Source organism: Olea europaea, chromosome 11 (genome assembly GCF_002742605.1).
Source record: "Olea europaea var. sylvestris chromosome 11, O_europaea_v1, whole genome shotgun sequence".
Lineage (NCBI taxonomy): Eukaryota > Viridiplantae > Streptophyta > Magnoliopsida > Lamiales > Oleaceae > Olea > Olea europaea.
In genome coordinates, this window is record NC_036247.1 from 22,752,562 (window position 1) to 22,864,661 (window position 112,100).

At 34.8% G+C, this 112,100-nt stretch overlaps 6 protein-coding genes and 1 long non-coding RNA gene across 8 annotated transcripts in view; 5 read left to right on the top strand and 2 right to left on the bottom strand.

The window, feature by feature from the left end:
• Positions 1 to 2,870, top strand: part of LOC111404589 (spermidine hydroxycinnamoyl transferase-like) — a 55,427-nt gene extending 52,557 nt beyond the window's left edge. Inside the window, exons 5-6 of the mRNA XM_023033377.1 lie at positions 1 to 611; positions 2,110 to 2,870. The exon at positions 1 to 611 is cut by the window's left edge and continues 1 nt beyond it. Coding sequence (XP_022889145.1) covers positions 1 to 611; positions 2,110 to 2,731 — 1,233 coding nt within the window. The 3' untranslated portion in view covers positions 2,732 to 2,870. The remainder of the gene's footprint in view (positions 612 to 2,109) is intronic.
• Positions 2,871 to 6,314: 3,444 nt separating this feature from the next.
• LOC111404591 (spermidine hydroxycinnamoyl transferase-like) lies at positions 6,315 to 8,401 on the top strand. The gene is made up of 2 exons (XM_023033378.1): positions 6,315 to 7,164; positions 7,942 to 8,401. The coding sequence occupies exons 1-2, from the start codon at positions 6,386 to 6,388 to the stop codon at positions 8,399 to 8,401; spliced, it is 1,239 nt and encodes a 412-aa protein (XP_022889146.1). The 5' UTR covers positions 6,315 to 6,385.
• A 27,595-nt stretch (positions 8,402 to 35,996) lies between these two features.
• On the top strand, positions 35,997 to 38,189 carry LOC111404592 (spermidine hydroxycinnamoyl transferase-like). The gene is made up of 2 exons (XM_023033379.1): positions 35,997 to 36,043; positions 37,817 to 38,189. The coding sequence occupies exons 1-2, from the start codon at positions 35,997 to 35,999 to the stop codon at positions 38,187 to 38,189; spliced, it is 420 nt and encodes a 139-aa protein (XP_022889147.1).
• A 740-nt stretch (positions 38,190 to 38,929) lies between these two features.
• Positions 38,930 to 41,043, bottom strand: LOC111403794. Its single transcript, XR_002704540.1, has 2 exons — positions 40,887 to 41,043; positions 38,930 to 39,891 (listed from the first exon to the last, which is right to left on the bottom strand). It is a non-coding gene; the product is annotated as an uncharacterized LOC111403794 (long non-coding RNA).
• Positions 41,044 to 43,400: 2,357 nt separating this feature from the next.
• Positions 43,401 to 50,455, bottom strand: LOC111403795. Of its 2 annotated transcripts, none has more exons than XM_023032414.1 (4): positions 50,306 to 50,455; positions 48,446 to 48,631; positions 48,183 to 48,222; positions 43,401 to 43,698 (listed from the first exon to the last, which is right to left on the bottom strand). In XM_023032414.1, exons 1-4 carry the CDS (start codon positions 50,345 to 50,347, stop codon positions 43,619 to 43,621), a joined length of 348 nt encoding a protein of 115 aa, XP_022888182.1. In that variant the 5' UTR covers positions 50,348 to 50,455; the 3' UTR covers positions 43,401 to 43,618. The 2 variants fall into 2 exon arrangements, with proteins under 2 accessions (XP_022888182.1, XP_022888183.1); XM_023032415.1 differs by having other exon boundaries at positions 48,446 to 48,681; positions 50,306 to 50,394.
• A 3,846-nt stretch (positions 50,456 to 54,301) lies between these two features.
• On the top strand, positions 54,302 to 70,925 carry LOC111403796 (calcineurin subunit B-like). The gene is made up of 6 exons (XM_023032416.1): positions 54,302 to 54,521; positions 54,703 to 54,827; positions 65,208 to 65,304; positions 65,426 to 65,535; positions 68,099 to 68,173; positions 70,334 to 70,925. Exons 1-6 carry the CDS (start codon positions 54,452 to 54,454, stop codon positions 70,382 to 70,384), a joined length of 528 nt encoding a protein of 175 aa, XP_022888184.1. The 5' UTR covers positions 54,302 to 54,451; the 3' UTR covers positions 70,385 to 70,925.
• A 26,202-nt stretch (positions 70,926 to 97,127) lies between these two features.
• LOC111403797 (myosin-binding protein 7-like) lies at positions 97,128 to 99,916 on the top strand. The gene is made up of 3 exons (XM_023032417.1): positions 97,128 to 97,435; positions 97,913 to 99,323; positions 99,479 to 99,916. Exons 2-3 carry the CDS (start codon positions 97,917 to 97,919, stop codon positions 99,500 to 99,502), a joined length of 1,431 nt encoding a protein of 476 aa, XP_022888185.1. The 5' UTR covers positions 97,128 to 97,435; positions 97,913 to 97,916; the 3' UTR covers positions 99,503 to 99,916.
• Positions 99,917 to 112,100: the final 12,184 nt, after the last annotated feature.

Here is a 112,100-nt window from a genome sequence, read left to right on the forward strand (position 1 = left end):
AAAGACTCGTTGAGCAAAGCGCTTGTAATCTTCTACCCATTAGCCGGGCGTCTCCATGAGATTGAATTTGGGGGAGGCCGCCTTGAACTTCATTGCGATGCCAAGGGAGCTATTCTCGTCGAAGCTGAGACAGAATTCACGGTAGAAGATTTTGCAAAACAGGATTTTCTTCCGAATGAAAAAATGAGAGAGCTTATTCCGAAAATGGATTATAGTAATACTCCAATATCCGAGCAACCGTTGGTTTTGGCGCAGCTTACTAAATTCAGTTGTGGTGGACTTTCTCTTGGCTTGGGCATTTCTCACGTTTTAGTAGATGGCCCGTCTGCTTTCCATTTTATCAATGAATGGGCCAAAATTTCACGCGGGGAGAAGACCGGTATCCTCCCAGTACTCGATCGGAAAATTTTGCAAATTGAAGAACCTCCGAAGTTTGAGCATACGGTTTTGACACCACCGCCACTCCTAATAGGCCAGTCGGACAATACGGAGGAGCGGAAGAAGCCAACAGCAATTGCCATGCTAAAGCTAAGCAAAGAACAAATTGATAAATTGAAGGACAAAGCAAACGAGGGTAAACTATACAACAATTCCTCTCGTCCATATAGCAGGTATCAAAATTGAACTCATCACTTTTGTCCAGTATATATTTTTGCATCAAATGAGAACGGAAGGGGGCAGTTACTTCTAATTTAACCCTACCTGTTTGAGCCTGTTCACTTTTCTTTAAACTCATTTTTGATCACACATTCTTCTAATAAGCTCAAACATGAGTTGAGATATACTGTCTAAAATTGACTATCCTACTCGCTGACTATCAAATAATTAATTGATACATGACTTTAAATTAATATGTTCAACTTTTCTCTCAGACTGTGTGCAATGATGTATGGAGATTCTCCTCCTGCAATTGTGCTTGTTGGCCACAGTTTGTGCCTTTGTATGCCGTTTAGCTTCTATCCTAATAGTATTCGTTCGAGCTTATATTGTCCAATCACCAGCTAAGATTGATCTAGGGAAAAAGTCTTTACAATTAAAAAAAAAAAAGGATGATTCCTACGAGTTAGATGTGAGGTTTTTTCAGTAGATTTGGTTACACTTAGTTCAGATATTGAAGAGAAATGATGCTTTGTACTCTTAACTACTTCGGCTAAATATAAATAAAATAAAATAAAATAATTTCAATGTTCGTGTATCTGATCCCTTTTTTTTTTTTTTTTTGGTAATATTTTTAGTGCACAGAAACTACTGGGATCTTTGATGACACCCATGAAATATTTTATCCTGTTGAATAGTCTGCATCATTATCAATTCGTGTAATTATCAAGTGACAATTAATTTTCATTCTTATCAAAATATATCAATGGGAAATTCCAAACAAGAAAAGCAACTTCAACATACTTTAATTTCTTATTCTATTCTTTACCATAAATTTCTTAGAGGTTCATTTCCATAATTGTCATGACGTATGGGTGCCTCAGTTGCTGCGAAGAAGGCACTTCCTATCTTGGCTGGGCTAACGATTTTAGATGTATATGTTTATATAGATCGAATGGAGTGTCAAATTTATGCACGTAAATCCAAATATTTTTTCAATTTTTTTAATCACATATTCTTAAAAAATCACTATTTAAAACTTAACTTTACCCAAATAATGGTTGTCAAACATGGGCTTATAGCTTCTGGCTGTTTAGGGGATATAGTAAAGTTTGTTTTGAATGTGAATAACAAAAAGTTAAGTTTAACAATGTAGAAACGAAGTTAAACAAAGTAACCAATTGAAAAAACCCTAGAACTTTTCATTCTTTAAAAAATTATTATTACGAAATCTATTTTTCCCTGAAAATAAGCTCAAACATAGCTTAAATCTCTTGGCTTTTATTATATACTTAGCTAGTGTTTGACAGTCATTATCTCAAAATCTTTATTTCTACATACTCATTTTCAACCACATATTCACACAATAAAATATTTTGTATGTAAACCCAAATTTTTTTCCCAATTTTTTAACCATATATTCTTGAAAAAAATCACTATTCAAAACTCCACTTTACTTACTAATGGTTGTCAAATAGGGGCTTATAGTTTCTGGCTACGTCCTACATACAGGTATGAGGCTGTCGCTGGACATGTGTGGAGATGTGCCTCCAAGGCACGAAGGCTCGTAGACGAGCAACTAACTCGATTGCACGTAGCAGTCAGCTTCAGAAATCGAATTCAGCCACCAATACCACAAGGCTTCTTCGGGAATGCCAATTTACGTGAAGCAGCAATAACCACAGTTGGGGAATTACTCTCTAACCCTTTAAGTTATGCTTCAAGTAAAATACGCGAAACTGTTGATCAAGTAACAGATGAATACGTAAGATCATATCTTGGACTTATTAAGGCTCTACCAGATGTTTCCGTGCACCGTAATTTTCACACAGCAGGGTGTGCAATGGGAGCTTTCTATGGAAATCCAAATATGGAAGTCACAAGTTGGACATCTATGCCTGTATATGAAGCTAATTTTGGTTGGGGAGAGGTGATCCACTTGGGCCCTGGATCAATGGGTTTTGATGGGAAATCCTTCATTATTCTAGATCGAGATGGAGGTGGATCATTTACTCTTGCATTGTGCTTGCAACAGGAGTATATTGACACATTCAAGAAGTTGTTTTATGAAGAAATATCCGCAATTTCTTTATGTTCTCCACAAGCTCAAAATAAACCTAGTCTGCCAGCTTGATTTTAATTTGCAAGTAGTTATTTATCTTCATTTTTCCATTTACATTTGTAGGTTTCCATAATAATCTTCCTTGTTGGAGCAGAAGGATTGAATATTATCCATTACTAGTTCATTAAATTCTAAATATAGCTATGTGGAATCAGAGGCCCAGCTTGGGAGGCAAATTTCACAAAATTTTAATTGTGGGGGCAAAATTAAAAACTACAAGGGTTATTATTATTATTATTTTAAATCATCTGTAAAATTTTGAAAAATCCATTGCAAAATCTTGTATTTCAAATTTAGAGTGGGGAAGTAGACCCACTGCTCTCACACTGTTTGATTAAAAGCAAGGCACCTCCAGTCGACTTCCCATTATACAAGACGTATAAAATCGCAGAGTATTTCCCACTGTGCCAATCTGTTGGGCAGGGAACGAGACTCTCATATTTAATTCAGACGTGATAGCGGTGGTTAGTGGTTACGGGGTCTCTAATGAATCATGGTGACAAAGGACGTTACATCTAACAAGATGAATTAAAAGATGGGGACAAAGCTAACGATGAAGAAAAAGAAAAGCTTGAAGCAAAAGATGCAGCACACTTAGTAGAATTCAAATGATTGTTTCACGAACAATGTCCTCTAGAAAATCTCAAGCAAACTCACAAGAGAAGTATGGGATATTTTAGAAAAAAATCCATGGAGAAGACAAGGTACGAACCATTAATTTGATATAATCTCCAAGTCGGGGGGCTGATTCAGAAAATTATATTGACGGGGTTGAATTTAAGATGGTCAATACTGAAAAGTTCATAGATAAAATAAAAGTCATTAAATAACATTTATGTATGTTTTCAGAAAGATTATTTTTCATTACACGGACCATTAATTTATGTAATCTCCAAGTTGCCGGCGAATTTAGGAATTTAAGTTGACGGGCTAAATTTTTTTTAAAAAAAATCGATATTAAAAAGATATAATATTTTTTTGGAAAAATTGCAATCAAGGTACCAATTTTTTCGTTTATTAAACCAAACCTTTCATTTGTACTACTATAAGTACCAAACCTTTACAAAATTCGCAGTTCAAGTTCAGAATGATGGTCTCCGTTAGTTTAACTCCAAAAACTATTAATTGACCTTGAAAATTAAAAAATCTAATAAGTTTAACCAAGTAAGGTAAGGGTAAAATTGTAACTTAATAATTTAAAATTAAAAAAAAATCGATATTAAAAAATATGTATGTTTTAAGAGATAATTTTTTTCATTGATCCTAAATAAATAAGTTACTGTAAAAGATGCTTTTTAAAATAAGAAATGTTTTTCGCTGTCAAAAATTTTTTTTAAAAAAAAAAAATGCTCAACCATATATATATAAGTGCTCAACCATGGAAAAAAAATATCATGCTGAACCATGACTTTTAACATAATGAATTTTGCAAAAACTTATATAAATATATAAATTATCCTTTGGTGGATGCAACACAAATCTCGATCTCATTAGCCTAACAATGTATGAAATTTGAAATGTGGTTATAGCCAACTCATATGGCATGACTATCAATATTGCCCTTGAAGGATTCAATATTTTCGAAGCGTATAATTCAAGTAATAGTATTGTGATGGGAATAAATACATGTTACAATCTTTTTTCATTAACCAAAGTTTTATATCATTGAGTTTTTCTAGCAAGATTTTTAATGAGGCAACTTTTGTAACTTACTGAAAAAATAATGTACTTTTTTCATTCATTAGGATTTTTCTCACAAGTTTTTTCTTATAAGATTTTAACAATGTATATTCTTTGTGTAATAAATACCCACAACCTACAAGATATTTACCCTCAAAATAATACTCTTATATGTTTCAGATTTTTGAAGAGAATAATAAGTGATGTTATTCAAATCATCATATTACTATAATTATCAAATGTTAATAATAACTCGCGTGAAAATGATATTGCTTGAACACTACCAAGATAATACGAAACATACTTCACAAGAATTATGATGTTGGAGGTATTAACGTACAAGACATGAATGATTTGATACAAGAATTTTTATTTATTGAAACAATGGAGAGCAATTGTACTGTTTTTTTTCTTTTTATTTTTTTTTAAATCTAGTTTTCTCACATTGAGTTTTATTGACAAGATTTTAACAAGATAAAATTTTATTAATCAAATTTTATTATAATTATTTATACTCTCTTTCCTTCATTTGATATTTTTGTGCATTGAATTTTTATCAAATAAGATTTAACGAGACCGACATTTTATAATAGATAATTCAAGGGCATTATAAAGGTTGAACCCCAACCTTGACGGCCATCACCACCTCGTCCCTAGAACATCGTGAGGGAAGTAAATTGAGGAATGTGCTCCAGCAGGTCAGGCAATACGAGCTTGCTCGTACACTGGTGCCCACAAAGAATCAAATTTTATATCTCAGGAATTGAAACTCTTACAATGCAGCTGCCAGCAAAACTGAGATTACTTCACTTCTATCTTTTACACCATTGGGTTATGCCTCGAGGGGCAATTCAAGGACATTATAAATTATATGTTTATTAGTGAATGACTAATATATCTCTACCACTCTAGTTATTATGATATTAATACATTACTTACAACATTAATTCTTTCTTATAAAGATGAAGTTTCAAGTCTATAAACTTTTTCTGCTTTCGTCTTTTTCCTTTTTCTCCTTTTTAAAGCATTATTGACTTAACTTTTATAAACTTTTTTAGTTAAACAAGACATGGACTTTTTACTTCGCAAGTAGTAATAAGGCTATTTGCAAATAATAAAGCATGGAAGGGAAGGAGACAATTCTAGGATAACAAACCCCGACAAGTCAATAAATTGAATCTGTGGTAGACGCAAACATTTTAAGTCAAGGGGGCAAGACCAAACTTGCCAAAAATTATGAGAAATTTTACATTAAAAAATTTACATCCAAAAAAATCATTTCCATGTAAATTTACACCGAATTTTACATTTGAAAATTTACTTGGAGTATGACTTTTTCAGATGTAAAGTTTTGAAAATTTATAATGTCATGCCCTTTGTAATATTTTCTAATAGATTGATGTAAATTATATTGAGAAATTTGTTGTGCAAAAATAATAAATGTTAATAAATATTTTAAAGAAAAGACGAGGAAGACGCACATTTGACGTACTTTTAACTATTTTTTGTATTTATTTGGATCGTTCAACATGTCTATGATCCAGTTCTCGAAAAGAGTTTCGAGATGACATAGGCGATTTGTGAATTTTGAAAGAGATGATCGTTGGAGAATTTTTAAAGTTAGTATTTTATTGAAATTCTCAAAATACTAATTTGGAATAACCTATTTTGATAAGTCATAACATTAGCTACAGTTGATCGTTTCACGCGCCATTGAAGACGTAGAAAACTAGGCTAGGAGCACGTCGAAATAATATTAAGAATGTAATATGTCGACATCGTTTGGTATTCCGTAATGACAACGAAAATTGAGACAAAAGCAAAAGTTGGGGATCAAGTGACTACCCATGCCACCCCCTGTGTTCCCCACTGAATTGAATCCACAACTTCAATCTCAGTTTAAATAGTCCATTCACGCAGACGGTGAGAAAAGCAAAAAGTATTTTCCTATTCTCTCCCCCTTTCTTCCTCCGTTTCCAGACGAAAATGGTGACAGTGAAGACAATTCATACAGTACAACCTGCTGAGCCAACTCCAAATGAGATCATGTATCTATCAGAACTTGACCAAATTAACGCCGTTACTCATGCACCCACTGTCCACTTTTATGGTCCAAATACAGATTTTCACTATTCAGATGCAATCCAAATTCTAAAAGACTCGTTGAGCAGAGCGCTTGTAATCTTCTACCCACTAGCCGGGCGCCTCCATGAGAGTGGACTTGGGGGAGGCCGCCTGGAACTTCATTGCGATGCCAAGGGAGCTACTCTCGTCGAAGCTGAGACAGAATCCACGGTAGAAGATTTTGCAAAACAGAATTTTCTTCCAAATGCAAAAATGCGAGAGCTTATTCCGAAAATGGATTATAGTAATACTCCAATATGCGAGCAACCATTGGTTTTGGCGCAGCTTACTAAATTCAGATGTGGTGGACTTTCTCTTGGCTTGGGCATTTCTCACGTTTTAGCAGATGGAACGTCTGCTTTCCATTTTATCAATGAATGGGCCAAAATTGCACGCGGGGTGAAGACTGGTATCCTCCCAGTACTCGATCGGAAAATTTTGCAAATTGAAGAACCTCCGAAGTTTGAGCATACAGCGTTGACACCACTGCCACTAATAATAGGCCAGCCTGACAATACAGAGGAGAGGAAGAAGCCAACAACAATTGCCATGCTAAAGCTAAGCAAAGAACAAATTGATAAATTGAAGGACAAAGCAAACAAGGATAAACTATACAAAAATACCTTTCGTCCATATAGCAGGTATCAAAATCGAACTCATCACTTTCGTACAGTATATATTATTGCATCCAATGAGAAGGGAAGGGAGCAGTTACTTCTTATCTAACCCTACACATCAAGATTTTAAGCTGAGCCCCATTTTCAAAAAATAATTTTTCTTCAAACTCATTTTTAATCAACATTCTCCCAATAAAATACTTTTGTATGTAAATCTAGAACATTTCATTCTGAAAAAAAATTATAATTATTAAATCTAATTCCATAAAATAAGCTCAAACATAGCCTAAGGGCTGATTTGGCAAAGTTTTTGCTTTTATTTCTTGTAAAATAGCTTTTGGAGGAAGCTACCATAATTTTTGTTTTAAAACTAATATTTAAAAGTACTTTTCATCTTAGAAGTGCATTTAGAGGAAGTCACATTGAATCAACTTCTTCTAAAAACTTGTTTACCTACGAAATTTTTTTTAACAAAATTAGTTAACGAGGTCCAAAAGCAACTTTTGTGTTTCAAAAGCTCTTTTTGACTTTTTAAAAGTCATGCGAAACAGGCGTTAAGTCTCTTGGCTTTTACTACATACTTAGCCAGTGTTTAACAACCATTATTTCAAAATCCTTTTTTTTACATACTTATTTTCAACTATACATTCAAACAATAAAATATTCTACACGTAAATCCAAAAATTTTTCCGAAATTTTAACCACATATGCTTCAAGAAATCACTATTCAAAACTCCATTTGAACCATATAGTGGTTTTCAAACTAGGGGCTTATAGTTTGTGGCCATGTCCTACGTACAGGTATGAAGCTGTCGCTGGACATGTGTGGAGATGTGCATCCAAGGCACGGAGGCATGTAGACGAGCAACTAACTCAATTACACATAGCAGTCAACTTCAGAAATCGAATTCAGCCACCAATACCACAAGGTTTTTTTGGGAACTCCATTTTACGAGAAGCAGCAATAACCACAGCTGGTGAATTACTCTCTAACCCTTTAAGTTATGCTTCAAGTAAAATACGCGAAGCAATTGATCAAGTAACGGATGAATACATAAGATCATATCTTGGACTTATTAAGGCTCTACCAGATGTTTCGGTACACCGTAATTTTCACACGGCAGGGTGTGCATTGGGAGCTTTCTATGGAAACCCTAGTATGGAAGTCACAAGTTGGACATCTCTGCCTGTATATGAAGCAAATTTTGGATGGGGAGAGGTGATTCACCTAGGCCCTGGATCAATGGGGCATTTTTGCTAGCCTACCGTTAGCTGGCCACTCGAGCGACATCTACATATTTTCTATAGACTTGTTGTCCGCCTGGCGCTCGAGCGACAGGGTTATCGACCCAAGTACGTATATATACATATATATATATGTATATATGTACATATGTATACATATGTATATATGTACATATGTATACATACATATATGTACATATGTATACAATACATATATGTACATATGTATACATACATATATGTATACATACATACATATATATATATATACATACATATATACACACACACATATATATATATATATATACACACACACATATATATATATATACACACACACACACATATATATATATATACGTATGTACGTACATATGTATACACACATATATATACATATGTATACGTATGTACGTAGATATGTATACGTATACGTATGTATGTATACGTATATATATATATATATGTATATATATATATATATATGTATATATACGTATATATATATATATATATATGTATATCAATACTATTTGATTAAAAGCAAGCCACCTCTAGTCGACTTCGCATTGTACAAGATGTACGAAATTAATGTGTTGAGTATTTCCCATTGCGCCAATCTGTTGGGCAAGGAGCGCTACTTTTATACTTAATTTAGATGTGATATCGATGGTTAGTGGTTACGGGGGTCTCTAATTGATCACATTAACAAAGGACATTACAGATGACAAGATAAATTAAAAGATGTGGACAAAGCCATTGTAGCACTGGTCAATGAAGCTTGGAAAGGAAAATACCTTTGTTCAAAATTTACCTGAATAATCAACTTGTAGCAATCCAAAAATTTATCTATTTTGTATATTATATAAATTCCTATTTTATTTGGGTCTAATAATTAAATTTTCACAAATCAAGATTTAATATATCAATATTGGGCTTGTTGGATAAATCATATTAAATCATGAATTTTAGGCTTGAGAAAAAGTTAATTTGGATAAGTTAGGCCAAAGATATCATAGTTCTAAGAATAGATGTTATTTTAAATTGGTTTAGGATTTGGTGTAGTTGGAGCCACTAGTTTCACATGTAGATATATAGGAATTCTACCGTGTAGTTGTAATTGTAATGGTTGACTATGATTCTACTTTTGATTTGATAAGTATTAATTATATATATTTTAATCACGATCAAGTACACGAATCACATCATGATTTGCCTTATCAAAAAATTTAGCTTTATCCAATTTGGTGGTACACGTCTTTTTTATCCCAATTTCACTCAAATTCTATTGTCTTTTTCAACTATAAATACAATGCCAAAAGCCTCATCATTGACTACCAAAAATAAATACAATACATACGGGAGGGAGAGAGAGAGAGAGAGAGAGAGAGAGAGAAGAAAGAAAGAGAGAGAGAAAGGAAGGAAGAGAGAGAGAGTAGCATTGGAAATAAAGGTTTGCATGCATCGAATATTTTAATCACGTATTTTTCAAAGCGGAAAAAAGATTTTGAACGTGTTTCAAATTTTTCTAACGAGGTAAGATACTTTAAGTGTAAGTGTTTTTGTTTCCTTTTGCGTTTATATTCAATAAAAAAATACATGGATTGTCAGTAGACATTCATTTTTTATTTTATTTTTAGAGATATGTAATCCTACGAGATTATAAGAGGACCTAAGATGGGTGTATCGCTTGGTCACCAATATACTCCATAAGATCAGATGGTGTGAATTGTAATTTTTATTGCTATATATATGTATATGAAAACTGCACGTATCTTACTGGGTATTTTCGAATACTCACTCTTACAAATTTTTGCAGGTTAGTTCGGATCGATTGGAATTGTGGAAGGGCAGTGATGCGGGTGCCAAGTGGATCAAATGAAAAGAAAAAAAAATAAGTTTGTCGTTTTTAAATTTACCAATTAGTTTAATTTTATTCCAAACGTGTTATTTGAATTAATTAGGAGTTTATATTATGTTTAGATAAAATTTTCATATTTTAAATTTAGATTTATAAATGTTGCAGTTATTTGTTTAATAAAAAATCTTATTTTTTTAGTTCCACACTTAAAATAAAGAAAAATGAGTTTTTCGTAACGTTTCAAAGTTTATAGAAAATTGGGGCGTTACACTACCTGTTTCCCCAACAAAGTCTCACGAAATCTTCCCTCTTTGCCTAACAAGAGAGGTATAACCGTCCCATTTTTGAACTAAAAACTTGCATTTTGAGTCAAGTAGTACCCAAGAAAGACACATGGGTTTGACTTAGGTTGAAGTTTGTGTTTGGTAAGGATCTAGCCACGTTAACATCGACATCCAAATGTATGTAACTTTTGGTAGTCGGGCATTCAAACAATAAGGCCTCAAAAGGACTCTTACGTGTGAGTAGGAGGGTAGAAAGGCAATTTATGAGGTAAACAATCGTGGCTAAGGCACATGTCCCGAAAGGAGAGGGAATGGATGCATGATGTAGAAGCGTCATACCAATTTCGACTGTATGTCGATGACAACTCTCAATAGTACCATTTTGCTGGGGAGTATGAAGAGATGTTGTAAAGTGATTAATACCATGTTGTGCTAGAGAAAGAGAGGTAATTTGATAAATCCAGCACCATTATCAGTATACAAAATTTTTATTTCGCAAGCAAATTGATTTTCAAGCATGATAGTTAATTGAATAAAAATAGGGCTACATTAGATTTGTTCTTCATGGAATAAGAGGTGACAATATTTAGTGAAATGATCATAAAATAAGACATAGTAGCGAAAAGTCATCAATAAAGGAAACGGGAGAAGGACCCCAAACATCGGCATGCACAAACTCTAACGAAGCATGGCTTGTAAGAAAGGTGCAAGTAAATGGCAATTTATAAGATTTATTACATTGACACAAAATACAAGAAAAATAGGACTTTCACAAGAAAACTAGCAAAGAATAACTGCAAAGTAACAATGACAAAATTTAGGGATAGGATGCCCCATGGTGCCATTGTGAAAAAAGACTCAGGTTCCAGTAAGTCTTATTGCATGAGCTTAGCTAGAGGGAGGTCATAGTGCCACCGAATAGACTCCATATTCACACTACTGCGCATGAGCACTGCTCCCATCATCCGATTCTTCACAAAGAAAATGAAAGGGTGATACTTAACGGTAATATTATTATCATGAGTAGGGAGACGAAGTGGAGCCAATGTAAGTGACTTGTAAATAGGTACCTTCCCCTAGAACAACTTAATCTTGACAATCATACTCCTAGTGAATAGAAAAATTTGTCAAATCAGAGATGATATTGTGAGAGGCAGTGGAATCTAGAAGCCATTTTCTATTTTTGGACGTGGAAGTAGCACAATTTGCTTCAAGGCGTAACGTAAGTTTGTCACAATTCTTGGTAGTATGACTAGGCTGATCACAAAATTGAAGGCAACTGAAAATGTTTTGGAAGGATTCTTCGTGTGAGAGGTAGATTTTGCCTTGTTCTTGCCTGTATTGTAGCAACCATCGAATGACTTTCTTGTGAGGGATGGATTTAGCCTTGTTCTTTTCCTTTTTTGTAGCGACCATCAGAGATAGTGTACGTAACCAACCAAGTGATCATGTAATTCAAAAAAAATAAGGCAGATTCGATAGTGAGTCATCATTCCCAAAATTTTGAGCTAAGAACATTGAAAACACACCAAGTTAAATCATCATCAGAAACTGGCAGGTGTTTACAAAAACATATTTCGAATTACGCAATTGTACTGTTTGTAACAAGTAATGGAGTGGATGTAAGTTTAAGAGTCGTCCCACGAAAATTGATTTAGTTCAATTCTTATTACCTTGACCTTAACCGAAACAAAAGTAATACTACGTATTTTTGTGACAAAATTATAAGTAAAATAAATTACGTATGCAACTAAGAATGAGTTAACTAAACTAAATGCAAATTATAATTGATGCAAATTGATGTGTTCCGATGAATAACAAATTTACTAGGACCACGAATTCACATATAATAATCTTTTTTAATCTTAGTTTTACACTTTGACAACACTATTGAATATTGAAGAATCAATGTTCCTATTATATTTAACAATCTTTCTCGAGTACGTTAAACCTATTCTCATATATGATCCAACTATATCTCTATGATGGATGCAAACATACAAGAATGGATGAATTTTTATGAACACTTAAAGATTCACATGGAACATAGCGGTATATTTCTATTTCCTTCGAACCCTACGACGTTTTATACCATGTCGAGCCTGTTTTTCTTCTTTTGAACGCATAAAATAAGCCACATATTCACATAATTACCGTTCATAATATTCATGGAGAAAATAAATTTATATAAACCATTCAAATTCCAAAAATGTGTTTTAATATGAAGAATGTAAAACTAAAGATTCAAAAGTCATATCACATGATTCATCTTCTCTTAGCACAAGCAAATCTAGCCTAGCATGGTGGAAAGAAGAAAACAAACTGAATAATAAAGAAAAAACATCACCAATTTAAATCTTGAATTGAATCCTTGCGTCTTGATGTTAATCTTCACGTTTTTGTCACGTTCTCCCCTCTGAAAACCTTTCTTAATGTGTTATAATGCGCTTTCCTCCTCGAGGATGTCTCTCGGGCTTAAAAGATATCCCAAAATTTGTTTTCATAAGAATTTCAATCACATAAGGAAATCAGAATATTTTCCCCGCGATTAGCCTGGGCAGTCATTTTAAGTCTCGATATTTGTTCTTTGTGATTGGGCGGTCGCCCAGTTATATTTACTTTCAATTGTTGCATTTTAGTTCCCAAATTTAATTCTTGATTCTTTTAAATCATTTCTCTTGTAATTTCAACCCTTCAACTTCTAATTACTTCCAATTGAACCCGTAACATCTTGAATCTTCAATTAGTGGTCCAAATCAACTATTGAAATGTTGCAATTTAACCCTCATACTTTGGATTTCACCATTTTTCTTTTCCAATTGCTTAGAAACATGTCCATCACTCTTTTCTCATTTCTTCTTCTTCTTCCAATACTCCATGTCTTCACTAAATTCGATTATTTACATTTTGGCCTCTAAATTTTTGTTTCCTTTTATTTTGGTCCTTTTTCGCTTATTTTTACTCAATTCGGCCATATTCATAGATGTTATCCTACAAAACATAAATTATAGCAAATTAAGCCATATTCCACATATTTATAAACAATTATTCATATATTGTGGCATAAATAAGTGTGTAAAACGCACTTATCAACTCTCCCAAACTTGAACTATTATTTGTCCTCAAACAAAATTGCAGCTTAACTCAACACAAGTATGGTTTGACAACCCGCCGCGTCTCAGGATTGAAACTAAGTAATTAACATAATGTACAGTTTCAACAATACCAAATCAAATCAGCCTCCATATGTTATATGTATAACCCAATGTCTCTGTGTGTAAACTCATGTAAACATATTAAACTCATGATTGGTTCAACTCCCAACCTGTAGTGGTTAAGCATTTCCTTTCTTCGCTCGAGAGATACACACCCCCAAACTTATTCTTTTCTCCCAATTTTTTAAAGATGTGTTCTAAGGTTGAAATTCAATTAATTCTAATCCTTACCCTCTCTTAGTTTGAAATGATCTTACTATTACAAGTTCACCATTTAAATAATAGAGGATCTCCTATTGTTTTACTGGTACAATCTTTAAGACTAAACTAAGCTACTTGCTTCTCATTGAAGGTATAGTTTTATCAACCAAATACCTTGAGGCTTAATTAATGCAATGTGTCTTTCTTCACTTATACTTATTTTCTCTTTTTTCAGTAACCTGTCATTTGCTTTCTATATAATCCATGTAACGAGTTTTAGCCTGGTGAATCTCAAGTCAGTTAACCTTAGAGCACCAGGTTTTAAACTCTTGCAGACTTATTCACTCGAGTTATAAATAACTCGAGAAGATGATTTTTATTAGCTTCTCCACATCTTGCTTTCATTATGACCCATTTTAACGAGCTTTATGTCGGTGACTCCCAAGTCATTTGATCTTAGGGCACCAAGTTTTTCAAATACCCTTATAGGCATACTTGCTCGAGTTATAAAGGCTTTGAGAGAAGTATTATTTGCACACAAATTGATGCTATGCCCCTTTTCTTTTAGACAATTAGTTTCCAAAATTAACCCCAACTTAAGATTTTCACTTCATCTTTATCTCGTTGGTTTTAGACATCCATCTTCAAACTACTGAAATAATGGATTATGGATAAGTACAATAGAGGTTTTTCAGGGTTAACCTATTCTATTCCACTCTTCTCTAAATAGTGAGTCAAATCACCAACTTAACATGTAAAACATGAGTGTTGTACACAGAGAATGTCAAGTTTCACATAAACAAGTATTGGCTACTCTAATCATGCACTATTTCTAGTACTCCTAGCTCATACTTATTCTAATGTTTAACATCATTGTTGGCAAGGCCATCAAACCCACACAAGCACATAAAATAATAAATAAAAATGAGTAAAGACTTTAATTTTTTTTTGTTCACATAAACAATTACACGAAAAGCAGTAAATTATACACAAATATCAATAAATGTTAACGATGTTGTGAAGATTATGCTTTCCCAGCTTTTATAAAAAAGGTCCTCAATGTAAAAGCAAAAGTAATCAAAATAAAGTAGTAAGGATCAGAAACTCCCCGGGGTAGATACGGGTAGGTAAGAATATCAAGCTTGTCCGATTAGTAGATATCATGACAACCACCATTTTTCTTTGTTGCCAAGCTTCAATTTTCTGTTCCAAGAATTTAAAACAAATATTAGTGATAAAAAATAAGGTTTAAATATTTGCAATTAATTCACACCAAGAAAAATTCTAATCTACTAACTTTTAGAAAAACTATCCAGCAAAGCATATGTCTCTGCAAAAATCTTATAACTAAGAAAAGGTAAGTTTTTCAAATTCGTTTGGAGATAGAAATCTAAGTACAACCTTAAGAATGCATATCACATCAATGTAAGCTCAACATAATTCTATGGTGTTAATGATGAGCCTAAGTAAATTGAACTCAATAGATCAAAATGACAAAGTTACTAATGCAAGTCTTAAAATACTACATGAAATCCGCTAAAAACCATTTACAATGCACAAGTTCCTAAATATGGCCCTAAAATGCTAATGCAATCCTTAAAATTCTACTCGTAATGTAATACGCAATCAACATAAGAGATAAGTGATAGAAAAATGGATTGCCTCCCATTAAGCACTTAATTTAAAGTCTAGAGCTCGACTTTTTCATTAATGTTTCATGGCATTTTGAATATGGCTTTAGAGGTCCTGCTTAGCTTGCGTAATTTGACTTTGCTCCATATTGCGATTTTCCTCCAAATTTTGATCTTGTCATTTTTCAAGAAGTATGACTTTCCCTCACATCCATTTTGAGGTCAACGGTGTGTACCTCAATTTCCTCATAAGGTTTAATCATAGACTCAAATTTTGAGTAAATGTTAAAATCAAGGGATTGCATGCTAATTTCCTCTTCTTTGAATGCTACTAATTATCTTTGGCCTGTTATGATTAAGTTCTTGATCTTTCCATGCCCATCTTCTTTAATTGAGGTTTCATCAAGTTCAACGTCCATATCAAAAACTTTTGGCAAAGAAATAACGTCATTTTTCATGGAAAGTCTTCTCGTCTTGTAGTATTTGTTGGACGTCCGATGGACATAATTCTCTTAATTGATGTTCATTAATAATCAGTGGATGAAATAATTTCACTGGCAAATCACTCACTTCAATTTTTCGTGAGAGAAATAATGCAGTAGGCAAGTGATTCGGAACAGTTTCATCTAGTTCAAATTTTACTTCTATATCTCGTAGTCACTGACCTATAATGAAATCTCCAACAAGCATATCACCTTCATCAATTTCTTGAGCTGCCAATTGTTGTTGCCTTATGATGAAGTCGCATATGAGCATCTTGTTGAAATCAACTACAGCCATCTTTTATCCTCAATTTTTATTTTTTATATATCTTAAAAATGAGGCAAAAATGAAAAACACAAACATAAATAGAACCAAAAAAAATACAAGAATACAGACAGAAGTCCAAATTAGTGCCAAGATAAATAAAATCAAACTAAAATTCAATCCCCAGAATGGCGCAAAAAACTTGTTCACAAAAATATATTTCAAATTAAAATTACTGCAAGTGTATGATTCGTTAACAAGTAATAAAGTGGATGTGAGTTTAAGTATCGTCTCATAGAAATTGATTTTGTTTAATTTTTATTACCCGACCTTAGCAGAAACAAAAGTAATACTATGTGTTTTTATAATGAAATTATAAGAAAAATAACTTACGTACACAACTAAGAATGAGTTAAATAAACTAAATGCAAATTAAGATTGATGCAAATTGATGTGTTTTAATGAATAACAAATTTTACTAGGGTCGCGAATCCCTATACAATAATCTTTTTTAACCTTAGTTTTATACTTTGACAACACGATTGAATACTGAAGAATCAATTTTCCTATTATATTTAACAATCTTGCTTTAGTAATGTTAAACATATTCTCATTTATGACCCGACTATATCCTTATAACGGATGAGAAGATACAAGAATACATAATTTTTATGAATACTTAAAGATTCACATAGAGCATAGCAGTATATTTGTATTTCTTTCGAATCTTACAGCGATTTATACCATGTCGAGACTATTTTTCTTCTTTTAAATACATAAAATAAGCCAATATATTCATGCAATTACTGTGCACAATAATCATGGAGAAATAAAATTTGATTTAAATCATTCAAATTCGAAAAATATTTTTTAGTGTAAAAAATGTAAAATTAAAAATTAAAAAATCATATCACATGGTTCATTGTTTGCCTAACACAAGTAAATCTAGCCTAGCATGGTGAAAAGAAGAAAACAAACTGAAAAATAAAGAAAAGACACTGTCAATTTAAATTTTGAATTGAATCCTTGCATCTTGATGTGAATCTTCACATTTTGTCTTGATCTCCCCTCTAAAAACTCTTCTCAATGTGTTATAATGCGTCCTCCATGCTTAAGGATGTCCTTAGGGCTTCATAAGACATCCCAAGATGTGTTTCCATAAAAATTTCAGTCAGATAAGAAAATAGAATTTTTTCGCTATGATTACCCAAGTAAAACTCGGACAATTGTCCAGACTAACTTTAAGCCCCGGTATTTGTTCTTCATGATTGGGTGGTCGCCCAGCCTATATAACTGGGCAGTCTTCCAATTATATTAATTTTCAATTGTTGCGTTTTAGTCTCCAAATTCAATTCTTGATTCTTTTAAATTTTTTCTCTTGCAATTTCAATCCTTCAACTTCTAATTGCTTCCAATTGAACCCTAACATCTCGAATCTTTATTTTGTGGTTTGAATCAACTATAAAAGTGTTGCAATTTAGCTTTCATACTTTCGATTTTACCATTTTTCTTTTCCATTTGCTTAAAAATAAGGTCCATCACTCTTTTCTCGTTTCTTCTTCTTCCAATACTTCATGTCTTCTCTACATTGATCCTTAACTCGTTCAAATCTTCGTTCCTACTTTCAAGTCATCTTCCGATTATTTTCATTTTTGTATCTGAACTTTTTTTTTATTTTGGTCATTTTTCGCTTATTTATTCTCAATTTTTCCATATTCATCGATGTTGTTCTGCAAAAACATAATTTATATAGAATTAGCCCATATTCTACATATTTTTCAACAATTATTCAGGTTTTGTAGCATAATTAAGTGTGTAAAATGCACTTATCAATGTGTCAATCAAGTTGAGTTCATCATCGATCACCTTGATTGCTTGAAGTTACTTAGATGTCGTACGAGAGCCTCGCTGAACAAGGGTCAAATCTTCCTTAAGTTACATAATGTGAGCCCAAGATTTGCTTACAAACGAGAGGGCCAAGTGCAACCATACATCACCGTTTGTAGTTTTCAGGGAAATCAAAGACATAAAAGTTTCTGAAACTAACGAAAAAATTGCATTGAGAAAAAATTGATCCTGTCGAAGCCAGTGAGCATAACAGGCAATTGCAATAGCAAAAGAAGTAGCAACCGATTTACTAGGGCACTTGACAATATCATCTAAATATCCCACCAGATCACATCCAATGAGAATGGTAAGGCATGTAACATGCCAGGAAGGACAATTTGACGGTGTAAGTTTGTAAGGTAATAGAATAGAGATGCTAATGGTAAACGGTGAAAGATTAGAATATTCTGATGAACATTGTTGCACTGGAGGTGGTGAAGAGTTAACACTAAGACAAGACATGGATAATGAAAATACGATTCTGTTCTCATAGGGGAGGAACACTCTGATGCCATATACACATTCAGATTAGCAATTGCAAGATTAGTTTATTCCATAACAATGTCTCTAGATACAGTACACAATTATAGCTATAAATGAAATATACAAATCATTGACAAATTTGTTCCTAGACATAGCACAATTGACAGATTTCCTAATTTATAGATGACAATAAGCATGATTCAAGCTTATTACAAGAGTCATGCTGATCACGTAGTAAAAATCGAATCTTGAATAGAAAATAAAGATACACTTTTTTACTAATTTTATGGTCCTTAATTGATTTCTTTGTGATTGAATGCGTAATTCAAATTCATATAAAGATATAGTAGTTGACATAATCAAGTAAGATTGATTTGAATTCGAAATAGGTAAATTAATTAATTTAGAGAATTTGATATGATACGCAAAATTTATCATTGCTAGAATTTGATAATTGGGATTAAGAATAATAACATGGTAAATTCATGAACCTTAACACTTGTAACCACACAAGTTAAAATCTAAACAATCTATTTGCACCAATTTAATTGTTTTTCATATTTTAATCTTTGGATCAATAATCACAAGCTATTAATTTTATTTTTACTCGATTAGAAGTTGGACTTAGTCGAACCAATAGTTGAACAAAATAATCTTCATGACATGATAATTCAGACTCTCTAGGTCTAATTCACTAATCTATTTGACATAGTATACTTACAATTTTTACTTGGAAATAGAGCAGCCAATGGATTTGGCATAGTTAACTAAATTTTGTTAGGTCTGTATGATTGTTCGTTTCATGTCTTGATGGCCCAAGTGGACTCCATTTTTGTTAAGTATAATGTTATGTAGGAATATTGATGTTGATTACTAATCTAGGTGTCAGTATGTCGTAAATCTTATTAAATGGGCCATAATTCACTGTATTTAGTTGAACTGTAATTTAATGACACTAATGTTGCCAACTAAACTGGTGTCGAACGTCAGTGACATGAAATAGTATTTTTCGTTTGTTAATGAATGGGAAAAATTGTGTGCTGGGAGAAGACTAGTAACCTAGCATTATTAGCTGAAAAATTTACAAATTGAAGAATGGTCGTCCTCCCCAAAACTTGAGAAAACTGTCCTATTGATACTACCACAATTCCTTGTTGGTCACTACGATAATATGGGAGAGCGGAAGAAGCAATGTCCATTACCTTGCTAAAGCTAAGTAAAGAACAAAACCAATAACTTGAAGAATAAAGCTAATGAGAATACAGTCTGTCTACCTACCATGTAATAGAATTGAAGTCAATTTTATTTTTTTTTTCCTTTTTGGGGTCCAAAGTAGTGCATATAATTGCATCAGGCATAATAAAAAAAATTAAGTAAGACTAGATGAGTAATGCTATGTAGGAGTAGCTCCACAGCAGTAGCTGGGCATATGAGGAGAGCATCCAAGGCACGGTGTTATAAACAACAAAGAAGATATCGGATTGCTCTGATACTAATTTGTTGTAATAATAGTTGAGAAAATAACATATAGCACAATATAAAGTAATTGATCACAAATTTAAGAGTAAAAATAATTTGCGAAGGAAATGAGATTTCACTAAAATAGGGAGAAGGAATACAATGATTTTATGTTTATAATTTGTCTAACTTATTCTAAAATATAATGAAGAGCTATATATATATATATATATATATATATATATATATATATATATATATATATATATAGGCGTTAAAATGCAAAATAGGTATGGGCCAAAAGTACACACTGCTCAAGCTCCAGGCGAGCAATAGCTCTGTCATTCAAGTGCCTGTGGGCGCCAAGGTTCTTGTGATTATTTAACGACACCATTTGAGCGCCATAGCTAGCAACCTTTCCCACTCCTAATTGATCGACAAATAGAGCTTCAACTAAAATTTGCCAAATAAACATCGAATAGAAATCCAAAATAACATTCCAAATATAATTTTTCTAAAGTAGACTTTAATTAGAATTCTCAATTATCTTCCAAATAGATGTCAAGTAACACCCTAATTCTAATAAACTCCATCTTGACACAAATTCCACTACAATGGGTAGACTTTAAAAATTCTACAACTAGAAATAAATTCCATTGCAAAGAATAAACTTCAACTCTTAAACAAAAAACACAAACCGAATTCTCCATTAAAATTTCCAATTGAAAATATTCTTCAAAACTTTGCCACTCATCTAAGACAAAACTCAATAATTGAGTATTAACAGAATCCCAAGCACTGGGCTTGGATATCACCAAACAGGGTACAAACAAGCCCTGAAACGGAATCAACACTACTGAGTGCATCGAAAAAAGGATCTTGATTAGAATCAATAATATTAATCACATTCAAACCATAATCAACTAATTCATCAATTTTGTACCTTTGTGGAACTTAAAATAAAAAATTGGTATGTTATTGGCAACTGAATAAAATGGCACCGCCGATACTGGTGACAAAGCAGAATTACCTATAACTTCTGAATTCAATTGAGATGTATTCTTCAAAAAAGACCCAAACTAGACTCCAACGGTACAAAATCCAATTCAAGTCTACGCGAGTTCTTAAAATATGCTAATTGATCAAATATTCTATATAGCATTGCAAGACATATAACTTAGATTTTCTATATCCCTTCAACAAATGGCCCTTTACTATTAACCTTCAGGACACCATTTTCAATAGCGTACTTGTACTTTTTTGAATTAAGAGTGCTCTTGGAAATAATTTTTTTTTCAAAATCTGAAACATATCTTACTGTATCAAGTATTCTTACCATCCCATCAAATATCTTTATTCTAACCCAACCAATACCAGTTATCCTACAAGATGTAGCACCTTTCGACATTGTTTCATAAATTGAAAATAAATTCCAATCAGGACACATAAAAAAGTGCAAGATATATCAAGAATTCGATCCTCGTCATTATAGTAAGAAATAAGTAAAAGTTCTTCAACACTATGAAAATTTTCTGCAATATTGGCTTCCCTTAAAGTTTTTTATTGCTGATTTGTAGCCTTCTTCTTGCAATAATTACAGAATTTAAAATTACTAGTCGCTGTCACGTGCGTTGCACGAATTTTATATTTATCGTATTTTTATTAGTGTATGAATTTTAATTTTTTGGAAAGTTTTTAAAGCAATATCTAGAAATATTTTTATGATTTACAATTGCATAACAGTATTGTGTCATCTAGAAAAAATAAGCTTTTATATTTCATGCTTGAATAAGAAATATACAAGGTTATACAAACTATTTTGCATTTATTCTTTGATAGTGTTAATATGATTGAGTTGAATGTGAAAATTATATTTCTAAATTTTGTGTAATTCAATATTGGAAAATTGAAGATTGAGCACCATATTCATATGTGTTTATATTTTGTGCTTCATAAATTTTAATATTTATTTTATGCTTATGTTTAAAAAAAAATCTAGAATTTTTTGTTGACATTCGGTTTGGCAAGTTAATGTACGGTGCTCTGCATTTTCGGTACTTGTAAGTACAAAAATTGGTATATAAAAATACGATAAGCTGTAAATACGGTAGGCAACATATACGTTAAGTTGTTTGAAAATACGACAGGCTGTAAATACAATAAACTGCAAATACGGTATGTAGCATATACGGTGAGCTACCTATAAATAAGGTAAATTGCATATATGTATTTATAATTTGTTATAAATGTATGAAATTTACTTAAGTATTCTTTCACACATGCATCATGCCATCGATATTAAAAAAATAATAATAATTTTAGTATATATAAACTCCATGACCAAAAAAAAAAAAAAGACTACTCACAGTGCGGAGGGATGGCAAACTACCTCTTCGCATTGTGCGGAGAGATGGCTCTCTCCGTATTGTGCGGAGAGATTTTCTCTCTTTTTTTCTATTCCCGGAAGTAGAATTAGATAAAAAGAAAATAATATTGAATTACAACTTTTAGTACTTAAGAAATTCGATATTAAATAAATTTCATACATTTAAAACAAATTATAAATCGACTTATATACTGGAATTTGTCATTGTCATCGTACCTACTCCCCCCATGGCACATATCACAATTATACTGACTTTTTTGTCCTTTAGAGCATTCATGATTTCCTTTTTACTTGATATCCTTGTTTCGAAAGCTCCAAAGTCATGGGAGTTTCGAAAGGGTATTTGCACCAATTGTTTAGGTTTGGCCACATTTCGAAATAATTTACCTTCCTTTCGGAGCTTAGCAACCTCAGCCGTCTTCTCTATGGCTTTCCAGCCAAGCGAGTAATGGGTCTACAAATTTGGACAAATAAAGAATAGGCACTGCATTTCAAAATTTGTTTCACTTTCCAAAACTTCATATGCCTGTTTCTTCAAGTCATCAATCTTTTTCAACCAATCTATAACGCCAGGTTCAATAGTTTATGCATTTCTTCCTGCTTCAACAACCAATTTTTGCATTTCATTTTCCATAATTCCAAGACGTTTTACCTCATACCTCAAAGTTTCAATTTTTCTATCGTAGCATAACATATTCTTGAATTAGCACCAAATTGGGTTCATTGCAAACCCCGCGAGGTTCTTAACAAGGGAAAAGAGAATGCTTTCTGCCATTATTAATTTTTCAATTCAAACAGCAGTATCAAAGGAGCCTATCAGCATAAAAAAATAAAAAATAAAACACATTGAAGGATCTTAGGATTACATTCGACCACAATTTTTAGTAAACCTTAACAAATCAATAGCAAAAGAAAAAAAGAATTATTCCCCAGTAAATAATCAATTCTATGTGCAAAATTATAAGAACTATATGGGATTGAAAAGAAACATGGTTGATAGGATTGAAAGTTTCCCTTTATGATAGATGCAGTGATTTGTCATTAAGCTTACTGATTTTAACTAGATGGGTGTTTTGTGTATCATTTTGGCACGTAATTAAACAATAAAGCTAGCTTCTGTCTATGTACCTATTTTGTTACCTCAGTACGCAACCTATCGTAAATCTTTGAATATTAGACTATATTTCATCAATTCTACTTTCTTTTCTTTTACTATTTTTCTTGCAAGCAAGTGGATGCAGGGCTCGAATCCATAGTTTCATAACAAATATATAGTCTATATAGGTTCATTTAAAAAATGAAAAAAATAAATAAAATTGTAGAGCTCTCTCTAGTCTCTTCAAACAAGAATATGGTTTGAGTAATCAATCAAAATATCTGTATTTAAAAGTTGAATACGAATGTGGTTTAAGTAATCAACTCTCTCTGCACAGTGCGGAGACATGGCAAACCATCTAGTGCGGAGAGTTTTTTTCTTCTCCGCACTGTATGAAGAGTTTTTTTTTTCAATTTTTTTGTTCCGCACATGGTTTGTCATCTCTCTACATTGTGAGGAAAATTTTTCTTTTTCAATGCTTATGTGCGGAGAGTTGTTTTTATTTTATTTTTTTGCTTCTTTTTTTTTTTTACTCCGCACATGGTTTGTCATCTCTCTGCGCTGTGCAGAGATCCTTTTTTTTTTTTTAACGCTCATGTGCGGAGAGTTTTTTTTTTTTTTTTTTTTTTGCTCATGGCAATTTATATATACTAAATTTTTTTTTAATGCTAATGGCATGATGTATGGAAGAACATTTGTCTGACCATAAACAAAATGGAAAATAAAAAATCACATCATGCACAGTAAAATAGGATTAACTTACTGTTGCATCAATGTAGACCCTCATTCCCCTTATTATAAGAAGTTAGAAACTATAATTTGCCCCTTGCACAACTACTGTCAACAACAAGGTCATCTTCATGAATCTGATATTCAACAATATGCTTCATCTTTATCTTCTCCTTTGAATATAGAGTATCATAGACTTCTTCAATGGTGAGAATATCACGACTATATAAGATCGTCTTTCTAAAAGACATATATGAAGCAGTAACAGACAGAACAAAATCAAATCCAAATTTTCTTCATCATATTTAACCTCTAAGATTTCTGAATCAATGATGAATTTTTTCTTAAAAATGGCTAGGTGATTCTCAAGAAATGTAACTTGTGTCAGACGATGAGAATATAGACATTGCTTCAAATGCAATTTGCTAGTTAGACTCTTTGTTATGCATAATTACTCCAATTTCAACAATAATGCAATGACTGACTTCTCTTTCAAAACGTTCTGAAAAATATAATTCGAAAGATGAAGATGAATTTGTGATAGGATCTTCTGATCCTTCTCCTCCTGATTCCAAGTTGTAGACATCTTGTTGAATCCTAACAACACATTATTCAAATCCATTTGAGCGAGCATTACTCGTATCTTTACTTGCTACAACAAAATTTTTGTGCTGTGACCCTAAAAGGGAATATCATATTTAATAATTGTCATACCAGAAACAACGAAAAAGATACCAGATTGCTCGGATACCAATTTTTTGTATAATAGGTGAGAAAAGAAAATATGATATAATATGAAGTAATTGATCACAAATTCAAGATCAATATAATTTTGCAGAGGAAATGAGATTTCACTAAAATATGGAGAAAAAATATAATGATTTTGTGTTCATGTTTTGTTAATGGTATTTCTGTAAAAACTTTTCCCAAAGCTACATTATTACAAGGTTTACTTAGAGTGAATAATAATTGTGAATTGTGCTCCCATGAAGCTTTTACTTATCAAATGCCAAATTCATTACGTCGCTTGTTTGCAATTATTTTAGTTCTCTACTATCTTGATGATCTAAAAAATTTATGGAATCAATTTTAAGAATTTATGTTTGAAGATTATTTGTGGAAGAATATGATTTTACATGAAGCGGACATGAAAATGTTACAACGTATAGACTCATTTTTAGAACCATTCGACATATTTTTAATGATTATGGATTAGCTATTTATGATATTAATGCCCAACAAGATGAGATATTAGAAATAATGGTTAATGAAGAATTGGGAGTATTAATATCTGAAGCTGATCTTTCGTGTGCCAAAAAGCTTATCCAAGAGCAAAGAGCCACTTATGATGCAATATTAAGTAAAGTTTTTCATAATGTTGGTGACATGTTTTTTATTAATGGTCCAAGTGGAATAGGGAAAACGTTTTTGTATCGTGCATTGCTTGTAGTTGTTAGATCAAGAAACTTGATTGCTTTAGCAATGCATCTTTAGGAGTGACTGCTAGTTTATTGTCAGGAGGTCAAAAGCACATTCAAGGTTTAAAATTCCACTTCATATTCAAAAAGACAGTATATATTCAGCAAGTAAAAAGTCTGCAATAGCTGATTTGTTTAGGATGACATGTTTAATCATCTAGGATGAAGCTCCAATGATAATTTCTCAAGCTGTTGATACTTTAGACAAAAGTGACATTGAATTACCGTTTGGTGGAAAGGTAATTGTTCTGGGTGGGGATTTTTGAAAAATTTTACCTCTTGTCCAACGAGGGAGTAAAAAGGATATAATNGATCTAAAAAATTTATGGAATCAATTTTAAGAATTTATGTTTGAAGATTATTTGTGGAAGAATATGATTTTACATGAAGCGGAAATGAAAATGTTACAACGTATAGACTCATTTTTAGAACCATTCGACATATTTTTTAATGATTATGGATTAGCTATTTATGATATTAATGCCCAACAAGATGAGCTATTAGAAATAATGGTTAATGAAGAATTGGGAGTATTAATATCTGAAGCTGATCTTTCGTGTGCCAAAAAGCTTATCCAAGAGCAAAGAGCCACTTATGATGCAATATTAAGTAAAGTTTTTCATAATGTTGGTGACATGTTTTTTATTAATGGTCCAAGTGGAATAGGGAAAACGTTTTTGTATCGTGCATTGCTTGTAGTTGTTAGATCAAGAAACTTGATTGCTTTAGCAATGCATCTTTAGGAGTGACTGCTAGTTTATTGTCAAGAGGTCAAAAGCACATTCAAGGTTTAAAATTCCACTTCATATTCAAAAAGACAGTATATATTCAGCAAGTAAAAAGTCTGCAATAGCTAATTTGTTTAGGATGACATGTTTAATCATCTAGGATGAAGGTCCAATGATAATTTCTCAAGCTGTTGATACTTTAGACAAAAGTGACATTGAATTACCATTTGGTGGAAAGGTAATTGTTCTGGGTGGGGATTTTTGAAAAATTTTACCTCTTGTCCAACGAGGGAGTAAAAAGGATATAATTACGTCAAGCTTTGTTAATTCTTATCTGTGGCCCCCTTTTTACAAAAATTAAATTACTTCAAAATATCGAGCCCTCTTAGATCCTCATTTTTCAGAATATTTACTTCGGATTGGCAATGGAATAGAAAAACAACATTCCTGTGGTACGATTAAGCCTTGGTCTGATATGACTTTAGATTGTAAAGAAGACAACATTTTCGTTACATAAATTAATTGATATTGTATTACCTAAAATAAACGACTATTCAAAAATCCTCCGATGTATGATTAATAGTGTTATTTTAGCCCCAAAAAATGAGGAAGTCGATGACATCGATAATATTCTCATAAAACATTTCCCAAGTGATGCTTTTATTTATTTTAACTTTGATGAAACATTAGATAAAATAGGACAATCAATGTAAGAAGATTTTTTCAATTCTCTAACCTCAAATGGTATACTATCGCATAAATTAGTGTTGAAGATTGACTGTCCTGTAATATTACTCTTAAATATTAATCCTACAAAAGGATTGTGTAACGAAACAAGGTTGATATGTAGAAACTTACAACTGAATGTAATTCATGCAAAAATTGTTACTGAAGAGTTTAATGGTAACAAAGTGTTTTTACCCCTTATCTCTTTAATTCTACTAGAGTATGATAAAACTGAAATTCCATTTAAAAGAATATAGTTTTCAGTACGTCCATGTTTTGCAATGCCTATAAACAAATCCCAAGGACAAACTTTAGAATATGTTGGAATATATCTTCTACAACCAGTATTTTCACATCGACAATTATATGTTGCATTATCAAGAGGAAAATGAGTAGATGTATTGAAGTTCTAGCCAAAGCATAACTTGACAATAAAATCCATGCTAAATGTACCAAAAATGTTGTTTAGCATGAAGTTTTATATTTAGTTATGCAATTCTTTCCTTACTGTTCGTCTATGGTTCACTTAAATATGATATAACACCTTCAGAATAAACATTGACACACTTTAAGTTCCATCCATAAAACGAGTGGTCTTTTAAGTAGCAATGTGATTCTATTTAAACTAATTCAATTTAAACTTCTTATAGAGTGTAAAACTGTAACTCTTATTGCATTACTCCAGCTTTTTTTCTTCTTACATACAACTCAATGCAACTTATTCTTTATTTTCATACAATTTAACTGTTTAACTCATATGATGACAAGTCTAAAATTACAAGTTGTTGAACAATTTCTCTTCGTAACTCTGTTGTTGGCCCACAAAAGAGATCTTTTATAATAAAAACCTTATTTTGAGGGAAAATAACGATGAGCTAATGAGGTTAGCTATTCTCGTATATTATTGTTCATTTCAATTATATTTTTTCTTGGCAATTTACTCTTTGTTCTTTTTTCACGTCCTCTCTAACTATCATCTTTCTCAATTTTCATTATTGAAAAATATAAATCTTACTAGAACTTACTTATACTTTCTGGATTCCACCTCTAAATTGATTAATACATAAACCATGCAAAATGGTTATATCATCATCTTTAAACATGTCCGTTGCAATAGCTCACGTTAGATGTATCTCTATTTGGTTTCGTCAACTTGTGCTAGTTTATTTGCTCTTTCACACTAATTAGTGGCCTTGCTTGATTTTATTTTCTGTAAACACCAACAATGTACTAAGAGAAAAGAAAAAATGCATGTTACACTTAAATGAATATGAAACGTAATTTTATTGAAACTTCACTTGTGTTGTTATATAACATTCTTCTAACAATGCTCAGCACAAGAAATTAGTGTACTCTGATTATCTATTACAATTAGGACGAATGGGGATGTAGAAAATATTCATTATAACAAATATCTACGGCAATCTTCTGTTTGTATATAGTCACCATGTTCAATGAAATTTATTCTATTGGATATCCTAAAATGAAGTATTCTATATATTTGAGTAAAAAAATTGCACAATTTGGCCTATGGAAGAAATAGTTATATATTAGACTAAATTATTACTGTAAATGCAAAATCAAATTAAATATTATAGCAAATATCAAACTGTTTAAATTCTCACCCATTATTTGAACAAGATAGGTAAGGTATGATCTCCAACTCTATTTATTTGTTTCTATGTTTCCTTAAATTTGGTCCCTTCGAAAACATCAATAATGTTTGGACTAAATTGAATATTGTATTTGCATGTGTCCTGACTTTTTCTAGTGTGTGAACATTGTGTTTGCAATCATATATTAGGAATTTCTATTCACGGAAATTAACAAGAAAAAGATATTAATTGTTGCCTTGATATGAACATGGAATTAATAAAAAAATTGCACCTTATCTATGGACGACCAGCCATTAGCAATTTGCCATTTATGTACTCTTCTAAGATGATTAGATCCAGTGGATCTCTACTGGCATTTCCTCGTCGTATGTTTATTTTCCATATCATCAGACGAGTACATTTATTTTCAAATCTGAAGTCTAGAATTGCAAGTTCTTTAGGAACAAAGGTGCAACAATCATTAATCAGTCACCTCAATAGCCTTAATTCCAGGTCAATATTCTAATAGAATAAATAGATGTAAGTTAGATATATTTAAGTATGGAATGAAATTGATTATGATTGCTAAACTTTACTCATCGCAACATTCATATCTTTAATTGTATCCATTCTAGTTTTTAACATTCTCTTCCATAGAGATTGTCAGCTCCATTATCCCAATATGCATTGTACAACATAATTTAAGATTAGTGTTAAATAAATCAAATGAAAATTATAATATTGAAGCTAATAAAGTAGAATTAGATTTGTTACCCTGATGGATTCCGCAATAGCCAATTTCCAATTGTTGTGTACATGTCCATAAGATATTATTCTAAAAGATAACATGTGGATAACAATGAAGACTGCATCTTTTTTCCCTTATTTTTCTTTTCTTTTGTCAACATTTCAACACGTTCAATTTGTTGAGATGTTGAGGGGTGCTTCGATTCATTAATAAAAATTGAACTCCTACAGACAAGAACATATTATTGTATAGAAACTATAATGACTTCTATGTTTAATTCACAGTCACACAATTTGTTCAGCACATTCTTATTTTGTTCATTAATATAAAATTTCATTGAACATAAGATTGCATGCCCCGGTAGTGATCTTATTGCCATTTTTGTTGCTGTTTAAAGAATTATTTCTGCTTCTCAAGAATTACGTGGTAGTGGGCTTCTTCTTCTTCTTTCTTTTTTTTTTTATTCCTCAACAGTGTGTGCATTAAAAAAATTCTCCCACAAACCTAAACTATCCACATAAGATTGCATGTCATGATAGTGATCTTCTTGCCATTTTTTATGTTGCTCAAACAATTGTTTTTAGTTCTCAAGAATTGCCTGTTGTGAGCTTCTTGTTTTTTTGATACCTGAACAATGTGTGCCTTTAAGTTGTCACACAAACTAGATATATCTGACACTATATGTTGCTTATACATGCTCAACATTTCTTCAATTTGTTATTAAGTTACATAGTTGGAACCAACAGAAGCAGAACTGTGCTCAATTCCAACTGAACTATATGTCCTCTAAGTACCAGCAACAGTCGTTTGTTGCACATGCATGCTATTAGTGTTATTTAGGATTTGTTGTGGTACATTGTCGAATTTCCTGTTCACAATGCCATCAAATATACTTTGTTGATTGTTCAGTGGAGGTGAAAGAATGATGTACCATAGTGTTTGTAATTCTTTTTTTGTAGGCTGTAACACTGCAAGTACTTGGATACGTAATTGTAATTAAATATTGGCATGATTTCTTTTGAATTTATTTTTAATAAGAATAAAGAAACATAATTAAATTCACAAATTAATAAACAAATATAATTTAATAATTAAATGCACATGTAATTGTAGATTCATAAAAAACATCATACTTCTTGGGTAGCCAAAATTTGCTTAAGTGTTTTCTCAGTCAATATTTTATTTGGCTTTCATTTGTGCATTCGTGGACTCTGTAATGTTTTATATCTATAGCGTCCAAATTTTTGTCCAATCTCTGAAAATGCTTCGTATATCCAATATTGCAACATAATTGAAAATAAATATTGGATATATACAAATCATTTCTTAACAAATAAACTATAAATAAAAGAATAGAAGAAAAATACCTGAAATTCTAGTAGATATCTATGTAATGAATACTTAAAATCCTTTTGCTCATTTTGTAGCAACATTTGTACTCGTTCGAGTTGTGATTCTTACAGTGAGTTTAACAAAACAAAATATGTCTTAATGCCCCATGGATACACAAGAGAGTTGTCAAGGTACTTAACTATTCCGAGGGTTCTATAATCAATGAATCTTCTAGTTGGTTTCAAAACACACTGTACTAACATAACCAATTCCAGTTTAAATTTATCATCTTAATCTTCACATATGTGGAATACTTCAAAAAGCATTTTCATACAAATTTTTTTGTACCATTAAAGTACTGATTTCTAAGCGATCATTATTAAAGTTAGGATTGATAGGTACTTCATGGCAAGGTAATCCAGTGATGAGACAAAATCCTTGTATACCGAAGCGAGCAAAATGGTTATCTAACTGCGCTCAGACTTTATTTTTTTTGTCACGGTTGACAAGCCTCATTATAAATTCATATACCAATTTGCTACTGAATTGTTCTTCTTCATCTGTATAAATAGCTCCATAAATAAATCCATAAAAAATATTACACATAAGCTTATTCATCTGCATCTATAAGTTTTACAAAATTTTTAACATATTGATGACTTGAAAATTGAGTGATAGAAGTATACAACCATTGGTTTGGAGACAGTATGTATTCTAAAGACATCTACACAAATTATTCAAACAACACAATCTATATTACTAATAAAGTTTATTAATAATAAAATTTATTTACAAATCCCTATTTGACAACCATTCTTTTAAAATTCTTTTTTCCTCATACTCATTTTTAATCACACATTCTCATAATAAAATATTCTTCACGTGAATCCAAAAAAATTTCTTACTTTTTAGTTACACCTTCTATAAAAATTTACTATTCAAAAACTTATTCTTTTGAAAGAATAATTATCAAACAGGAGTTAAATGTCAATGTACTATTTTGAAACATTACTTGATATCGAAATGATTCAGTACATAAATCATTAGGAACAAATAGGAAAAAAAAAAATACTATAGTAGCCCTTTATTCACTAGCACATGTGGAATCTTCCAACCCCAATGAATAGAATAAAAAATTTTCGTTATTGACATGGTAAGAGAATTTCAGTTATGATTCTTTAAAACTCATATAACTATATTTAAGGTTCTCATCATATTAGCAGTGCGAAGTTTTTATTTTATCCACTGAAAGCAGGAGATCAATATCGTTCTCTAACCTTATCTTTTGACTCGGTATAATAATTTTATGTAATCATTAGAATAGCAGGGCACATGCCTCAAAGTAAGTGAAATAATGGAAGTCGTATACACAAAAAAGGACAAAAGGAAAAAGAAGTATCAATACTTGTTATGATAAAAGAAAAATAACTTTACACAATTTCCCCACACAAGGGGACTCCGAGGAAAAATAAAAAATAAGCAGCATAGTTTAAAAAATTATCATGACATAAGCTACTAGAATGTTACTAAACTACCAATATAAGAAAATCTTATAAAAATTTGATTGCAAAAATTTTTCGTAGATAAATGGAAGAAACCATGGAAATTAAAGAAGAGAGAAAAAGGAGAATGTTAAAGAAAAATAACAGGTTGAAAGAGTGAAAATATTGATCTTCCTTTACATAAAAAATTGGTAATTGGTCAGGCTATATAATACATAAAATAAAAGACATGAGGGAATTATTGAAGAACGATAATATATACAAACTGAAAGAGCCTTTTTTTTTTTTTTTTTTGAAGGAATTCTTCAAAGTCTTTGGGGGAGAATGCGAGAAAATTTGTGAAATTTTGTGTATGTATTTTCGCTTAAAAGTTAGTACATAGAGGATATTTCAAAAAGTCATTGACATTTTAAATACCACTTGACTTTTAAAATTTTTTTAAAAAGTCTTGATTTATTATCCCACGGCTTAAATGATTTTTAAAATTTATAATAATCTACATTAAATTCATCCCTAAGTTTTTAAATTCAAAAAATTCTTTAAAAGTGAAAATTCAATTCCCTGCATTATTTTGTCCTTGACATTGAAAAAAGCTATTGTCTTTTCTCTAACACAGTGGACACCTTCATAAAGTATTAAAGTTGCTCTGCGAAGAAATTTGAACCATTTTCATGATTCCCCACAAGATCAGTCGTGAAGCTGATTTTCACCCTTACAATATAAATGTGTGGGACCCTGTAATTAGCTCAAAAAGTATCAATATAAAAATTATCATAACTCATCGAAAGTTTGGCTAAGCTTTAACAATATAATTAGCTCATGTTGTATTCACCTAAGAAATTGAATTAAAATTTAAGTCAAAATCAAAAATTAATTTTAATCAAATATTTCAGGGGTTCACAACTTTTTAATAATATATTTCATTAATTTTTATCAAAATCTATTAAAAATTTGATTTTTACAATTTTAAATAATTTTTTTGTACCTAAACATTGTTGCATCAACAAGTTATTATTTTTGTCAATGTACTTTCAAAATAAGTAATGTACTTTTTTTTTTCCAACTTTAACCAACAATAAGAAAATTTTATTTTATAACTCTTTATAGTTATTTATTTATAAAAACTAATAATTTTACGAGTTAAACAATTTTAAAAGAAAGATAAATTGGTCTATACTTGGTGGCGACAATAAAAATCAATAATAAATAAATATCTAAACTAGTTAAGTACCATTTATAACTTTTAAAATGAATTAATTGGTAATTAGACAATAAATAAACTCGTGAGTTGTTGGTTCAAGCACTTGCACAAGTGATTTTCCTTGTGCTTTTATGTGGAATTTTTATTTTTTTTCTTAATTGTTTTTTAAATTTTTTTTAAATTGTTCCCACAAGTTCTGATGTTTTCCTTCCAAGAAGTTTAGATAATAACTCAAATAAAGTTTTTCCGAGCTTGTAACTTCCTTGATGAACAATTTGCATTTTTTTTTATGACAGGAGAACCCGTAGCCGCTGCCCTTCGGGTGCGCATTGAGTAATCTTTCGAGTTGACACAATAGCCTGCAAATTACGCCAACCAGATAAATCGCACTAGACAAGTCCTGTGCGACAGGCTCGACCAAGAAAGTGTTTGTAAGGAAAATTGAATTCGTGATCAAAGGCTTTCGCGCTCACCTATTTCACCAACTCGACCACCCCACGAGGGGCAACAATTTGCATTTTTAATGTTAAGAGTGTATGCAACTAATCATACTACACTTAAATTTTATTTTATTTTTTCTTACAGGCATGAGAAAATTATTTTTTTTGGCTGTACTTTTCAACTTCATTGAAATGGGACCTAAGATGTGAAGCACCACGAATATTTGCGTCATTCTCGTCGAGGACAGTACTTTCAGTCCCACCCGAAGAAATGATCCTTTTGAAATTGGTGGATTTATTGAACTGGACATTTATAACTGGAAAATAAGGAGACATGATTGATTCTCAATCGCGAGGTCCACGTTTAATAATACAATAAAGCTATATGTACTCATGCCCGTATTCTATAGGGGCTTACAGACAACTCCTGATGTGGGTCCCACTTATTAAAACATTGGGAAAATATGGACGTAATGGAACGCCTTTTCATAGAGGTTGTACAATGTGAAACATGATGTGGGTCCCACCTCATTACAAAGGTCCACCAAAAGCCCCCATCCGTATTTGTAAGTGTCGGTAAATCCCCTATAATATTTCGATCTATATGTGTAGAAGGGTTTTTAACAGGGGTGGATTCAGACCGTTCGAACTGTGGGGTCAAAATTTTTTTTTTCGAACAACGTATCATGAATAAAAAGGAAAAATCGGTTGTTTGCTGTTCATGTTCGATATTTAGACTTTAGGAAGAAATAGGTGGATTATATGATATATCTATGGACTAAATAATTGATATGGACCATGTGATATGGATATAGATTTAGGATTTGGACTTTTTGGGAGTAGAAAATTAAGTTTTCAAGTTTTCAACAAAAAAAAAAAAAAAAAAAAATTCCAGAAAACTGTGAGGTCATTTGACCCCACATGACCTCATGTGGGTCCGCCCCTAGTTGTTAATAATAAATTTCAATAAATGAATTTCATCAAAACCAAATTTTATTTTTTCTGGTCATAAATTTTCGACTTAGTAAATTTATAAATGAATCATATATTTATATATGTGACGAATCAACGAGTCGTCAAAATCTTCTTTTTGTTTTTAATCTAAATTTCATGTATTTAAAACCCACTAGTTTGAGGGGTACAAGGACTACAGGTAGTTGGCTTAAGCGGAAGTAGGTGTGACGAAGAAGAATACAGAACAAAGATAATCGATCAAAAGCCAAGGAAGACATTGCCCATTTCAACTGCTTCCATAAACTAAATCAATCACAAGAATGTAGTATAGGTACCTTACTTATTCCAATCCTGTTATTTGTACAATATGTTTTTATTTTTGTTATAATCTTGATTGACAACACATGATAACATCACATTTATCTATTTTTGAAACATCTTTTAAATCAATGGTCTAAATTTTGACAACACTAATTTGTCAGCCACAATTGTCAACAACAATTGTACAAATAGCTTTATTCTACTTATTTTTATCCTTAACTTATTTATTTAATCAACAACGCTATATATACAGACCGATTTGTCAGATGGAGGTATAGAATGTCAGATGACAACATTTCATTGGAATTTGAAAAAAAAAGTTAAAATGATCAATAAGGTGCTGCTATCTCAATACCTATAAACCACCCTGTGCACTACAAACAATTTTATTCTTATTTAATAGCGTCATATTTAACCTTTAAACAATATCAATTTCTATCCTGCATTAAACCATTATATTTGGAGTCAAGAAATACTTTATCTAAAAGAAAACCCAACTTTAAAAAATGGCATTCTTATACAAACTTCTAAGAGATATTTCAATCATTGTTAAAATTATACTAAATCAATGATATAGATTTTCGAAGTGGCTGATAGCCTCTCACATGGAGAGATACAATGGAAATGAAAATTGTATTCTCTGGCAGAAAAGGTAAAAATTTAAATTTATATATGTTTTTACATTCACAAGAGGCAAAAAGTGAATTTAGTTCTTTTCATTGGAATAAAATTTAAATTTAGATTCAACGAGATGTAAATAAGCATGCAAAAGTGAATTTGAAGATTTTACACCCAATTTTACACCATCATTTAAGATGTTCTAAGAGTTAAAAAAAAAAAAAAAATGTTACCATGGAAATAAAGTTGAGACTTTAGAGGGAAATTGTTTGGAAGAAGGTTGTTGAAGTTAACATATAGGTTTTGTTTGTTTAGAATTGATCTCCTGATATCAGTGGATAGGATAAAAACTTATTATTCTTGATGTGATAAGAGAACCTTAATTATAGTTCTCTGAATTTATGATTAACGTTTCAAAGTACCATAATTAAAGTTCTCTTGTCACGTCACTATTGAGAAATTTTTATATTGTCCACTGGAGCAGGATATGAGGTATGTTTGTTTGTTAGAATTTTTTTTTTTTTGTACATGTCAATATTATATAGTTATTGCATAAGAATTTATTTATACATGTCAGTGTTTTAGAATAATATTATGTTTAATCTAGTAAAAAGAAGTTTTTGAATAATTATAAAAATTAAAGTTGGCAAAATATGAGATTACAAATCTTATTCAAGGCTCCAGAAATGTCAATATTGTGTGATACGAAGAGATAAACTTACTATTACTAGTAATTTGTTCACCACTAAAAAAAAGAGAAACCTACAAATTTTCTAAAAGGTTTTCTCAATTGGTACACTATAGTAATATTAGTGCAATTGATATAAATATTATATTGAACCAGAAGTTTAAAAACTCTAATATTTTATTGTTTAGCATATCCACTTAAATTATTAGTGGATCAATAATGATATAAAATGAGAATTAAAATTAACATTTAATGAAGAACCATAACATTTTTCAATCCAACGAATTCATATATATGCCTGTTCTTAGTATCACAAATTGGTGATTGACCATCACTAACTAATATTGGAATTAAATTCTTATAATCTTAAAAATTATAGTTATTGCATAAGAATTAACACGTTATAAATATACTTAGCCAGTGTTTGACAACCGTTATTTCAAAATTCTTCTTTCTATATATTGATTTTCAACCATAAATTTAAACGATAAAATATTATGCACGTAAACCCAAAATTTTCCCAAATTTTTAACCACATATTTTTCAAAAAATCACTTACCAAATAATGGTTGTCAAACATGGGATTATAGCTTCTGGTTATTTGAGGGATATAGTAAAGTTCGTTTTGAATGTGGATGACAAAAAGCTAAGTTTAACAATGTAGAAACGAAGTAAAAGAAAGTAACAAATTTATAAAAACCTAAAACTTTTTCATTCTTAGAAAAATATTATTACAAAATCTATGTTCCCCTGAAAATAAGCTCAAACATAGCTCAAGTCTCTTGGATTTTACTCTATATACTTCGCCAGTGTTTGACAACCGTTATTTCAAAATCCTTTTTCTTACATACTCATTTTCAATCACACATTCACACAATAAAATATTCTGCACGAAAACCCAATTTTTTTTCCAATTTTTTAACTACATATTTTTCAAAAAATCACTATTTAAAACTCTACTTTATCCATTAATGGTTGTTAAATAGGGGCTTATAGTTTCTAGTTGTGTCCTATGCACATGTGTAATGCTGTTGCTGGACACGTGTGGAGATGTGCATCCAAGGCATGAAGGCTTGCAGACGAGCAACTAACTCGATTACACATAGCAGTCATCTTCAGAAATCGAATTCAGCCACCAAAACCACAAGGCTACTTCGAGAACGCCAATTTACGCGAAGCAACAATAACTACAGATGGGGAATTACTCTCTAACCCTTTAAGTTATGCTTCAAGTAAAATACCCGAAGCAATTGATCAAGTAACACATGAATGCATAAGATCATATGTTGGACTTATGAAGGCTCTACCAGATGCTTCTGTACACCGTAATTTTCACACAGCAGGGTGTGCACTAGGAGCTTTCTATGGAAATCCTAGTATAGAAGTCACAAGTTGGACATCTATGCCTGTATATGAAGCTAATTTTGGTTGGAGAAAGGTGATTCACCTAGGCCCTGGATGGGTTTTGATGGAAAATCCTTCATTATTCTAGATCGAGATGGAGGTGGATCATTTAGCCTTGCATTGTGCTGGCAGCAGGAGTGTATTGACACCTTCAAGAAGTTGTTTTACGAAGAAATATAAGCAATTTCTCTTTGTTCTTCACAAGCTCAAAATAAAGCTAGTCTGCTAGCTAGAGTTTAATTTGCAAGCAGTTATTTTTCTTCATTTTTGCATTTACATTTTCATGTTTTCATAATAATGTTCCTTGTTGGAGAAGAAGGTTTGAATATTATCCATAACTAATCCGTTGAATTCTAAATATAGCTATGTGGAATTAGGGGCAAAGCTAGCAGAGTAGAATTGTGGGGGCAAAACTAAAAATTATAAGGATTTTTTTTCGAAAATCTTTTGTATAATCTTGAAAAATCTATGGCAAAATCTTGAATTTTAAATTTAGAGTGGGGCTATGAACCCATTGGCTTCACTGTAGATCTGCTCATATATATATATATATATATATATATATATATATATATAGACACACACACACACACAAGACAATTCTGTTTGATTAAAAGCAATTCTGTTCGATTAATACCATGTTGAGCCAAAAAAAGAACATAATTTGATGAATCCACCACCATTATCATTATACAGATTTTTTATTTCGCAAGCAAACAAATTTTCAAGCATGGTAGTTAATTGAACAAAAATAAGACTAACGTCAGATTTTTTCTTCATGGGATAAAACCAGCAATATTTAGTGAAATGATTAACAAAAAAGACATATTAGCGAAAAGCCATTAATAAAGGTAACAGGATAAGGACCCCAAACATCGGCATACACAAACTCTAACGAAGCATGGCTTGTAAGAAAAGTACAAGTAAATGGCAATTTACGAGATTTATTGCATTGACATGAAATACAAGACAAAGAGGACTTTCACAAGAAAATTGGTAAATAACAATTGCAGAGTAACAATGATAAAAGTTTGGGGGTAGGATGCCCCAAACGATGGTGCCATTGTGAAAAAAAGACTCAGGTTCCAATAAGGCTTATTGCATGGGCTTCACTAGAGAGAGGTCATAGTGCTACCGAACCAAATAGACTCCAGCATCACGTTTACCGTGCATGAGCACCACTCCCATCATTCGATACTTCACAAAGAAAAGGAAAGGGTAAAATTTAATAGTAACATTACACTATTATCATGAGTAGGGAGAAATTGAGCCAATGTGAGTGACTTTTAAATAGGTAATCTCCAAGAACAACATCTTGACAATCATACTCCGAGTGAATAGACAAATTTGTCAAATCAAAGGTAATATTGTGAGAGGCAGTGGAATCTAGAAGCCATTTTCTATTTTTGGAGGTAGCAGTAGCACAATTGGCATCAAGGCGCAACAGAAGTTTGTTACAATTCTTGGTAGTATGACTAGGCAGATCACAAATATCATCTCATATTCATGATGTAGTCATCAGCTGATATCTATACCATCATCTCGCCACATCACATGTGATCCACAAAAAATGTACCCTCTGACTAAAATATGAAATCCTCCTCTCGGGTCAAGCATTTTCACCACAGGCCTTTGGCCACCTCTGTACACGAAAGCGGGTCTCAAAGACCTCGGATAATCAATTGTAAAATACGGCCAAGGCCCCTTAGTGAACTATATATACACAGCCACGACTCCTTCATCCCCAATCTACCCATCAATGTAGTACACAGGCAAGGCTCCTCTGTGAACTAGAAGAAGTATATAATCACGGGTACTTTTATGGTCAATCTCAATATCACATCTCATATTTCAATTCACAAATGCACCATATACAATCTTTAAAATTCCACATGTATCATAGTAAAAGAACTTTATTGGTAATCTTATAATTGAACAAATAATTCACATAATTTAATAATATACTTAATTTATAAATACTTTGAAATTATTTAAGCTTTTCCATTCACAAATCTATACATAGAAATCTGATTAAATTGACGAGCCTTTCCAAACTTTAACGTCCATACCTGAAATAACGATATAATTTCTCAAATTAAAAACCTAACAATTAAATTAATACAAATCCACCACTTAACTTCTCAATTTCTCTACTTACTCTTACATCTCCAATTCCCCAACTTTTCTTCTCTTTAATGATTTATCAACTAATCACCATGCACTGTCAAATCCATTACACCACTCACACTTCCTTAAAATCACTACTTGTACATATACAACCCTTATACATAGTTAGCCCAATACATAGACCTCAATATTTGTCATATAAATTCATTCAAATCTTTAAAAATCTGGAAATCCAAAGTTTGACAAAAATAGCACTAAAATTCTAGAATATAGAAATGTGGCACCAATTTCTGAATATTGAAGTCTGGAATCGAAACCATTGACAAAAATAGCACTTTTCTGGGCAGAATTTTAGAAGTAGCACCTACACATGAATTTTGCACGAAATTTAATTATAAATATCAAAATCTAACCCCAAATCCTTTTACCACTCGAATACCTCATAAATCAAGCATTTTATAACATATAAACACAACAAATTAAAGATTGAAACTCTAATTTACAAACGCATTTCACCTTTCATTTCTTTCAACACTAATATTATTATTGTTGTTTAATACCTCAAACATATATCAATAATTATTAATTTTTGCTAAACCTTAAATTTGAGAAATTTTTCTATAAACACAAAAATATAATTCAACATACTTACACTTACCTCTCTAAATCAATGGAAAAATTGGGGAAATGGAGAATTAAAGCTTCAAAACGCACATTTCTTCTTTTTTCTTCTTCTTTTTTGGTCCCCCTCCTTCCTTTCTCTGTTATTCTCCTCTGCCATGTGTGTTATTTTTCCCCAAAATAAGAAAGGTAAATGGGTCACTTATCCTTTAAGTGGTAAAATGGATGACTATTGCATAATTGTAAGTCAACCCCCACTCTTCATAACATATAACCGCTAGTCCTTTAATTATATTAATAGAAAATTTGAATTCTTACTTGGTATCATTTCTGTACCCTTAAGTGTTAGTAGTTACAAATTAAGTCCCAAAAAATTATTTGTTCAACTTAAATCCTTATTTGACTTTAACTAGATAATTCTTTGAGTTAGACTATAAAAGAGTGGGATGTAACAAGTTATGACCCGAGTGAGGTTTATCAAGAGTAAACTTTGTTGATGTTTTTACATTTACGTAAAATCTATGGCATACTCCTTTTGCTTTGTGAGGGAGTGAGAAAGTGTTGTAGCGAGACAGCCAATTTCTTCTTAATCTTTGTAAGCCACATGGTTTGTGAGATTTTATGTGTTAGCCATGTGTGAGTTATCCTCTTATTCTCTACAGCATTCTTTTGTGAGTGTTGTGAAGTAACCAACCCTTCATTCTCTTTTCTTTTTGAATCCCACATTCGCCTTCCATTTGTAGGATAAATTCTTTGTGAACTTCATTGGATTAACCTTGTGATACGTGGGTCAATTTAAATTGAGTCCTAACCTTTATGGTCGCCATAGGTGTTGATTTTGCGTGATGGGTTTAGATGCATTAGTACTAAGTATGTCAATGGATAATATGGAGAATAGATGTTTGATGGTGCATTGATGATATGTATGGGGGATGTAGAGAATGACATTTTGATCATGTGAGGTGATGTTATTAAATGTTTAGAATCCTCTTTCTATTAAGATTCTTATCGAATGGAGCGAGAGAGTGACATTCCTATCACTTTTGTTTGGTGGTGTATGCAATTAGGTAGACAGATGTAAGGTAATAATAGAGGATTATCTCATTGACATAGGATCTATAGTGGTTTACCTATTAGAAATGAGTCACTTACCTGTCTAGTGAACATGATGAAAGATGAGCAGAGATATGTATTCTCAAGATGCAAGCTACGCATAATGGGGTAGGATAAGTGTGATGATATCTTTTCATGGGGCCATTTATGAATTTTATGTGTTGATCATTTGTTTGACTAACTTGGTATTAGTTTGATGTTCTTTGTTGAGTATGTTCGAAAAATCTGTGTTATCTTATATTTTATATAATCATCGCATGTTTATTTACTCTTGATTGGTTATTATGATTATCTGCTTCTACTTGATTTTTCTTGACCTTAGCTCTAATGAGTATATGAAGCAGATATGATATATATTTTGGATCCAAACACGAGATAAGGCGTGTGATTCCAATTTTATTTGATTATTGAGCATCAATGTAAATATTTGTTGAATTTTTAAAACCTAATAAGTCTGGACAATAATTTTAAAATGATGCCGAAAATTATATTGGCATCACAATTTTGGGCTCAACTCGAAAACGACCAATTGACTTTAGGTTCGTCCATGTGAGTGAATTTGTTGTTTAGTGCTGATATGTGATAGCCCATTTATTATTAGCCTTAGCCCTTGGATCGTGCGGCCCAATCACTTGATTTTGGCCCAATTAGAGGTAACCTAACTAAATGACTATATATTCGTCTTATCACTTCCTATGTAAGCGTGCGTGTGCGTCCAACAGAGGAGTTGAAATAGGCTGCCGATTTGGAGTGAATTTTGTGATTCAACCATTGCTACTCTTTTCTTCTGACCCTTCATGATATTGCTATCACCACCTTAATCCTTTATTGATTAGTAAGAGGACAACAAGAGTAAGTGAAAAAGGCAACCATAACACAAAGTTGTGGGTCGAGCCTTAGCCTCGGTTGGTTGAACCCAAGATGATGAGCAAAAGATACTTCCGAATGCAAGAACTTTCACTCTTCATAGTGACAAGAAGTAAAGAAAGTTAACAAAACAATAACACGCATGTTAAAAAATTCTAGAAGGACTTTTTCCCCCTACTAATAACACGATCAAAGCATTGTGTAACTAAAAAAACCTGGAAAATATCACATCATTATTATCACCAAAACATAGAAATTTGTCCTGAGCTTGGTCAAGCTAACATATATAAGAGCCGAACTCATGAATAACGTGTAAAAGAACTTCAAAAGTCAAACTAACTTTAATATTTTCAAGATTTATCGATAAACCCTCCATTCATCTCTCATTCACAACTTCTACCTTTGACTACTCTGACATTTCCATTCATGCACGAACATAAACCTAGATCTCTTTGCCGTGCCCCGCCCCACCAACCCAACAACGAGAAGGCAACAGCACAAAGACATGCACAGACACGCACACGCACACGCACACGCACACGCACACGCATAGACATATGAGATAGGGAGGGAGGCATAGAGACTTCCATTGAACAAGGCTCTCATAGAATCAAATTCAAATACTTAGTTCTATAGCATATCGAAAGACTTTAGACAAAGCGTTGATAGTCAAACTCTAATGTTGCGAAAGCAACTTAAGCAGCATTTTTAGTTAAAAAGTACTGAGGACAATGAGTTATTTAAAAGGTACAGCTTGTTTCCGCAGAGAGCTTTCTGATATGTTCCGGTTCACCAATTAGAACCACCATCTGAGGAAGGGTTATAATCCGTTGGTCTTGTGATATTCACGTCTTCAAATTCATTATCATCTGTAACACCATGTAAATCATTAAAAATAACTATATAACAAGAAATTGCTCAAAATAGGATGATTTTTCTTTCCACAGAATTCCTATCCATGGAATAAGCAGTTATGGCATGAATATTATAGTGAATTGTGGAGTAATAGATATTACAGAAGAAATATTAGTTAAACCATTTCAACACTTCATACCAAACATGATCTTAAAGTCCCGTGACAGGGAAAATGATGACAGCTGAATATAAGATTACTCAGCCATGCTCAGTGTTTCACTTTAAATTTCCACATTTTTGTTTAGCACAAACTAAGTGATAATCACTTCCACCTGAATTGCTGAAAAAACTAAGTTCTAATATTAAACTCATTATTTTAGCATTTCAAAAGGAGTTGCACTTGCTTAAATAGATAGAGTCATCGAATGCGCAAAACTTTTCCCTGTTTTCATTTGCAAAAAAATGGTGCAAATTATGCATCTCATTTTAAAAATGAGCACATTCTTCTGTAGCCGAGATAAAACATACGAACTAATTATATGTGAGATGGGGGCTTAAGGAAAGAAGAAAAGACGTGACACACAAAATCTAGGAAATAATTTTCCAGAGGAATTGTTAGAGAGAGGAGAAACAATTTGCCATTTTACTTGCATCACTGCAAACTTGAAGGACAATAATCACATAGACTCACGTCCTCATACCATAATGATAATATTGTCACTAATTAGGTTGACTTATTTTCTCCTAGAACTTATCTGAGAACAGGAAGTTGCTCACTTACCTACTGTCATGACCACAGAAAACAGAGAAAAACTTTCATCCTTGACCAATTTCCACTTTCATCACCACTCCATTATTGTCATATAAATTGAATTTTGTCTTATCCATTTGATTATATGCCTAAAGTATGACTATCCTGCTTCTGTAGTCCGTCAGTTTGAAAAACTGATAACGCATGAAATTATTCCATAATGCCTAGGCATTATAAGCAACCTTTGAATTTAGTTTTTACACCTCTTACTTTCAATTAAAGAGGACTCCCTCAAAAACAATTCTCAAATCATGGAAATCGAGAAAACCATATTCTTTCCATGCAAGACTAAACATAAGCGGTTAAATTCCAGACAGAGCAAGTCATGGCGTACCACACAATTTTGTGTGGCATTGAAAGCAGTGGAACACACATAAGCTCCACCCAAACTACAGCTAGTTTTCAACTGAAGGAATTATAAGACACAACAATGGGAAATAGGAAAAGGAATTTCTGAACATTTTCCTAATGTAATGCAACATTATTCTTGAGCATTTCTCACTTTCTTTCTGCACCACATTCGGGGAGAGAGAGAGAGAAAGGAAAAGAAGAATTGAGTTATAATTTAGAGAACTTCAATATCATTTAATATATCAATTCAGTGGTTTACATTATTAAATATTAATAATGGTTATACCTAAAGGTTGAAATGGAATTTTCTACATTTTTCAAGAATATAGTAATTGTTATACTAAAATTCATTCAAACACAAAGTTACCAAAATATAAAAAAGGAAAGAAAAAAGAATTTAACTCAACAGTGGTAATATGATGAAATTAATTTAAAATCTACTATTTTTACACCTAAAAATAAGCATATTTGTCGAGTACTTAATGAAGTTATGTGTCAAAAGTAAATAATTCTCCTTCACCAAACAGAAGTCAGTTTTAGTGAGTCAAACTGCCATATTGGTCTAATGAATTATATAAAGACACCGAATCTCCTCTGTCGTTATCCATGTATGCTCAGTACTGTGAACAATATATTTTGTAGATGGATATTACCAAGAGAAGTAATTTTTTAGAAAGGTAACCTTTGATACCAATTAATGACATGAAAAAGAAAGAAGAGAGAAAATTTGGAGAATTGAGAGGAATGAAAAGAGAAATTTCAGTATTATTGAATATATCAGATCAATTTCCAACATAATCCAGAGACACTTGTCTTGATTGTACTTTTAAAGTTACTATAGAAATTGAGAGTTGCCAAAATAAGATAATAGGAAATTTCTAACTTCAAAATAATAATTATGGTGAGAAATAACTTAGAATATACTTTCTATTTAACTCCTGCAGTAAGCATATATTTTTTCTATGTCTTCGTTTATATTTCTTTCATGCACAGTTATCAAATGTCATTTGAAGTGAATACTTCTTGGTAATGTAAATCATTAAAAATAACTATATAACAAGAAATTGCTCAAAATAGGATGATTTTTCTTTCCACAGAATTCCTATCCATGGAATAAGCAGTTATGGCATGAATATTATAGTGAATTGTGGAGTAATAGATATTACAGAAGAAATATTAGTTAAACCATTTCAACACTTCATACCAAACATGATCTTAAAGTCCCGTGACAGGGAAAATGATGACAGCTGAATATAAGATTACTCAGCCATGCTCAGTGTTTCACTTTAAATTTCCACATTTTTGTTTAGCACAAACTAAGTGATAATCACTTCCACCTGAATTGCTGAAAAAACTAAGTTCTAATATTAAACTCATTATTTTAGCATTTCAAAAGGAGTTGCACTTGCTTAAATAGATAGAGTCATCGAATGCGCAAAACTTTTCCCTGTTTTCATTTGCAAAAAAATGGTGCAAATTATGCATCTCATTTTAAAAATGAGCACATTCTTCTGTAGCCGAGATAAAACATACGAACTAATTATATGTGAGATGGGGGCTTAAGGAAAGAAGAAAAGACGTGACACACAAAATCTAGGAAATAATTTTCCAGAGGAATTGTTAGAGAGAGGAGAAACAATTTGCCATTTTACTTGCATCACTGCAAACTTGAAGGACAATAATCACATAGACTCACGTCCTCATACCATAATGATAATATTGTCACTAATTAGGTTGACTTATTTTCTCCTAGAACTTATCTGAGAACAGGAAGTTGCTCACTTACCTACTGTCATGACCACAGAAAACAGAGAAAAACTTTCATCCTTGACCAATTTCCACTTTCATCACCACTCCATTATTGTCATATAAATTGAATTTTGTCTTATCCATTTGATTATATGCCTAAAGTATGACTATCCTGCTTCTGTAGTCCGTCAGTTTGAAAAACTGATAACGCATGAAATTATTCCATAATGCCTAGGCATTATAAGCAACCTTTGAATTTAGTTTTTACACCTCTTACTTTCAATTAAAGAGGACTCCCTCAAAAACAATTCTCAAATCATGGAAATCGAGAAAACCATATTCTTTCCATGCAAGACTAAACATAAGCGGTTAAATTCCAGACAGAGCAAGTCATGGCGTACCACACAATTTTGTGTGGCATTGAAAGCAGTGGAACACACATAAGCTCCACCCAAACTACAGCTAGTTTTCAACTGAAGGAATTATAAGACACAACAATGGGAAATAGGAAAAGGAATTTCTGAACATTTTCCTAATGTAATGCAACATTATTCTTGAGCATTTCTCACTTTCTTTCTGCACCACATTCAAGTAAATGGGAAGCATGATCTCAGCATAAGGTTGATTGTCTTATATCCCATTTTAGAAAATTGAGGGAGGGATTTTTACACCTAAAAATAAGCATATTTGTCGAGTACTTAATGAAGTTATGTGTCAAAAGTAAATAATTCTCCTTCACCAAACAGAAGTCAGTTTTAGTGAGTCAAACTGCCATATTGGTCTAATGAATTATATAAAGACACCGAATCTCCTCTGTCGTTATCCATGTATGCTCAGTACTGTGAACAATATATTTTGTAGATGGATATTACCAAGAGAAGTAATTTTTTAGAAAGGTAACCTTTGATACCAATTAGTGACATGAAAAAGAAAGAAGAGAGAAAATTTGGAGAATTGAGAGGAATGAAAAGAGAAATTTCAGTATTATTGAATATATCAGATCAATTTCCAACATAATCCAGAGACACTTGTCTTGATTGTACTTTTAAAGTTACTATAGAAATTGAGAGTTGCCAAAATAAGATAATAGGAAATTTCTAACTTCAAAATAATAATTATGGTGAGAAATAACTTAGAATATACTTTCTATTTAACTCCTGCAGTAAGCATATATTTTTTCTATGTCTTCGTTTATATTTCTTTCATGCACAGTTATCAAATGTCATTTGAAGTGAATAATTCTTGGTATTAGTTCTTCGTAACAAATAAAAACTTGCAAGAACTTAAAATAATCAAATTATAAAACAGACTCATCTTTCACCCTGTTAATGAAATTAAATGTGCATTTATCTCCAGTATTTATTTTACTAAAAAAAATAACAAACCATCCAATTATTCTCATCCTTTTTTAACCGTGATGACTAGTAGAGAAACTCTTTTATACTTCAGGCTGACAATGGAGTGAATCAGTCAAGTTCATGGTATTTAGAAATGAAAAATAGACCAGCAAGATGCAAACTAAATGAATATATCCTGATTAATAGAAGTTAGATAATAAATCAGAAACATCTAAAGACAGTAAGAGACCTTTTCTCAGAGTCAGGGCCAAAACAGCATCGTTTTCAACCTGAAAACACATGGCAGTATGACTCAGCAAATCATATAATCATACTACTTACTATGCAAAGGTAGTTATAAAAAAAAACATGTAAGAGCAGTTGCAGCATTAAAATTAATCACGCAATCTGATTCATTTCTTGTATAAATACAAGAAGATGATTAGCTACCTAAAAATAGAAGAAAATATGTACAATTTTCTACATTTTTTCACATTATATTTGAGAAAATACCTTCTGATCTGCCAATGATTTTGAATCATCTAACACTTCCCTATTTGGCATTAGTATCAGACGCTGATCATTAACTGGTTGATCAATGAGATCTTGCAACTTCTCCTTGATTTGTAAAATTGTCTCACTTGGCACACATGTCAGAAAGTAAGTAATCTTATTACGTTTGACGCGAATATACATTACCTGTGTGATAAAATAATCAAGCAATCCAATCTATTAGCTTGGATCAACCACTGTAGCAAACGGATAGAATGGTATCGATATGTGGAACATAATAAAGACTTCAGCTGGAATAGTAGAAAAAGATATTCATCCCATAACGAAAATCAAGTCCTTCACAAACTATCAAATGGAATGAGACGAATAAGGACCTTCAATAGGTTCCTTTAAAGGTACATTTAAACATCATTCAAAGCTCTTTGTGCACCTTGGAATTCAAATACATGAGCACGTGCAACAATCGTCATCAAACCCAGTCAAAATCACAACGTCCACAAACCAATAAAATTATCCATAATAGAACCGGACAAATTTCATACATATCTCCTCTTTTCTGTCAACTACAAAATCAAAATGTACTTTGATTGGTGAATGTCTAAAAACAATGTATAGCCCCAACTAAATTAATGCTTAAATTCATACTACCTAATCAATTATGTTTGGTCCAAAAGTACCAACCGGGGTGCTCCTGGAAACCACTGACAGATAATAATTAGCAGCTTAAGAGATGACGGCATTCATATCCAGGCTCAAATTCATTTACTTGCATTCATAAATAGGGTGGCATGTACCATTGTTTACATTGTTTCTACCATTCTAACATAACCAAACTTGTTGAATGGATCGCATATGACAGAAAGATGTATTACCTTACCTCAGATCAAGGTGACAGGATTTGAAGCTCTGCCCTATGTTCCCAAAATGCACTGAATAGAATGCAACATACTAGAGCATATATCACAATTGCTAGTTGCTACACTGTCATTTTATTATTATCCGCTGTTTAATTTAAAGCATGTCTTTTGGAAGAGAAATTGCCCTCTTTTATTAATGACTTTTGAGTTGTCACTGTCAAGGGGCTAACGTTCAAAGGAAATGGGCCACATTAAAACTAAGACCTATTTTGCTTGTGCTATTCGAGTCCCTCAGTCAGGGATCTTCTCGTATCAACTACTTTTTAACTAGTTCATTTCAGTGCGATTTGATGTCATCATATGGCCATTCATATGCTGACAAACCTATCTGATTCGTCCTCCATTCAAGAAGAGCAACTGAATGTACTGATTACATTCTGCAAGTGATGGACTGTCATGATATTAGACCTCGTTTTAACAGTAATTTTAATTCAGAAAGGTAATTTGTTCACTTTGGAATTCCAAATGCAGCTCCCTAATATGATTATCAGGCGAATACTCAAACAATCTCTATTGTGATTTTCCCTTTTCTGATTTTCAACAATTTATTACCAAGTCAAACCTCAACCCTTTATATATTTAGCTCCTTACCAAATCAAAACTACCAAAAGAGACATAAAAGAGCAGAACTTCAATAAGATCTAGCAAGGATAATCCTAACTTCAAAATAAAGGCGCACTGTACATATCCATCAGCAAAGGGCATAATTCTTGATGGGTCATTAAAAAAAAAAAAAAAAAAAAAAAAAACAAAAATTAAGAACAACATAAATTATTCAAATTAAACCTTCTTTAAAATTTCAAGATCGCCACCTAAAAACTAGGTTGGGTAATGCGACATGAAATTGAGCTGTTTCTAGTAAAATTGACTGCTTCTGATATGCATAAACATCTACAGACTCACGAAAGTTTCAAGGAAACGAATCAGCGTAAGGAAATCTAACCGTTTGATCATCCGGGCTATCTGGACGCGATGACTGCGACATATTACCTCGACAATTTGAGGGGTTCTCTTTATTTGTTTTTATAGTTTGGTATATTGGGACATGGAGCGTGAAAATTTCAAAGCGCGAGGAGATTATTTGTGGCTTTAAGTAATTTTCTTAAAAAATAATTAATTAGTGTAAAATGTACTCAAATTGCAAAAGGCTTTTCTTCTTCCTTATTTTTTTCCCTCTAAATTTATAGGTATACTTGACATATTCGTAGCCAACTAGTTAGTGCATGTAACTTTTATGGAAGACTAGATTTCCACTCGTACAATGCACGGACTATATCATTTTTTAGATAATATTAATGTGTCAAAATATTTATACATTTCTCTCAATAAATCTACAAATTTGATTAATTTTTTAAAATAATAAATGAAAATTTACACACTTTTGGTATTAAAAAAAATAAAATTTTATTAGGAAAATTCTAAATGACATTAAAATTTTATTAGATTATTTAAAAAATTAATTGATCGAGAGGAAAAAGTAACAATAAGAAAAAGATTTCTAAAAATGATCGAATTTCTTTTCTATATAAAAAATTTTCAGATGTTAAAATAATTAAGATGAAAAATTAGTTGGCCTCAATTTTGTGTTGTTATAATTGAAATGTATTTTTTGGAGATAGGATAAATGTTTCCTTGATGCATGAATTAAAAACCCAAATTATTAGAGCTCATAATTTATATATCAAATATTAAACTATTTTCGATATTCATCAAATAATCTAAATAAATCGTGTAATTAATCGAATCTTTTTTTTATATAGTTCAATATCCAATCGATTTAATGAAAAGTTTTTTTCTTATATGTAATATTATTTTATGAAAGATTCTGCGTTTGAAAATAAAAGAGAGAAAAATGAAAAAAAAAATCAATGGAGCCAAACACAAGTTGAGCCACAGTATAATATTTTGTCACTTAAATGGGGTTGAGATTTTTATTTAATCACCCAATTTTGATATATTTGAATTTAATCCTCCAAATTTATATAGATAAAAAATATTCAATGTCGTCAAATAAATTAATCGACGTCTTTTTGATTGAGTATTAAATTTTTCAACATTGTGTTAAGTTTTACTTTGATTTATTGCAACTGCTTTTAGGAAATAAACAATATACATGATTCTAAGAAAATGATGTAAATTATATTGAGAAAATTGTGGCGAAAAAATAATAAACATTAATAAAATAATTGATTTTAAAAAAAGCAAGTTATACGCATTTTTAACACACAAATTTGATTTACATTTAACTATTTTCGATATTCATTTAGATTATTTGATATATCTTTAATATAGTTCTCGAAATGAATTTCGAGCAGATATAGAAGATTTATATAAAAAAGCTAAATAAATCACTCAGTGAAAAAAAAATTGACACAAAAAAATATCAATCACCCAATAAAAAAAATTGACACGAAGCATCAAATTGTCTCCTGGCACTCGGGAGCATCGGTGCGAGGAGAAAATTTGCTCCTGCATCACGGAGCAAAAGAATATATATATATATTCATTGGGTGATTTATTTAAAAAATTTTTTATAAAAATCTACCACAAATCTTTTATATTATTTTAAAACTCATTTCGAGAATTATATCATAAACACATCGAATGATCTAAATAAATATCGAAAATAGTTAAACGTGCATCAAACGTGTATTAACTCATCTTTTGCTTTAAAAAATCAATTATTTTATTAATATTTATTATTTTTCGCGACAATAATTTTAGACGTCATTTAAAATATTTCCTAATAAACTTTAAATGTTTTTTAATGTCAAAAGAGACATCATTTAAAAAATTAAAAATTTCGATAACAAGCCCACTTTAAAATTTTATCGACTATTGTACGATACTCGAATGCATAAATTTTCGATATTCTCTCTAAGCTTATTTTGAGAATTATATCATAAACATATCGAATGATTCAAATGAATATAAAAAATAGTTAAACGTACATCAAATGTATGTGTTGAAAAATGCGTATAATTTGTTTTTTTATTAAAAAAATCAATAATTTTATTAATGTTTATTTTTTTTTGCGACAATTTTCTCGATATAATTTACATTATTTTCCTAAAAAAAATATTATTTGGTATGATGTCAGCTTTTTTTTTTAGCAGCACCACACACGCGTATGAAGACAATTAGTAGTGATTTCAGTAGTGAAGTAAGATATTATGGAATATTCAAGAGTAAAATTAAGTATAAGAGAGTTTTGTTTTCTTTTGGAAAGAGAATGAATTAAACACTTTACATAGCACACAATTTTTAACTTTGTCTAAATTCAAAAAGGTCATTAGACCACTGTAATAAAAAGGTTGAATCCCAACCTTAAGGGTCGCCCACCGCTCCTATCCTGAAGTATCGTGAGGGAGATAAATCGAAGGTTATGCCTCTAAGGGTACAGGGTGGAAGGCTAGTTGTACACTTGCACTTAACCAAGAGCCAAATCGATATTTCAGGATTCGAACCCTTGATGCGGCAGTCTCAAGTGAAGCTGGATTTCTCCACCCTCCTCTTTTACCACTTGGAGATGTGCTTTGGGGGATACATTAGACCAATGTAAGAGTTACCGTGCAAGGGAGTTGAAGGTAAAATAGGAACATCAAAATACGTTCTGAATGAACAGTAAACGGCCGATTTCCTCTTTTAAGATTAAAAAAAATGAAACAAAGAAAGAGTAGTGATGTTTATGAGATGAACAGTAAGAAACCAATTGGGAACCAGATAGGTGTGAAAACGAGGTACTCATAAATGAATAATAACCCCCACATTCACTCTTTTAAGGTATAGGGATATACATGATAAATCAATTATATTTTCCATATCTTTCTCCTCGATAAAAACTAATCCTAAAATAAGTGTTTAGGTGCAAAAAATTGAAGGTTTCATCAAATGATGACTTACCCATAATTGAATTTAAAACAATTTGACAAATCAAGCTACAAATTTATCTAAACAACATGCAAAATCTTACCATAATCATTTTAGCACTTATTTGGGTTAGTTTCGGCAACGGATACTGAAGTTTGTTAAAAGTATTAAAATGATCATTGAAGTCATTTTTAGAAGTAGTGAAAGTTTTTAACAGTTACATTAATAATTAATCGACCGAAAACATTAAAATTTTGAATGACTATGCTAAATTTCAACATGGACATAAATAATACTAATTAGTACGTCGCGCGAGACAAAAATGTTCATTCTTCCAAAATTTGCCAACTACTACGTGAAATTTTACCAAATGACTACATATTAAAATCAAACAAATATAGCGAATGACGCGATTGACAATTATGCATATAACTACGATCAACTTGACTTTATATAACATAGCATACTAATTAATTATGTGCTCATATTATGTAAGGTTTTAGGTTAACGTTTTCAACTAAATGATCATCAATATAATCGTTGTAAAATTTGAATGACTAAAAATATAAGAAAAGTACTTCAATTACCATTTTAAAAATTTTAATAAAATTGAACGACGATTGATGAAGTTAATCAGAATTTTAGTAAATTTGATAAAAGTTGATGGAATTTGTTCTTAAAAAGTTGTGAATCCCCTAAAATGAATGATTGATTTTAACTTAAATTTAAATGAAAAAATTTAATTGTCTATATTTGGTAGTGAGTAAGAGTCAATAATTAATTAAGCTGTTATTTGAATCCTATTTTGTTCATAAAATTGTATTTTTGAACAGTAATTTACTCACATTTAAAAAATAAATTCTTTAATAAAATAATATTACATACAAAAATGAAAATTTTTCTTTATTTTTTTAACTCAAATTATCTGTAATAACACTATTATAAAGTGTATTAAAAAAAAATAGAGGTTAAACAAGTTCTAATTATATATTTTAATTTACTAAAAAAATTGATTTTAATGTCGTGGCAAGGCGGAATTTGGTACAAGTTTTATCGATAAAATCAGAGTACTTGGTTTCCGAAACCCAGTGAACAAATGCATCAGCAACTCGGCGAGGTCAAAAACCGATAACCAAAACCCCACCCCCTCCACCCACCAATTCCGCAGCATTCAATTGTACAGCAGACAGACCTCAGAGCTTCTTCCAAGAATCAAAACATGGGGAACACTTCCTCCATGCTCACTCAGTACGACATAGAAGAAGTTCAAGATCACTGCAATCACACCTGTCTGTAACTTTCCCATGAACTTTATTTTCATATTTATTTTATTGTAATTTTGAATTTTCGTTTGTTTATTTTCTTTGAAAATCTTTAGGCTTTCTAAACTTGTGGGTGTAATATGATTATCAAATCACGTTCAGACATTTACAATTCTAGAATATTGATAATCATTTTCGGGGCGCGTAGTTTCGCAGCAGGAGATAGTATCATTATATCAGAGGTTCTGTCAGCTGGATCGTAATGGATGTGGCTTCATCTCGGCCGATGAGTTCATGTCGGTACCCGAATTTGCCGTCAATCCTCTCTCCCAGGTTAGTTACATTTGGACAAACATGGGATCCCGTGTCAATGCTCTATTATAGGGTCCATACGCTTACAGGAATATCTATAACCTTACAAACGAGTGTATGTAGGCCAGGAATGTGTTAAATAATTCATGTCTATTTTATTGTATCTGCGCTACGGCCCAACGGAAGCAGCAACAACCTTCAAGTTTAATTTAGTGTGAAATTTAAGTAGGTATAAGAAAATTTCATGTTGGCCTGTGATGCCAATTATCTCCTTGGGGGCAACGATGAAACAGGGGCTAAGGCCAAAAATTGGTTTTTAACCTCCCAGCTCTTGCCCAATAACGTGACCTGATCCAAACCCAGGCCCAAAACATTAAAGCGTGTTTTAGGGCGTGACCTTTGTTGCAGACCAAATGCATTTTCCTCTATTCTCTAAGAGCCACCTGGACTGTTAGATGATGTTCAGATCAACGGCTGACTGTTACTGTATAAATATTACCTTTTGGTTGCCCTATTCATTCATATCATCACTTCCGTTGTTTGAGTGGCTCCCTTCGAGACTCTTCTTCTTCTCTTCTTTGTGTTCTTCCAATCTCTGATTGGAAATGTTTAATTCTAGTTTTTTTTTTTGTGAAATCTGATACTCAATGTACTATAAAAGGGTTGGTGTGAGTCTTTTACCATTTTGGCTTCTTTCAATTGATAGAGGAATGCTCTAGGGTTACGAGTTAGGGTTTCTTGGTCGCACAGACGGGTACAATCCTACTTTTACTATGTCTAAGCGCCAAAATTGTAACATCTTCGTTCTTGGTACCATAGTTGTGGTTTGAGAAAGCGAAAGAGGAAGTTGTGTATTTTTCTAAGTTTTCTATAAATCTCTTAAGTTTGATATTGTTTGGTTCGATACTTTATGTAATAGTGGTATCAGAGCCACTCGATTGGCTATTCTTGGGAAATTGAGCCTTGTTCTGGCAATATACGGTCGATCTTGAGAATATTGGGGGTTGTAAACCCTAGATCTGGTATATCTGAAACGAGTCTATGTTTTTTTTTTTTTTTTTTTGTGTGAAAAATTATTCTGCGGTGTCGTGATCTAGCCATCTCCGGTGTGTGGGCTATTATTTGGTGAGAACTGTTGGTGGTTAAGTGAAATGGCCATCACTCTGGTTTACTCTCTCGAACTCTAATTTTTTTTAATAGAGGGTATTATTTGTTGACCAATTGTTTCTTTAGTTTTTGGATAAACTATTATATGCTTACTTAGGTTGTAGTATCTTTGTGATTTTGTACTTCGTATATTTCTTTAAGGTTCTATACTAAAACCTCTGCCTATCACTCTACTTTGACTTAAGATCTTTGAATTTCATGGAATCTTGGTATAGCTAGGTGGTTAAATCTCAAAATAACTCATGATTACTCGTCTGTACACGTTCACTTACACTTTTGCACTTACATAATTCTTTCATGTTGTGTGTATGTTGTTTAAGTATAATTTGTATGTGGTATATGATTCAGCTCATATAATTGTGACTCTATGTACTCACCTGTTATTTAGAAGAACCTTTGTTATCTTGTTTGCATCTTGGATCATTTGTCCCTTTTCGTTTCGTGTGATCAAATTTTTCTTTCTTATTGTGATCAATTTGATCGATAACATGACTACTTCCAGTTTCGAACTTGGGGTCTTTAATGGGAAGGGGGATTTTCCTATATGGCAATGATAGGTACCTGATCTGAGTTGCTGATTCCAGAATGCTGCTCAATGGTTTCTGACTGCTCCAACCATAGTCACACCAAGAGAGAGGGTTAGAAGTCGACTTCGTCACTCTGAAACAGCAACAGAGTAATATTTCCACCAGTATGCAAACAAGAGGAAAGTGACACAAGAATGTAAATTAATTTATTGAAAGATATGAAGAAAATTGGGACAACTCCAAGGCTTTTGAGAGGCCTGGACTCTCCGAATGACTCAACAGAATAAATGTGAATGCCCCTCCCAAATTTCCCCCCAGTACATTTATTTTCATTCCCTTACAAGAGACTTTTCCTAAATTATCCCTACCCCATTACACGATTCTCCCCAATTTACCCCTATAGAACTAACTGACTAAAGCTAAATCAGTTACAGCTTCCTGTGGTTCTTAGGTAGCTTCAAATGCTGGATAATCCTTCCATTTGATCATTACTTTTGGCCTCGCACTAGACAACCCTGGTTTGACTTGTAACACTGCCTCTGGTTCCACAATAAGCTGACCATCTGCTGTGAGGTGTGATGGAAGTTGAGAAGTAGTGTGCGTAGCCCCCACAGCCTTACGGAGTTGGGACACGTGAAACACGGGATGTATAGTAGCCTCAGCTGGAAGCTTCAACTTATACGCCACTCGCCCCACCCGGGCCTAGGACCGAAGCTTGAGATATACCAAGTCTCCCACTTCAAACTGAATATCCCGACGATGCCCATCTGCCCCCTGTTTCATTATTTGCTGAGCACGAAAAAATTGTAAATTCAATTCATGTAGTACCCCGTCTCTATCCAGTAATAACTGTTCCACAGCCAACATAACTGTAGTACCCTTCTCGAAGGGTAAAATTGGTGGAGGAGCACGCCCATAGACGATCTGGAAGGGGGTGTGTCTAGTTGCAATATGAAAGGAAGTGTTGTACCAATACTCTGCCCAAGGTAACCACTGACTCCACGAACGTGGTCGAGCTGAAGAAAAACACCTCAAATACGTCTCCAAACAACGATTGACCACTTCGGTTTGGCCATCCGTTTGTGGATGATATGCTGTGCTATGCTTGAGTGTGGTACCTTGAGCCTTGAAAAGAGCTGCCCAGAATTTACTCAAGAAAATCCGATCACGATCAAACATAATGGACTGAGGCACCCTATGCAACCTCACAATCTCTCTAACAAAGATATCAGCCACCACTTGTGCTGTGAAAGGATGCTTTAGCCTGATAAAATGCCCATATTCGCTTAGGCGGTCCTCAACCACCATTATGGTATCCATTCCCCCTAAACTCGCCAGCCATTTCATTCCCAATATCACATCAGTACATCCCAACTGAAGCAGAAGAAAGTCGTCCACAATATCAATACCGTCCATAGAGACAACAACCCCTTTGCAAACACCACCTCCTCTAACTAATAAGTCCGTTCCCATTAACACTATAGCCTGCAATGTCTGAGGTCGGAAGTCGTAGCTTATTGGCTAACTCTGCTGAGATAAAATTGTGTAGCTACCACGCGATTTATGTAACGTGATTTAACCGCAAGCGCATGATGTCAAGTTTTGTAATATAGTAATAGAGTAAAGAGTGTCGAATCCACAGGGATTGTAATTTAAATTTCACTAAGCACTATAATTGTGCAATTTCTACTTTATTTAGACAAATGTATGATTAAATGGATTTAATGTTTTATGAGTGAATAAATTAAACTAATCTAACGTGAATTGGACGGGACGAAATTGGGGAATAGAAATTATCAAATGAGAAGGCCTAGGGATTGATTTCACCCAACTTTCAATTATGATTCAACGAATTCAAATTATTCCAATTAATTTTCCCATATTTAAAAGCAAGAATCCTAATGTATTTCTAACTCCCTCTCTCGAGCACCGATTAGAAATTAACGCTAGATCCCAATTTTAACATCTCTGTTCAAAATTGAAAATCAAGAATTTAATAAAGGTCCGATTCTTTTATGGAGTAAGCTTCACAGATTTATACTTTCTCTCGAAACCTATAAATTCTATGTTGTATCACTCTTATGATCACGCCTAAATTCCCATTCTCTCGAGCGCCGGAATTGACTAGCATCAAATCATCCAATTGTTGATCAGGCAATTGAAAGCATTAAAATCATGGTACAATTAAATATATGTGGAAAAATCAAAGAAATAATTATAAAATCATCAAACCATACTCGATTCGGCTACATCAAACCCCTAGATAATTTGTTTAGTTCATGATATAATAAATGAAAATCATACAAATTATAATAAACAACATAAGGAAAAGGATAGAAAAAACTAGTCTTTTGGGTAGATCTTCAATCTTTTTCCTTGATGTTGTTCTCCTTCCTTTTGATGTCTTCAATTTTTGCCGCATTCAAATTGTGTAGTTGAATTCTTCAATCTTGCCCCCTTCCATCCCCTCTTGAAAATAGGGTTTTTAAATGGTATTTATAGTGTGTTGGGGTTATTGGACGAATTAAGGTTGAGTTGGGCCAAGAAAAGATTCCAAAAATATAAAATCTCGTTTTTCCGCACAGGCGGCACCACGGCGCCCAAGATGGGCGACACGGTGCCACATTCACTGTTGTTTTCAGCATCTTGGGCACCACGGCACCCAATATGAGCGCCATGGCGCTCACTTCGGGTGGAAAAGGCAGTTTTCGTCTCCTTCAGTATTTTTTGCCATAACTTCTTCATCCGATATCTGATTGAAATGATTCAAGATGCGTTGGAAAGGTAACTCAAAGAGCTATAACTTTTCTGCAAACATCATTTCCAAATTCGATCGTTTGCTATGTTAGAAATAGGTCTCAATTTGAGACCAAAACTTCGGCGCGTAACTTTTCGGTTGGAAAATGATTTGTGATTATATTTTGACTAAATTTGATCCCTTTGACACCTTCCTTCATCCAATTGACTCCTACACTCTCGGATCTTCATCATGAGTTTCGACACGACTTTTGATTAATTGCATTTTAATCCTCGAACTTTGGATCTCATACATTTTGGTCATTTCATCCAATTTCGCTAACTTTTGCCTATTTCCTTCCTTTGGCCTCTTTTAGCTCTTGTTTTCTCCTCTTCCATCAATCTACAAAACAACACCAAAATCACTTGTTAGCACTTCTAAAGTACTCTCCAAGATAGCAAAATCATGAAATTAATGGCATAATATAATGAGTGTAAATCGCTCATTAGTAGCCCTACAATCGATGAGCACTACCACAGGTTGACTGAGAATGGACCCCTTTAGCTTCATTGTTTTTGGAGTCGTCAGCCCAACAACCGAGTTAATCGAAGCTCCACCATGCCCTCCACCTCTTCTTCAGCGTCGGCACCTCCCAGCAAGTCTGGTGGTTCATCCCCTTCTTCCTCCTCTTGGACCACCGTGACCTTCAATTCCTTATTTCTACAACGGTGGCCTAGGCTGTACTTTTCATCACAGCGATAGCAAATGCTTTTCTCCCATTTCGCTTGTAGCTCACCGTCAATGAGCTTTTTGAACGGCGGCTTCCCCTTCACACCTGCTGGAAGTCGTGACCCAGTGTGGGTCGTAGTTCTGGACGCCAAGACGCTCGAAGTCGGGTTACCAACAGATTGGGGATAATAAACAGTGGATCGTGGGCTGCTGTTTAGTAGTGGATTGGGAAGATTTAATTTCATTTTATTTGGGCCGACCCCCAGCTGGGCCTATTTGATATACTCATTTCGATCCTCCACACGTTGGGCCAATTCCATGATTGGGCCCAAACCCTTGGGCTTATGCATCCTTATCTCAGCCCATATTTTTGCCTTTAACCCGTTAGTGAAGTTTCGTTCCAGTACTGCCTTTGGAACCATCGACAACGGGGCGACCAACACCTCAAAGTTCCATTGGTACTCCTTCACCGTCCCTTCTTGCTTGAGCACCAAAAATTTCTCTAAATTAGTCCCCTCCTGAGAAGGTCGAAAATGCTCTAGCAACAATTGTTTCAATTCCTCCCAGCTCCTCATTGCTCGTCGGCTGTCTTCCCATTGGAACCAGGCAAGTGCGTCACCCTCAAAACACACGGCTGTTGCTTCGATTTTCTCCCCACTTGTCAGCTGATTTATATTGAAATACCGCTCTGCCCGGAAGACCCATCCATTCGGATTGTCTCTGTCGAAGGTGGGCAATTCCAATCTCCTTCCCTGAGTGTCGTTCCTTCCGAATTCCCCATTCCCACTCTTGCCCTCATTTCTGACTTCCACTGCCACAGATTTTGGAGCCTCCCTTGAGACAACCGTCGAATCCATTGAGTTCTCGGCTATTCCCTTCTCCTTCCTTTCCCTCTCGCTTCCTTCCCATTTCCTCATCATCAATTCAAATTTCTCCTCCATTTCTAACATATCCCTTTGTAATTCCAATTTCATAATACCCATTCCTTCTTGTAGCTCACCATGGATTCCTTCGATCCTCGCTTCCAAAACCCCCACTCTATCTGTTAACGTCATTTTCCCAAGATAACCGCTCTGATACCAGATTTGATAGGTACCTGATCTGAGTTGCTGATTCCGGAATGCTGCTCAATGGTTTCTAACTGCACCAACCATGGTCACACCAAGAGAAAGGGTTAGAAGTCGACTTCGTCACTCTGAAACAGCAACAGAATAATATTTCCACCAGTATGCAAACAAGAGGAAAGTGACACAAGAATGTAAACTGATTTATTGGAAGATAAGAAGAAAATTGGGACAGCTCCAAGGCTTTTGAGAGGCCTGGACTCTCCCAATGACTCAACAGAGTAAACGTGTTGCCCCTCCCAAATTCCCCCGCAATACATTTATTTTCATTCCCTTACAAGAGACTTTTCCTAATTTACCCCTACCCCATTACATGATTCTTCCCAATTTACCCCTATACAACTAACTGACTGAAGCTGAATCAGTCATAGCATCCTATCCTTTTCTTCTTCTTGCGTAGGTGAACTTAACCAGGGGTCCATCATGCAACAAAAGATGAGGGGGGTTTAGTCTAACATAAAGTATCTAAGGCAACTACTGTTGAATTTCCAAAAACAATGATTGCAGATCAAAAAACTGAGTTTGATGGACTGGCATATACTTCCATTATCCTTTACCTGCTGATCAAGTGTTAAGGAAAGTTGGAAAACTTGACAATACCAAGGCTTTGTGGGACAAACTAGAAGATCTTTACTCAGTTAAATCACTGCCTAACAAACTTCCTCCTTTTTAAGATTGATTCATCCAAAGAATTAGATGATAATTTTGATACTTTTAATAAATTGGTACAAGATATCACTAATGTTGGGGATAAGATATCTGAGTATAAGACAATTATACTCCTTAATGCGATACCAGAGGTATACAGAGATGTTAAAATTGCCATTAAGTATGGCAGGGATACTTTGACTACTGATGTTGTAAATTCTTTAAGAATTAAAGAATTAGAACTTAAAACTAAAAAACATGGGATGGAAACAAAGAGCCTATTCATGAGAGATAACAATTAAATAGGCAAAATGATACACAGATGAATCAGAATCCTTTAGAAAATAACAATAAGAAGAAATTCAGGAGTGTAAGTCAAGGTCAAAATCTAAATCAAGGAATATGAAGTGCTATGGTTGTGGCAAGATGGGGCATTATATAGAAGATCGACACAATAAGAAAAATGAATAAAAGGATAAGAAAATAGATGAGGGAAATGTGATTGAACAAGCTAAACCTAATATTGTTGATGCGTACTTAGTCACCAGGGTCTGATATGGAATTGGTAAATTATGATGATAATAAACAGCATGTCCAAGAATGGATCTTGGATTTTGGCTGCACTTTTCATATCACACATGAATGGTCTTAGCTTCAAAATTTTAAGAAGATAAGTGGTGGAGAAGTAGTGATGGGAAATGATATTGCATGTAAGGTTGAGAGATTAGGTATTGTAACTTTAAATTTGAAAATGGCTACATGTATACCCTTGAAAGAGCTAAGTATGTACCTGAACTCAACAGAAATCTAATCTCAATGGGAGAATTAGATGACCAAGGGATATGTGGTAAGAACCGGAGATGGCATGATGAAGGTGATTAAAGGATCCCGTGTCATCTTCAAAGGAGTCCAGAAAAATGACATTTATGTTGCTTGTTGTGCATGTGACTCATATAGAGTGGAACACAAATCTTGAATCAAATAAGCCGAGGTTGGAGTGGAGCGATCTCGTGGATGTAGGCACACCGCCGAACCACGTAAATTTTTGGGTTGATTTTTCTTTTTTATCTCTTTATTATTGTGCATAAAATCTAACATTTCTAGGATTGAAACAATGTTTGAGAATACTACTAGTGTTTAGTGTTAAACCTGGTTCCACCTTAAAATGGCATAAGAGATTAGTTAATGTGAGTGAAAAGGGTCTTACTATTTTACGCATAAGGGAAGTGTTTGGAAAAAAATTAATATAAAAAATACCTTTTTGTGAAAATTGCACGCTTGGAAAATACCATAGATTGCATTACAATTCTGAAAAACACAGAACCACTTCTCTACTTGCATATATTCACTCCGATTTGTGGGGCCTTGCCTCCACCACCACTCAAAGTGGGAACAAGTATTTTCTTTCAATAATTGATTTTTTTTAAAGAAAGGTGTGGATTTTTCTTTTAAAACATATCTTCTTTCTTTTGATTGCTTTCCTCGTGTATGTATAAGACTGAATTCAGGATAAATTCTCCAGTTTGTGCCTCAAATAAAGGCCCTTATGCCACATAATGGTTGCAGACCCTCAGAAACTTCTGAAAAATTCAAAAATTGGAAAATTTTAATTGAAAATCAAATGGTTGTAAATATTAAAGTTTTAAGAACTGATAATGATTTAGAATTTTGTAATTTTGAATTTGACAGTCCTATGAGCGAAATGGCATATTGAGACAAAAAACGAGTCCCAATCAATGTACTCGATAATGACGTTGTCATCAATGATGCGGAAGTTGCTTAAGTTTATTTTCTGAGCCTTCAGAAGTTAGGATTTCGAATTTCAACACAAAAATCTCTTCTTTCTGACACGGGTGTATTTCAGTTAAGCTAGCTGTGAGGAATTCTCCTCCTTTCCAACCTCTAGCTATTTCCAAACGCAACGTCCTCCATTACATAAAACATTCTTGGTAAGAATAGGATAGTTGCACTGAGGAAGAGAGCTAGGGATGTGATAAAGGTGACAGGACAGGTTTAAAACTTGCCTTGGCCTCTAATAGGGTGCTGGAAAATTAAAACAAATGATTTCATTGGGAGCATGGTGAGATATAAATTTCATTAAAAAGGTGCATACATGGATCTAGAGCCTTAGCATATAAAAAATGATTGTATAATTTACTCAATCAAAGGATTAGAATTTGTATACAATTGTAATTCTTGTTCAATATTCAACCTCTCCAATTTGAAGCAGTTCTCGGTTTAATGAGAAAACAGAATTTGTACCATAGTTTCGTGTGGAAGGATCAAGTTGACAACAAACAGCAGTTGGACTAGAAAAGTGGCTATCCTTTCTACATTGCAAGAATGTTTAGGTTATGTTTGTCACACCGGATTAGACTATATAAGGAATTTAACAAAAAAGTTTAATGGATATTACCAAGTAGAAGGGATTAAAGTTAAATAGTATTTTTTTTTTCATTCAAAATAATATCTTTAACTAATATTTTCTTTTCCTGCCTAAATTCAACCCCAATCTGTGTTATGTTTTAAGATTGGTAGTAAATTAATTATCTTTTAAGTTAAAGAATACTATCCACCTTAATCCAGTACGATATCATCTATCTAAACTATCCATTATATTTTTACATTAAATTCCTTATACGGCCTAATCCGGTGAGTCTTATTGCAATATTACAAGAGTAGGTAAAATGAAACATTTAGTTCTAGAATGAGAACTGAATGTTTTAGCTATAGATAATATCGAGGGGTTGTGACTGGAAAAGTAGCAAAAGACTGTCGATGGTGGGATTAGTTACTAGTTCCAGTTTGGTGCAAATTTATATTTTTTGGTAATTGGTTAGAATGTATTCCTATCTATTAATATGGTTTTAGTTTACAAGACCTTTTGCGGCGGATGCTTTTCAAAAAGCATTTGTAACTAATCGTGTAGTTTTTAATGGATAACAGGTAGTTTCAAATTGAGGAGTATGTTCAGAATTTTCCTATTGCAAAATATTACTAAAAAAGTGGATAAAAAGAAAAAATTAGGACTAGGAGCTTAGGATTGTAATGGATATTTTAGTTACAGATAATTTTGAGGGATCATGATTGGATAGGTAGCAAAAGAGTGCTTGCTATGAAGCGAATGAAAGTTGAAAAGCCTTAGACCGGCAGATGTGATGTTCTTGATACCATGAAGAAATTTAAAACAAGAGATTTAAATGAGCATTGGGTTCAATTCTAGAATCATGACAAAGGGTTTTTGTGCATAACTGTGTATTTGTCTGCGGTTCAATTGTTTGTGCGTATGGTCTTTGTATGATTCTAAGATCGTATAACATGATATATCTTATAATTGAGGATAACTCACCAACACAAGAAATTAAGTTAAAACTGAAACATCAATCATAACTTGTTTGCTCGGTTTCATATCGCTTTTCATGTGCACACAGTCTCATAAATTGACAAGTTTTGTTACTATTTTTACCAGAGGTTGTTGAGAATGCTGGATGGACTAAATTTCAAGGAGTTCGTGGCATTCTTATCTGCTTTTAGCTCTCGGGCAAGCTTGCAGCAGAAAGTGGAATGTAAGACTTTCCAAATAATGGGCTTGTTCCTTCTTTTTTTTTTTTGTTTGCTCTCGACAGTTTCGGTTTTCTCCATTTAGTTGGTAATCACACATATATATCCTTTTCCTCTTTTTTCCAGTTATTTTTAAGGTTTATGACTCTGACGGTAATGGGAAGGTTACTTTCAATGAAATGCTGGACATTTTACGTGACTTGACTGGTCAATTTATTTCTGAACATCAAAGAGAGGTTAATTTCACTCGTGTTGTTATCTTTCTTTACAAAGTCCATGTTTTTCTCAATTTCTGCTTGGCTTGCAATGTTATGCTAGAGGAATTACATGGGAAGAGTAAAATTTTGTGTCTAATAATTGAGTAATGACATGGTAAAGAACTTTTGGATGGAGTATTTACATTATGTAGAACATCTTCATTCTCAATAGTTACATACAAATATATAGAACATAGAAAGGTGGAATGTCCAATGTGATCCAATTTATCAAATTCTTGGATTCCTTGGGATTTGGTTTTCCTATTCTTGGTGGTATCAAAATGCCTCTATGTTGAGATATCTTATCAATCTCTCTAGCAAAATTATTATGTAGAAAATATTTTAAGTTCAATTTTTTTTTTCTCTTCACTCGAACAAACCTGCCTACTTAGCTTCTTTTATTTAAAGTAATTTGTGTTTCTACCCCCCAATGACACTATTGTTTCGTACCATTATGGAAGAAGATCCGGGTAAGATATGCACTTCCTTGGGAATAAAAAAATCGATGTACTTTCATTTGGTATATTGGGCTAAATGCCTTGACTCCTAGATACCAATAAAATCCTACACCATATAAAAGAAAGAGGCTAAAGTTTCATGAATAAGGCTTTTGCTGATTTTCTCATACATTGAAAGAAACATCACTTATTTGTCAAACGCTGACAAGGTGCATGAAAAGAAGAGAAAACTAACTTCCTTTAAGTTTCAAGAAACTAGAAAGCATTTAAAAAGCAAAGGAAAATGACAAATTACAAATCTTTTACATGATCTTGTTACTACACAAAAAGTTTGATTTGATAGAAGTTTTCTTAGATTCTTCTGTATTTCCATACCTAGCCCTCATTTGGTAGCCATTTTTCATCCCAAAAAATTGATTTTTTGACCGTTATTTTATTATTTCAATTGTCATTTTTTACTTCTTCACTCATAGGTGGCTTCCTTTTTTCTCTAATTGTCAAAAAATAAATTCTTATAATCACTACCGAACAGGTTTGTAGGCTTTGTTTTGGAATTTTTCCAAAATCATTTTCAAAAACACAGTCTATGCCCCCGTTCGATTCCCATTCTTATAAGAATGAGAATAAAAAATATAGCCGTTATGAAACCCACATGAGAAAGAGAAAATCAAATATAGTGGCTTGATGTGATGGATAACGGTCATATTTTTCATTTTTGTGGCCAAAGAATGGGAAACAAATGGGGCCTATGGGTTCCTTATTTTTTTAACCATACATTCTCCAAAAAATAAAAAAAATAAAGAATTAATAAATAAATGAATCATTTTCACTTGGAAAAATCTCTCCCATACAAATTCTTAATTCTCTGCTCATGTGGAGAATTTACTTTCAGATGCTCCAATTAGTGAAGAAACAGTTACTTTAACTTGATGGCATAGCTGGAGGGAGAAGCTACTAAAAATGAAAATGTGGGCAAGATACAAAATCCATTGAAGAAAAAAATAAGTTCGGATATTGTAGTTAAGTATAGTGGATTAATCAAATATGAAAGTCGTCAATATTTGGTAAATACTGCATAATCTATTTATTTTTCCCCCCTCTTAATATAGTTTAAAAACTGCTCAACAGAAATCAAAGATTGCGCCCCTCCATATTTCGAGCTTCTTAGCCTAATATTCTTATTTTCCCCATAGTTTTGAATAGAACTGTTTCCTCTTGGTTGGTTGCTTTAAGATTGGAGCTATAAACATATCCAGTGTTGGCAAGACTTTGTTAAGAGTAAAAGTTTTGAAATGAGATAACAACACTAGAATTTTTACAATTTTATGATTTTTTTCAACATACTACGATTGTTCTTTCGAGATTTTATACTTTGAAAATGATGCATATATGACCCGATTTTCAATATCATTGTATGAGTTTTACCTTCAAGTTGGTCATGAAGTGGGGTTGGACTTTAAAAGTTTTTTTTTTTTTTTTATGCATGTTTTGGACTCTTGAAATAAACTCTCCCTCTACTTATTTTGAACGGTGGCATAATATTGGATATTCCCAATCTTCTATAAACAATTTATCTTAATTTTGATATTAATACAATTGGTATTCTGTTAAAAAAATCTAGGGGATCCTGGTTGACTAGCAAATTTTATGAATAAAAAATGGAAACTAAAAGTTTCAAAAGGAATAAATTGGAAGTAGAAAAGTTGGGAACAACACAAAGGAGATTTACATTTGGAATTTCAAAGCTTTTCAACTATTTTCTTACATAGTTATATCTTCCATTTCCATACATACCCTCATTTTTTCACTCTTCTTATAGGAAGCAATATTCGCAATTCATCCCATCTAGTTTATTGTAATTCCTCTTCCCAATTGATGATGAAACCTTCTAAAGTCTAGTGGGGTAGTTATCCACTCATCCCCACCTAGCTTACATTTGCATGCTTGATATGAAATTTTATATTGTTAAAATTGTCTATAGGTTTGCACTAGTTTTTGATCTCCATTTCATTTTTGTGTGCTGAAATGATTTTCAATTGTTATGTGGTGCTTATTTATGACATCATTTTTAATTTTGAAAATAGGAAGTCCTTACCCAAGTTCTAGAGGAAGCAGGCTACGCAAAGGATTCTTTGTTAGTTCAAGCCGACTTCATGAAGGTAATATCACTTTTAATGTTTATACTACTGAGTGAGACTTTAGTAGTTGATGTTTAATCTTATTAAACTATTTATCAAGACTTTAAATCAGGAACATTTTCGGCCCTTGTTTCATTTAGCTAAAAAAGTTAATAAAAATTTTAGTCAAAGTCAACAATTAATTTTTGCTGTACATTACATGAGACTCAACTTTTATCTACTTTTTAAACAGACATTTCATTAATATTTATTAAAATCTACTAAAAATCTGATTTTTAGCCAAACAAACAGAGGCTTAATCTCTCTTGTGATATATATCTCTCAATATAAAACAAAGAAATCTACAACTCTTGTATTAAGATTGTCCCAAGTACAACTTGTGCTCACTAGAGTTCTTGTCTCTCCCACAAGTTTTATTCTCACATGATCTCTCTCTAGTTGTTTTACCAACTTCAAGCTTACCCATCTTGATTACAAATGAGGCCCCTTGGCCTTTTATGGTTCCGACTCTTCAGATTGGACAGCGGCCATCCTTCTTATTTCACTGTGGAAATGTAGCCTATGTTTAGCCCTCACTTTCTCAAAAACTTATTTTTTCAAAACACATTTCAACCACACATTCTCCCATAAAATAGTACTACGCGTAAATCGAAATTTTTTTTTTACTTTTTAACCACACATTCTCCAAAAAAATTACTATTCAAAAATACATTTTTTTTCCAAAATTACATTTTAATGGAGCCAAAACAAGGGCCTATTCTCTAGACTTCTCTACAAGGTTACTAAAGAACAAAGGTTGGGTCAACAACCTTGTACAAGCCCAACAAGCTTACTTTGAATACTTGAGAATGCATGAACTCTTCCCACTCCTCTTGCAATTTTTAGGTAGTTCCTCCAATATTCTTCCATGGATTACTTTGAATGCATGAACTCTTCCCACTCCTCTTGCAATTTTTAGGTAGTTCCTCCAAGATTCTTCCATGGAATGCTCTAAATTTCACCTATTCCACAAGGTTCCACACTGTTCCTCAACTCTTTTGGAACCCCCTCAAGAGAACCACCAACTTTGCAAGTTGCCAACCAGCCTAGACAGCCACCGGCATTAGCTTTCGGTCACTTCCCGGCAGGCTTTGGTGCTGCACCACCTACTCATTTCCAGTTGTCCTGCACCCTTTGTCAGTCGCCTTTAGCATCCCATCTTTAGTCGTTTGCTTTGTTCATGCCTACATCCCCTCACCTGTGTCATAGGTCCCATGCACTACCCATCCTTGAGTGTTGGCTTGGATGCAGGTGTTCATTGCGTCTTTGGTTGCATATGCATGCTTCCATTGAACAAGCTTGTCTTAATTTTTCCCTCCAAAGATTTGCCTCCATTTGGGAAGAATTTATAGACAATTTAGGGCCTGTTTGAACCACATTATTCCAAAAAAATACATTTTTAAACAATGATTTGACATCATTTCAGCCACACATTTTTCAATAAAATAATATTACACGCAGATCAAAAACTTTTTCTTATTTTTTAACTACACATTTTCCATCAATACACTATTCAAGAATGCATTATTACCAAAATAATGTGGCTCAAACAACCCCTTAATTTATAAATTGATAGAAACAATTAGTGTATAAGTGGATAGTACTTGTGGGTCCATTAAAATATGTAATTAAAAATGAAATTTGACCAATTATAAATGATATATAGATTTTGCCACATGGACTGTGTGACTAGCTATTTTGCATTAAAAACCTAGCTTGCTCTTTTTCCATTATCATTAGTGTACAGTAATATAAACTTTAGTAGTGGGTTTACCCTTCTTTCCTTGAAACTTTATTCCTGCGTGTCCACCTATGTTTGCTAAAATGGTACATTTACATGTTTATAGACCTCATAAGATGTGGGAATACGATTATCCATAAACTGCAGAAGACAGTCTAAAGGCATATTGTCACTTGACTTCTGTACATTATAGTTTTGCAACTTCTTCTTCTTCTTCTTCTTTTTTTTTTTTTCTGGGTCGTAAAATGTTAACGTGTTTCTATTCTCACTATCCTGCTTGTGAACTTTTCCTTCTCAACATGGAAATATGTGGCATCATTTTATTGATAAGAGCTGAAGTATACGTCTCCAGTTTTCTTTATGCATTACAGTTGTCACGAAATTTGTCATATTATTTGCAGATTGTTGGCAACTCTGGTTTGAAGATGGAAGTCGAGGTTCCAGTAGACTAGAGAAAAAATAACATGTTTCCCTGGTGAAAATCTTGAGTAGCCTACTACCCTGAATAATGGATCCCTTAATTCTTAGTTTAAGATTTCATTGTCATAACATTTCTTAAGATAGCTGGCTTCTTAATCATCTGTCCTATGCAAATATTTCCCTTTTTTTTTCTTTTTCTTTTTTTTAAGATTGCTGGAAATTCCTCTGAAAGCTCAATCTTGAGTAACCTACTACCCTGAATAATGGATCCGTTAATTCTTAGGTTAAGATTTCATTGTCAAAACATTTCTTAAGATAGCTGGCTTCTCCCTGATCGAAAAAACATAGAAAGTGTGAATCATCTGTCATATGCAAATGTTTGCTATTTTTTTGTGGTTAAGATTGCTGGAAAATCCTCTGAAAGCTCAATTTATGGTCATTGACAGTCTTCTGCAAGCGACATAAACCAAACTTGTTCTAGTTTTAGTAATATTGATGAACATTTCTATGTATATAATCAAACAAACTACTTTTTTGATTATTTGTATGCTGAAACTTTGTGCATTCTCTTAATGATTGGTTCTAAATCTCTGTAGAGAATGGTTTTGTTTGGCCGTAAACCTTCTCCTTAAATCTTATGACATTATGTGGTTTGATGTCTCTTTTTTTGGCCTTTGTGTGTTTGGGGGAAAGGGAAAGGATACAACGTAATCTCAACTGATCCCTATTTCTTTTCTACGTCTCTTTCTTTGGCCTTTCCTTTTTAAAAAAATAAAATAAAATCGTATTACATAAATAACTTGTCAATCATTTTTGAAGCACTCCATTTCCTTTTTCCTATGTATGATGCTTGTCATTGTCAATTCAAATGGGACCGTAGTTTTTGAAATATTTATGGATAATTCTTCTCAAATTGGCCCCGTTTTTCGAAGAGGACACATGACAAGCAACCTGCCATTAGAAGGGAGACACACATTGCCAATCGAGGGGGGCCATGTAGCCTGTTTATATAGCACGGCTTAATATTTATTGTTTTAAACTATAATCTTGGCATGCCGATGATTCAAAGAATTCAAGTCAGATTTTAGCTCCTGTTTGATGAGGATTACAATTAGATTATTAGCAAATTTTGATAAAAATTGATAAAATGTTTGGTAAATAAATTGTGAAAATTTCAGAAAATATACAATTAAAATTTATTGATATTGACTTAATCCGTATCAAACTGGGGCCTAATGTTATATGTATTTAGAGGATTCCAATTTATTTCTTGGTTGTGACATTGAATATTTTCTTCAAACGTATTAATTGTTGGGGTTTTAGGGAGATGAAACTGCACTCCAATTGGAGCCAAGACTTATGCTTGGGGGCCTACAACACTTGGCGAGGAGAGCTGCGCTTGAAGGAAAAAAATAAAGTTGAAAGTTTTATCTAAATGAGAAATAATAATGTAGTGAAAGGTGTGTGTCAAACCCTGTAAGACGGGAAATTCTCTATTTTTAAAAAAAGATATATTTTAAAATTTAGAGAGCATCTATAAATTTAGAGAGTAAAAATTTTGAAATACTTTAAGAAACTCTTTATAATTTAATACTTAATTTTATTACTCTAAAACATATTTTATTTATCTAATTTTTTTTAAAATTATTATATTATTTTTCTACATTAAAAATTGAAATACATTGAATAAATTTAATTACAAAGAGTGAGTTTAAAATTCATTCTCTAAATTAAGATGTTAATTTAAAGAGTTCATCGGAGTATGATTGTAAAGGTTTTTAAATTAGATAGTATTTAATATTTAAAGGGTCTTTTGAAAATGAATAATGTTATTTGCAGTTGCTCACTGAGGCAGTCGCCCTACGTGGCATACATATGACATGTGGTTATTTGATACATTAATAAATAAAAAAACTACCATATTAATATATCAAATAATCACTTATCATGTGTATATACGTAGGGCGACTACCGCAATGAACGACTACGAATAGCATTACTCTTTGAAAATACTTCGAAAGTCGTAACTTTAATCAACACTCATTAGAATTAATGCTGTTTTATTATATTTTAGTATCTTCTTCAAATATAATATTTAAAAAATGAGAAAAGTTTCGGGCCTGGCGGCACACTGGCCCACCTGTCTCGTCCAATCTTCCATGATTGTTTCAAAATTAAAATAAAATAAAATAAAGTCCAAGAATGTGAGGATTTATGTAAGAAGAAAAATTTTGATTAATGTGAAAAATCTAAATAAATAATGCTAGAACATTAAAATGGGATTACTTTCTCTTCTAGTCCTTGTTTGGTTTAGATAAAAATAAGATTTTTAGTAGATTTTAATAAAAGTTGATGAATGCTTCATTGAAAAATTGTAAATCCTATTAAATATGTGAATAAAATAAATTATTAATATTGACTTAGATTTTAATCAACTTTTTAATTGATCCAAACAAGAGTCGAATGGCAAAACTGATAAATAATAATTTTTTCTAATTTTAAAAGGGGATTAAAGAATTTCAACCTATCAACCGTAAAGAGGTTCGAACTCAGTTAATTTGCCTGGTAAAATTTTGATCTTACCATTTGAGCTCGGTCTTGGACTAATAGTTGTAGGTTCCACTTATCTCAAAATCGTAAAATTTGCAAATTCTCCATTCAATGTATGAAGCAAAGGTTAAAAATTCACTAATGGAAAGGAAACATGAGCGAAATGCTTAGAATGAAAGTAGTAGTTGATCATGACTACAATGATCGATTTTAAGTCTACGCCTACTATATTTACGCGATTTTTTAACATTCAAAATAACTTTTATCAGCTAGGATTTGTAGGAATTTGTTGAGAAGCTTGGTGCCATGAAGTTTGCTGCAACCAATATACTCTTTACGATTTTCTATTATCTTGTTGTAAATTGGTTTCCATTTTGTTTAATTCCTCCATTTTTTTTTAATTTTAGAATTGCCAAAATTCAGTTAATTAGCAACCTAAGACAATAAAAAATAAATAAAGAAGTATGTTGACCCCAAAAAGTGCGCCAACAGATGCCGGTCCCACCCGTGCTTGCGTGGACGAATGTCCAACACGTTAAGACACGTGGACGGTCTAAAACGAGCGGTTCAAAGGGCGTGGGAGTAGCCCAACGACGCGGGACGGTGACGTTTGGAATCTGGTGGGTTGTTCGTAATCCGATTGTACAATAATTACCAATTGGTATTCATAAATGTATATGTAAATGTGTATAAACTTGATTTGTGTATTGCAAGTAAAATGAGGGAGAGTTGAATAAATGTAGTTCTTAGTATTGATTCTTGCATTCGCCTTTTGATATTATACAAGAGAAGTATTTATAATAGTACATATAAAATAGGAGCCCTTGGATGAAGTGGCACGTGGCCTCATCTCTTTAGTTCAAACATCTTTTCCTAGGTATGGGGCTTGACTTGCTAACTTACGGCGCATTTATTGCTTGTGCAGGGCCTCCAAGCTAGTGACAAGACTTGACATTTATGCTTATGACAAACGTTCCATCAATCATTCGAATAAGATCTGTGCAGGCGATCTCTTGGGAGAAGTGACCATGGAGGATGTTTTCTTGTGGTTCAGAGGCTCGCGCATCAGCTTTGGGGCTTCGGCCATTTGTCATGATACTTCCACTTGAGGGCATCAACTGCTCTCAACAGGTTTCAGCAACTGGCTTCGATTCGTAGGCCTCGTCAAAAAGGAGACTCGGCAGATGGACGTCGGCTCGAAGCAGTTCGGATGTAGCCTACCTCGGCATTGTGTACCATCTCTGCAGGAATGTCACGTGGATCGCCATGAGTGGGCCATTGCCCCAGGTAGATTGGCTAGGTGTGACAACACGCAACAATGGTCCCCCAAGTTCAAATATATTCATTTATGTAATGCGTGAACTTTAATGGAGTAAAAATTGAAAGAATTTTTGAATACCAAATAATAGTCCCCCAAGTCCAAGTATAGATATTTATATCATGGTTGGAGTTAGAGAAGTGTTGCTATGGGTGAGCGATGAAGTAGGCGAGGTGTTGAACTTTTGAAGATGAAGCCGAAGTGGTTTAGGAACCAAACCTGCGAAGCTTATTGCTAAATGATGAAGAGGAAGCCGAGGTGGTTGAGGAATCGAACCTGCGAGGCTTGTTGCTGAATGATGAGGAGGGAGCCGAGGTGGTTGAGGAACCGAACCTGCAAGGCTTGTTGCTAAATGATGAAGAGGAAGCCGAGGTGGTTGAGGAACCGAACCTACGAGGCTTGTTGCTGAATGATGGTGGAAGCCGAGGTCCAATGGTAATGATTGTGCCTTGATAGAATGATTTGACGTCTTGTGCTTGTTTTCGAGGAAAAGTGGCTGAACCGTTACGACTTCCAAGGCGCCTGCTGCTGTCGTATTAAAAACGCAATTATGAGGGCAGCTGGCTGGAAGAGGTGCGTAGGAGGCACGCAAGAATCTGAGGCGTAGGATTGAAAAACCCTTTGAATTCAACACCTCGGATTGGATCTGAAATTGAGGGCTCAGATTGAGTGAGATTCGATCTAATAGCCGAGGTTCGTCCTGGACCCCTATAAAATGTGAGGAAATCCTATTTTTCAGGATTTTCGAACACTTGCACTCTGATATTCTCTTAAATCTTCAAATTTTTTCGGCGTCGAGGTTGACTGTAATTTCAATTTCCGGCCAATCTCCATTTGTGTCGAATTCCCTTAGGTATTTTTTTGCAGAAAATACCATCTTACTGTCTTTTTACTGAAAAAATGGAGTCCACTTCGGGTAGGGAGCTAGTGACAGTGGCGTCTTTAAAATATGGGGTCGGTCAGATGGGGGAGTCCGAGGTGGATAGGTATGTCATGACCGAGGACCCTGTAGATTATACCCAGGAGTGGGGGGCGTCTAGGGTACCTTCGAACATGACGTGGAAGAAGTTGGGGAAACTTAGGGAGAGGTATAGTATACCCCACTCCATAGAAATGTTAGTCCTCGAGCCGAACGAGCGGGCCTGCTATCCGAGGCCCGACTGCGTGGCCGTCAGTGAATACCTATTCAAGGCAGGTATGCGTCTACCTCTGCACCCTTTTTCAGGGCGGTGCTTAGGAACTTCATGTTGTCGCCGACCCAGGTTCTGTCGAATGGGTGGAGCCAGCTGGTCGGCTTGTACTTCCTGTGGAAGGAAGTATCACTTGGGGAGGACATGCCTCTCCATGTATTTATAACCCTGTTCCAGCCTCGGGTGATTGGGTAGGAGTCTAAGGGGTGGTACTACTTCACGCCTTGGGGGGCTCACGCACCTTTTGTGGTGGGACTTCCTTCCTCTATCAAGGGGTGGAAGGAGTCTTGGTTCTGGGTACGAGGTAAGTGGCAAGCAGTGGAGGGGGACAAAGCCCTTACTTGCACCGTGCCGACCCAGTACTACGAAGCTCGTGAGTCTCCCAGACCCTACTTGTTTTCTGAAGCCAAGGTTTGAATTTGTCTAACTGTTGGGACTTCCTTTGTAGATAGTAGTACGAGGTTCGAGCTCAGCCGCGAGGAGTTTGAGGTAATAGAGGACATCTACAGGAAGCCTCTGAAACTTTGCCACTTCGACCACTTGATTGACAGGAGTCGCTATTTTCTGGACTTTGAGCTGATGGCATCCAGAGGTACGAAGCTCCCACAGTTACAATTTTCTTGTCCTTATGTTCTGACACTGATGCTGACGTAATGTATTGTGCAGATAAATTCAAGAAGAGGGAGTACCCAGCTCCAGATATGGCTTCCATCCTGAAGGCCACTTCTACTGTGAAGGCAAGGCCTCTGAAGCCGGGCTCCAGTGGGGCGAAGGAAGTCCGAGGCAGGGTTGAACGCCTGTCCAAGGACTGTACTCTGCGGGCCTCGGAGGAGGCAACACCTCAGAGGCGGGAGAAGCCAAAGGAGCGTCGGGGGAAGGAGAAGGTCCATGAGGAGACAAAAAGGAGGAAGCTGGTGCATATCTCCAGCTTGGTTGGGAAATTCGGGACCTCTGTGTCCCATGAGGCAAAACAAACTGGCGAGCCAAAGTTGCTTACAGCCGCCTCGAAGGCCATCAAAATTGAGATGGTTAGAGAGGCAGAGGCCGAGGAGGCTAGAGTAGAGGCTGCTAGACACTCTTCGGAGGCTGCCGAGGAGGAGGATACGAAGCAAAAGCCGGTCCGTGAGAAGGGGAAGTCTCCGAGCTTCTTAGCTGGGAGAGAGGAGGCACTGGCCCCGGCCTTGGTGGAGGCTCTCCCTGAAGAGATCCGAAGTGCCACTGAGAGCTTCTACAAGTTCTGGACAGAGAGGTGGCAGCTGCACGCCTCCGCTTACGATGCCACTAATCTTACAAGGGCATTGGTGAGCCAGAGCGTCAGGACTTTCGGCCTCGCGCTTGAATGCAGGGAAGCCCTTAGTGAATTTCAAACAAGGACCCAAGCCTCAGAGGGGAAGATGGCCTCCCTCGCAGAGGAGTTGAAAGCTGCTAAGGCCGAGGCTGAGGAAGCCAAGGCCCAAAAAGTTGAAGAATCGACGAAGCTTGAGTCTGCACTGGCCTAGATCGAGGCCTTAAAAAAGGAAGTATACGAGTCACAGTGCGAGGTGGCCTCCTTAACAAAGAAGGTGGAGATCTCCAATGAGCACCAAAAGGTGACTGTTGAGGCCCTGGAGAAGGCAAATCTCTCCTTGACAGGTGCTCAAGACGCTTATAAGTATCTGGAGGGCCAAATAAAGTGGTACGTGGATGATGCCTCTCATGCAAGGGAAGAGGCCCAAATTGCAGGGGAAGAGGCGGTGAAGGAATACATCGCCAACTTCCATACAACTGAGGAATATAAGAGCTTTAGTGCATACTGGAGGAACTTCGCCTATGCCGAGGTGATGGAGCGGGCGGAGGAGCTGTATCCCAACTTGGATCTGACTCAACTCAGGTCTGAATTTGTGGATGAGGTTCCTCAGACCCTAGCTGAGGAGGTGCAGGGTGATGAGGCAACTGATGCCGAAGCCCCAAGTGCTGAGGCAGAGGAAGCAACTACTGATGCCCAAGTTGCCGAAGCCCCAAGTGATGAGGCGCCTCCGCCATCTAGCCAGGCTTAGACTAGGTTTTTCTTTTCAGTACTTTGAATGTAATGGCCAGAGGCCCTCCTTTGTAATCCATTTTGAATATTAATATAATGTTTTTCTTCATTAATTGTTGTTCTTTATCCACGTTTTTGTGCCTCGTTAAACAAACGAACTGGAGGTTGATAAGAGCACGAACTAAATAACTTTTAACTGTATGAGCCTCGGATTGAAATAAGCGAACATAACTTAAGGAACTGTGTGAGCCTCGGACTTAAGCAAATGAACAACTTAAGGAGATGAACTGTGTGAGCCTCGGACTTAAGCAAATGAACAACTTAAGGAGATGAACTGTGTGAGCCTCGGACTTAAGCAAATGAACATAACTTAAGAAGATGAACTGTGTGAGCCTCGGACTTAAGCAAATGAACATAACTTAAGGAGATGAACTGTTGGAGCCTCAGACTTAAGCAAATGAACATAACTTAAGGAGATGAGCTGTGTGGGCCACGGACTTAAGCAAATGAACATAACTTAAGGAGATGAACTGTGTGAGCCTCGGACTTAAGCAAATGAACATATCTTAAGGAGATGAATTGTTGGAGCCTCAGACTGTAGCGGTGGTGGCTTCTCCCCTTAGCGTTCAGCGAGGCCAAAGGGAGGCATGTGCTAGAGCCTCGGAGTTCAAGCGAGGTGACCCAGAGGTGGGTCCCGAGCCTCTCCTCCGAGGTGACGACGCATCCCAGACATGGTGGATGGTGCAGTCATGTTGAGGCTTCTCTTCTTGGCGTTCAGCAAGGCCAAAGGGAGGCATGTGCTAGCGCCTCGGAGTTCAAGCGAGATGGCCCAGAGGTGGGTCCCGAGCCTCTCCTCCGAGGTGAAGACGCATCCCAGACATGGTGGATGGTGCAGCCATGTTGAGACTTCTCCCCTTGACGTTCAGCAAGGCCAAAGGGAGGCATGTACTAGCGCCTCGGAGTTCAAGCGAGATGGCCCAGAGGTGGGTCCCGAGCCTCTCCTCCGAGGAGAAGACGCATCCCAGACATGGGGGGTGGGGCAGCCATGTTGAGACTTCTCCCCTTGACGTTCAGCAAGGCCAAAGGGAGGCATGTACTAGCGCCTCGGAGTTCAAGCGAGGTGGCCCAGAGGTGGGTCCCGAGCCTCTCCTCCGAAGTGAAGACGCATCCCAGACATGGTGGATGGTGCAGCCATGTTGAGGCTTCTCCCCTTGGCGTTCAGCAAGGCCAAAGGGAGGCATGTGCTAGTGCCTCGGAGTTCAAGCGAGGTGGCCCAGAGGTGGGTCCCGAGCCTCTCCTCCGAGGTGAAGACGCATCCCAGACATGGTGGATGGTGCAGCCATGTTGAGGCTTCTTCCCTCGGCATTCAGTAAGGCCAAAGGGAAGGGATGTGCTAGAGCCTCGGAGTTCAAGCGAGGTGGTCCAGATGTGGGACTCGAGCCTCTCCTCCAAGGTGAGGACGCAGTACGACACGTTGATTTAACCAATGAATTTTATTGAATCATAGAAATATTACAAAGGCTGGGGAATGTCATCCAGCATGTTGATACAATTTATTGATAATAGATCCTGAGGTGCTTAATGTTCCATGGACGGAGTTGTGCCTTGCCGTCCATGTCTTCAATCCAGTAGGTGCCAGGTCGAACTTCCTCTCTGATTTTGTATGGGCCTTCCCAATTCGGGCCTAAGGAACAGGAACCAGGTTCTTTTGAAGATAGGAAGACCCTTCTGAGTACAAGGTCGTTAATTCGGAATGACTTCTTCTTGACTTTGGAGTTGAAGTACCTTGTCATTTTTCTTTGATAGGTGCCAAGTTTCAGCTGGGAGTCGTCTCTTCTCTCTTCAACGAAATCAAGGTCGAGCCTCCGAAGCTCGTCGTTAGTTACTTCGCTGAAATGAAGACGTTGTGGAGATGGAAGTCCGACCTCCACGGGGCTCATCGCCTCAGTCCCATATGCCATGAAAAAAGGGGGTCTCCCCGGTTGGGGTCCTAGTGGTGGGTCGAATCGTCCAAAGTACTTGGGACAACTCATCAACCCAAGCTCCTTTGGATACATCAAGCTTCCTTTTTAGGACGTGCTTGATGGTCTTGTTTACGGCTTCCACTTGGCCATTTGCTTGAGGGTGGTGAGGTGTGGAGAAGTACTTCTTTATGCCGAGCTCCTCACATAGTTCTCTGACCCTTTTGTTGTCAAACTGTCTGCCATTGTCTGAGACGATCGAGTAGGGAATTCCGAACCGGCAAATAATATTTTTCCATAGGAACTTGGAAGTGTTGGCTTCTGTGATTTTTGCCAATGGTTTAGCTTTGACCCACTTTGTGAAGTAATCAATGGCCACTATTGCGAAACTTGCACCTCCTCTACCCTTAGGTAGGGGACCTATGAGGTCCACGCCCCATTTTGAGAAAGGCCAAGGGCTGGAGACTGCAGTCAAGTCCTGTGATGGTTGTCTTTGCACGGGAGAGAATCGTTGGCATTTATCGCATTTTTGTACGAATTTGAGGGCGTCCCGCTTCAGGGTAGGCCAGTAGTACCCTTGCCTCAGTATTTTTTGTGCCAGAGATAGGCCTCCGGAGTGGTTGCCGCACACTTCCTCGTGGATTTCTCTTAGTATGTAGGTAGCCTCTTCTCCTCCGACGCATCGTAAGAGTGGAGAGGAGAAGCTTCTCTTGTAGAGAATGTCATCAATGAAGAGGAAGTGGGCCGACCTCCTCCTTAGCTTATAAGCCTCATTCTTGTTGGTGGGCAGCACCTGGTCCTTTAGATATGCTATGATCGGTTGCATCCAGGTGGGAGTTCCTGCGACCCACATGACATTGGGGGCCTCGATAGAAGGCAGGAGGAGGTGCTCAATAAGCACTACTGTGAGTAGCTTTGAGTCATTGCTACTAGCAAGCTTCGAGAGTGGATCCGCATGTGTGTTTTCGATGCGGGGAATCTGGATTAACTCGAACTTTTCAAAGGACGGGATGAGGTTCATCACCGTTTTCCAATAGGAGGCCATCGTTTTGTCTTTGGTTGAGAAGTTACCATTAACCTGGCTAACAACTAGCTGGGAGTCACTACTGATGAGTAGCCTCTTTACTTGCATTTCCTTGGCCAGTCTGAGGCCCGCAAGGAGTGCCTCATACTCCGCTACATTATTGGTGGCTTTGAATCCGAACCTCACCGTCGAGGTGAGCTTGTGACCCTAGGGGCTGACGAGGACAACACCGGCGCCTGAGCCGAGCTCCCCAGCTGAACCATCCACGAAGAGGCTCCACGTGGGGGCTCAATGGGTTCCATAATTGCATCCACCTCGGGTAGGTTGGCGAATTCAGCCACAAAGTCAGCTAAGGCTTGCCCCTTGATGGCTACCTTAGCCTTGAACACAAGGTTGAATTCACTTAGTTCTACTGCCCATTTCAATAGTCTTCCTGAGGCATCGGGCTTCTGGAGTACCTGCCTCAGGGGAAAATTTGTAAGTACATGGATGGTATGAGCTTGAAAGTAGGGTCTCAATTTCCTGGAAGCCGTGATTAAGGCCAGAGCGAGTTTCTCCATATCGGGGTAACGAGTTTCCGACGATAGGAGCGCTTTACTCGTATAGTAGACGGGGAGTTGGGTGGACCCTTCTTCTCGAATCAGAACCGAACTAATGGCCTCATTGGAGACGGCCAGATATAATTGCAAGATATCACCGGGCTTCGGCTTGGAGAGGAGGGAGGCCTGTCCCAGGTGCCTTTTCAGGCCTTGGAAGGCCTCTTCACATTCCTCAGTCCATTGGAATTTCTTCCCAGCCTTGAGCACTTTGAAAAATGGGAGGCACTTGTCAGTCGCTTTGGAGACGAAGCGACTAAGTGCTGCCACTTGTCCAGTTAAGCTTTGCACTTCATTTGGCTTTTGAGGAGACCTCATCTGGCACAAAGCCTCAATCTTCTCGGGGTTGGCCTCGATTCCTCATTGGTTGACCATGTACCCCAAGAATTTGCAGGAAGCCACCCCAAAGTCACATTTAAGCGGGTTGAGCTTCATCCTGTACCTTCTGAGGATTTGGAAGGTATTGTTGAGGTGTGCTATGTGGTCCTATGCTTCTAAACTCTTCACCAGCAAGTCATCCACGTAGACCTCCATTGCCTTGCCAATGAGGTCCGTAAACATTTTGTTCACGAGTCTTTGGTAGGTTGCTCCGGCGTTTTTCAACCCGAAGAGCATCATTCTATAGCAATAGAGACCTCGGTCCGTGATGAAAGAGGTGTGCTCTTCATCGGCCGGATGTATGGGGATTTGGTTGTAGCCGGAGTATGCATCCATGAAACTCAACAACTCGTGCCCGGCCGTGGAGTCTACCAATTGGTCAATCCTTGGAAGAGGAAAGCTGTCTTTCGGGCAAGCTCTATTGAGGTTGGTAAAGTCGATGCATACCCTCCATTTGCCATTGTGTTTCTTAACCAGGACTGGGTTGGAAACCCACCTCGGATAGGTGGCCTCCCTGATGAAGCCATTTTGGATGAGCTTCCGAACCTCTTCCTTCAGGGCCTCATACCTCTTAGGTTTGAGGGCTCTCCTTTTTTATCTATGCGGGGCAACCTTAGGATCAATTTTCAAGTGGTGGCAGCTGACCTTGGGGTCAATGCCCACCATGTCCTCATGCCTCCAAGCAAAGATGTCAAGGTTCTTGCCTAGGAAGTCCTTAATCTTTTCTCTCAAAATGTTGGATAGGCCTTTGCCTACCTTCAGGACCTTGGAAAGGTCTCGGGGGTCGGCCGAGAAGCTCTCAAGTTTCTCTACGGGGGATGCTTGAGACTCATGTTCCATTGTGCGGGGGTCAATCTCATCAATGATTAGCACCTCCGGATTAAGCGGCATGTCAATCATATCAACATCTTCTTGTTCAGTGGGACCGTCACCTGGGACATCCGCCATGACCACATCAGCCATGATCACGTGGACGTCCCGGGGCTCTACCTTCTTAATGGAGTTTAGATAGCACTCTCTCACCGTTGCCACCCCATTTTCTGTCGGGAATTTCATGCATAGGTGGTGGATGGAAGTGACTGCTCCCAATCCTTCAGGGCTAGTCTGTCCAAGACTCCGTGGTAAGCCGACCAGCTGTCAATTATGAGGAATTCCATGAAGTTCATCGTAGTTTGAAGAGACTCTCCCATCTCCACTGCCAGTGTTATCTTTCCCCTCGGAGTGATGCTATCTCCGGTAAATCTGTACAATGGAGTGGTGGTGGGCGTCAACTGATGGTCCAATATCATTTTGTCAAAGGCGGACCCAAATAGGATGTTGACGGAGCTGCCGTTGTCGACTAGCATTCGTTTGAGCCCATTCTGGGCTATGACAGCCCTCACCACAAGCGCATCGCAATGGGGGTAATGAACTCCTTCGGCGTCTTCCTGGGTGAAGACAATGGGTGGTACTTGGTTTCTTCGGGAGCTATTTTCCACAATGTAACTCGTCAAAGGGGGTGTTTAGCCTCCCGAGCATAATTTCTTTTGGCGTTTCGTGTTTCACCACCAACATAAGGGCCTCCAAATATGGTATCCACCTCGGGGACAGGGGCCTCATCTTGAGAGTGCCGATTTCTTCGGTGCCTACGTCCTTCCCTGGGCCTCTCTGCATCATGCTCCCTTCGTCGTGGGGATTCATCCCTTTGACGGGGAGCGGCCTCCTCACGCCCACGTCGGTTGTCGTGCCTGGGCGGGGGCCTGTTCGCCTGGGGCGAATCATGTCTGTCTCTGGCGGGTTCCTACCGGGAGCGGTGTGCATAGTCTCTGCAATCCGCGGTGTCATGCCCGTAGGACCTGTGATGCGAACAGTATCCTGGGAGGTTCGGATTGGACCTATTTCTAGATACAAAGCCTCGGCCTCGGCCTCTCCCTTTGCAGGGTCCCTGCTGGGCCTGTGTCTGATATGGGTCAGCAATTGGGTTGACATCCTCATATGCCAAGGTAGGAACCGCGTTCAGAGTTGTGGTGGCCAGTGCTTGTCCAGAGTTCTCATTTCCGGTTTGTTTCAGCTGGTAGTCCATAAGGTGGGAGGTCGAACCCCTACCTCGCTGCCTTTGAGGAGGTGGGAGGCCTCTGCTTGCCTTGTTCCTATGCTCAATCAATTCTTCATTGATTATCTCCCTTCTCATCATCTCTAGTAGGGCGTCATAGGTGGTGGGGTCTTGATTCTGCACATCCCTCCAGAATAGGGTGTTCATGTTCAGGCCTCCCCTCAATGCAGATAGTGCTTCTCTATCGGTGACTTGTACGCAGTAAGTCATCTCGTCGGTAAAGCGTGATAGGAAGCTCTTTAGGGACTCCCCATGTGCCTGTCTCATGTCTTAGAGACACTGGATGGGGAAGACGCTGGATGGGGACCTTTCCTTCCTTGCTCACTGCGAATCGCTTCAAGAATGTCGTCTTGAACTTGGGCCAGCTTCGGATGCTCCCAGGTGGCAACCTGCTATACCAGATTTCAGCCGCTCCACTGAGGGTTAAGTGGAAAACCCTGCACTTCACGGCTGGGATGGCACCCCTCAGGCTCATGTGAGTTTTGTAAGCGTTGAGGTGCTTCTCCGGGTCGCCTCTCCCGTCATACTTTGGTATTTTTGGCATGACGTAGTGGCTCGGGACCTGGGCATTCCTTAGTTCTCTTGAGAATGGCAGGTTCTCATCATCATCGTCCAAGTCACAGGATCTCTGCTGCTCATCAGAATCGTAGTCATCGACCTTGTACCTTGGTTGTTGGCGAGAGGGTCCGGGCCGGTTCCTAGCCTCTTTCTCCCTCCTTTGCGGGGCAGCACGGGGGGCATTTTCATGCCTTTTCTCTGGCTGCTGGGGCATTGGTGGTGGAGGCTGTGGCCTCGTCCGAGGCTGCTGTTGACCGAGCCTCGATTTGATGGGGCTGATTCTGTCAAAAACACTGCCAGCTCTCCTATATCTTGGATCTTACTTATATGGAGGTGGAAAATCATCGTGACTCATTTGGGCCTCGGTAGGTCGACCAGAAGCATAGTTGGAGAAAATGTCGACTCCCACTTCCCTCTCGAACGGGCTTCCACCCCAGCCATAGTCTGGCGAGGCAGCCTTATGACTCTGAACCTCGTCCTCTTGCTGATAGTGCCTGTGGGGGGCGTATGGAGGAATGGGGAAGCCTCCCTGGCCTTGCATTTGGGCCATGAGGGAGTTTTGGTTGGCAATATCCCTCATGTTGGCTGCCATGGTAGCCATTTCTCTTGATAGTCGTGCTGTCGTACGCATTCCACTTCTCCTTTGGTGGTGGTGGAGCCTCGGCCGAGCTGCTGGGGCAGCAGGCTGGGGAGGCACATTCGTGCTTTCCCTTACCCTCTTGGGGGGAGTATCTTCGTTAGAACTCATTTTTCTTTTATCAAACTCTGATTTGTCCAAGTGATAGGGGTTCCTCCTGTTCTTTTTCAAGAACAAATCCTTTTTCAAGGGGGGTTACCCAAATGTTTTTCAGTAAGCTTTTACCACAAGGTTGCTCGTGGTTATGGTATGGTTTCCCATAGACGGCGCCAATCTGTTGACCCCAAAAAGTGCGCCAACAGATGCCGATCCCACCCGCGCTTGCGTGGGCGAATGTCCAACACGCTAAGACACGTGGACGGTCTAAAACGAGCGGTTCAAAGGGCGTGGGAGTAGCCCAACGACGTGGGACGGTGACGTTCGGAATCCGACGGGTTGTTCGTAATCCGATTGTACAATAATTACCAACCGGTGTTCATAAATGTATATGTAAATGTGTATAAACTCGATTTATGTATTGCAAGTAAAATGAGAGAGAGTTGAGTAAATGTAGTTCTTAGTATTGATTCTTGCATTCGCCTTTTGATATTACACAAGGGAAGTATTTATAATGGTACATATGAAATGGGAGCCCTTGGATGAAGTGGCACGTGGCCTCATCTCTTTAGTTCAAACATCTTTTCCTAGGTATGGGGCTTGATTTGCTAGCTTACGGCGCATTTATTGCTTGTGCAGGGCCTCCATACTAGTGACAAAACTTGACCTTTATGCTTATGACAAACGTTCCATCAATCATTCGAATAAGATCTGTGCAGGCGATCTCTTGGGAAAAGTGACCATGGAGGATGTTTCCTTGTGGTTCAGAGACTCGCGCATCAGCTTCGGGGCTTCGGCCAGTTGTCATGATACTTTCACTTGAGGGCCTCAGCTGCTCTCAACAGGTTCCAGCAACCTGACTTCGGTTTGTAGGCCTCGGTCAAAAAGGAGCCTCGGCAGATGGACGTCGGCTCGAAGCAATTCGGATGTAGCCCACCTCGACATTGTGTGCCACCTCGGCAGGAATGCCATGTGGATCGCCATGAGTGGGCTAGTGTCCCAGGTAGGTTGGCTAGGTGTGACAACACGCAACAAAGTATATAATTTATTTTTCATTCTATTGGCACCCTGATTTTGTAAAATATTTCAAACGAGACCTGGACAAGTTTCCTAATTACCAATACATAATTACGTATGGTATTTATATTGATATTGGTAAGCCACTAAAATTTACTCGACATTTATGCAATATTTTTGAGATGATCAAAGAGAGCGAATAAGCCAAGGATACTAGGGGATTCCCTTCTTCCGCCTTACTTTTTATTTATTTGTTGCGGTATTAATGTCCCTAAAATCAAAAAGAGAAGAATCTTAATTTAGCATCCAGGTCGAAATATGGCTTTAAATTCCCTTAGTCCCGTCAATAAACAATTTTTTCTTATGGCCCGAATCGTAAAAGCACTTTGATCTCATATTTCGGAGAAAGTAAGTGGCTCAATGCCTCAATCCATCCGAGGAGAATTCGAGAAAGAATTCCACATCTCCTTTTTTATTCCCAAGTCCTAACAAGATGCATTTCAAGGCTTCAAAAAACAAAACTTAGAGAAAGAGAAAACATCATATCTTCTTCTGCCAATAATAAGAAATAATGTAAGACCATTTCCAAGTTTAGTACCCTCGACAACAATTCATTGGTAGCTACGAGTACTGCGAACGTTGTTGCAGCACTCGTAGAGATTCGAGAGAATAGTACCGGAACCATTTTTAAGATCTCTAGTCTCACGATTCCATAGTATGGACTATACTACCAAACGGACTCTTGTTCCGACCCTATTAGGTGGAACTTTTGGTGTTTAAAATGTTAATTATAAATCAAACACGTTTTAAAACTCTACTTCCCACCTCATTTTATTAGAGTTTCAATTCATTAAAACAGAGGATGGAGGTTTATCGTATTGTGAAACTATTATACTACATATATTCAACCCCTTGTTTGATAACCATTATTTGAATTTTAATTTTTTTTTTCATTTTCTACATACTTATTTTTAATCATACTTCACACGATAAAATATTCTACATATATACCCAAAATTATTCTTTTTTTTAATCATATTCTTTTAAAAATCACTATTCAAATTGTTACTTTTTTCAAATAATAGTTGTGAAACAAGGTTTCAATGTCGACGCTCTTCGATAAGATAGATATACTTGTTTGTACATGTTGAAAAATAATAGGAAATAATAGTGTTACCGTAATTTATATTTGGCCAGAGTAACGATGTTTGGATGGTTTTTAACGGTCGAAGCAAGAGTTCGACTCTTTCTCCTTAAAATGATAATGCTCCGCATTGGTACTAACGGTATTGCAGCACTCGTTTCCCAAAATACAACGACCTCATCTTGTAATAGTAGTACTCCAAATTACAAGACCCGACGAACCCGTAAAGTTTAGATCTCTCCACACACACTAGATGACTGAAATGCACGAAAAGTAATTTTCGAGGACTGAATTATAAAAACAGAAATTATGCAAGGACAAAGGGATAATTTCGTGAGAGTAGAAAATCAATTCTGATTTTTGGAATGAATAAAAACTGGGGTATGGGGGCCTATTTATAGATGTTGAAAGGTTGTGTCCCAACGGACACAACTGTCAAAAAGTTGTGTCCAAAAGACACAAACGATTTGGACAGTCAACCGTCACTTGGACAATCAACCCGTTAAATTCTAGAAGCACCGTACCACGTGTCACACACAGAAAATTCGGGGAAGGAAAAAAAATTAATAACATAAAATATATTATTATTATAATAATAAAATAATATAATTAAATATTATTTTACCAAAAAATATATATCAGCTTGGCCCAAGCCCAAGCTCACGACCCACGACCCGTGACCCGTGACCCGTGACCGTGCCGTGCCGAGCCAAGCCGAGCCGGCCGGTCGGACGGACGGCGACGGTGGCGCCCGCGTGTGGGCTTTGGTTTAACCTACTAGCATGTAGGTTCTCTCCCCCTCAAAGACTATTGGTACCCTTTGGAGCCCAAACCCAAGTCCCAAACTTGAGCTATATAAGGTGGTTTATATTCTTCTAGTTTTCCTATGTGAGATTGGTATTTTCCAATTTCCCACATATTTTATTTCAACATAAAGTGGGTATCTTTTGGCCTTAATTTCTCATTCACTCTAAATTGGTTTTGAGAAAATAAATATATCATATTAATCTACTCATGGAGTAGAACACATTCGGCCAAAAAAATCTTATTTCCGATTAACGGGACCAACTAAATTAATTGGTCAAAAGTTGGTCAAACCAACTAATTAAAACCAATTTTTCCAACAACCCCCTACATGAATGGAAATTAATGCAGTAGACTATGCAAACCCTATAGAGAGATTAGGCAGAATGTTATTGCATCTGGATAGGTACCTTATGGGTTTGAACCTTCCGTAGTAGAATACTATTGAATTTACTTGGCTAATCAGTGAACGCGGTGTCTTGAACTGTCAGCCGTTTTTGTAAACTAAGACAATAGTATCAACACAATAACCTTCCTAACATTTTCGAATTCTCACTGTTGTGTTCATTTTGGCCCTGAACAACTCTTGGATTTTATAAGTGCTTTAGAGAATTCAAGCCTTTGAAACATTTTCATAGAAGCGGCCACACTTCATACTTGTATAGGTGATCTCTTATTAAGAGTACCTGACGTACTCCACTTAGGTAGTCCAAGATATAAGAATCATTAAAAGTATAACTTAACCTAAAACTTTCTGCAGATAGCACTTCCTTATCATAGGAATGGGTAGGAGTTAACTCCGAAGTGTTTATTGAATCTTCATAACTTAGTTGTCTCATTGAACCAAGATTTTGGGATCTCCAGTCAGCAATGTTGGGTTACCATTATAAAGATTCTTATGTAGTAGGCTTTAAGCCCATTCCCCTTGATAGACAGTATACTTGATCTCTTGGTAAGCCTTTGGTAAGCGGATCTGCCAGATTTTCTCTAGACTTTACATAATATATGGAAATAATACCATTTGAGATCAACTGCTTAACTGTATTATGTCTTCGACGTATATGTCGAGACTTACCATTATACATACTACTTTGTGCTCTACCGATAGCCGACTGACTATCACAATGTATACTAATTGCAGGCACAGGCTTAGGCCAACATGGAATATTCTCTAAAAAATTTCGAAGTCATTCTGCTTCCTCTCCAACTTTATCTAAAGCTATGAATTTAGATTCCATTGTGGATCGAGTTATACATGTTTGTTTAGAGGATTTCCAAGATACAGCCGCACCACCAATTGTAAAAACATACCCACTAGTGGATTTTGAGCCTTTTGTATCTGATATCCAATTAGCATCACAGTATCCTTCTAATACAGCTGGATATCTCCTATAATGTAATCCAACATTTGAGGTGTATCGTAGATATCTTAGAACCCTTACCAGTGTTTTCCAATGGTTATTATTTGGGTTACTTGTATATCTACTAAGTTTGTTTACTGCATATGCAATATCCGGACGAGTGTAGTTTGTAATATACATTAGACTGCCTATTATCCGAGAGTATTCTAATTGAGATACGGGTTCGCCTTTATGTTTAGCCAAATGTAGACTTAAATCTACTGGTGTTTTAACTGGACTTTCATCATACATATTAAACCTTTTAAGTACAGTCTCAATATAGTGAGATTGAGACATTACAAGTCCCTCAAATGTTTTAAGAATTTTAATTCCTAATATTACATCTGCAATACTCATATCTTTCATGTCAAAATGTTTTGTTAACATTTTCTTGGTATTTGTTATCATATCATAACTACTACCCACAATTAGCATGTCATCAACGTATAGATATACAATTATATATGTATTAGGAGTGGTTTTAATATAAACACATTTATCACATTCGTTAATCTTAAAACCATTTGACAACATAGTTTTATCAAATTTTGCATGTCATTGTTTTGGCGCTTGTTTTAGTCCATATAATGAGTTGACGAGTCCACACACCTTTTTCTCCTGTCCAGGAGCGATGAACCCTTCGAGTTGTTCCATATAAATTTCTTCTTCTAACTCACCATTTAAGAAAGCGATTTTGATGTCCATCTAATGGATTTCCAAATTATGCAATGCTGCGATTGCAATTAATACTCTAATTGATGTTATCCTTGTCACAGGTGAGTATGTATCGAAAAAATCAAGGCATTCCCTTTGTTTGAATCATTTAGCTACCAATCTGGCCTTGTGTTTATCAACTGATCCATCAGTCTTTAATTTTTTTTTGAAAATCCATTTACAACCTAATGGTTTATTACCAGGTGGGAGATCTACCAATTCCCAGGTATAATTCTGCATAATAGAATCAATTTCACTATTGATAGCCTCTTTCCAGAATGGAGTTTCTGGACTAGACATTGCTTCATTGAATGTCCTAGGCTCATTTTCTAACATATAAGTTAAAAAATCTGGACCAAAAGATGTAAATGTTTTGGTTCTTTTGCTAAGTCTTGGTTCTTCATCACTTTGAGGATTACTAATTGCAGAATCATAAGTTCATTTTTGCGGGCTTATTTCTTTCCGATCTTTACAAGGAAACTTGTCCTCAAAAAATGCAGCATTCCTAGATTCAATGATAGTATTTTCATGTATATCCGGAATGTCAGACTTATGTACGAGGAACCGATAAGCACTACTGTTATTAGCATATCCAATGAATATGCAATCGATAGTTTTAGGCCCTATTTTAATTTGTTTAGGCTTTGGTATTTGTACCTTAGTCAAACACCCCCACACTTTTAAGTATTTGTACGAAAGTTTATGACCTTTCCATACCTCATAAGGAGTTTCGTTCCTACCTTTGTGTGGTACTTTATTTAAAATGTGGTTAGCTGAGAGAATTGCTTCCCCCCACAAATTCTGAGGTAAACCAGAACTAACCAACATAGCGTTCATCATCTCTTTTAGAGTGCGATTTTTACGTTCTGCAATACCGTTTGATTGAGGTGAATAAGGAGCTGTAGTTTGATGAATAATCCCAGAATCTGAACAAAATTCATCAAACGGTGCTCCATATTCCCCACCTCTTTCACTACGAACAATTTTTATTCGTTTGCTTAGTTGATTCTCAACCTCATTCTTGTACTGTTTCAATACTTCTAAAGCCTCGTCTTTACTCCTTAACAAAAAGACATAACAATACCTTGTGCAATCATCTATAAAAGTAATAAAATACTTTTTACCTCCTCTAGTTTGCACAAACTTTAAATCACAAATATCACTGTGAATTAGTTCTAGAGGATTCGAGTTCATTTCAACTGAATGAAATGGTGTTTTTGCTAATTTAGCCTCTACACATGTTTCGCATCGATGATTTTGATCAAAGGACATTGAAGGTAATAAATCTAAACTTACTAATCTTCGTAATGTATTAACATTTACATGTCCTAACCTATCATGTCATAAGTTAGAAGACTCAATCAAGCAAGTAGAAGATTTATTTTTATTAATATCAAAATCACGGAGTACAGGCATTACATTCAATTTGAATAGCCCATTGGCTAAGTACCCTTTGCCTACAAACATTCCATTTTTGGTGAGTACAAATTTGTCAGATTTAAATACCAGCCTAAACCCATTCTTGCTTAAAAGAGCTCCGGATACCAAGTTTTTGCGAATATCGGGAACATGCAGCACATTGATGAGTGTTACTTCTTTCCCTGATGTCATCTTCAGCACTACTTTACCTTGACCAATAACTTTTGATGTTGCTGAGTTGCCCATGAAGTGTCGTCCATTGATAAGAGTGTAAGATGAAAACATCTCCTTATCCGCACAAACATGACGAGTAGCGCCAGTATCAACGAACCATTCTCTCGGATTATCCACGATGTTTGTTTCAAATACAACAGCCGAGAGCATTAGTTCAAACACTCCGTTAGACAGTCTGTCTTCTTCAGTCAAGTGCAGTTGGTCCTTTTTGTTTTGCTTTTTCTTCTGGCAGTCCTTTGCAATATGACCAGGCTTACCGCAGTTATAGCAATCTCCTTTGAATTTCTTGGTCTTGCTCTTTTGCTTGCTATTATTTGGGTGCTTCCTTTTCTTGCTAGTATTTGGCTCCACCAAGTTGACTTTAGCTTCCATTTGCTGCTTTCCAGACTTCTTTTCAGCATTTCGATTATCTTCCTCAATTCTTAATCTAACAATCAAATCTTCAAGTCCCATTTCCTTGCGTTTATGTTTCAGGTAGTTCTTGAAATCTTTCCACATTGGTGGTAACTTTTCAATAATTGCAGCTACCTGGAATGGTTCACAGAGCTTCATGCCTTCTGCATGTATATCGTGCAAGATAAGTTGTATCTCTTGGACTTGAGTCATTACTGTTTTAGAATCTACCATTTTGAAGTCCAGGAATTTGCCTACAACGAATTTCTTCAATCCGGCATCTTCTGTTTTGTAATTCTTTTCCAATGACTCCCATAGTAATTTAGCCGTTTTGACGGAACAGTATACGTTGTTTAGTGTGTTGTCAAGACAATTGAGGATATAATTTCTGCACAAGAACTCACTATGACTCCAAGCATCAAATGCTGCTCGTTTTTGAGAATCTGTTTCCTTCTCCTCAACAGTTGGAGCATCCTCTTTCAAGATTTTGACCAGATTCAGAATTGTGAGATAGAACAACATTTTTTGTTGCCATCTCTTAAAATCCACTCCCGTGAATTTTTCCGGTTTCTCCCCATGAGCATTGTTAGGGGGTACGACAGACGTATTAGGAGGGTATGACAGACGTACTACTACTTGCCATTATCGTTTTAAGATTGTTGAAAAATAATAGCAAATAATAGTGTTATCATAATTTATATTTGGGCAGAGTAACGATATTTGGATGGTTTTGAACGGTCGAGGCAAGAGTTCGACTCTTTCTCCTTAAAATGATAATGCCCCGCACTGGTACTAACGGTATTGCAGCACTCATTTTCCAAGATACAACGACCTCATCTTGTAATAGTAGTATTCCAAATTACAAGACCCGACGAACCCGTAAAGTTTAGATCTCTCCACACACACTAGATGACTGAAATGCACGAAAAGTAATTTTCGAGGACTGAATTATAAAAATAGAAATTATGCAAGGACAAAGGGATAATTTCGGGAGAGTAGAAAATTAATTCTGATTTTTGGAATGAATAAAAATCGGGGTATGGGGGCCTATTTATAGATGTTGAAAGGTTGTGTCCCAACAGACACAACTGTCGAAAAGTTGTGTCCAAAAGATACAAATGGTTTGGACAGTCAACCGCCACTTTAGACAGTCAACCGTCACTTGGACAATCAACCCGCTAAATTCTAGAAGTACCGTACCACGTGTCACACACAGAAAATTCGGGGAAGGAAAAAAATTAATAATATAAAATATATTATTATTATAATAATAAAATAATATAATTAAATGTTATTTTACCAAAAAATATATATCAGCTTGGCCTAAGCCCACGACCCACGGCCGTGCCGTGTCGGCAGGTCGGACGGACGGCGACGGCGGCGCGCGCGTGTGGGATTTGGTTTAACCTACTAGCATGTAGGTTCTCTCCCCCTCAAAGACTATTGGTACCCCTTGGGGCCCAAACCCAAATCCCAAACTTGAGCTATATAAGGTGGTTTATATTCTTCTAGTTTTCTTATGTGAAATTGGTATTTTTCAATTCCCACCTATTTTATTTCAACATCAAGTGGGCATCTTTTGGCCTTAATTTCTCATTCACCCTAAATTGGTTTTGAGAAAATAAATATACCATATTAATCTACTCATGGAACAGAATACATTCGGCCAAAGAAATCTTATTTCCGATTGAAGGGACCAACTAAATTAATTGATCAAAAGTTGGTCAAACCAACTAATTAAAACCAATTTTTCCAATAGTACATTCTACAAAACTCTCAAAGATTACTTTACTAGGAACACTTCAGAATGCACGATCATCTCAAAGACAATTATGTACACTTTTTCAATTGAAATGACAATTTAGTCATTCCATGAATAACACCTATTCCTATGTTGACACCACAATATAATTCTTACTATTCATTTTCCTACAAATTTGTAACCAATGTGTCCATGACAGTGTTCTTAGTTATGTATGTTGGGGAATACACCGATTATGTGCATATGATATTCATAAAAGCATATCGTTTATTTGCGTGAAATCGAAACGTAATTTTGACTTACCAAAATAGAATTTGAGAAGCAAAATAATAATAATTACCGAACCCAAATGTATGAATATTGATTCATCTTTTTCGATTTTTGAACGAAAGTAAGTTATTCTTTGAATCAAACCTCGCAGAACAAACATGTAAATAATGTTAATCTGTTTCTGAAATCAAATTATAATTAAGAGAAATCAGAAAATGAAGGAAAAAAGATGCAAATGATGAATTTTGGGTCGAGGCACGTGTTTGATATTTGGTCCTTAAGATAAATTTGCCTCACATCGGTGCCAACGATTTTTCGACAATCATTTTCCAAGATACAACGACCACGTTAAGTCATAGGAGCACTATAAATGACTTCGACCAACAACCTTGAACGAAATTCCCTTTCTACCATAACAATGATTTTGATGTAAAAGATAATCACTTTTACAAAGTGTTTTATGTAACTTAACATGAAATAAATAATATGAAATTATGGAATGAATGGAAATGACAAATACATATCTAAAGGGTCCTATATATAGAAGATGAAGGGTTGTGGATGAAGGGACACACCCCAAATCCAGCATTTTTCATGGAAAGTTGCAACATTTCATATCGAAAAGTTGCAACACTTTATTTCAAATCTGCATTTTTTCGAAAAGTTGCAACACTTCATTTTTCCAACTTTGGACTGCAATTTCTCATTCATCCGGAATTGGTTTCGAGATTCCAAATATATCACGACGATCTACTCGACAAGTAGAATAAGTTGGTCTATTTACTTTTGTAATTTGACTATCGGATCAAGTCCGAACGATCGATCGAAGTTGACACGAAGTCACACTTTTTCATTTTCCTAGTTTTAAGCTTAACCAATTTTCGGTTAATTTTTGAACCAATTCCAACAATGTAGTGGATGTTGAATCCTTCACATAATTATTTCTCTTACACTTATAGTTCAAAATCCTCATTTCCATACAACGAGTCAATGGTCGGCCAAAGCGTGGACCCCAATTAAATTTATCCATTTGAAAGTCGGTCCATAATGATTTATATATATGGGTTATTCTTGGGTAACAATTCTCTGGACGTCCAGGGATTGTCGCATGAGCTTTTTTTTTTTTTTTTTAAATATATATGTATATATAATATAAATGGGACCCATAGTGGACCCCACGTGTAATGGTGATTAATTGATAAGGCCACAAAAATGAATGATTAAACTCCGCAGAGCAATCACAATCATAATGTCAAAAGGTCAAGCCATTAAGATGCTCTACTTTTACGCAAACAACGAAAAAAGAGCTCAAGTTTAAACATAGCTTTAGCCTCCAGTTGGCTCCATTTTTTCAAATTGAAATGAGTGAAATAGTAATACCTTTTTTTTTTTTTTTTTTAAATGAGCGGTTAAAAAAAAAAAAGAAAAATTTTTCGATTTACATATAAGATTATTTTATGAAAAATTGTGTGATTGAAAGTAGGTGAAAGAAAATGAAATTTAATTTAATGTGGGACAAAGGAGCTTAATTGAGTTTGGACTAAGCAAAAATAATTTTTTTCTCGATTTATTTTCATGCATTCAAAAAAAATTAAAAACTCCCACCTCAATCATTCAAATAAATATAGCAGTTTAAAATTTTAAGAAAGATCAGCTCGAAGGTAAATTGAGAAATGACTAAAGGTTGCCCCCAGGGCATATCTCCCAGTGACAAAGGGGAGGGCGGATAGGGCTCAGCGCGGCAGTGTGCAGAGTTCGATTCCCCGCAAGGTGGAATTGACTTTGTTGTAAGCGGGAGTTACCATATGGGTTAACAACCTTGACCTATCCATGTGCTCTCCACCCTGACTCCTGAGAGGCACATCCACGAAGGCTCAGGGCAGGGTCGGTGGGGGCCCTTAAGATTGGGATTCAACCTTTTTGAGAAATGACTAAAGGTTCAGTTGACATGGATTCTGAAAAGTCAAACAGAGTTTTTGAGATTCCAAAACTATTTTAGACATGAAAGTGCTTCTTCTAATTAAAAAAAAAAATAAAAAAAATCCCCCCCCCCCCCACCCCCAAAAAAAAAAGTGCTTCCGAAATAGAAAACTTTTTAAAAATTAATTTTGAAACAAAAATTAAGATAATCAATATGATGATTATATTCAGACCACATCACATTTATTGAAGATCTATAATTTTTTTTTTCTTTAAATTTATGTCCATAACTTTTCTTGTCATGTTATTATCTTTCATTAACTATTAAATATTGATCTTCATCATGATTTTTGTCTGAAATAAATACAGTTATAATGCTTTAAAACTAGGGACAAATGTCAATCTTAATTTTATATTTTTATTTTTGACTCATTCGAAAGTACAAGAGGTAAATAAGTCATTTAAATCTAACTCAATAAATTTTTTTTATTAGAACCCTGTTATCTAAGAATACGATAAAAAAAAAAAAAAAATTTGAGGACATAAACGAGATAATCAATAAATGTTATACACATTTCATGTAATTAAAATATAATATCCTTATTATTAAAAAAAAAATAAAAAATTTGGTGTGAACTAGCTTTTGACAAAGTGCCGTAAAGATATAATTATAGATAAACTGCTCATCATGAGGTGGTCGAGTTGGTGTAGTAGGTAGCACGGAGGCCTTTAATCATGTGTTCGATTCCCCCTACCAACACTTTTTTGGTCGAGCCTATCGCACCGAACTTACCTAAAACAGTTTACCTGATTAGTGTAATTTGTAGGCTATTACGTCAGTTCGAGAGTTTATCTAGTGCGCATTCGAAGGGTAGCGCCTGCGGGTTCCCCGTCATTAAAAAAATAATAATAAAATAAAAAATTATTATCATTATAGATAAACTTCTATCTTTTATCAGTAATAACTATATTGTTTAATTTTAAGACACCAGCGCGTAAATAGCATGGTTATTGGCATCAATCTTGTCGCAAATCTCTCTGTAAGAAACTATATACAAAATTGCTAGTGAAAATACAATCAAAACGTGATTCTGGGTTGGCAACATGGAATTAGGGTTCTGAAAAATTGAAATTAGAAAAAACTTCGTTGATTTTTTTGTTTTTTTTAAAAAAAATTAACGGGTTTCAATTCCAAGGGCCGAATTTCATCTTGCCAAATCCGCTAAAAAATGAAAACCCTTTTCAAAAAAAAAATAAAATAAAATAAAATAAAATATATATATAATTTGATCTTATTTTTCTCTTTGTATTTCAAATTTTCTGTAGTGGAGTTTGCTTTTACTCCTTATATTTTATCCAATATCGTGGAATAACTGCAGAGTAGATTTTTCATTTTTTGTCAATTCACGTATTTCTTTTCCCATTTGGTTTATCCTTCCACTTTTCTGTTTGTGTTCGTGTTTTTATCTTGGGTTTTTAGAGCCAAATTTTTAGGTTTTCGGATTGGAAAAGTTGAATTTGTGAAGAGGGAAGAAGGTGGCTGGTGCTTCTTGTTTCCAGAAGAAGAGATCTTTTCTGCAGAGAATCAGGTGATAATTCTTTCAGTTTACAAATATTTTTTATTTTATATGGTATGGTGTTTCTTGATTGACTTTTAGAACTGGGCTAATCTCCCTTTATTGAGAATTTTTATATGATGGACATGAATTTGATCAGTGAATCATAGAACAAGAATTCAGAATGTAGATTCTATTATAATTTGTTCATTGTTCATATAGTTCTCGTTCTTCTGATGATTTGTGGTGTGGGGTGAAAGGTGGGGTGGACCTATATGTCAGTATGATCACAGAGCATATGTTTTCTTGACCATTGGATTAGGTAACAATTATTGATTGAAAGAGAGAATTGTCAAATGAAATCCTAGGATCTCTTGCCAATAGTCACAATTCAAGAAGAATATATTTATTAAATATTTTCATTGCATTGAAACCTTCTGCTTTTGAATCAAATTAAACTGCTTTATACAAGTTTAATATTTTTGTTATTTCCTCCTTTTCGTTCCTCAGACGTATGTCGAGTTGTTCGTATTTCAAAATCGAACACATAATGGCTGAGGTTGACATTTCTGCTTTAAAAGACTTACTTTGTGCTCAACAACAGCTTCTCCAGAAGCTTTACAATGAGTTGGATGCAGAAAGAGAAGCCTCCTCGACTGCAGCCAGTGAAGCCTTATCTGTGATATTGCGTTTGCAAGGAGAAAAGGCTGCAGTAAAAATGGAAGCCGAGCAATATAAAAGATTGGCAGAGGAGAAAATGTCTCACGCAGAAGAATCTTTAGCAATATTTGAAGATGTTGTATATCAGAAAGAAATGGAGGTGGCTGATTTAGATTATGAACTTCGAGCCTGTAAATTTAAATTATTAAACATGGGTTGTATTGATCCCTGTGTTGGTGAGATTAAGTTTCCCGAAAATCTAAAGCTAAGAAATGAAACTCTGGCTGGAGACACGATTCTTCAGAGCGTTGGAAGGAGAAATTCCGTGCCTCTCTCTCTCAAATACTCTCACCCAAAAAATGGTATTGTTGATAGAGACGGTTCTAAGTATTCTATTCCTAAGATTGTCGAGGAAAACAGAGAACAGGAATTAAATGGCCAGGCCTCGTATAATGAAAGAAAGACCGATAATTCCACAATCGGTAATATTAACTCTTACTGGGAACAGATCAGAAAATTAGACGAGCAAGTGAAAGAAATAGCTGGAGTTAACTTTGGAAACTTCCGAAATGAGACACGCTCTCCTTCGCCACTTTCTTCACAGTTAAGCTCTGGCGATCCATATGATCCTGCTAACTTACGGCCCAAGACACGATCTCCTTCACCACAGTTAAGCACTAGCAATCTATTTGACCTGGAAAGAGTAGCCATTGTCAATGAAGTTAGTCAAACTAAATCTCCTGGGAATTCATCGGAAATTGGTTCAAGTATGGGTTCTCCTCGTTCCTTGAATGTCCATGACGTTTTTGAAGTCCCCCCAGTTTATCAGAATCATAAAACTTGTGAATTGCAGACTACAGATGAAAAAAAGATAGCTTGTCAAGGTAACGAGAGTCTTGATAAAGCATATTCTATTCACCCAGAAGCTGTTAAATTGTGTGATAAAGATGAACCTGATTGGCTGGAGAAACTGCTACAATCCATTCACCACAAAAATAATCTTTCTACTATTGACTGCCGTTTAGCTGTTGATCGGGCCACAACCAGCATTTCCGAATTGAATCAACGGAATGGTGCATCAGAGATTCTTGATGCTGAGAGACGAGCTGCAGGACAAGAATCAACTAATAGAATGGAAGAACTGAAATTGTTGAATGAGATCAAAGAGCAAATACATTCGTTACATTCTGAGATTAGGAATTGGAAAATGAAGAAGTCTACTCGGAAAGAGGAGGAGCTCTCCTTAGTTCCCCTCATGGAGGTACTCTTAATTACCATTTTTAATCTCCAATTTTTATGTAGTTCATATTATGGTATATGCTTCCTTTTATTTGTGAGAAGTGTTGCATATCTCCTTTTTATTATTTTACTTCTACTTGCCTTACTTGTTCAGTAATGCATTGATATTGAATACAGGACATGCTTCACTTTTGGCTCTGATCAAGCAGTTCAAATTTTGACAACCACCCCTTCTTACAACCAAAAGTCTCCTACATGTAATGGAATTGACGCTGCTTGCTGTATATACAGTAGATAATCTACCTTACCAGCATCTGATTTGTGTAAGAAAAAGTTTTTTCATTTACGATGATTGTCATGTAGTTGATTACAACTCGATTTTTGTCCCTAATGAAAAGTGTGATTACATGTATAGATTTCTAGGTTTTGATGCCTTATAAATAGGTGGACAGGAGTGTTTTCTCATCGAGTCATGTTTCAGCCTTTGTTCAAACAAAAGAAAAGTAAAGAGAAATATGTTGTAACAGTGTGCATAATCCAAATTTGTATTCTGCATAACAAATCTTTAATGTTATTGTGAACACTGTCAGTTAGCACGAGTCTACTTTCTTTTTCTTCTTATGTGTATTTGAAATATCACTGTTGCTTGGTTCGCTCCTTTATCTGTATCTTTAGTTATTGAAAAGCTTTGGCTCATAACATTATCAATTGTCAAGTTTCACTGGTTTGAGCTTTGCCTCCGTCACCAAGTTAACTTCTGTAAGACTTAGAATTCAAGTTACAATTAGATCCACATTCTTATTTGAATCCCTAAAGCAAAGAACTTCAGAGGAGATGTCGAAAAAGCCAGCATTTGACAAAACTTAGAGAAGTTTTTCGCTTAGCCCAAAAGAAATAATACTTTTGAAGAATAAGTAATAACGTACTTTTAAGTAACTTCACTTTTTTAGGCTTAGCCGAACGTGCTTTAAGTTTTATTTTGGTTTTTGGAGAACAACTGTCTACAGGTGGATTGCCAGAATAAAATGTTATACAATTGACTTTGTTTCTATAGAGAAGCTTCTGGTTTAATAATTAGTCAATTGCTTAAGAATTTAGTTACAAGTTTGACCAGCTTATAAAAGCTTTGTCAAACAGGGGCTCAGTTTTACCTATAAAAAAAGGGGGCGCCCTTTAGTTTCCCAAATCATTGCTTAACTTGTTATGTTTGCTTCTCAATAGAATGATCATTGTTAGAGTTAAGTTGCATTAAACTTGTTTCATAAGGATTAGAACTGAATAGACTGTCTTTTTAATACTTGCTTTGTCAGAATTGGATTGTGACTTGAACTCTAATGAGCATTTTGATTGGAAATACTGTTAGGAGTATTGAAGTTGGTAGTAGACTTGAAGATGTCTTGAATGAGTTCAATGTGAATTTGACTCTTATTTTATATCAAATTCTTTATTATTGGTTTTACCTATTGTATTTGGACTTCACTTTATATTAAACTCTTCATGTATTAGTTCTCCTATTATGTTAGGAATCTCTAGTTATAAATATGTGGTGTACAACAAATATTGGAATTGACCAATTGTCCAATTAGTTATCGGTTCAAAGAAATCTTCTGTAGCTCCTTACTATTGATTATAGTGAAGTTCTGCCCGTGGTTTTTTTGGATTTGGGTTTTCAGGTGTGTGTGTGTGTGTGTGTATATATATATTTATTATTATTTTTTTTTGTGATCAATTATTTTCATATTCCCATAGTTTCTAGTCTTTAATTTTTTGGTCCAATTCTCAACAAAGTGGTGTAAGAGTTGTTTCGCTTTTAACAAAGTGATTTCAGATCTAGTTCAAATTATAACAAGTGGCATCAAAGACAAGGTGTTGGCTGTTCTTGGGAGGGCCAGCTTGGTTATTAAAATGAGGTTTGAACAATGTTGATTGTTTCAGGGATGATAAGTATAATTTGAGATTTTGCTTTTGGATTACAATACCAGATTTTGTTATGACAAACTTTTGATTGGATGCTGGAGAGGAAAAAACATAAGGATTTGTGATCTTGTTGTTCGTGGGGATAATTAGAGCAAATTTGTTGACTTAGATGGAGTTAGTCGTGAACTTGATGATCATGTTGCTTGTGATGATTCGAGCAGGTTTGACAAGTCAAGTCAAGTGAAGTTGGAAGTGTTCGTAGTGATTCAAATAGGTTTGATGACTCGGCTGGAGCTGGTAATGAATGAGATGATTCAAGCGCAAGGTAATTCTGCTGGTAAGTAGGGCTTGGATTTAGTTTACAATTGCTTAGTATGCCCGATGGAGGCATGGTGGAAGAGTTGAAGTAATTTGTTTGGAGTGTTCTACTTAAAGAATTATTTTTGGAGTTTGTTGAAAAGTTAAGTTTTATTCCTTATAATGAAATTTCCGTTAAGGTGGAGTTTGTTAGAATTGGATTGTGACTCAAATTCTGCCCTTGTTTGAGCCCCATTTTTCAACCAAAATACATTTTTCAACAGTGATTTGACATCATTTTAACCACACACTCTTCAATAAAATAATATTATACGCAACTAAAAAATTTTTCCTTATTTTTTAACCACACATTTCCCATCAATACACTATTCAAAAATTCATTTTCTTCACAAAAATGGGGCTCAAACAAGGGCTCGAATGAGTATTTTGATTAGAAATTCTTTTGGAGAGGTTTTGGGAGTTAGTAGTAGACTTGAAGATGTCTTGAAGGGGTTCAAGGTGAATTTGACTTCTATTTCATCTCAAGTTCTTAATTACTGGTTTTATCCATTGTATTGGGATTTCACCTTATATTAAACTCTTCATGTGTTAATTCTCCTAGTATGTTTGGATTCTTTGGTTATAAATATGTGGTATACAATACATATTGGAATTGATTAATTATCCAATTAGTTATTGGTCCAAAGAGATCCTTTGTAATTCCTTACAATTGGTTATAGTGGATTCTCTGTTTCTGCCCATGGTTTTCCTGAATTTGGATTTCCATGTAAATATTGTTTTCTTTGTAATCCATTATTTTCATATTGTGCATATTTTCTCGTCTTTAATTATTTGGTTTGGTTTTCAACAAATTGGTACCAGAACTGTTTCGCTTTCAACAAAGCAATTTCAGATTTGATACGAATTATACTCAAGGTGTTGAGAAAGAAAGACGCTATACACAAGGTGTCTTTGCACCTTCACTCTAACAACAAAACTAGTGGTACCATGATATTCTATCACCTTCAAATTATATTTACTCCGGGTCTAAGCTAATTTTCTATTTTCCCTTAGAGTGTGTTTGATTGGCATGGAAAATATTACTTAGAAAAGAAAATGTTTTCCACATTTTGTGGAAAATAAAAACCACCTCTACCTAAGGAAAATATTTTCCTTAAAAACAAGGAAAATTAGACATATTTTCAAAAATTGGAAAATGTTTTCCATGGAAAAAAATAGCAATCAAACACTCCAAGTAGGAATTTGAGTGGAAAATTGATATTTTCCATGGAAAATAAATATAATCAAACACACTCTTAGTTCATTTAATCATCACTGGAAATGTCAGATTTGACTAGTGAAAGTAGAACAGTGTTCTCCAAATGGTTATTCTTCATCGACATCATGGAATCAACTTGTTCTAAATTCTGGTTAAGGTCTATGAATAAAAAGATCCCGTAAACTTGTTAAAAAATGCTTTTTGGAGATTTCTTAGTAAACTTCTGGGATCTTACTAGACAAAGTTCCATGAGAAATCGGTAGTTTCTTGGATTTTGAGATCACTAAGAGATCAAAGAGTGGTAATTTCCTTATGTTGAGTTTGGTGAGACTATCTTAGTCGTATAGAATGCTAGCTATAGATGATTTTGGAGGAAGGAAAATCGATTTACCTTCCTTCATCTTCTCTACCCCTTTAGGGACTACAGAATCACTCCAAAGGTGCCTTTAGTATCCGAGGATCAACTTAAGTGTCTTCGGCATAAAATAGAATATGTCATTCAATGAAAGATTTAAAAGACTCTCTTGTATTACACATTTGTCTCGAAAATGGCATAAAAACCATAATTAAGTGTACACAAGAGGGTGGTGCGAAGGAGTGACCAATCCCCACGAGCACATGGGTTGATGCAGAAATGCTTGGCACTTGTATCGACTAAAATTTAAACGTGTCTATACTAAAACCTTTCGTACTTTCAATATTCTCTCAATTTTCTTCCATCAACATGATATTTTCCTATACTAAAATTAGATGCTGTAGAAATTACTTTAATGTGATTTTTACCATTAAGAAATAATATTTGTCACTTTCGAAATTGACTTCATAAGTTCAAAAGAGTCAATAAGTGGAAAACACAGTCAATTTTTGTTTTATTCGGACTGCAGTCGAGCACCATTATTCCCATCCCTGATTCCACTCCTCTTCCCCACTCATTTCTATTTTGGAAATCAGGGCTGAGTATTATTCTTCTAAGATTAAGTTGTAGATTATTCAATTACCATCGTACTTCACTTAACCAACGGTGCTGGGAAAAGATTGGAAAGGCTAAATATATTTATACCATAGCTTTTAATAACTAGACTACATTTTAATTGCATGAAAGTTTTATAACTCTTGGGAATTTAGCCCCAGAAATGCGCTAAAGTAAAAATGAGACAATAGATCATACAAAAAAGCAGTTAAAACACCAAAGACTGTTCATCCAGTTCAACAAAATCACCTAATCCGGGGCTTTAGAGGTTAGCCCATCACTATACGCAAAATAACCTTATAAGAGACGGTACAATAAAATGAAACCACAATCACACACCAGATTTGGTCATAGATCCAACAAATCACGACCTTAACCCCGTCACTATATGCAAAATAACCTTCCAAAAGACAGTACAATAAAATGAAACCACACTCACACATCAGATTTGGCCATAGACCCAACAAATCACGACCTTAACCCCGTCACTATATGCAAAATAACCTTTCAAAAGACGGTACAATAAAATGAAACCACAGTCAAACACCAAATTTGGTCATAGATCAAAATGGATATTACAAATCATGACCTTAACCAACAACAAAACCAAGAACCCTTCAGCCTAACAAAGTAGACAAAAACTAGGCCAAACTACTGCAGCATGACTGATTATATAGGATTCTTACATATGATTAAGGTTTCATGCGAGATCACAGACTCAAAAGATCGAAGAAAACGAAGAACCCTCCAAAAAATAAAGAGACGTTTTAATACTCAAGAATATGAAAAATCAAGTGAATGAGTCAAAATCATCTTAAGCCCAAGTACTAAAATAATGTAGCCAATAAGTCTCAACTATTGATCAGAATGGAAGGACCAGATTGGTTTTAAACAAGCATAGGTGAGATGCCAATGGCCAATTGGGGGTTGGCATTCGGCCATCCTCATTCAACTGGGCAACATACACCAATGGACCAGATTACCCTTACTAAAGGTGCCATTTGAGAAATACGTTTTTACAATCTTCACCTTGGTTCTAAAATCACTAATTGTCTCTAGTATGCTAAATGACACATAACAGACGTGGCCCTACATCATTGCCTAGGGTACCTGCAACAAAATTAACTTGTATCAATATGGTAAACATATAAACATGATCTGAAATTAAAAAGTCAGTCTATATCAATATGGAGAATAGATAAACATGATCTTACATTGTTAACCGTCAAAATTTTAGTGCACCTATTAGATGGATTATCAGCAGTATAAATCTTTTTTAGATTTACTTCACTAGAGGATATCTTTTCTCTTATGAAGAATACTTCACCTCAATGTGTTTGGACCTCTCATGATAAACGGGGTTCTTACTAAATAATAGAACACTCTGACTATAAGTAAGAACTATAGGGACCTTTTGCAAAAAATTTAACTCGATTATGATTTCTTTCAACCACAAAACTCTTTCATAGACTAGTGATGGCTCTATATTCAGCCTAAGGTAACTATAGGTTGTAATTGAGATTTCCAAGTAATGTAGTTTATTCCTAATGTAAAAAAGAATGTAGTAATAGATTTTCTTGATATTTGTCACTAGCAATTTAAACCTCTTCTCAAATGTCAAACCAATATTTAATGTTCCAGCAATGTCTCTTAGTAACCATTTTAAACCTGCTCAGTGAGGCCTTTCTAGGTTTGACATAAACCTACTTAGGAAACTGATGGCATAAGTCAAATCAGGTCTAGTAGTTATTGTAGAAAACATAATAGAAACTATGACATTAGCATATAGAATGTTCCTTATCTCTCTGACCTCATTATCAATTTTTGGTGAATTGTGGCAGTTGAGAGATTCATATGGGAAATAAGGGGGTATTGTAACAGACTTGGCATCTTTCGTACCAAATTTGGTTATAACCATGTTTACATAGGATTCCTGGGACATTGTTAATTTATTCTCATGCCTGTTTCTATTTATAACAATCCCCAAAATTTTTTTGGCATTACCTAAGTCTTTCATATCATATTTAGATTTCTAGAGGTTCTTAATCTTATTATTTCAGCCATACTAGAACTTGCTAGAAGTATATCATCAATATAAAGGAGAAGATATACTTTACTTCCCGTATTAGCATTATCAAAATATAGGCAACAATCATAATCACTCATTTTGAAACCAATTTTCTGCACATATGTGTCAAATCTTATATATCATTACCTTGGGCTTTGTTTAAGCCTGTACAAAGCTTTTTGTAATTTACATACAAAATCCTATTTTTCCTTCACCTCAAAGCCTTGAGGTTAGCACATACAAATATCATCGTCTAGTTCATCACTTAAGATGGAGTCTTGATGTGTAAGTTTAAATTCTCAATAGAATTGAACAACTATAGCAATAATCATTCTAATGGTTTTGTATTTTATAATAGGGGAGAATATTTCATTATAATTGATTACTTCTCTTTGAGAAAAGCCTTTGGCTGCTAACCTAGCTTTATATTTTAAAGAGTCAGATGAGTTGTTTTCTTCTTTTATTTGTAAATACACTTACACTGTACAATTATCTTATTATTAGGTTTCTTTATCAACTTCCAAGTTTTATTTTTAGTTAGAGACTTCTTATATTCTCTCGTTGTAGCTTTACAATTTGCAGCTTTGGGGCAATTCGTGGCTTCTTCAAATGAAGAAGGTTTTGAATGCTCCAAAGCCTCACCAGAAGTTAATGTAAAGTCGGTTAAATTGTTAATTTCATACCTAGGGTTAGTTTTCACTTGCCCCCTTTCCATATCTCTCACAAGTTGGTAGTCCTGTGTATTGGTTTTAGTAGTAGTATTATTTGGTGTAACTTCACTCTTAGTTTCAGTTTCTTTGTTTGGTATGTTAGCTTCACCTTCGTCAAGCTTACCAACATTTTCTACAATTCCTACTCAAGTTTTGTATTAATAAACCTTGCTAGCTATACTTCACTTCGAGGAATGTTTCTTTATTTAGATTCTTTAAGTTTTTCAATCTTATTCTTTAGATTGGGCATCTTAGATTCATTGAACACGACATTCCTACTATTGATGATTTTTATACCTTTACATTTAAAACCCACAATCCATAATCCTTTACCCATTCAATGTATCCTAGCATAATACACTTGGTTGCCGTAGGATCAAATTTTCCTCTAGTTTGGTGTTCATATGCAGCATATCCTAGGACTCTAATGTGTGACGAATTAGGGGATTTTCCAATCTAAAATTCTTGAGGTATATTAAAATCAATAGAACTCCTTTGTGACCTATTTATAAGGTAAGATGCAGTACAAATAGCCTCAGCCTAGTACACTTTTGCTAATCCTGAACTAATTAATAACATTTGACATTGTTCATAAGTGTTCTATTCATTCCTTCAGCAACCTATTTTGTTGGGGTGTATGTCTAACTATTATATATTTGACTATTCCCTTTTGTTTACAGAAATTTTCAAACTCAAAGTTGCAAAACTCCAAACCATTATTAGTTTTCAATGTTTTTAATTTCTTATCTAGATGGTTTTCAGTCATTTTTAGCCATATTTTGAATTTATGGAAGTTTCAGATTTAGCCTTGGAAAGATAAACCCAAATCTTTCTGGAATAGACGTCAAAATGGAAAGAAAGTATATATTCCCCCTAAAGTTAATATAATGTTTACGTCCCCAAAGGTCGAGTGAACATAGTCTAAAGGCCTATATTAAAGCTCCCCTTATAGGACTTACCTTGTACATAGGTCTCACAGAATTGTAGAGGCTCAATTATATCTTTCCCAAATAACTTTTGATTACTCAGATATTTTAAACCCTTGTTACCAATGTGTCACATTCTGCTATGTTAGAGTTTAGACCTATTTTCAGTTACAGTAAGGGAACTTGTATCTTGTGTGGTTATGATTTTCCCCACAAGATAATGCAACCCATTATTCTTGGTTCTTTTTGAACAAGTGATCCCTTTATCACCTTTAATATATTATTATTAAATTTAAATGTGTACCCTTCATCTTTAAGGATTCCAAATGAAATAAGGTTCATTTTCAAATTAGGGACATGCCTAACATTTTTGATTTTTCTCACAATGTTACCATACATTTTGATGACAATGTCACTAATTTCCTGTACAGTTTGGGAATTTGTATCACCCATGTATACTTTCTTGGGTCAAACTTTCTGTAAAACCAGGATCTGTTAGGACTCATGTGGAATGTGCATCTTGAATCTAAGATCCAGTCATTGTCACTTTTCATCATTGGACACTGTCATGACAAGTAGACTACCCTAATCATGGCTAACAATAGCATTGTTTTGGTTAATATAGCTCCGTTCCTTAAGATTCTTTTTCAATTCAAAATAGTCTCTCTTAAAGTGCCATAGTTTCCCACAATGATAGCAATTTTTATTTCTCCTATCCCTTGATTTAGCTCTTGGGTTGGATTTTGATTTAAATCTTATCTTCTGAAAATTGTTTTCTTTCTTTTTTGTTCTTCCTCTCACAAACATACTCTCTTCTCTTTAGTTAGATTCAATTTTGTTCTTGACTTCTAGTTCTCTAGTTCTTAGAGCATTGGTAAGAATAGTTTGAGTTAGAACATCTCTTGAGAATTTTATAGTATTTCTTATATCCCTATGGGATTCAGGCAATGAGTTAAGTAGTATTACAACAAGGTCCTTATCATTAAATTTCTTGTCATTATGAGCAACACTCTTAATTAAAATGTTGAAATCAATCAAGGTTGCTTCTAGATCTTTCCCAATATCCATTTTGAAACTAAACAATTTATCTAAAAATTAGATTTTATTTGACAGTCTTAGTAAAAACAAGGTGTCAAGAGAAGTCCACTGGGCTCTAAGGGTTTTGGTATCTTCAACATGTCTTTCAATATTGTTAGATAAATGCGGGATAATTGGACTATAAGAAATTTGTTAGGAATTTAACCCCAAAAATGCGCTAAAGTAAAAACAAGATAATAGATCATAAAAGAAAGCAGTAAAAACACCAAAGATTGTTCACCAGCCAGTTCATCAAAATCACCTAATCTAGGGTCTTAGAGGCTAGACCGTCACTATATGCAAAATAACCTTCCAAGCGATAGCAATTAAATGAAACCACAACCAGACACCAGATTTGGTTATAGATCCAAATGGATATAAAAAATCACGACCTTAACCAACAACAAAACCAAGAACCTTTCAACCTGACGGATTACAGGCCAAAAACTAGGATAAACTATTGTAGCACGACTGATTATACAGAATTCTTATAGATGATTAAGATCTCATGCGAGATCATAGACTCAAAAGATCGAAGAAAAAGAAGAAGACTCCAAAAAATAAAGAGACTTCTAAAAACTCAAGAATGTGAAAAATCAAGTGAATTAATCAAAATCATCTTAACCCCAAGTACGAAAATAATTCAGCCAATAAGTCTTAGCCGTTGATTAGAATGGATGGGCCAAATTGGTTTTAAACAAGCATAACTCAGGTGAGACGCTAGGAGCCAATTGGTGTTGACATTTGGCCATTCTTATCTAGTTGGGCAACATACACCAATGGACCAGATTACCATTACTAAAGGTACCATTTGAGAAACTTGTTCTTACATTAAACATTTACGAATTATTACATTTATGTCTCAAACTTTTTTCCTCGTATTCTTATTCTCAAATTAACATAATTTTTTTTTTTTAAATTATAGTTTCTCTCCAAAATTTTCTTTAAGATAGAATAAGAAAACTCATTCCCTCTTGATGAGATAATTTAATCAATGATTATTGAACTTTGTTGTCGATTACTATTTGCTCATTTATCTTTAAAAAATGACTCGTTACACATTGATTTTTGTTATAAATTACTGCTTTCTCATTGAAATTTAAAAGATTACTTATTGTTCATTGAAATGTGAACAAATTTACTCGTTGCTCACTAGACTTTGCTATAGGTAACACTAATGAAAATGATGGGTAATTTTATTCAATTTTGAGTAAGCAACATGTAACCTTTTAAATTTCGGTGAGCAAGTGGTCACATATAACGAAGTTCATGAGCAAAAAAATAGCTTTTTAAATTTTGATGAGCAAGTAATAATTTATAGAAAAAGTTCAATGATCATTGATTAAATTAATGTGTCCATTATAATTTTTAATAAGTAAACCAATTAACAATGCAAAAATGCGATTAAATATTTGACTCTCATTTTAAAGTACGTTAATAATATTTTTGGACGAAAACCATGATTAAGGACAAGATTTTCTGATCAATAAAATGTTAAAAAGTAAGGACGTGATGAAGAAAAGGTTAAGGATATAAGTGTGATAATGAATAAAGGTTAATGACATTTAATGTAATTGTTGGATGAATTTTGTGAATAGTGACGCCGAAATAAGTATAATGATGGTGACAAAGCCGAGGCAAGAGTTGGACTCTTTGTCCTTAAGTCGAATTTGCCCCGCAACGGTGCCTACAGATTTAGGCAATCGACTCCCAAGATACAACGGCTACACTTGTATTTGTAGCACTCCAAAACACAAGTACAACGAACCAAATTTAGGTTTATGTACTCCAAGGATGAAATGAAAGAAAATCAAAATAAATGAAATGATTTTGATTTTGGATAGAAGAGAGGATGAGAGACGTTTTGCATATCAAACTGTGTGGAATAGGACACCCAAAGGGTCCTATTTATAGACCATGAAAGGGTGTGGACGAAATGGTTGAGGCCAAACCATGCACCCTTTCAAAACAATGCACCATTATGAAAATGTGTCTATTCACTGATTTTCGTCCTTTTTCGTAATTTCTCATTCATCCGATATTGGTTTTCGAAATGCCAAATATACCCTTCAATACATGCAGAGAAATCAAAATTCTCTTTCGGGGGCGTTGCCCCCGACCCCCACGACCTGACCGGGCAGGTCGATCCCCGTTTGTGCTCCCCGAAGCGGCGAAGTGGCAAACAATTTTGCCTAAACGGATTGAGTCGAGCTTTTGAGTATTTGGCCGAAATCGATACGAACTTTAATCGATTTTCAATTCTCGATTTATTTAACCAATATCCAACAATTAAAATGGTGTATTTATTAAAAAATAGTGTGCTTGAATATAACCACCCAACTGTATCTATAAAATTTGTGAGTACTGTTTCTTTTGCTTCTCTTTGAACATCTTCATTGGTTTACATGGATTGCCATTTACGTTGTAATTAGAAAGACTTTTAGCCGATATTCAATGAATGGACGATCAAACACAAAATTTACCTCAAAGTTTGCTATCTACGGCCCTTTAATACGTCCTATATATAACACACCGAAAGTCCATTTACTGTCATTCATTTTGAAATTGATACCTTAGTATAAGATGATGAAAGTGAGGTGACCAAATCGATTGCTTTCCATAGTGTTGGAACCCAATGTGCAATTTTCGGAAACTTCGACTTTTGAAAGGGAAAGGCAATTAAATTCTAATTCTTTACTATAGTTAATGGCAAATAAATGCAAATAAATGAAGATTATAAAAAATCAACGTTTCATTAAGGTGTTTATTCAATTGAAACATTTAATGACTTTTTGAAATTTAAAAAGTTTAGTGGTATTCAATATAAACTTTTTGAAACACTCTAATAATTTTGGTGTATTCAATCGAGGTTTTTATAAACTTTTTAAAAAGTTTATAAAAGTTACGGTGTATTCAAATAAAACGTTTTATACGTCTTTATAAGTTTTAGGGTATTTAAATTTTAATAACTTTTAAAGGTACTAACTTTTAAGTAGAAAGCATTCAACTAAAATTCCAAAATTTGTTTCTCATTAACTACAAGATTTGGGAGACATTTACCCAAAAAATAAAATAAAAAATAAAATAAAATAAAATAAAGTTAGTGTGTGTGTGTATATATATATTATATATTTATTTATTTATTTATTTTTCAATATTTCTCTATCCTTTTCCTTGCTGCTAACATTAGAATTATGGTTAAATTTTCTTTTTGCTATTGGTTACATTTGTTTTTATTTTTCGCTCTTATTTTTCTCTCTACTTTCTATGAAAAAATTAAATTAGATTCTTATAACTTTTTTTCTTTTTTCATTTATTTTTTGGAAAATACATTTTTTTAATTAAATTATAAAATTTATATCGAATATTTATACCTAAATTTAAATATATATTGATTTTTTACTTGTTTTAAAAGACATATTATATTAATAATACTACTTATTAAATTTATTATTTTTATTATATATATGTATAATTTTGATTATTACTTATTTAATTGAGATCTTAAATATATATATATATATATATATATATATATATATATATATATAGGGG

What these genes read in the sequence shown, in the direction of transcription:
- LOC111404591 (XM_023033378.1), top strand. Translation starts at nt 6,386, where the DNA reads ATGGTGACAGTGAAGACAATTCATACAGTACAACCTGCTGAGCCAACT. An exon ending in ACCTTTCGTCCATATAGCAG is followed by an intron (nt 7,165 to 7,941) that starts GTATCAAAATCG and finishes TCCTACGTACAG; the next exon opens with GTATGAAGCTGTCGCTGGAC.
- LOC111404592 (XM_023033379.1), top strand. Translation starts at nt 35,997, where the DNA reads ATGGAGAGATACAATGGAAATGAAAATTGTATTCTCTGGCAGAAAAG. An exon ending in TGTATTCTCTGGCAGAAAAG is followed by an intron (nt 36,044 to 37,816) that starts GTAAAAATTTAA and finishes AGTCATCTTCAG; the next exon opens with AAATCGAATTCAGCCACCAA.
- LOC111403795 (XM_023032414.1), bottom strand. Translation starts at nt 50,347, where the DNA reads ATGTCGCAGTCATCGCGTCCAGATAGCCCGGATGATCAAACG. An exon ending in ATAGCCCGGATGATCAAACG is followed by an intron (nt 48,632 to 50,305) that starts GTTAGATTTCCT and finishes TTTATCACACAG; the next exon opens with GTAATGTATATTCGCGTCAA. An exon ending in AATCATTGGCAGATCAGAAG is followed by an intron (nt 48,223 to 48,445) that starts GTATTTTCTCAA and finishes ATGTGTTTTCAG; the next exon opens with GTTGAAAACGATGCTGTTTT.
- LOC111403796 (XM_023032416.1), top strand. Translation starts at nt 54,452, where the DNA reads ATGGGGAACACTTCCTCCATGCTCACTCAGTACGACATAGAAGAAGTT. An exon ending in CCGTCAATCCTCTCTCCCAG is followed by an intron (nt 54,828 to 65,207) that starts GTTAGTTACATT and finishes TATTTTTACCAG; the next exon opens with AGGTTGTTGAGAATGCTGGA. An exon ending in CTTGCAGCAGAAAGTGGAAT is followed by an intron (nt 65,305 to 65,425) that starts GTAAGACTTTCC and finishes TCTTTTTTCCAG; the next exon opens with TTATTTTTAAGGTTTATGAC.
- LOC111403797 (XM_023032417.1), top strand. Translation starts at nt 97,917, where the DNA reads ATGTCGAGTTGTTCGTATTTCAAAATCGAACACATAATGGCTGAGGTT. An exon ending in CCTTAGTTCCCCTCATGGAG is followed by an intron (nt 99,324 to 99,478) that starts GTACTCTTAATT and finishes TATTGAATACAG; the next exon opens with GACATGCTTCACTTTTGGCT.